The sequence below is a fragment of the Dendropsophus ebraccatus genome, chromosome 11 (genome assembly GCF_027789765.1).
Source record: "Dendropsophus ebraccatus isolate aDenEbr1 chromosome 11, aDenEbr1.pat, whole genome shotgun sequence".
In the NCBI taxonomy this organism is placed as follows: Eukaryota; Metazoa; Chordata; class Amphibia; order Anura; family Hylidae; genus Dendropsophus; species Dendropsophus ebraccatus.
In genome coordinates this window covers 48,246,872-48,391,050 of record NC_091464.1, presented here as the reverse complement: position 1 = coordinate 48,391,050, position 144,179 = coordinate 48,246,872, and the positions used below count along the sequence as shown (strand labels likewise).

Genomic DNA, 144,179 nt, shown 5'->3' with positions numbered 1-144,179 from the left:
AGAAAAAAACACCCTACGCCAAAAAGGAGGAGTTACTGATTAGCAGCGCACTTGCGTGCAATGCAGATCAACACTCAGCGGTGTAAGGGTGCGGAAAATACAAAAAAAAAATTTTACTACATGCTGAACATCCCTATAGCTGCTGATTAGTGTATTACACTTTTCAGCCGCTAGAGGGCAGCAGAGCGCCGAAAAAAAGTCGAGGACATCCGAGGGGCCGACTGAAAAGGCCGAAGACCCGAACGGAAGAAGATGACGTCACGGAACCCGGAAGACACCGATCGGGACCCCGGGATCCGGTAAGTATGGCAAAATACCTGCTCTGGACCCCTCAGCTACCTAGCTGAGGGGTCCAGAGCAGGTATTTATTATTTTTGGGGACTTTGGACTTTGGGGACCGGCCGGCCGATCACGGCGATCGGGACGTGGCACCGTGGCCCCCATTACTTTTAACAGTAATGGTGGTCGGTGCTGTCGGTTAAGATTGCCGCTATTGGCTGATCTGAACTGATCAGCCAATAGCAGCGATCGTCGGCATGGGGGGGGTTAACAACCCCCTATGCCGACAGGGAGAGATGGCCTGCAGTGTATTTCAGCAGGCCATCTCTCCCGATCGCATACGGCCGGTTCGCGGCGCCCTCTTAAAGGACCCGCGTACCTGTACGTCATGGGTCCTTAAGAGGTTAAATACAGGACCAGATTATCATTGGTCCGGACTCCTGAGTCTTGATCACAGTCAGCTGAAGCACTGCTGAGCGAGTGGCAGCGGCGTCTGCCTCTCACTCTGAGCTGAGCAGCTGAGTGAATGGAGCCCGCAGCGACCCTGGTTACTAGGGACGCTGTTGGGTATCCCTGATATCACTCGGGAGGACATAGGGAGGCGGCACTGTGGCCCAGAGGCTGAGAGCGATGCTGGATCCCGGTCAGGTAAATTCCAGTTAAATCAGAAGCAAAGATCTAGGGGAAATGTATCTGTACAGGTGTCATTTATTAGATACTATGCATAGAATATGCACAGTATCTAATAAATGACACCTGTGCAAAAAAATGCTTTCTTTGCACAAAACTTAAAGAGGTTTTCCAGGATTTTGATGTTTTTTCAAAAATTATCTAGCATTGTTGCCTAAGTCAAGACAAACCTCCCCATATACATTTTTCTTCTCTATCAGCTTCTCTTGAGATGAAAAAGCTCTTTTTATATCTTGTATTGTTTGTTTACAAGCTGCTCTGTCTGTTTACATATGCAGCACACCCAGTGGCCAGAGTTGGAATTGCAGTGTATAACAAGCTAATCAAATACCACATGTGCTGCAGCCTCAGGCCAGGTTCACACTATGTAAAAACAACGTCCATATTTCATAACAATGGCCTTAGTTGTTATGAAATGCAACCGTTGTTTTTACATAGTTTGAACCTGGCCTAGGCATAGAATTAGATCTATTTTTTTTGGACTATTTTCCTCCTGCTTCCACAGCTTCTGCCTATGGTGCAATGGTAATTGTCAGGATTACTGTGCTCACTTGAAGGGTTCGGGTCTGGTGACAGAGTTTGATTTTATTTTTTTTCCCCCGTCTTAGGGCCCGTTAACACAGAGTAAGAACGGCTGAATTGTCCGCCGCAGAATGCCGCCAGCCTCTGTGTCATAATGACGCTCTATGGGAGGCGCGCGCGGCTCCTCTCCCCGCGCTGAAGAATGAACATGTTCATTCTTCAGCGCCGAGAAATGCAAGGCGCACCTCCCATAGAGCGTCATTATGACACGGAGGCTGGCGGCATTCTGCGGCGGACAATTCCGCCTTGTTAACGGGCCCTTATTTTCCAGTGATGGCTTGTGCTAAGCATTATGGTGATTGTATTGGCTTGTGCTAAGCATTATGGTGATTGTATTTCCTCTGCAAAGAAGAAACACTCTTACAATACTCTATACAAACAAGATGAATTTTCAAAGAAAATAATGCTTTACTGACAATACCTATTGACTCTATACCTTCTAAAACTGCCCTGGATATTATGATTATGATATTATTATATTATTATGATTATTATTATATTATTATGATTATGATTATTATTGCAAATAGATTTGGTTTTATTATTTATTTATAGACTTGGATAGGTAATACATGTATACAGGGCAGTTTTAGAAGGTCAATAGGTATTGTCAGTAGAGCATTATTTTCTTTGAAAATTCATCTTGTTTGTATAATACCTCAGTTTTTCTTCTTTGTAGAGGAAATACAATACCCATAATATTTAGCACTTTGGAAAAAAAAAAAATAATCAAACTGTGACAGGATGTGAACCCTGGTCAGTGAGCTTGGTAATCCTGAACTTACCCCTGCTCCACAGGCAGAGGCTGGAGAAGCTGGAGGAACATAGACCATAACAGAGTTCTGCCACACAGAGATCCTCTCCACCCCTGTCCCGACCCCCGACCTCCACAGACATAGGAGGACACCAGCAGCAGCAGCTCTATCTATAGTTCACACTGACATCACATGAGTCCTGTGTGTGTGTGGAGGGGGGAGGGGGGAGGGGGGGCTTAGGACTGGGTGGAGATGATTTCTGTGTTGTGACAGAGAGAGCTATCAGATCGGCAGCAGCACAGACAGACACAGCATCTCCCTCTCAGAGTGACTCTCACTGCTCCTTGTCTAGAAGGGAAGCAGCCTGCTGCAGCATGGTGTGATTCACTCTGGAGACGGAGAGACTGTGGATGTCTGTGCTGCTGCCAAGAGCCAATCAGAAACACCTGAGTCCCTCCCCCTCTCCACACACAGGACTCAGCAGCGTCTAGCTCTATCAGAGAACACATGCAGAGACAGGAGTGACATCACCGAACCGGAAACACTGTGTTTCTGGTCCGGGATATGACAGGAAGTCAGAAGCTCAGGAGCAAGCAAGTCATGTGACCAGCTGGGGGATCTCCTAGAGCTGACAAGTAATGTTAGGGAAGTATATTAGAAAAGGGTTAACCTTGGTTAACCCTTTCCTAATGCCAAAAATCAATTTTTCCTGGAAAACCCCTTTAAGTTTAGGCCCACATACATTAATAATTCTTGCACAATTCTTAAATAAAAAAAAAATAATATATATATATATATATATATATATATATATATATATATATACGATACTAGGGTAGGAGTGGAGTACTATTGTGCAATTTTTTTGAAGACACTGAGGGGGGGCATGGTAAGTTAATAATATGTTTATTATGTTTCATATAGCACTAAGACTGTCACCTCCAACCCACCCTCCTCAAAACCCTAAACTAAAGTCATCTCTAAGTTGGATAAAGGATGCTGATTCCAAAACTGGAATTTGCATCTTTCTACTTTTTTTGCTGATGCATAGAGAGGACAACTTCGCTCAGGAATATAATAGAGAGGACTACTTTAAACTCCTTCATTTTTGGCTTATAGCAAAGGAATGCAAGAACATAGAAAGAAAATTTTTAAATATAGAATTAGTGTATTGTATAAACTACTGATAACTTAAGTTTAGTGGGTGTTTTGGAGGTGACAGAGTCCCTTTAAATTCTGGGGTCCCTTTTTGAAGGTTAAAGGAGAATTCCGGGGTCTGGTAAAAAAAAAACAATTTTCAAATAAACAAGGGATCATGTCTAACTTTTATGTAGTAACAGTTTGAGCCCAAAATGGTTTCTCTCTGACCCCCACATCACCTGTTCTGATCATCACCTGGTCTCTCTTCACTTCCTGTTTGAGCTCCCAGCTCCTCTTCCTCGTGGCTCTTACAATGCCACACCTACTGTACACTCCCCTCTGCTCTTTGTCCAGCCCACCTTCTGAATATTCTTATTACTCTCATTAACCTATATCCCCGCCCCTTCATCCTGCATAGCATCACTAGTACGGAGTCTGCATGGCCTGAGGGGACCTGTTGCTGAAGTCTGAAGTATCTTCTACCAACAGCTTAGCAAAATAGTAAATCATTATACTCCAAAAACAGCACATAGATATGCACCTTTACTATCTAACATATAGTGTAGAAACATGACAGTATTGATTTCACATCCCCTGTTGTAAACCCCCCCCTCCTCCCGTTATGATCGCTGCACAGACAGCCTGGCCGGCTGAGGAGACAGTGAAAGATTATCTCCCCCTGCACTCCCCCCTCCCTTCCTCCCGTTATGATCGGTGCACAGAAGTCCTTTCAGTGTCTGCACAGCCTGCCTGACTTTCTGTGCACCGATCATAACGGGAGGAAGGGAGGGGGGAGTGCAGGGGGAGATAATCTTTCACTGTCTCCTCAGCCGGCCAGGCTGTCTCCTCCTGCACTCTTCTCTCCACCCCCCCACCCCCCCCCTCCTCCTGTTGAGTGAACAGAGTGAGGTGTTTGCAGAGCCTGCATAAGCCTGTCATGCTTTCATCCACCTCACCTCCCACCCCTGTTCTGGTACCTGCCTTCCACCTCAATCAAAATCTCTATTTCTGAATGTACTGAATGGTTGCAAACACAAAACTAATATGAATAGCAAGTACAACAACACTGAGCTGTTGCTAGCACTGGTGTATATACATATGTACTTGTACTTTTGCTAGCAACATCTATCTATCTATCTATCTTCTATCTATCTATCTATCTCTATCTCCTATCTATCTATCTATTATCTATCTATCTATCTATTATCTATCTCCTATCTATCTATCTATCTATCTATCTATCTCCTATCTATCTATCTCCTATCTATCTATCTATCTATCTATCTATCTATCTATCTATCTCCTATCTATCTATCTATCTATCTATCTATCTCTATGCCAATAATATCATGGTGTACACACAAGGGGATGGGCAACAGCATCACTAAAAAATGCAGCTCCCTGCTTCCCTACTGCTGCAGTGTCAGTGACACTGCTCTTGTTGTTCTATTCATTGCATATAGAGGACGATAATACTGACAATAGATCATAATACTGCTGCTCCCTGCTGCTCTTGGTGTTCTATTCACTGCATATAGAGGACGATAATACTGACAATAGATCATAATACTGATGCTCCCTGCTGCTGCAGTGTCAGTAACACTGCTCTTGGTATTATATTCAGTATATATGGATGGCAATAATACTGACACCAGTATTGGTGTCAGTGTTATCACCATCCATATACATTGAATATAATACCAAGAGCAGTGTTACTGACACTGCAGCAGCAGGGAGCATCAGTATTATGATCTATTGTCAGTATTATCGTCCTCTATATGCAGTGAATAGAACACCAAGAGCAGCAGGGAGCAGCAGTATTATGATCTATTGTCAGTATTATCGTCCTCTATATGCAGTGAATAGAACACCAAGAGCAGCAGGGAGCAGCAGTATTATGATCTATTGTTAGTATAATCGTCCTGTATATGCAGTGAATAGAACACCAAGAGCAGTGTCACTGACACTGCAGCAGCAGGGAAACAGGGAGCTGCTATTGTATATGAATTTCCATTGCTGCTATCTTTTTATAGTGCCCCATAAATAAATAATCTGAGTGAAAAAAGGCAAACATTATAAAAATATCATGTTTTTAGCCATTTTGGCTTACCTTTCCACAGAGGATTACACAGGCATCAAAGTAAACTTTCACACTGCAGCATGCCAGACGAGGAGTAATGAAAACAGTCCAAGACAAGCCAGGTTCTAAAGAAAACTTTTATTGTTTTGCAATTTGTACATGTTAGGGGGGATGGGAACAGCATTGCCCACCTTAGCTCACCTTAGCCCACCACAATAAAAAGCTCTACTCATCGGCTAGGCACACAGCAGTCACATGGTGTTCAGGGCTGTTTGCTCTGCCCTGAGAACCATGTGACCAGAAATCCCGTCCAGGAAGGAGGAAGTGCTGATTGCCTAGTCTGCATATGCATGAGGCTGGGGGCGTGCCAAGGCTCACAGGCGTGCCAACTGCACAGAAGAACACTTCAGGAACGCCCCGGATCGTGACGTTGACTGCTGCACGTCACGACCCATGAAGCTGCAGGGGACCAGGGACTCGTCGTGACATAGGCAAGAGAAGAGGAAGTAGTGGACTTCCGGCGGCTGGAGGCAGCAGGAAAACTCTGGTAAGGGAATGTAATCAGTAATCAGTGTATATTGAGATGTTATATAACTTTTTATGTGGGGAGGGAATAGGGCAAAAAAATTTTCACCGGACTTCTCCTTTAATCATAACTTTGCTCATAGGAAACAATGCAGTACCTAAGTTTAAAATTGAAAAGAAAAGCAATCATGGTACCGCTTATAGGAGTCCCTTATGGTGTGTTTACACAGGCAGATTTATCTGACAGATTTTGGAAGCCAAAGCCAGGAACAGACCATAAACAAGGATCAGGTCATAAAGGAAAGACTGAGATTGCTCCTCTTTTCAAATCCATTCCTGGCTTTGGCTTCCAAAATCTGTCAGATAAATCTGCCTGTGTAAACACACCATTAGGGGTAGTGTTAAAAGGGATCCTACCGGCCCAGTTTGTAGGCTCTGGGTATAAACCCACACACCGTATAAGCAGCGTATTTACTGCTGCGATACGCAGCAAATACGCAGCAAACACGCAGCAAATACGCAGCAAAAACGCAGCAGATTATATCTAAATAACTGAACACAGCATCAAATCTGTACCAACAAATCTGCTGCGTATTTGCTGCGTATTTGTTGCGTATCTGCTGTGTATACGGTGTGTGGGTTTGTACCCTCTATGTTAGCCCAGGAGAGGCCATTGCTAGTGTGAGAATGCTAGAGAAGGTGGTTTGGTTTGCTAAGATCCTCATTTTTAAAAAAATCTATAGAGCAGGTTTTTATCATGTGTATCCCGGGGGGAGGATGTACAGTAAGCACTTGCATCTATAGTTACATAGTTAATACGGTTGAAAAAAGACACATGTCCATCAAGTTCAACCAAGGAGGGGATAGATACAGGGAAGGGGTGATAAGTTCTATACATATGCATCTATATTATTTTGGTCTATGAATACAAAAACAACCATGGGCATAGATTCTGAATCACTGCAAAATTTATTTATCACAATTATAATAACAACATGATAGAGATTTCATATAAAATATCATTAAAAAGTATTTAAAAAACAACCAGGTACCATACATATAAAATAGACAACAACATAGGATAGATGGGTGATCAAAAATAAAAGATAGTAAACCCCACTGGTGTGTCCTCCCTCAGAGTAAACCTGCTATTCCAGCAATCGTATGGCTCAAGACACACATAAGTAATCATAAACCGTAATACCACTCACCCATCTGTCCTATGAGGGTCACAGCTGTCCCTACGTACGTTTCACCACAACCGGGCTTCTTCAGGGAACTGTCCCCCTAACTCCCCCTCTCCCTTATATACATACCGGGCCTCATTATGGAGTCGCCCCGCTTCCGGGCTTGTCGGCGCGCCGGACCGGAAGCGAAGACCGCGTCACTTCCGGGTTAGCAGCTCACCCCACGTACGCACGGCCGCGACGTGTGACGTCACGGACATGCGCACTAGGAGTACTGAGGCCACCCGGAAGTGACCGCAGCGTCAGCAACCGGCCGGGCGCGCACACCCATCTGCGGTGACTTCCCATTTTTTTAACTCTAGCATAGCTGGGACAGCGGTGATAAGAATAACAGGGGTATGGAACACATTTTAGCAATGCAAGCAGTAGTTATTCACATCCCCTAACACACTCCTCATAAATAGTATCATAACATACAACATAAATATACCAATTCATCATATATAGTGATTAAGTCATAAATACATGGTATTAATAAATATACATAAAGTGACTAGTGCTGAGTGTAACCAATGATTATTATACAAAAATACTCTCAATTTATATATATTGCATAAAAAGTGACTGGTGCTATACTGCAATATAAAAATAATATTGCAAAACAAAAAGCAAATGCGGCATAAAAAAACACATCAAAAACCGCAAGTGCAAAAAACACATAAAGTGAATAGGTGTCAACAAAATAGATTTTTTATTATAAAAATGTATCAGTATAATTACTGTTATTTCATAAATACTATCCATTACTAAAAAAATTTTCGTCCAATAATATCACCGCTGTCCAATGTTTTACCTGGAACATCCTTTTCCCCATATTTCTTGTAGCGGCCATTTATATATTTAAATAAATTAATCAAATCTCCCGATAAACATATTTAGTTATTTTTATCTCTCCTCATAACTAAGATGCTCCATTCCCCTCATTAGTTTAGTTGCCCGTCTTTGTACCCTCTCTAGCTCTAGAACGTCCTTTTTATGAATCGGGTTCTAAAACTGGACAGCATGATGAGGCCGCACCAAAGCTTTATAGAGCGGTAATATTATATCCCTGACCCGAGAGTCCACGCCTGTTTTAATGCATGACAATATGCTGCTGGCCTTAGAAGCAGCTGACTGACATTGTGTACTGTTCTGTAATTTATTATCTACACATACACCCAGATCCTTCCCCATCAGCGACTCTCCCAGTGTAACTCCCCCTAGGACATATGACTAAGTCAGCATGGAAGATCAGCACAGCCTCCATAGACTGTACTGTACTACAAAGCTTGGTGTCATCTGCAAAGATAGAAACATTGCTGTTAATTCCATTCTCAATATCATTAATAAACAAGTTAAACAGAAGGGGCCCAGTACAGACCCTTGGGGTACACCACTTATTACCAGGGACCATTCGGAGTAGGAATCATTGACCACCACTCTCTGGGTACCATTATTAAGCCAGTTTTCAATCCAGTTACACATTAAACTTTCCAGACGCCCATGAGGAACTGTGTCAAACGCTTTTGCAAAATCCAGGTACACGATATCCACAGCCGCGCCGCCATCCAGGCTTCTACTTACCTCTTCATAGAAACATATTAGGTTGGTTTGACAGCTTCTTTCCTTAGTAAAGCCATGCTAGTTAGTTATCACTTATAATACTATTAGCCACTAGACATTCCTGGATGTAGTCCCTTATAAGCCCCTCAAATACTTTCCCCACAATGGACATTAAGCTTACATGTCTATAGTTACCTGGGGAAGTTCGAGAGCCCTTTTTGAAGGTCGGCACTACATTTGCCTTACTCCAGTCCCTCGGCACAATACCAGTCAGCAAAGAATCACTGAATATTTCATACAAGGGTAGAGAAATTAGAGAACTGAGTTCCCTAAGAACTCTGGGGTGTAATCCATAATGCCCTGGAGCTTTGGTTACACGGAGTTTATTTAATTTATCTTGGACCATATCTATAGTAAACCAGTTCAGTACATTACATCTGTTAGCAGTAGGTTGCTGTTGAACTTTTTGTCTGTACTTCGGCCACATGCAGCATGCAACCTACAGTGTTAACAGAAGCACTGGAGTGCTGCTGACTTTTTTTCCATGATTTTCAGCATAACCCAATTTACCAATTTCCTACTTTTATGCTATAATAAAAGATTTTGACCCTCAATAACTCCTCATTAGCTATTTGTTAATTGGCGAAAACAGGATATGGGATGTAAATTTTTGGAAATACATTTGGCTTTTACTAAAAAAAAGTCTCAATTGTGTCAACTAGAGATAAGCGAATTGCACAAACAAAACAATGCACTTTGTTTGATCAGCAAGCAGCTTATCTGCCTCTTGCCTTTCAACTCTGTGCCGCTCATACCAGAGTGTCAATAAAAGATGGATCCAGTCCTGGGAAACATCAGGACTAGATCCAGCTTTTCCCCGGCACTCTGGGATGATTGGCAGGGAGTAGAACAGAGTTGAAAAGCCAGAGGCTGATAAGCTGCTTGCTGATCAAACAAAGTGCTTTGTTTTGTTTAGACAGGCAATTTGCTTATCTCTAGAGTCCACTAGAATTTCTCAAAATTGGAGATTTAACCCCTTAAGGACCGGGGCAATTTTGATTTTTGAGTTTTCATTTTTTCCTCCTTGTGCATAAAAGGCCATAGCAGTTGCATTTTTTCACCTAGAAACCCACATGAGCCCTTATTTTTTGCGCCACTAATCGTACTTTGCAATGACAGGCTGAATTTTTGCATAAAGTACACCGCAAAAGCAGGAAAAAATTTAATGTGTGGTGAAATTGAAAAAAACAAACACATTTTGTGTTTTTAGTGGATATGTGTTTTTACGCCGTTCGTCCTGGGGTAAAACTGACTTGTTATATATGTTCCACTAGTTGTTACGATTAAAACGATATATAACATGTATAACTTTTCTTGTATCTGATGGCCTGTAAAAATTAAAACCATTGTTTACAAATATACGTTCCTTAAAAATCGCTCCATTCCCAGGCTTATAACACTTTTATCCTTTGGTTTATGGGGCTGTGTGAGGTGTCATTTTTTGCGCCATGATGTGTTCTTTCTATCGGTACCTTGATTGCGCATATACGACTTTTTGATCGCTTTTTATTAACATTTTTCTGGATTTGATGTGACCAAAAATGCGCAATTTTCCACTTTGGGATTTTTTGGCGCTTACGCAGTTTACCGTGCGAGATCAGGAATGTGATTAATTAATAGTTCGGGCGATTACGCACGCGGCGATACCAAACATGTTTGTTTATTTACTTTTATTAATAACCTGGGAAAAGGGGGGTGATTCTGACTTTAATTAGGGGAGGGGGCTTTTTATTAACAACAACACTTTTTTTTTAACTTTTACACTTATACTAGAAGCCCCCCTGGGGGACTTCTAGTATATACACTTTGATCTCTCATAAAGATCTTTGCAGCATAGATATGCTGCAGAGATCCATGAGATAGGAACTTGTTTACTTCCGGCTGCTGCAGCCGGAAGTAAACGAGTGCCGAGCCGGGACGGCGCCATCTTGGAGCAGTCCCCGGCCGGATTCAGAAACTGAGATTGCTCCTCCGGGACAACGTCCCGGAGGAGCGATCTCCCCACTAGACACCAGGGATGACACTGCAAACGGTAATCGGATGCAGCTGTCAACTTTGACAGCTGCATCCGATTACTGTATTAGCGGGCACGGCGATCGGACCGTGCCCGCTAATACCTGCGGTCCCGGGCTACAAGCGGCACCCGGGACCGCCGCGGTTCAGAGCGCGGCCCCGCTCTGAACGTCCTTAACGACCGCAGGGCGTAAATATACGCCCGCGGTCGTTAAGGGGTTAAAGAAGGAAAAAAAAATTTATAAAATTGGGAGATTTTAAACAATGGCCACCAGTTTTAGCTCTGCTCTCAAAGAACTGAGAATATGTATCATGTGAAGATATAATAGTGCCAATTCATCTATATAATAAAAATTAAAGTCTGTTTGTCTGTCCCAAATAGACTTCCAAACGTCTGAACAGTTTGACCCCAAATTTGGCACACAGATACATTGGGTGCCCGGGAAGGTTATTGCGAAGGTCCCATCCCCGCCAGATGTACAGAAGAGGAGGGGGGGGGGGTGAGAACGGCGCCCCATAGAGATGAATGGGAAAATCTCCTCACTGCAAACACAGGTGATATAATTAGCTGCAGCAGACCCGGCAGTTGGAGCCTTAGCAACCAATAGGATTACTGCTTTCATTTTCACAGGGAGCAATGGTTGCTAGGGCAGCTGCCTCACAACATCCACAGTAATAAGTGGTAGACCCCCCCCTACTCCATCTATACAGTACATGTATACAGGGCCCCCTACTCCATCTATACAGTACATGTATACAGGGCCCCCTACTCCATCTATACAGTACATGTATATACAGGGCACTACAGGTATACCAAACTGACTGGGTAACACTGCCACACCAGACCTGACCAATACCGCCATACTGTGACTGGATAACATTGTCATACCAGACCTGACCAATACCGCCATACTGTGACTGGATAACATTGCCATACCATACCTGTTCAATACCGCCATACTGTGACTGGATAACACCACCATACCAGACCTGACCAATACCGCCAAACTGTGACTGGATAACACTGCCATACCAGACCTGACCAATACCGCCATACTGTGACTGGATAACACCATCATATCAGACCTGACCAATACCGCCATACTGTGAGTGGATAACACCGCTATACCAGACCTGACCAATACCACCATACCGTGACTGGATAACACAGCCACACCAAACCTGACCAATACTACGATACTGTAACTGGATAACACTGTCATACCAGACCTGACCAATACCACCACACTGTGGCTGGATAACACTGCCATACCAGACCTGACCAATACCGCCATACTGTGACTGGAGAACACCGCCACACCAGACCTGACCAATACCGCCATACTGTGACTGGATAACACCGCCATACCAGACTTGACCAATACCAACACACTGTGACTGAATAACACTGCCATACCAGACCTGAACAATACCGCCATACTGTGACTGGATAACACCGCCATACCCACCTCGAAAAGACACCAGATTTTCTGGCAAGTCTGAACGGGAGGGTACTGCCCCTCTGCAATGTGCTACCCTACGCACCAGACCATGGGTGCCTAATGGTAAATACGACCCTGCAGGTATACAGGACACTACAGGTATACAGGACCCCAAAACTATACACTACAGGTGCACGGGACCTCCACCAACTATATACTACAGGTTTACAGGACCCCAAACTATACACTACAGGTATACAGGAATTCTACCAACTATATACTACAGGTATACAGCATTTTCACCAACTCTATACTACAGGTATACAGGACCCCAAAGCTATATACTACAGGTATACAGGAACTCCACCAACTATATACTACAGGTATATAGGACCCCAAACCATACACTACAGGTATACAGGACCTCCAAAAACTATACTACAGGTATACAGGACCCCCGAACTATATACTACAGGTATAGAAGACCTCCACCAATTATACACTACAGGTATCCAGGACCCTCAAACTATAAACTACAGGTATACAAGACCTCCACCCACCAACTATACATTACAGGTATACAGCACCAACTATACTACAGGTATACAGGACCCCCGAACTATACAGTACAGGTATACAGGACCTCCCTCAACTATACACTATAGGTATACAGCCCCCCCAACTATACACTATAGGTATACCCCCCCCAACTATGCACTACAGATATGCGAGACCCCTAAAAACTATACATTGTGGGTATACAGAACCCCTCCAACTATGCACTACAGGTATACACTAATTCCACTGATTAACTCAGTTGAAACAATACCTTTAGCTTGGCCTCCTGGGCACCTTAGAACAAATCTAATTAACACACTGACACTTTATATCCGGGTAGCGCCGGGTACATTTTCGAGTATTACATAAAAAAAAATTAAAAAAAAAGTATTCCCCCACATGCATGTAAGACCAAAATGGATTGATCATCAGATTGTAAAGTAATGGCTAGCCACCACAGTGACCGAGCATTTGCTGAGGAGCAAGCTCTGAACAACCAGTGCAGCCATACTTACCCTTGTGGTATTGCTTGCAATAGAAGGTGGTCCCTTGTACACCCACAGAGGCACATAGGCAGGGGCGGAACGGGGCCCCTAGCATCGGGGGGCCCGTGGCCTGGGCCCCCGGAGCTTACTGCCTACAACACCCGGTGGCCGAGCGGGCCTCCCGGGTGTTCAGTGTTCTGATTGACAGTGCCATAGGCTTCCCGCCCTGTCAATCACTCTTGTGACCGCAAGCAGCATTTGCTTGCGATCACAAGAGTGTTGCCCCCGCCCCCGACAGATCAGCAGCTTCCAGGCGAAGTCCCGGGCAGCGACATCACTGAGGTCAGTGTGCGTCACGGCGGCTGGGACTTCCGTAGAGGAAGTGACGCGCAACCTGTACCGGAAGTCCCAGCCGCCGGGGCGCACACCGAGCTCAGCGATGGCGCTGCCCGGGACTTCGCCTGGAAGCTGCTGATCTGTCGGGTGCAGATGAAGAGAGAAGAAGAGGCCTGCGACTGACGGGGGATCGTGTGGTTAGGTGAGTTGTGAGTTTTTTTTATTTTTATCAGAGGGGAACATTGGGGGCTGTATATATATGGGGGATGCACAGCACTAGGGGCTGTATATATATATATGGGGGATGCACAGCACTAGGGGCTGTATGTGTATATATATATATATATATATATATATATATATATATATATATATGGGATGCACAATACTGGGGTCTGTATATATATGGGGGAGGCACAGCACAGCACTGGGGGCTGTATATATAGGGGAGGGACAGCACTGGGGGCTATATATATGGGGTAGGCACAGCACTGCGTGCTATATATATATATATATATATATATATATATATATATATGGGATGCACAATACTGGGGGCTGTATATATATATATGGGGAGGCACAGCACTGGGGGCTATATATATGGGGGAGGCACAGCACTGGGGGTTATATATATGGGGGAGGGACAACACTGGGGGCTATATGGGGGAGGCTCAACACTGGGGGCTGCATATATGGGGGAGGCACAACACTGGGGGCTATATATATATATATATGGGGAGGCACAACACTTGGGGCTATATATATATATATATATATATATATATATGGGGGGAGGGAAAACACTGGGGGCTATATATATGGGGGAGGGAAAACACTGGGGGCTATATATATGGGGAGGGACAACACTGGGGGCCATTTGTAAGGGGAACAACACAGCGGGAAATCTATAAAGGATGACGTCACAGAGGAGGCATCTATAAGGGTAACTACACTGCGGGATGTATATAATAGGGCATGCGCAGACGGGGGGGGTATTTATTTTAGTGGACTAAACAGAGGGGTCATCTATAAGGGGACTACACAGAAGGGGCCATATACTACAGGGCAGGGATAGGGAACCTTGGCTCTCCAGCTGTTTAAAAACTACAGCTTTAGCTTTGACTGTCTACACATGATAGTTGTAGTTTTGCAACAGCTGGAGAGCAGAGGTTCCCTTCCCCTGGTATAGGGGATGCACAGAGGTTGTTATCTACTATAAACACAGAGGGGCTCTCTCATATAGTAGATGCACACAGGGCCATCTATGTGGAAGACTGAACAAGGGACTATCTATAAGGAGCCAGGGCTACCCACTGAAAGAGGGCTTAAAGGGGCCAAAACAGATGTGCAGTGTGTATAGAGATGAGGATGGTGCCAGAGTGAGGAGCCTAATATGTCTGTCTGGCAGATTCTGTGGATTCGTGGCTCGGAGAAGTTCTCATAATGGCCCTGGGCAGATGGAGAAGATGATGAAAAGGGAAGAACTCCGATCAGAGGAGAAGTCCCCTGTGAGTCACTAAATATATTTGCACTGTAATTTATATGTAGTACAGACCCTGTGTAGAGCTGGGTGTGTTGACTGTGTAGTGGTCGGTTGAGGGGGGGGGGCAATTAAAAGTTTGCTATGGGGCCCAGCCATTTCTAGTTACGCCCCTGCACATAGGTTTCACAGTTTGGTTGTCTGGGTGTGGGTGACACGGTTGGCGAGCATAGTTGCTGAGACTAAAGGAGGACTTGGATAGAGGAAGGCGGCATTTCAGGAGTTTAGCAATGAATCTGACACTTTGCACAGGAGAATAAGTGCATTGTTCTATGCTATTGAAGCACGGACTAAAAAAATTTTGGACATTACCCCGCTGCCAAGGGGTGCCTCCTAGTGGGGAGAGTACTAAACCACCCTGATACGTAGTCCCTCAGGTCCTCACTCGGTTGCAAGCTTTGGGACCTAAATAGGGAAAACCCAGGGTGGCCCCTGTAAGTCAAAGTCTAACTCTGTGGCGAGTATAATGACATAAAACAAGGGTTACCAAGGCTAGGCATCCATCCACAGACCGCAGTTTCGGGGTAATGAGTACTGTTCTATTACTGAGTACTGATTTTTGTGCTGTTCTAACTGAGTTCAGTGACTGTTGTGTTTTGTTGGTCTATTTTTCATTACCCCCGGTAGCCAGAATCCTACTCCACACTGACGAGGGGCAAATACCCCAAAACTGCAGTCTGTGGATGGATGTCTAGCCTTGGTAACCCTTGTCTTATGTAGTTATACTCGCCACAGATTTAGACTTTGACTTGCAGGGGCCACCCTGGTGTTTCCCTATTTAGGTCCCAAAGCTCGCAACACAGCGAGGACCTGAGAGACTACGTTTCAGGGTGGTTTGGTGCTCTCCCCACTAGGAAGCACCCCTTGGCAACGGGCTTCCTTCTCTGGAGAGAGGGATATCTGGCTATTCTCGTGTTTTGAGACTCGCAACTGAGGCTCCACGGACCCCTTCTTTGCATATTCAAATTTTGTAGGGGACAATCAGTGGAGACTCGTAAAGGAGTACTCCATTGGATTTATTCGCTGTTCTCCCTGAGTTCAGTGATTGTTGTGTTTTGTTAATATATATATATATATATATATATATATATATATATATATATATATATATATATATCTCTTGTTAATATATATAAATATATATCTCTATCTATATATCACACACACACCACTGCCAACAAGGTAGTATAAGGCTTTTTTTTTTCCACTACTGAAAATGGCACACTCACTTAAATACTTTATGCCTTTCAACTTCAAAAAGAAAAAAAAATATATATATTTTCGATCCATTTAAATTCACTCCCTACATTCATTTACTCATGGAACAGTGGTAAATCAAACACATTTTATTTATCAAATCAATTTTTTTAATGACAAATGTTACAAAACTAATTTTATTACATTTTTTAAAATATATTTAAAAGCATTATTATCATTTGAAATAGTATTTGACGTCAGATGTTTGCAGAGACCTACGGCAATCCGGAGATACAGCCGGGAGAGAGCGTAGCCTTGTGCCCCACTTTATAATGGACAGACTACTGAAATGAAACTTGAGTTTAATTGACAGCAGAAGCTTCCGTGGCTTTATTTACAGATTGCAGAGGATCTCAGTGAGACACACTGATCAATACCTTTTATTGTGTTTAAAAACATTTAATATATATATTTTGTAAATCCTAACATAATTAATTGAACTTTGTGTAGAATGTTAGTTGATAATTAGGCAATTAGTTGATAATTAGGCAATAAGGATCAGATACTCATGCATGTGAAGATTATCCATAATATGAATATGAAGTAAAGGTTTTTAATCTTCAGTTTTCTTTTTACCCCTTTTCACAGGTTTCTTGCCAACATTAGATCCAGTAGTTTCATTTTTTTGACCTTGCGCCTACAGTTAATATAGGAAAATTTTAGTAATTAAAAACTGTATTTACATACACACATACTATACATTTTATTATATATTATTGGCTGGATATTTTTATTTAAACACAATCACGATTGTTTTCAGCAGTGGTCATTTACATTTACATTTAAACCTAGCAAAATAAAACAAAAAAAAAAAAATCCCAAGGCTTCACTTGTGGAAAATGACATGTTAAATTGATCCTTCCCGGAGGGATATCTGGCTAGTCCTGTGTTTTGAGACTCTTCAATGAGGCTTCACGGACTCCTCTTTTGCATACTCATGTTTCCCAGGGGGCAATGCACCTAGGACTTCACTGCATTGAGGACTTCACTGCATTGAGCGCTTTCATTAGCAGCCGGCAGTGTTGTCATTTGGCTGTTCTCCCTGAGTTCAGCAATCTGTTTCTCTTATGGCTCTACTAGGCATTGCTCCCACCTAGCCAGAATCCTGCTCCACACTGATGAGGGGCAACACCCCGAAACAGCTGTCTGTGGATGGTTACCTAGCCTTGGTTTATCCCTTGTCATTACACTGACTTATAGGGCCACTTAATATGGTGGATTTGGTGGTTTCCTAACAGGAGCTGCCACTTGGCTGGGTCCTTCCCGGAGGGATATCTGGCTAGTCCTGTGTTTTGAGACTCTTCAATGAGGCTCCACAGACTCCTCTTTTGCATACTCATGTTTCCCAGGGGGCAATGCACCTAGGACTTCACTGCATTGAGCGCTTTCATTAGCAGCCGGCAGTGTTGTCATTTGGCTGTTCTCCCTGAGTTCAGCAATCTGTTTCTCTTATGGCTCTACTAGGCATTGCTCCCACCTAGCCAGAATCCTGCTCCACACTGATGAGGGGCAACACCCCGAAACAGCTGTCTGTGGATGGTTACCTAGCCTTGGTTTATCCCTTGTCATTACACTGACTTATAGGGCCACTTAATATGGTGGATTTGGTGGTTTCCTAACAGGAGCTGCCACTTGGCTGGGTCCTTCCCGGAGGGATATCTGGCTAGTCCTGTGTTTTGAGACTCTTCAATGAGGCTCCACGGACTCCTCTTTTGCATACTCATGTTTCCCAGGGGGCAATGCACCTAGGACTTCACTGCATTGAGCGCTTTCATTAGCAGCCGGCAGTGTTGTCATTTGGCTGTTCTCCCTGAGTTCAGCAATCTGTTTCTCTTATGTTAAATTGATGGTTATGCTAAATTGATGGTTATGCTAAATTGATGGTTATGCTTGCTAAGGTTAAATTTTAGGTTTCACCCTTAAGTTGGCACCTTATGGCTATGTTCACACAACGTCAAATATTGAGAAAAAGGCAGCCGGTTTTCATATTTAAAATAACACCCGCTTTTGCTGCAATGTAACTGACTGCAATGGCAATGCATTGAAGTCAATGGGAAGACTGACGTCTAATGCACACAACGTATTGAATAATTGACGTTTTTGCCGCAGACGTCAAAATAACGACCATTATCATTATTTTCAGACGTCTTTGGCAAACAGCGGACTTTTTTTTTTTATGATCTGTTCACGCACACTTTTTTCTTTTTTTCACAGTTCTGTCTCAGTTTTTACTATTAAATTCAATGGACCTTTCAATAAAGCCACACCCAAAGTCCAATAAGTAACCCTAAACTAGAATAGTGTACAAAAACAAGGGGAGGCCAGGCTGCTAAATAACGTCTGTTATTTTAGACTCAAAATGACAGTCATTTTAAACGGAGATGAAAAAACGTTGTGTGAACATTGCCTAACCGTTTAAAACTAGTTTGGTTTTAGTTAAGTTTCAAAATGCAAATAACATAAGGTCACACAGGACCTTAAAGGGGTTATCCTGCACTACAAAAACATGGCCCCTTTCTTCTAGTGACAACACATCTCTTGTCTCCAGTTCAGGTGCGGTTTGCAATTAAGCTCCATTCACTTTATTAGAAGTGAGTAGCAAATCCCAACCAAACTGGAGAAAAGAAAGATGCTGTCTCAGGAAGAAAGTTGCCATGTTTTTGTAGTGCTGGAAAACTCCTTTAGGGTATATTCACACGGGCGGGCTCGCAGCGAGATTCTCGCTGCGAGCCCGGCAGTTCCCATACACTACATACTTGCTGCGGTCTAAACGACCGCAGCGAGTATGTAATTATACCGCCCTTAACCCCTTCTGCTCCCGCCCGGCTCCCCCGCTGTAAGCATACTTTACCTGTCCTTGCTGCACGGGTCCGGCGTCCTGCTCTCCCGCCCGGCCAATCAGTGGCTGCGGCTGGGCAACAAACTAATTGGCCGGACAGGAGAGCAGGACGCCGGACCCGTGCAGCAAGGACAGGTAAAGTATGCTTACAGCGGGGGAGCCGGGCGGGAGCAGAAGGGGTTAAGGGTGGTATAATTACATACTCGCTGCGGTCGTTTAGACCGCAGCAAGTATGTAGTGTATGGGAACTGCGATCTCGCTGCGAGTATGTAGTGTATGGGATCTCGCTGCGAGCCCGCCCGTGTGAATATACCCTTAAAAGTGTAATAAACAGTAAATAAACTTTATATTGACCTTAAAATAGTTAGAAATGAAACTCATAAAAATGTACTCTAAAAGAGAAAACAAAGATACATGAGATATTACTAAGTAAAAAAAGAAAAATGGTTGTCTGATGATTTAATATAGCCACAAACATCATATAATGGTATTTCAAGAGCTGTCAGAACAGTTTATTCACATTTCGAGGAGCTGTTAAGCATGTGTAATGGTAAGTGGAGTAACTGCATTACATATATTGTGTTTTACAATTTATAGAGAATAACCCAACATACAGCAACCTAAAGAGAACTGGGTATTAGTAAGAGTGAGATATTCAGACCACGGGGCCCAGTGAGACTTAAGGGATACTGTTTAGTTTTCCGTGCATAAAAAAAGTTCCATTTGATAAGACTGACTGACTAATCTTAGGGTGGTATCAGGGCGGGTTCACACTACGGAATTCTCGCGGACAATGTCCGCGGAATTCCGTCAGCTGTCCGCCCTCACAGGCACGCGCTTTGCCGGCTCTATAGACACCATTCTATGGGCCGGCGTATTCCGCGATCCGCTAAAAGAAGTGACATGACACTTCTTTCAGCGTATAGCGGAATACGCCGGCCCATAGAATGGTGTCTATGGGGCCAGCGGAAAGGCGCCCAGATGTGCGGGCGGACAGCTGACGGAATTCCGCGGACATCGTCCGCGAGAATTCCGTAGTGTGAACTCGCCCTTACATGGGCCGAGCAGGGCCCGATAATACCTGTAAACGAGCAGCGATCTGCTAGATCGCCGCTCGTTTACTGGGTCTATTACACGGCCCGATAATCATTAAACAAGGGCTGCAAGGACATAGTTACCGATGTCCTTGCAGCCCTTACATAACTATATACATTACCCATCCACGTTCCAGGGCTGCTGCGGTCTTCTTCTCCCCGGGTCCCGCGTGCTGTAACGTCAGAGTGGCCTGTCAGCTGACAGGCCACTCTGACGTTACAGCGTGCGGGACCCAGGGAGAAGAAGACCGCAGCAGCAGCCCTGGAACGTGGATGGGTAATGTATATCGTTAGTCATCGGCTGATCGTTGTATTTATTACATGGAGCGATGATCAGCCGAATCGGGCCGATTATCGTTCCATGTAATAGTACCCTTAGAGTCTCACTAACATTAGGAGAGGAGGGAAGTTTCCATGTTTTTGCTATAGTAACCTAGCTGCCAATGCGGTTCAGGGAAGAAAACCTAGCTGCCAATGTTATATGACTGACTACTATTCTTACTGGCGGGGAATACCTGTTGGATTGAGAAAACACAAAGCTAAAGCCGGGTCGGGTCATTATATCAGGCTACGGCTGATAATGTCATAGATGTCTAACCAAAAGGAGTATATAACTGGACAGAACAACCATAATGTCATAGATGTCTAACCAAAAGGAGTATATAACTGGACAGAACACCCACATGTGACAGTAAGTACCTTTTAGGCCACAACCTCTCCAACACTGTCCAGGGTAAGACTGGTCTATTTTAGAGATGTGAGAAGAGGTAAGATACCATCTTAGAACAATCTTTTGAGACATCTCCCAATGTTTAATCCCTTTAGATAAATGTTTAGTCCATCCACATGCCTCTCCCCATTCAGTGACTGTATAAGAGGGATGTAATTCTAATTCCCATTTATTGCAGTAAAAAAGGGTTTATCCTGGTTATTAAGCATCATAAGTGCCCCATAGAATTTAGAGATCCTAATATTACATATTTTTATATTTCTGGCCCAGTAAATGGGATTTGTATTGCCTTAACAGTAACAATTTCAAGTTATAATAAACATCTAAGATACAAATGTAAAAAAAAAAATTACTTTCTTTTTTTAGTAAATGTGTTTAAAAAAATGTCCCCACTCCTAAATATTTAAAAAATATATGAAAGGGCCATCAGCGGCTTAAATGTGTCTAAAATTGAAAGTATTACTTTTAGAAATCACAGAAGACTGAAACCATTTGTACTATGAAATGCCTGTAACATTTCATGTAACACCCGTAACAGTCTTTTGTTTTTTGTAAAGAAAGTTTTAAATTATTAAATAAAAATAAATATTTAATATTAGAGTATGGGATTTTAACTTCAACCAGTAAAAAAAAAAAAAAAAAAAAAACTACGCATAATTATAATCCAGTTAGGATGCATTTTTGATCCGTTTTTCCATTGACTTCCATTGTAAATAAAATGTATCAAAACGCATTCCTTTTTTTGACGGACACAAAAAGCTGACACTACTTGTGTCTGTAAAAAAAAAAAAAAAAATGGAAGTCAATGGAAAAACTGATCAAAACGGATGCACACAAATGCATCCGTTTTTCATCAGTTTTTTTTGCAAAAAAGGGATGAAAAAACAGATTGCAAAAACAGAGTGAACCTAGCCTTAGCAGAGTTTGGGGCTTTTCTTACTCCAGTCAGGATGCTAGTTTTTTTTTCTCAACGCCCGTAACACCTAGTTAAACTTTTTTTTTTTTTTTTTTTTACAGCTAATTTAAAAAATGCAATTTAACCACAAGTTAAAAAATATACATTAAGAAGACGCATCTGTATATACCATAAAAACAAATGTAATATATGTCCTTCTAATTCATTTACACATTTTAAGCTATGCAAATGTAAACACCCATAACAATGGAATGGTGTATATATTATAATATATATATAATTTTTTTTCCCCTTCTCTATTTTCTTAATTCCTTTAGAAATAAAATGCACATAATCATTTAAGCTTCAATATCTTGCAAATCAATTGAGGCATGGCCACACATGTATGCGGGCCCTTACGTTCACTTCTGTAGGCGTTAAAAAAACAAGTTGTTACTGTTTATAGTAGGTTTCTGACAATGACCAAGATTAGTCAGTCTGGTTTCCCCAGGGGTATAGGGAGGTGAGGAGCCCTGGGGAGAGACTGAGGGGTGCCAGCCTCCCCTGATACACACAGGGCCTGAGGAAGCCATCCTGTACCTTTTGCTGCTCCCCTCTCCTCTGAGGCTCCTGGCCAGACAGCTCATAATACACAGGAGAGCGGTCACACATTGGCTCTGTAGTTGCTGTAATAGTATGCAGTACTAGCACGGCAGCTGCCAGTACTGCCTCTGCTTACTATTGGCTGGTAGCTTATGATTAGAGATGAGTGAAGCGAATTAACGCAGATTTGTAAATTCACAAAAAATATGGCTGACGCACATGCTGTCTGGAGCAACACTGAGCGGGAGTAAGGAATTAGCCATAATCCGCAGTGCCCGTCCAATCAGCTGCAGGCCCCTCTGTGATGTCTGCACCTCCCCCTCTATATAAGGCGGTTCAGGCAGCTGTGTGTGGAGGAGAGAGCAGGATGGCAGCAGGCTGTTACAGCAGAGCAGGGAGAGACTAACAGAGCGATAAAGGGACTGAGAGGAGAGGATAGAAGGGCTGATTGTAGGAGATTGTTTGTTGTAGCTGTCAACCAAGTATCCAGTTTACTAAGTAACTGGGTGCCTATAGGAATTCACTGGACCAGTAAAGACAAAGTCCATATTATTCACTTACTGGGCACTGTAAACTTCTATTGAGTAATACAAAGTTACTGGGACTAGTGATTGGAGCGTGCGCCTTACACAATTAGTGGTCGCACTCCACTTCTGCTGTTATAAAATTTGGGAAAGTGTCACTTTACACCACTCCTTTACCAATATACACTGCTGTCCAGGGAGAAAATAGATGTTACGCCGTTTCTCCCGTCAATTACTGACCATGGTAGAAAATGGATGATTGATTTTTTTTTTTTTCTTAATTGTGATTTTCCAATTTTTGACATGCATTAACAAATTTGTCCTTCTGTAATAGTCCCATTATCTTAGCCACTATACTTTGACTGTTTTATTTGTATATGCAAAGAAAAAAAACACACAAACGGCGCTGCATGTGCAGGTCAAAACACACTTTGGAGAAACATGCATATGTGTGCAAATGCACGCTCACCTGAGTGGGTCGTACACAATTAGGCACGACTCTAATAAGCGCTCTGGATCAACGGGGGATGCTGCCTTCCACCTTCCGATTCTCCAAAGTGGATCCTCGGTGTCAGTCACAATAGTGGTAAACAGAAGAGGTTGGTGGGATTTGTCTGGCGCAACCACCCCTATTGGAACACCGGCCACGTTCCCCTGTAACTTCTCTGAATGAGGAGAACTCCTGGCACTGGTGTGAAGTCAAATTCAGGCTTTTATTTGATGCAACGCGTTTCGAGGGTGCAATCTCCTCTTCATCAGGCATAATACAGGTAACAAACAACAATCTTTTATAGTAAAACAGTAATGGATGACCCGGAAGTGCTTTCTGCTCTCTAGTGACCTCTGACATCATCATCCCACATTACACTGATACTAACAAACATTTGGCTAAAAACACACATCTTTCAACCGGAGATTGGATAAAATAAAATAAAAATACACATCCTCATAAAAAGCGTTCTTTACATTTAGTGGAAATGCTTCTCTGCTGTTTTCCAGTCTGGAAAACAGCAGAGAAGCATTTCCACTAAATGTAAAGAACGCTTTTTATGAGGATGTGTATTTTTATTTTATTTTATCCAGTCTCCGGTTGAAAGATATGTGTTTTTAGCCAAATGTTTGTTAGTATCAGTGTAATGTGGGATGATGATGTCAGAGGTCACTAGAGAGCAGAAAGCACTTCTGGGTCATCCATTACTGTTTTACTATAAAAAGATTGTTGTTTGTTACCTGTATTATGCCTGATGAAGAGGAGATTGCACCCTCGAAACGCGTTGCATCAAATAAAAGCCTGAATTTGACTTCACACCAGTGCCAGGAGTTCTCCTCATTCAGAGAAGTTACAGGGGAACGTGGCCGGTGTTCCAATAGGGGTGGTTGCGCCAGACAAATCCCACCAACCTCTTCTGTTTACCACTATATTGACTGTTTTATTGAAATTTGTTAAGATTCAATTTGTGAATATTAATTAATTTGACCTTAAATTCGCTAAACAAATTTCCGTCTGTTTCGCTCATCTCTACATATTACATCATAAGCTACCAGCCAGCCAAATGAAGGATAGGGAAGAAATAAAGATTGGTACAGAGAATATTGCCTGCATACAGCCTGCAGTATTGTCTGTCTAGTATTTACTGCCTTTGTCTCTCCTGCTCACGCCTGTCACTTTCTCTGTCCCTATTGCACCCCCCATCACTGTGCCTACTGCACCCCCTTATGTCACTGTTTTACTGTCCCTACTGCCCCTGCCTCTACATGCCTGACATACAACTCCAATCAGAGCAGATGCTCCCTGTGATACTATACTGTATCACAGTATATCCCTTACTAAAATTAAGGTTAAAAATTATGCAAAGAAGGGTCAGTGGAGCCTCAGTTATGAGTCTTAAAACACAGGAATAGCCAGATATCCAGAGAGGGAAAGCCTCTTGCCAAGGGAGTAGATCACCAAACCACCCTAATACGTTGTCCCACTCTGTTGCAAGTATTGGAAGATAAATAAGGAGACATCAGGGTGGCCCCTTTTGCGTCAAATTCTAACTGTGGAGAGTATTGCGACATGACATTGCCTGAAAGTCAGGCATCCATCGACAGACAGGTGTTTCGGGGTACTTGCCCTTTGTCAGTGTGGAGTAGGATTCTGGCATCAGGGGCAATGAAAAATAGACCAACAAAACATAGCAATTACTGAGCTCAGGGAGATAAGCGACAAAAAAAATCCAATGGAGTACTCACTCAAGAGTCTCAACTGATACAGTATTCCTCCAGAGGGAGCAATGTATCTGGCTATTCCCGTGTTTTGTGACTCGTAACTGAGGCTCCACTGACCCTTTTTTGCATATTTAAATTTAAAGGGGACAATGTATCAGTGGAGACTCTTGCACGCTGTAGAGCTGTATTTTGGCCCATAGCTTGGGTTTTAAACTTCCCAAAGACATTCAAGCTTTATCTGAAGTTCAAAAATGTGTAGTTTATTAAAAAAAAAAAAAAAAAACTCTGTTTAACAAGCTCACCTTTTCCCTTCTACCATTGGTCTTGACAGTAGAGACCTCAGACCTATCTTCAGATTCTAGTGCCTTAACCTGGACATCTGTGCTACTTGCAGGTTCCTTCTGACCACGCTTTATGGGTTTGCGAGCAGTAGGGGCATTAGAGGCAAGGCTTTCATTTTCCTTTTTTTGAAGAGTATATAATAGAATTAAACACACAAGTTTTAAAAGAATAAAATAACCAGAGATTCTATAAAATGGATAAAGTTCCACGCTCCTGGAAACATTGCTTTCATGTTGACACAAGAGCACCTTAGTAGCATAATTCTTAACCCCTTAAGGACAGAGCCTGAAATGGCCTTAAGGACAGAGACAAATTTTATGAATATGACCTGTGTCACTTTATTCAATAATAACTTCGGGATGCTTTTACCTATCCGGCTGATTCTGAGATTGTTTTCTCGTGACATATTGTACTTCACATTTCTGGTCAATTGGAGTCGATACTTATAACAAATCTTGGTGAAAAAAAACAAAATAACGTGAAAAAAATGCATTTTTCCTACTTTTGAAACTTTTCTGCTTATACAGAAAATGGTTATGCCACATAAATGCCACATAAATTATATATTAAATAGCATAAGCAACATGTCTACTCTATGTTGGCGGCATTTATTAAACTATTTTTCATTTTTTTTTTAGACAATAGAAAGCTTAAAACATTAGCAGCAATTTTCCAAATTTTCCGTAAAATTTCAAAATCAGATATTTTAAGGGACCTGTTCAGGTTTAAAGTGTATTTGGAGGACTGCATGTTAGAAAGCCCCACAAAGCACCCCATTTCAGAAACTGCACCCCCCCCCCCCCAAACTCTGCAAAAGCACATCCAAAAAGTTTAACCCTTTAGGAGAGTCACAGAAATAAAAGTTAAGTGTGCAAGAAATTTGAAAATTTTAATTTTCTGTGCAGAGATTTTATTGTAATCCAATATTTTTCATAATTATAAACCTACTACCAGAGAAATGCACACCAATATTGATTGCCCCGTTTCAGCAGTTTATAGCAATACCCCATATGTGGCCCTACTGCATTGTTTGACGCAACCACAAGCCTCAGATATAAAGGAGCACCTAGTGAATTTCAACGCCTCCGTTATATCTGGTCATTTTTGACTGTACCACTTCAGGATGGCAGCGGCTCTGGGGTTCCAAAACATAAAAAACACCCGTAAAAAGGGACACCATTTAGAAAACTACACCCCTCAAGGAATGTAACAAGGGGTGCGGTGAGCATCTGGACCCCACAAGTGCTTCACAGATTTTCAGAACAATGTGGCGTGAAAAAAGAAAAATGAAAAATTGAAGGCTAGAACAACGTTATAGTGTAAAAAATACAATGGGATAAAAGGAAAAAAAAAAAAAAAACACAAAGCGTGTAGCGCAGTTTCTCCCGAGTACAGAAATACCCCACATGTGGACATAAAAGCGCCATGTGGGCGCAGGGCAAGCCTCCGAAGGGAAGGAGCGCCATTTGGATTTTGGAGGCTGGATTCGGCCAGAAAGGATGATGGAACGCCATGTCGCATTTACAGAGCCCTCGTGGTGCCAAGACACTTGAAACCCCCCACAAGTGACCCCATTCTGGAAACTACACCCCTTAAGGAATCTAACAAGGGGTGCAGTGAGCATATCGACCCCACTGGTGATGGGCAAAAATGTGGAACAGTGTTACGTGAAAGGGAAATTTTTCATTTTTTCACTTTCACGGCACAAATGTGCCAGTCATCTAGGGGTCAATATCCTAATTGCCCCCCTTGTTAGATTGCTTGAGGGGTGTAGTTTACAGAATGGGGTCACTTGTGGGGGGTTTCCAGTGTTTTGGCAGCACAAGGGCTCTGTAAATGCGACATGGCGTTCATCATCCATTCTGGCCGAATCCAGCCTCCAAAATCCAAATGGCGCTCCTTCCCTTCGGAGGCTTGCCCTGCACCCACATGGCACTTTATGTCCACATGTGGGGTATTTACGGACTCGGGGGAAATTGCTCTACACATTTTGTGTGGTTTTTTTCTCTTTTAACCCCTTGTGAAAATGAAAAATGGCTAAACCAACATTATAGTGTAAAAAATGTAATATTTCATTTTCACGCCACATTGTTCCACATTTGTGCCCGTCACCAGTGGGGTCCATATGCTCACTACACCCCTTGTTACATTCCCTAAGGGGTGTAGTTTCCATAATGGGGTCACTTGTGGGGGGTTTCAACGGTCTTGGCAACACAGGGGCCTTTTAAATGCAACATGGCCCTCGAAAGCCATTCCATTCCAAATCAAGCCTCCAAAAACCAAATGGCGCTCCTTCCCTTTGGAGGCTTACCCTGCACTCGCATGGCGCTTTATGTCCACATGTGGGGTATTTTCGTACTCAGGGGAAATTGCTCTACACATGATTTTTTTTCATTTTCACAAGGGGTTAAAAGATAAAAAAAAAACAAAGACAAGATCAATGATTTAGTGTAAAAAATAAGCATTCTTTACTCTAAATGTTGGTCTAGCCTTGATTTTTCCCATTTCCACAAGAGGTAAAAAAGAAAATGAACACAAAACGTTTAGAGTAATTTCCCCTGAGTACGAAAATACCCCACATGTGGACATTATGTGCCATATGGGCACAGGGCAAGCCACCAAAGGGACAGAGCGCCATTTAGAGGCTGGAATGGAGGATGGAGGCCATGTCGCAATTACAAAGCTCCTGTGCTGCCAGAACAGTAGAAACCCCCCGCAAGTGACCCCATTATGGAAACTACACCCCATAAGGAATCTAACAAGGGGTGCAGTGAGCATATGGACCCCACTAGTGACGGGCAAATTTGTCGAACATGTGCCAGGAAAATAAAAAATACAATTTTTTTCATTTTCACGTCCCAAATGTGGCCATCACCAGGGGGCCATATCCCTGCTGCCCCCCTCGTTAGATTCCTTATGGGGTGTAGTTTCCAGAATGGGGTCACTTGTGGGGGGTTTCTACTGTCCTGGCCGCATAAAGGCTTTGTAATTGAATCATGGCATCCTCTAATGGGAATGGCGGCCATACCTATTTAGCTGGGGAAAAGGGACAATTCTAATTTATTTGGGGGTATTAGGCCAATTATTAGTTTATAAGGTTTAAAATGACAGGTGTCCAAATTCAACCTGTGTTGATCCAGAGGAAGGCAAAAAAACCCTTGTCAGGTAGACAACAGTAGCCTCATTACTGGGAAAAAATTCCTTCCCGACTCCATAATGGCGATCAGAATAATCCCCGGATCAACGTGACCCCTGAAATAGGAATAAGGGACAGAATTTAGAAAATGTAGAACTCCAATGACGTGTGGTACACCTTGAAGCGATCCAGTATGCAGAGGCCGGGTTGATCAGGACAGGTGGCACACTGGAAAATGGTGTCCCTCCTGATCCCCCTGTTACGCCACATTCTGCACTTCTTCTGGGGTCTCCTGTTTTCCAGTGTGGGGGGCGTCACCTGGAAAATGTTTCCCTGGTGCGATAAGGGGTCCCTCATATCCAGAAGCGCTGGGGCCGCTCCATGGCTGCTAAATATTAGGGCTTTATTACTACTTCTGATATTTTCGGATCGTGCCGCAAGCTATAGTAGCTCGGGCAGCGAGGGACCAGAAGAGAGGGTGCTGGTATAAAAGTTATCCCCGTACAGGTGGTGACCTTTATCCAGCAGTGGGAAGATCAGTTCCCGAACGATCTTCCCACTAACTCAGAGGATGGGAGGGGGGGGGGGGGTATGCAGGATTCGGGTGTCCCTTCCTTCATACACTCTTAAGGGTACATGCACACTGCGGAATCGCGACAGATAACCCTTCGTGCATTCCACAGCTGGCACCCACCGGCAGACTGATGCAGGCGTGCGTCTCCATCCGTGTCATAGACTCCATTCTATGTACAAGCGGATTCCGCTCTCCGACCAATGTGTTCATTCTTTGGATGGACGATGGAATCCGCCCGTGCATAGAATGGAGTCTATGACATGTGCAGAGACGTGCTCGCCTGCATCAGTCCACCGGCGGGTGCCAGCTGCGGAATGCACAAAGTGTTATCCTTCGCCATTCTGCAGTGTGCACGTACCCTAAATCTGTAAGTGTACCCTGAGGTACTCTCACAGAGTTTGGAGAATTTCACGCCATACCGTCATCTCTTATTGGGACGGTACTGGCAGAAAAGAAGTGTCTGGGGGGCAGCGTACGCTACGCTACCCCCAGACACGTCACTGGATGATTAGGAGGATGAGGATGAATGGAGGAAAGAAGGACCCCCCATTCATCCTCACTGGCTGTTTCAGTGTCGGAGGCAATAATAGCGTATGCGTCCGACACCTAAAACACCCTGGGGGCCCTCTCTATACCGGGACTAGTATATGGGGTATGTAAATGTGTTCTGGTGTAGTGTAAAACTATTTTGTGTAGTGTGGTGTAATGTAGTGGTTTTTTTACGTTTTTTTTGACAGTAAGAAAAAAAATATACCTTTTGCCAAAAAAGAAGCTGCTGATAAACGCCGCACTCATGTGCGGCACTTATCAGCAGACAGTGGCGGTAGGATATAGGGGGGGGGGTTCTGGAGGCCAGGATCAGGTGAGTATGGTACACCTGCACCACACACACCTGTTCTGCACCCCTCAGCTACCTAGCTGAGGGGTGCAGAACCCGGCCAGACACTTTAACTGTTAGATCGCCGTGATGGGCCGGCCGGTACTGGCCAGCCTATCGCGGCGATCGTGGGGGTGGCACCGGCGCTATCTTTGTTGGGGACACTAATGGCGATTGGTGCTGTCCCGGACAGCACCTATCGCCATTGCTTTCCGGGTCACCAGGTCACCGATGACCCGGAAAGCTGTATTCAGCTGCTATCGGCTGATCTGTATTGATCAGCCGATAGCAGCGATCGTCAGTACGGGGGGGGTTTAATCACTCCCCGTGCCGACGAGTAGAGATGGCCTGCTATACATTATAGCAGGCCATTTTCCTCGACCGCTGTGCGTAAATTTACGCCCTGGTGCGTTAAGTACCAGGCTGCGAGGGCATAAATTTACGCCCGATGTAGTTAAGGGGTTAAACTGTCAAAATCTAAAAACAGTAGATGTGTTATATAAAGCATGTTTGTAATAAGTACTTTTTTAAAATTACCATGGAAGACACAGCACTTCCTATGCCCCCAGTCTAAAACAGGAAGTCCTGTGTTTCCTGGATCATCTGTGCGCGCACATAAAAGGCAAGTCATTTGATTGATGGACTTATTAAGATGTGACACTCTGTACTGACCAGGACGTCATGTGTTAAAGCAAGTTTTCAATAAATATTCATTATTTCACATCACTTATTGATTTAGATTCTGAAAGTAGTTTTTTTTTTACCCATAGTGTACAGTGTAAAAACAAAGCCCCCACAAAGTTACAAAATTTCTTTTCACAATGAAATACAAATTGGTCCTGCAGTAAAACAAAAGTCTTCCTATGGGTCTGTAGATTATCCACCCCCCTTCCTTCACTTCTTTCCTTAACCAACCCACTACAGAGAGTAGTTAACTCTGGACAGTTAACCCCATAGACACCACGGTCATTGCAACCGCAGTGTATATGGGGGGATTCTCTAATCGGGTGGCAGGAGGAAGCTGCAGCACATTGCCTCTTCCCGCCGTCACTTCCATGATCCTGCCCCTAGATCCCCCTTCTGTTTCCCTGTCAGTGCTCCCCCCCCCCCCGGGTGCTTCCCCTGATTCGATCCAGATCCCCCCCCCCCCCCTCCAGCACTGTAACACTGACACTCAATTACTATATAATGAATTACAGCACGGATTATGTGCTGTAATGCATTATATATGTACTTGCAAAAATTAAACAAAAACACAAATACATAAATAGTTAAAACAAATAAATTAAATTAAAATAAATACACATTCCCCATCCCTCTTTTATAAATTATAAATAAGAAATACATATTTGGTATCACCCGGACTCTGCAGTGGCGGCCCCCCCTACCCCCCGAGAACTCACCAAAAGCAACTGCAGTGGCCGACCGACACGTCCCCATAAACACACCCACCAGCATAACACACACCCCCACACTGCAGCAGCATCACCCCACATGCCAGTCACTCACCACCCCCCCACCCCGGACCCAGCAGCGGCGGCAGCCCCTCCCCCCGAGGACTCAACAAAAGCAGCTGCGGCGCCTGGCACGTCAGTCACTCACAGGCACCCCTCACCCCCCGAACTCACCAGTGGCACATCCCTGTCACTCACCAGCACCACCAAGGACTCACCAGCGGCTGTGGCACCCAAAACCCGGCCGCAGCTCACCAGCAGCCTTGGCCAACACATCCCTGTTACTGACCAGCAAACCCCCCCCCCTCAGGGACTCACTAACAGCAGATGCGCGCCCCCCCCCCCCCCATCACTCCATAGCACTGCTAAAAACACTACCATCACTCATTCGGCTCTGCTATTTCACACATTCATTCAACTCAGCTGCTACATCATGGACCAATCAGGCATAAGCATTGCATGATGGCAGATGTAGTTTTCTGGCCGGCGCCATGTTGGATATGGTTCAGTTTTTTTTAAAAAACTTGGAACTATGGAACAGAAGCAGCTAGAAAGACGGGAGATGGCTCAAATTTCTCAGGGGGACTTGGTGAGTAAGACCGGCTAGGTTTGGGAGCATTTTATTTTTTTAGCTCTTGGGGGAAATACCCCTTTAAATTAATATTGATTATGGTGTCACCTGTCCCCCAAAATGGTACTGATGGAAACGTCAACTTATCTTTCACAAATATTTTGGCACCACAAGGCCTCTGCGACATGGTATAATGGCTAAAAAAAAAAAAAAAAAAACTGAAATAAGAAAAGACCCCCAAATTCCCCAGGTCTCTGTCATGTCTGCGGCCTGTGGTTGAGTCAGATGGATTTCTAGAAAAATTGGAATAAGGGGAATATTGAGTTCCATTTCTCAGTTAGTATTTGCGGTGTTAGAGAGAAAAAAAATTGATGAAATTGAATATCTTCCATAAAAAATGAAAGTTTTAAAATTCCCCTCTAACCTGCCTAAAGTTCTGCAAAACACCGAAATGTTACTTTGTATACTTTGAGGGGTGCAGTTTTTACAGTGGAGGGATTTATGGGGGTAGCCTACAGACCCCACAAATCCACTTCAGAACTGAACAGGTCCGTAAAAAAAATAATAAAATCTGAGTTAGAATTTTCCTGAAAATTTTGAAGCCCTCTAACATCCTAACAAGTAAAAGGACGTTCACCGAATGACGTCACCATAAAGTAGACAAGTTGTAGATGTTGCAGTAATAATTAGTTTATGTGGCATAACTTTTTCTCAGAAAGAGAATTTTGAATATAAAAGGATTGTAAATTTTTCTAATTTTTGCGCAAATGTTGTGTTTTGTTTTGAGTGTATCAACCAAAGTATACCACTGACAAAGAGGAATATGTCACGAAAAAACTCAGAATAACCGCGATAGTTAAAAACATTGCAGAGTTAACTACATAAAGAGAGACAGGTCAGATTTGCAAAATAGGCCCCCGGCATTAAGGTCAAAACAGGCTGCAGAGGCAAGGGGTTAAAACAACCAGAGATTCTATAAAATGGATACAGTTACATGCTCCTGGAAACATTGCTTTCATGTTGACACAACAGGAGTACCTTAGTAGTATATTTCTTAAACTGTCAAAATCTAAAACAGTAGATGTGATATAAAGCAAGTTTGTAATTTTAAGTACATTTTTTTAACATATCATGGAAGACACGGCACTTCCTGTGTCGCACCCCCCCCTCCCAGTCCAAAACAGGAAGTCCCGTGTTTCCTGGATCATCTGTGCGCTCACAGAAAAGGCAGGTCATTTGATTAACCCCTTAAGGACGGGGCCCACTTTCGGTTTTGTGTTTTCGGTTTTTCCTCCTTGTGTTTAAAAGGCCATAGCACTTGCATTTTTTCACCTAAAAACCCATATGAGCCCTTATTTTTTGCGTCACTAATTGTACTTTGCAATGACAGGCTGAATTTTTGCATTTGGTACACTGCGAAACCAGAAAAAAATTCAAAGTGTGGTGAAATTGAAAAAAAAAAAAAAAACGCATTTCTTTTATTTGGGGGAACTGTGTTTTTACGCCATTCGCCCTGGGGTAAAACTGACTTGTTATGCATGTTCCACAAGTCGTTACGATTAAAACTATATATAACATGTATAACTTATATTGTATCTGATGGTCTATAAAAAATTCAAACCAAACCAACAAATATACGTTCCTTAAAATCGCTCCATTCCCAGGCTTATAACGCTTTTATTCTTGGGTCTATGGGGCTGTGTGAGGTGTCATTTTTTGCGCCATGATTACTTTTTATCGATACCTTGATTGTGCATATACGACTTTTTGATCGCTTTTTATTACATTTTTCTGGATTTGATGCGACCAAGAATGTGCAATTTTGCACTTTGGGATTTTTTTGCGCTGACGCCGTTTACCGTGCGAGATCAGGAATGTGATCAATTATAGTTCGGGCGATTACGCACGCGGCGATACCAAACATGTTTATTTATTTATTTGTTTACTTTTATTTAAAACCTGGGAAAAGGGGGGTGATTCAGACTTTTATTAGGGGAGGGGGCTTTTTACTATAAACACTTTTTTTTTTTTTTTTTTTTTTACACATATACTAGAAGCCCCCCTAGGGGACTTCTAGTATATATACTTTGATCTCTCATTGAGATCTCTGCAGCATAGATATGCTGCAGAGATCAATGAGATAGGCACTCGTTTACTTCCGACTGCTGCAGCCGGAAGTAAACGGGTACCGAGCCGGGGACGGCGCCATCCCCGGCCGGCATCAGTAACGGAGATCGCTCCTCCGGGACAACGTCAACTTTGACAGCTGCCTCAGATTAGCTAATTAGCGGGCACGGCAATCAGACCGTGCCCGCTAATAGCGGCGGTCCCGGGCTACACGGGCACCCGGGACCGCGGCGCTTCAAAGCGGGGTCGCCGCGCAGCCCCGCTTTGAAGTGCTAATGAGGACATATGACGTACGGGTACGTCATATGTCCTTAAGAGGTTAATGGACTTATTGAGCTGTGACACTCTGTACTAGCCGGGCTAAAAAAGTGGAAAGGGCGCCATAGGGTGATAACGTAAACAACAGATTGTAGGTCGAACAAGCTGATAATAAAACTGCTCACCTGATGGTGTTGTGCTAAGAACACAACACCTGTATGCACTATCAGTGAAGAGAGAGGTAGTAGCCGTAGCAGCCAGGCTCCAAGGGTAGATGCCGAGATCCCAAGCCAGGAGATCAGGGAATGGAGAATGGTAGATGAAGTGTCGGATCCTCGGGGTAGGCGGGGACCACAGGAGCCAGAATGACGGCGCTTCAGGGCTTCAGGTTTAATGAAGTAAAACGATGAATTTTAATGGTCTCATAAACACGCGTTTCGAGGCATAAATTGCCCCTTTGTCAAGTAGGAGAGACAACTCCTGTCTCTCCTACTTGACAAAGGGGCAATTTATGCCTCGAAACGTGTTGTTTATGAGACCATTAAAATTCATCGTTTTACTTCATTAAACCTGAAGCCGTGAAGCGCCGTCATTCTGGCTCCTGTGGTCCGCGCCTACCCTGAGGATCCGACACTTCATCTACCACTCTGTACTAGCCGGGATGTCATGTGTTAATGAATGTTTATTGCAAACTTGCCTTATTTCACATCACATGTTGATTTACATTTTCAAAGTTTTTTTTTTACCTATATAGTGTACAGTAAAAACAAAGCCCCGAAAAAAAAGTTACAAAATTTTTCACAATAAAATTCCCCGTCCTTCACTTCTCTCGTTTACCAACCCACTACTGAGAGGACACTATTTTCCAGCTCACCTTTTTCCTTCTACCGTTGATCTTGACAGTAGAGACCTCAGACCCATCTTCAGATTCTAGTGCCTTAACCTGGACATCTGTGCTACTTGCATGTTCCTTCTGACCACGCTTTCTGGGCTTGCGAGCAGTAGGGGCATTAGAGGCAAGGCTTTCATTTTTCTTTTTTTGAAGAGTATATAATAGAATTAAACACAATATAAAAATGGAATTACAAGTTTTAAAAGAATAAAATAACCAGAGATTCTATAAAATGGATAAAGTTCCACAACCTGGAAACATTGCTTTCATGTTGACACAACAAGAGCACCTTAGTAGCATATTTCTTAATCTGTCACTGACAAAATCTAAAACAGTAGATGTGATATAAAGTTTGTAATTTAAGTAATTTTTTTTAAAATCATGGAAGACATGGTACTTCCTGTGCCCCCCCCCCCCAGTCTAAAACAGGAAGTCTCGTGTTTCCTGGATCATCAGTGTGCTCACAGAAAAGGCAGGTCATTTGATTGATGGACTTATTGAGCTGTGACACTCTGTACTGACCGGGAAGTCATGTGTTAAAGTAAGTTTGCAATAAACATTAATTATTTCACATCACTTGTTGATTTAGAATTTTTTAAAAAAACAAAGCCCCCAATTTATCTCTTTTCACAACAAACTGCAGGACCAATTTGTATTAAAACAAAAGCCTTCTTCAGGGTCTGTAGATGGAGATATATAATCCCCCCCTTCCTTCATTTTCTCTCCTTAACCAACCCACTACAGAGAGAGGACACCATTTGAAAGCTCACCTTTTTCCTTTTACCGTTGGCCTTGACAGTAGAAACCCCAGACTCATCTTCAGATTCTAGTGCCTTTACCTGGACATCTTCTGTACTACTTGTAGATTCCTTTTGACCACGCTTTCTGGGTTTGCGACCAGCAGGGGCATTAGAAGGGAGACTCTCATTTTCCTTTTTCCAAAAAAGTATATATAATTCAATACACAATATAAAAAAATGATTTACACATTTAGAAGATTTAAAATGAACAAGATTCTTAAAAATGATTAACAGCATTACCTTTATGTGGTCACATCAACAGTACCCAAGTAACAAGTTTCATTATGTTTTTTTGTTTTATTAAACCCTTAGTGTACAGTGTAGAAACAAAGCCTCCAAAAATTACTCAATTTCTATTAAATTTGTTTTCCGCCACACATTTTGTGGTAAAATAGTGTCAAGAAAAGAAAAAAAAAAAAAAATTTCTATGGGTAGGTAAATAGAAATTGAAAAAAAAAAAAGAATTATGGCTTTTAGAAAGGAGTAAAAAAAATAAATAAATAATGCCATCCATCCGTAACCCCTTAGGGACCAAGCCTATTTGGGCCTTAATGACCAGCCTCATTTTGCAAAATCTGACCGAGATTTTGCTCTGTCCCGACATCAGCCTTATGTTCTGGACAGGATGTCCATCTCATGGAGGAAAATATTCATATAAGCCTTTCCTCCCATTCCACTGATCCAGAGGGTCTTAGAGAAAATAAAGCAGGAGAAGACCAAGGCCATCGTGATTGTACCATTCTGGCCTCACCGGGCTTGGTTTTCTCTTGTGTGGTCACTTTCGAGAGGAAGATTCTGGAAGCTACGACCTTTTCCAGACCTGCTGTCCCAAAAGGGAATGTTCCACCCAGACCTTAACAGACTCCACCTGACAGCCTGGTTGCTGGATTAGATTTACTCTGCCAAGAAGGGTTTTCGGACAAAGTGATAGAGACTCTCTCCAAAGCTATGAAGCCTAACACCCTTAAGACCTATGCCAGAATTTGGCAAATATTTTCATCCTTTCTAGAGCCTTCTTCTCCAGAGATTACACTTCCTAAAGTGCTATACTTTCTGCAAGAAGGACTTAAAAAGGGCCTGAAGCTCAATACCTTAAGCTGCAGTTCACATAATATATACCGCTGTTTGCTTGTACCGGGACCACACCAGGTGGTCCCTGATCATTGCCCCATGCTCTCTGCCACCTCCGGTGGTGGAGAGAATGGGGCTTCTATCATTTTTAGGAATCCATCACTGTGAACAGAGTCTGTGATGGCGGCGGCCATCTTGGATCAGATGACCGCCCAGGGAGGGGAGGGTCAGTGACCGGGTTAATTCTGGGGGTGCGGGACGGGGTACATGTTTTCATGAGGGGACCGGCCCAGACTGATCCCACACTGTGCCCCAACCCGTCAGCTACCTCCGGTAGCTAAGAGGGCGGGCTGCAGGCCTTACCAGCGCCGCTGCACTATTCTGTGCCATCGCCATAAAGAGCTGATGGCAGCAGAATAGAGCCCATTAGTGATTACTTTAAAAATCCGTATCGGCGGTCGCTAATAACATAATACATGTATTCTCTGGGTTACAGTGATACCAAATCTGTAGGTTTTTTTAACTATTACCACCTTGGTACAATAGAAACTATCTTCCTAGCACAGTGCTTCTCATTTCCAGTCCTCACCAACATGTTTTGAGGATATCCCATACAAAGAACACCTGTGATAATACCTGATGCACTGAGTACAATTATATCACCTGTGAAATACAAGGAAATGTTCAAAACATGACCTGTTGGTGAGGCCTGAGGACTGGAATTGAGAAGCACTGTCCTAGCAAAAACACACAAAAACTGTCACCACATTGTGTTCTTATCTTTTGCGCGACAGAGCTAGTTTTGGGCTTATTTTTTTTGTGGGAAGATCTGTAGTTTCTATTGATACCAAGTTTTTATATGTATATGACTTTTTGATCTCTTTTGACGTATTTTCTAAAGTGGATTGATAAAATACAGCTATTCTGGTACTGTTTTTTTTATAGCGTGTCCTGCAATATAAATATTGATATAGTTTTATAGATTGGATCGTTACGGACATGGCAAATGTCCCAATGATACCAAATGTGTAGGATTTGTATTTTTAATTTGTTTTATTTAACGTTTCATTGTGTATAGGGAATGTAATGAATTTTTATTATGGGGGGGGGGGGGGCGTTTTGTGTATTTTTTTTACTTTTACACTAATATACATTACTATAAACTAGTGTAATACTGTACAGTGATCTTTGATCACTGATACAATACACTGCACTACTACTGTAGTGCAGTCTATTGTATTATGCTGACAGGCAATCGCCACAGCCATGCCTGTCAGCACGAGGCATCTCCATGTTAAGCCCATGGGCCTTCAACAGGCCACCAGGATTACCATGGAGACCATCGGGGGACCGGACGGAGCCCGCTGGAACCAGTTAGATGCCGCTGTCACGATTTCACAGAGGGCATTTAACGGGTTGAACTACCCGTAACGGAGGATCCTCCACTCCGGGTAGTTTCGGGGGGGGGGGGGGGGGGGGGGGCGGTAGTTTATTCCAATACATCTGCCGTTAAAAGGCGTATGTATCCGAATAAAGCCCATTAGTGACCGCCGTTAAAAGGGCAGCTCGGCAGTCACTAAGGGGTCAAGGGTTTAAAGGGTACTTAAAAAGGTAAATAAAAAGCTGACGTGAAGTTTTGAACTGTGCCAACCCCCCCAAACATAAAACTAAAATTAATGGTCAGAAGCACTTGAGCTTTGTGCCCATTCATGTCAGCTCTAAGCAGTGTACAGTTTCATTGTCCGAAGTTTAGGCAGCATTGTTGAAATGGCAATGGAACAGGGCAGGTAACTTTCTTTTGGAGTTTTTTTTTTCTTCCTCTTCTCCAAAGCTCTATATAAGAGCATCTGGTCGTAAAGAAATAGTGCTGCAATAATTCCACACATCCTCTTTGCAGGCATCAGTGGGTTAAAGACTGCAGAAGTAGGATTGGCATTACATTTAGGGAATAATATTAATATCATCATCATCATCATATATTTTAGTAGTACCTTGGTTTAAGAGTAAATTGGATTGAGAGCGTTTTGCAAGAAGAGCTCACAGTCTTTAAAAATTGTAACTTGGTTTAAGAGCATTGCTTTGATTTAAGAGCTCCCTGTACTGGGTGGGAGGGGGAGTGGGGGAGGGGCATGGTCTGCATAGCGGGGTCTACAGCACTGTACTCTGACCCAGGAAATCTCCTTCACCTTCCAAATAATAGCAGATCTACTTCAGACTGGGGCTTACATCAGGGGACAGGACTGTGGAGATAACATCTTCATAGCAGTTACCTCTTCCCCCCCGGACAGTGACTGCTGCTATACTGTGCCCACATATATCCTGCTCATTCCTTCCTGCAGTCTTTGTCAGCGATTTTGTTTCCCATCCTCTCCATTCCTGCTATACTCTGCCTGCACTCACACTCCGCTATACACACTGCTGCTATAATGTGCCTGCACTCCTATTGCTGTATGGAAAAGTTTGCCACTGTCCTCCTGCACAGCTCTGTGATTCTCCCTTCCCGATTGGTCCGTGTTTTTAACACCCCCCCCCCCCCCTTACCTTCCCCATTGTGATCATGTGACCACACAGACCTCTGACAGTAGCCCTGCTTTTCTATTCTAGCCTGTTGTACTACTCTTCTACATTATGGGGATCTGCAGTTCCATCCTGCATCTACGAACTGCTGCTGTTTTTTCATTCTTATGCACTTACTATGCATTATACTCCACATGCTGATTGCTATACTGTACAGTAACTTATAACATGACATATCCAGGTTTTTAGGAAACAAAAAGAAAGACAGCACTCTAATGGTGCAGACTCCTCAGAAAGCGTGGTGGGAACACAGTGTGATGGGATCGCTCACCTTTGATTTTTGTGCAAAGATAAGGCACAACTCTCCACAGCCCATATATTATAATGATCAGACCGCAGCCACTCCTATGAAGTCCTCACTGGGAACAAACTGTTACACTTCACTCCAGAACATAGGTAAAGTTGGGCGCAGGTCACACCAGGTGTCAAATGTAAAAGCTGTTTATTAAAACACACAACGTGTTTCAAAACCAGACTTTATCACACTTGATAAAGAAACCAGTCCGGTTGCGAGACGCATTGTGTGTGGAGTGGAGTGTGTAACAGTTTATATCCAGGTTTTTAACCTTAAGGACAGAGCCAGTTTTCATTTTTTGTGCTTTTGCCTCCTCTTATTTAAAAGGTCACTGCGCTTGCATATTTTCCCTTACAGACCCAAATGAGCACTTATTTTTTGCAACACCAATTATCCTTTGTAAATAGACAAATTTTTCTATAAGATATGCTGAAAAAAACTGGAAAAAAAATTATGTGCAGTAAAATTGGGAAAAACGGTGCAATTCCTATTATTTTGAAGGGCTTAGTGTTTATGCCGTTCGCCCTATGGTAAAACTGACTGTCTTATCTATGTTCCTCAAGACCGTACGATTACAACAATATGTAACTTGCGTAACTTTTATATTTGATGGCTTTTAAAAAATTAAAACCTTAAAAAAATTAAAAAAAAAACACACAAATGTGTTTAAAATTGCTCTATTCCCATCTTTATAACGCTTTTATTGTTTGGTCTATGGGGCTCTGTGTGAGGTGTAATTTTTTGAGCCACGATCAGTTCTTTTCTTTCGGTGCCTTATTTGCGTATATGCGACTTTTTGATCACTTTATCACATTTTTTTCTGGATTTGATGTAAATAAAAATGTGCACTTTTTTTGCGCTTACACAGTTTACCGTGCGAGATCAGGATTGTGATCATTTAATAGTTCGGGCGATTACACATGCAGCAATACCAAATATATTTTAATAAATAATTTTTATTTATAAAATTGGAAAAGGTGGTGATTTAAACTTATTGGGGTAGGGGATTTATGTATTTTTTTTTTTTTTTTTTTTATTAACTAACACTTTTCTCACATACATTAGAAGCCCTCTGGGGGACTTCTATATACACACAGCACTGATCTCCCATTGAGATCAATGCTGTGTATATAATAGTGCACTGATCCATCAGACCAGTGTTATATTATACTGATCTGCAGCAGACCAGATACACTGATTGCAGAGCCGGGATCAGCGTCATTATGACACTGAGCTCCGGCCAGCTAAGAAGAAGGGATCTCCCCTCAGTGATCGCATCGTGCGGGGGGGGTTCGTAGAGTATCAGGGACAGAGCTGATTTACTAAATAAATAAATCTGCATATGTCATTTAACAGGGGCGTGTGAATGGTTTCTGTGACCCCTGTATAAATGGAATAGACTCCCAAAAGAAAGGAAATATATTTAGGAAATATATTTAATGTACATATTTTCATAAAGTATGTTTGTATGCATAATCTGAGAAGAAAAGCGTCTCTATACACTGCAATTGTTAGGCAACTCAGAGCCAAACTGAATGCAACTTGTCCAATAAAGATGGCTCTTATACAGTCAATTAAACACGTTTTCCATTGTATTCGTTTTGTCTCAATACGTCTACCTTTTTATCATCTGTATTTTCTGACACAGACAAAATCAGAGAGTCTTCCTTCAGCACTGGAACAGGTTTCTTTGTCTTCCCACCACGCTTTTTGGGTTTCGACTCTTGTTGTGTCGGAGGCTATTAAAAAACAGTAAAGTAAAACAGCCTGTTATTGGGTGTCCTGAAGGATGGAAATCGCAACTGATTCTGAATACATTTATAATACTATACGTTAAACTGAGAAATGGCTGACAACTCTAAAGATTTTGGTTATGACCATGACCTAACGGTCATTGAATTATGGTTTATTTAGAGGGTAATCACCATATTTCTAGGATATGCCTTCACTCTCTGGAACGGGATATTAAAAAACACAAATATTTTCCTCTTGATATCCTGTGCTCTCTGTTCAGTTCTCCTGAACTAGTTGTTAAAATATCAGCTGGTTCACAGACATGGAAAGAGATAGAATTCAAACCCAACCCTTCACCCTGATTGTATCTGTATTATTGCAGGAGTATTCAGACATCAGGTTAAAAAAAAAAAAAAAAAATCATAATAGCAGATAGCATTGCTTACTCGTCTTCCACACTTCTGAAACCACCAAAAAGCCATTTTAGTTCTGTATTTCCTGGCTGTACTTCCCTGGTTGAGCAGTTGTCTCCTCCAATCCACCCTCCTCAATACCCTAAACTAAAGTCATCTGTAAGTAATATAGAGATGCCGATTCCAAATCTAACTTATAGCTTTGTACACCTTTGTATATCCCTTTTGTAAGCCTACAGACTGCGCATGATGCTGCATAGAGAGGACGACTCAGGCTCCTTCACTTGTGGCTTATAGCAAAGGAATGCAACAACATAGAAAGATACAAACTGCACATAGACTCAGGGCCCTATTACACCAAAAGATGTCTGACAGATTATCTGACAGATTTTTTCAGCCAAAGCCAGGAATGGACTATAAACAGAGAACATGTCATAAAGATAAGACTGAGATTTCTCTTCTTCAAATCCATTCCTGGCTTTGGTTAAAAAAATCTGTAAGATAATCTGTCAGACATCTTTTGGTGTAATAGGGCCTTCAGAGTTGTATACTTTACCGATAACTTAAAAAGACTCTGTACCCACTATCTGACCCCCCCCCCCCCAAACTGCTTGTACTTTCGGATAGCTGCTTTTAATCCAAGATCTGTCCTGGGGTCTGTTTGGTAGGTGATGCAGTTATTGTCCTAACAAACAACTTTTAAACTGGCAGCCCCGTGCCCTACAGGAGTGGGCTAGATTGTGTATGCATTAGGCTGGCACAACCTCTCTGTCCCTCCTCCCCACCCTCTTCATCATTAGGAATGCTCAAGGCAGATTGTCTCCTATTCCCCACCTGTGTGAATACTGAACATGGGCTGGATCGTTAATCACCTGTGCAATGAACAGAAGTAAATTTTCCAGTGGCATTTCTTATGATGAAGAGGGTGGGGAGGAGGAACGGAGGGGAGGTTCAAAGTTAGGGCACAGATACTCCCCTTGGGCATAGGGCTGCAAGTTTAAAAGTTGTTTTTTAGGACAATAACTGCATCACCTGCCAAACGGACCCCAGGACAGATCTTGGATTAAAGCAGCTTTCCAAAGGTACAAGTGGCTGGGGTGGGGGTCAGATTGTAGGTACAGAGTCGCTTTACAGCAGTTTACCCTCTTTGCATATTAACCCATCCCTTACTTTTTCTATTCCTGGACCAGGTTTACAGATATTACCCCGATTCCCTTTTAGATTATCCCGGATTACAGCACTACACCTCATAGATGATACCAGTATTTATCATCTAAGTTGTATTCCTCCCTCAGCGTTGCCCAACCCTTAATATCTTCTCCATGTGTTATGTCCTTTACTGTTTTTATTCCTGCTTCAAGGAAGACTTTTGCTACCCCTAACCTACCAATTCCGCTGAACCCCTTATTAATCCATAGGAGGTGCAAACTCCATCAATCCATTCCTCTTTTTTTCTTAAGTGTCTTTTATGACCTGCTTAAGGATCTTAATATCTTTCGCCATTCTTTCCTCTCCAAAATTCCACCCTTGAGAATCTGAAAGACATCCCAAACTCCCTCCTCTATCTTCACTCAAATAGTTAGATATTATCTTGTTTCCACCTAGCCAACCAAAACCATTGAGATGCTAGCAAATATTTTTCTCCATCCGGTACTCCCAGTCCTCCTTTTGCTACAGGTACACATAGATCTTCCAATTTCATTCACACCATCTTCCTTCCCCAGATTAGTGCGTTCCATGCCACCTTTATTCTTTTGAGGTTCTTTTTTCCCACCCCAACCAGGGTAGCACTAAATAGATATTGAAGCCTAGGCAAGAGGATTGTATTTATCAATGTTATTCTATTTTGGAGATCCCTAATTTACACCAAATGGCAACTTTTCTCTCTATATGGTTCACTGCATCTTTGGTGTTAAGTTCATCAAATCGGTGTATAGCTCTTGATATCTAAACCCCCAGATAACCAAAACTCTTACCCTTCTCTAGATTAAACAGTGGGGAGAAGGAAAGATTCAAATCATAATTCAGGGACATCAAGGTGGATTTCCCCAAGTACCCGAGTATCTCCCAAACTCTTGAACTAACGTCATAATATGTGGAACTCCAACTACCGGATCCTTTAAAAAAAAAAAAAAAGGATAGTCTGCATACAGGGATATCCTGACCCTTCCACCCCAAACCCCTCTATTTTATCATCAGATCTAACCTTAATTGCCAGGGGCTTGATTCCAAGGGCAAAGAGCAGAGGGGGAGAGGGGACATCCCTGGTTCCCCTACTCAAAGAAAACAACTCTGAAAACCCATCCCCCACAGATTTCCGATATGACAGCTGTACCATGCCCAAGGAACCCTCCCCCACACTGAAGCATCTCAACACCTCCCATAGATACTCCCACTCCATCCTGTCAAATGCCTTTGTCGCATCCAGTGACAGGATGGAGTGGGAGCCCCCCGCCCCTGCTATCTGCATGTTCACATAGAGGCATCTAATGTTGTTCCTCAGCATGCGTCCTGGTATAAATCCACATTGGTCCTCATGCACAATACTCCCTATTATCTTTCCCAATCTCAATGCAAGGACCTTAGCAAATAACTTAGCGTCACTATTAATAAGCGATATAGGCCGAAAGGACTCTACATCTAAATGGTCTATCCCTGGTTTCGGAATTAAAGTTTTAGAGGCTTCCTCATAGATGCTGGCAGTACCCAATCTTCTACCGCCTCCAATAGTGTCTGATGTAGGCATGGTAACAAGGCCTCTCTGTGTTTTCTATATAACTCGTAAGGAATACCATACCTACCCGGGGCTGAGTTTCCCAATATTGCATCTAATGCTCCGTTCAACTCGGCCAAGGTGATAGGAGTATCTAGATCTTTCTGCGCAGGGCTAATCTGGGAAAAGTCAATTTTCCCCAGATACTTCTCCATTTCTTCCTTTCCTTCCTATAAAGCTTTTCATAATATTCTCTAAATTCCTTATTTATCTATATAGGATCATTTATAATCTCCCCTGTTTCACTCCTTATTGCTCTTATACTTTTCCTATCTTCTTGGTTTTTAACTAAAGCCATTAGCCCCCTGTTCGGTCTACCTGATCCCAAGAAAGCTCTTATACCCCTGAATGTTGCTACACTTTTTGCTTTATCATCCAGATACTTAACTAACTCTTCTTGCTTATTCTTTAATTCCTTTTCTAGTGCTAGTGATGGTGACTTTTTAAATTCTACTTCTATTTTTTTAACCCCAATTAACTAAGCGCTCTTCCTTTTCCCTAAAACCCATCTCAATTCTACAAATAGCCACGTGATATTTTCCTTCAATTATTGCTTTCATTGTGTCCCAGGCAGTCCCTTTTCCTATTGTATTGCAATTAATTTCCCACAAATCCTTAAACTCTAATCCAATCTCAACAGTGTCGGTGATAAATTGAAACCAATGTGGATTAATGCGAATACTCCGCAACATCTTTAGTTTTCTACTCTGTATTTCAACCTTTAATGGAGCATGATCGGGGGGAGGAGCATGCGGTGGTGCTGAGGTGCGCCTCTTCGAGTCCATGCGGTCCCGGCTTCCATGGAGATCCTGGGAGAGGCAAGCTAGATTGGAAGATGTATGAAGTCTCGCTGGTTCGGACATCCTTGCTGAGGGCATGACTGGAGGAGTGCGGCAGGATGATAATACCGATAGGCTGAGATCAGAGAGGCACAGAGAGTTACAGCGGTGTCGGCACCATACGGCTCAAGGAAGGAAGAAGCTGGTGAGAGCAGCCGGACCTCCTTGGCTTGGCCGTACAGCGGGAAGGAGAAGAGTGTCTGAATCAGCGACGGCGGGTACAGGGAGGGGTGGCTGGTAAGAGCGGCCGGAGCCCAAGTCTGCATCTCCCTGGAGGAGTGTAAGCAATGTAAAGCAGACACCTCGTGAGAAGCTGCAGTGAGAAGAGTTACAGCTCCAACATGGTGAAGTGCCCCGAGGAGACCGTCTGCTTGGAGGTGGAGTTCTGTCGACACAGCTGGTGGCGAGAGTGGCGTTGCCATAGATAAACTATCTGTGTCTGTTGCCTCCTATGTGAGAGTACTCTGCAAAAAGCTCACCTAGGCTACTTTAATCTGGATTGGTGGTGCTGGATTGGGGGAGTATAACTTTCTATATGGCCTGTAGATTGGAATGGTCTGATCATTAACTAGACGACATTACCTGGGTGCAGGCGGCCTGAATATGAAATATTGACTGTCTTGGGGCCCTGGTTGAGGATGGACTTGTGGGGTTGTGACGCCCTGGAATCAATATATTGCATGTATTTAACCCTATGAATGACTAATCTTTCTTTTGCATAACCAAGAGGTGACAGATAAGGGTTAGGACATTAACCTGCTAATCTACCCCCTACTAGGAATCTGTGTCTAACTGGAGGCATCTGGACAATAATCAACTAACCCTTTTCTACTTTTTGACTATTTGGAGACCATCGATCCAGAGGTACTGTCTAGCTGTCCAGGTTAACATTGGTCACAACTGTTGAGAGCAGTTGGGCTTATGTGATTGGAGGGACAATTGGAAGAGAACTTGCTGGAGAGTGTGACAAGTAAGAGTGGCCCTGGGTTGACGGAGTTGGACTATAATTTGTAATATTTTTGTTCTGCTAAAAATATTTGTTATTTGTTTTGTTTGTTTGCTTGTGTGTCTGTTTACCTGTTCGGGTTTTTTTTGTTTGTTTGTTTTGTGCTCTGTCTGTTTAAATTTTTCTTTTTTGGAATAGGTTTTTTTTTTTCGTTTATGGGGCCTAAGATTGTTAGCCCAGGGAAGCAGTATACTAAAATTGATAAGCTGTTTAACTCCCCTAAGATGGCAGGGAGGGGTCGTACTGGAAAGGGGACCAGCAAGGCAGTACAAGACAGGAGGGAGTGTAGTGGTTTAAAGGAGAAAGCAACTCAGGAAAAGCCTAGTTGGTTGGGGAAAGAACAATAACTCTACTTTGGATTCAAGCCAGACATGAGCAGGAAAACCGCACTGGGATAACCTGATCTAGACAGCGGGAAGAAAAGGTAAATGATTTTGTCTAAGAGCGCAGTTTCTTCAAATTAACCATTAGACATGACACGGATATTGCACATAGTGCCTGAAGCAATACAATAGCTACCAGGTTAGTTCATGCTCACAAGTTCAGACTATTGGGAGAAGTCAGTCATTCTATCAATGGTGAAATGCCATGGTGGTAATGTACATTGTGTCGTAATCTCTTAAGCTTAGTTCACTCACATCATAAATAAATGATCTGTCAGGACTTTTTAAAGCGACTCTGTACCCACAACCTGTTCCCCCCCAAACCACTTGTACCTTTGGATAGCTGCTTTTAATCCAAGACCTGTCCTGGGGTCCGCTCGGCAGGGGATGCAGTTATTGTCATAAAAACAACTTTTAATCCGGCAGCGCTGTGTCTAACGGCCGGGGCTTACATTTGTATATGCATTAGGCTGGCACACCCTCTATGTCCTTCCTCCCCACCACCCTCATTATTAGGAATGATCCAGGAACATTTACTGCTGTTTGAGCTTTGCACAGGTGTATTAACGATCTAGCCCATGTTCATTATGCACACAGGTGGGGAATAGGAAGCAATCTGCCTGGAGCATTCCTAATGATGAGGAGGGTTGGGAAGAAAGGAGAGTTGGTGCCAGCCTAGTGCATATACAAATGTAAGCCCCGGCCGTTAGACACAGCGCTGCCGGATTAAAAGTTGTTTATATGACAATAACTGCATCCCCTGCCAAATGGACCCCAGGACAGATCTTGGATTTAAAGCAGCTATCTGAAGGTACAAGTGGTTAGGGGGGGGTCAGATTGTACAGAGTCGCTTTAAAGTAAACCAATCGGCATCTTTTTGCTGACTAAAGTAAAGGCAGTATACAATACGGCTTCTTGCCCGAAATCAGGAGAGTCATTCAATTGCTTTAGTGCTGAGATACAAGCTTTAGAAGTGTTATGAAAATTAGCAGATGCTGGGATTTTGTTGCCTAGGGTAACACTTTGTGGGCTTTATCTCCTAATTAAAATGTCTACAGCTTATAACTCTTGCTTAAATCCATTACTCCAGCGTTGACATATCTCCCGATTCAGGACAGAAATTGTAAACTACCTTTACTTTAAATCTAAACTGACTAAAGGGGTAGCCTATAGGCATTTAACCCAAAAGTTACAGTGGATTTAGCAACAAATGTCAGACAGGTAATAATTTACAGCCTAAAAATACTTATGAAAAACAAATATTTTACAAGAAAAAAAAAAAAAATACCTGAATCTGGATCCCTGTTATCTCCATCTCTGAATGGGTCATTTCTATTGCTGTGTATGAAAAAACGATCAGTTAGTAATTAGTAAAGATCAGTAATTAAAGTAGAATTCCTTTTGAAGATGGATGTGCATTGACTTGTTCCATTACAGGTTTAGACTTAAGATAACAAAAAAAATATAAATTAAATGGGTATTTACATAGCCTGCAAGAGTCCCAACATATATCACTTAAGGGGAAGTCTGGCGATTAAAAAAATAAAAAATAAATAACTGTCAGCCAGCAGGGGGGGGGGGGGGAAATAATAGCTAAGCATTATTTACCTCTCCCAGTGCCTGTGAAGTGTAGACTCAATCTCCCAGAACCCCAAGTTGTGAAGAGGTTGAGAGGAGAATGTCTGACCCGGCTGATGGGCAGCCCGCTCAGCCAATCAGTGACTGAAGCGGTGTTCAGCCCCAGTCACTGAGTGGCTTAGCAGTATGTCAACCAGCCGGGTCATGACATCTGAAGTTCCTGGAGCCTGGCGGGGGTCCCAGAGCGGAACAGGAGTGTATTAGTGGTTATTATGCAACACCCCCCCCCCAGCGCATTTTAAAAAAATCATGGCAGAGATCTCCTTTAATTTACTTAAAAGGATACCTTAACCTGGAAATAAAACTAAAGTCTTGGCTACTAGGTGTCCCAATTTCCTTTTTCCCACTGTCCGTTGTCAGAGAAAATCTGCCCACAGTAACAGACCGTGCAGGACAAATTACAAGAAGCAGATGTAGGGTTTACCATGTGTTCTGTGCAGGAGAGAGAGTGTGCGCATTAGAAAGCCTTGGCTGTGTACCTGAAAGCTAAGCCAGTTTGCCTGCTGTATCTGATCCACACTGTTCCCAAAAGGTAACTCAATGCCTCCTTCCCATCTCTGAACAGGCATAAGGCTTCAGCTAGCTGTCAGTGTTCTGTTTGCTCAGGGAAAGGAAGTTCATGTATGTGTTTGCACTACTGGTGAAGAGCCCAGCTCTGATCCCATCCCCTGAAATGTGAAAAATAAAAATAGCTGTGTAACAAGGAAGAATGCTTAATGACACTGACCAGTCAACAAAACTGGTGAGTCAAGTGAGGGGGGGGGAGAAAATAGGTCCAGCCTTTATATTTGCCTATTGACATTTTTGGAGAGGGAAAACAAAGGGGAAAAAAAAAAAGTTGAGGTAAATCCGGAAAAAAAGACTGAAAAAAACCAAAACACAAATGTCTGCTGTTTGCAAAAGACATCCAAAAATAATTGACACAATCGTTATTTTTGAAGTCCGCGTAGATAATGTCTGTCATTTTATACACTGTGTGCATTGGACTGCCGTCATTCTGTTGACAGTCCGTTTTCCACAAATTCCCATTATAGTACCCCCACAAATTGTCAATTCCCCCATACACTGTTCATTCCTCTTGTAGTGCTTTCATAAACTGTTAGTTTCCCACTAGTACCTACCTATCCTGGCTCCCACAATGCGGCTCCAAGGTGTTCCGGAACAGGACATGTTATGTCACCATGCTGCCTGCGCCGCGACACGATTCATCCATTTCTAGGCCGCAGGCTTAACCCTTTGAAGACCAAGCTCAAAAGGACCCAGTGGACCACACACATTTTCAATGGGCTTATTGTGATGCTTATACCGGTTTGAGTTTTTCACCTATGAGGCTGTATGGGGTGTCATTTTTTGCGCCAAGATCTCCTCTTTTTATTTATACCATATTTGTGTAGTTCGGACATTTTGATCACTTTTTATATTTCTTTTTATATATACACTGTAACAAAAAAATATGTCAGACTAGAGAGACAAGGACAAGACAGTGAACCCTGAAACTTGCCCCAACCAATGTCCCTGCCTACTTGCCACAGACAACCCTAAACGGTCGCGGACAGCCACGGAGTCGGTCCCTACACTGAGTAGGTGAACACACAAAACGTAGATAGACAAACAAAACACAATGGAGGATAGTCAGCTAGCCGAGTCAAAACCAAACGGACAAGGCAGTACAAAATCAGAAAGAGAGCGGATAGTCAGATGTCAAGCAAGAGGACAGAACACGGGCAGAGCAATAGCAAGGGTATGAGGACAGGGAACGCTGGGAAAGGTGCAGGGGAGCTAGGACTAGTGTGAACTAATAGCCAGCAGGGAAGTGAGGAGCTGGCTGCTTTTTATCCAGGATCAGAGATCAGGTCCAGCAGCTGATTGGAGCAGCCCTGATCCCAGCACCAAGTTCAGCTGGACAGACCTAGCAGTGCAGTAACCCTTGCACTCAGGGCCGCTTTAACCAGAGGGCACATGGTGCACGTGCACCGGGCCCACTGGTTAAAGGGGCCCCCCCCGAGCAGGCCTGCCGTTGCTATGTGCGACCAGTGCGGTTGCACAGGGCTCCGGCCACCAGCCTGTCAGGGGGGAGCGCCATGGATGGGTAATCTACTTACCCCTCCATGGCGCCCCCTGCAGGGCCCCCCCATCCACCGCTGCCCCCGCCCGCCTGCTGCCGCTGCGGCGCTTCAGCGGCAGCGATACTGACAGAGAGAGAGCCATTGGCTCCCTCCCTGTCAGTCCCTCTTGTGGCCGCACTTCCTGCGGTCACAAGAGGCCGCACACTCTCCCTCTAGCGCCCGACGTCACTGGAGCGTCGGCACGAGGGTAAGGGGAGTGCAGCCTCTTGTGACTGCAGGAAGTGCGGCCACAAGAGGGAAGAGAAGAGGAACGCGTGGACCTAGGTGAGTAAAAGTGTTTTTTGTTTTTTTTTCAATGTTATATGGGAGGGGGAGCACATATACTGTTGGGGAGCACAGGGGGCTATATACTATGGGGGAGAGCACAGGAGGGCTGTATATAACTGGAGGAGCACATGAGGGTCTATATACTACAGGGACACCATAAAACTATGGAGGCACAGAGGGGTGTAACTATGTAGGGGTACAGAGGGGTGTAACTACTGTATAGGGGTACAAGGGACCTAACTACTGTATGTGTTGGAGCCTTAAAGTGACACTGTCACCCCCATTATTCACTTTTCAATCTTTAAAGATGTGTGTAACCCGCAAATAGCTCTCTGCATACTTTTTTGTAGTTTTTTTTTTCATGAGGCGGGTTGCTGAGAAATTATAACTTTGCTGAGTGTCTTCTAGCGCCACTGGGCGGGGCTTAGTCCCTGAAGCGCCACATAGCCCCACCCAGTACATCGCCGTTGACCCCGCCCACTTTGGTACGTCATATCTCCCGGCCGACGCTCACAGTCTTGAGTACTCCAGGACGTCGGTGACGTGCGCGTCCACATCACCCTGCGTCCGTCAAGTGCCACGCAGGCGCAGAAAGTGACCACCGGGTCACCCACATCCTGCGGATTATACCAGCCGCACAGTCCCTCGCCGTTCCGAACGCTCCTGAGCCCTCGCTGCTGGCTGTGAGGAGATTCACAGCCGCAGCGAGGGCTCAGGAGCGTTCGGAACGGCGAGGGACTGTGCGGCTGGTATAATCCGCAGGATGTGGGTGACCCGGTGGTCACCTTCTGCGCCTGCGCATCACTTGACGGATGCAGGGGGATGTGGACGCGCACGTCACCGACGTCCTGGAGTACTCAAGACTGTGAGCGTCGGCCGGGAGATATGACGTGCCAAAGGGGGCGGGGTCAACGGCGATGTACTGGGCGGGGCTATGTGGCGCTTCAGGGACTAAGCCCCGCCCAGTGGCGCTAGAAGACACTCAGCAAAGTTATAATTTCTCAGCAACCCGCCTCATGAAAAAAAAAAATACAAAAAGGTATGCAGAGAGCTATTTGCGGGTTACACACATCTTTAAAGATTGAAAAATGAATAATGGGGGTGACAGTGTCACTTTAAATATTTGTCTGGCAGATTCTGGAGAGAAGATTCACAGCCAGGAGAAGACTTTAAGGTGGCCCAGGCTGGATGGAGAGAAAAATATAAGGTGACAGACTCTGATCGGAGAAGACGCCCCCGGTGAGTCACTGGATGTAACTGCACTCTGTTATAGGGTTGTAGTGTTAGGGCAGTATTATGTAATGGTATCATTGATGATAGCTTTCTGTTTAGTGCAGTTTTTATGTAATATGTAATCACTGTATGGTGGAAATAGTGTTATAAGGTTAACTACTGTATGTATTGGGGCTCTTGATACAGTGTGGGGTCAAATTCAGTACATTTATACAATGTGCCAAAAGGGAAAGGGGGGGGGGGGCACTCTTGAGGGCTGTGCACTGGGCCCACCAATGTATTAAAACGGCCCTGCTTGCACTGCCAGAAGGCTGACAGGCAAGGCAGGTGTGGCTGAAAAGTAACAATTCAGACACAATTCATTCAGTGCAAACAGACAGAAACTCAGCGCTTCCTCGGCCGTCCTGCACGGACTGAGGAGCGCAAAGTCACATTCCTAACAAAACAATTCCGCAATCCTGGCACTTCCCCCCCCCCTCTTTTTGTTTACGCCGGTCGATTGTTATATTTTAATACATCGGACAATTACGCACGCTACGATATATAATAGTTTTTTTTTTATATGTTTTATTTATATAATGAGAAAGGGGGGTGATTTTAACTTTTATTGGAAAGGGGCTTTGGGGTATTTGTAAAAACCTTTTTTTTTTTTTTTTTTTTAAACACACTTTAAGTCCCACTGGGGGACTTTTACCTGCAATCAATAGATTGCATACACTGTACAATGCTATGCAGGCATACATAGGCATAGCATGATCAGTGTTATAGGCGCTCTGCCGATCGAGCCTGTCTGTGGCAAACTCAAGCAACAGATCGCCGATCGGACTGAACGGCGGAAGGTAAGAGACCTCTGGCGGTCCGTTAATAAGTTATACTGCGGGGGTCCTGATCGGTAGGTGACAGGGGACTGCCCCTGTCACTTACACGATGCAGCGTTTAAGGGGTAAATGGCAGGCTGCAGCCTGTCATTAACTGTGAGGGGTCTGCTACTCACTGCAGTGGGCCCCCACCTGCTATGAAGCACGCTTTATAGCGGGATAAACACCCTGGACATAGTTAAGCCCAGGGTCATCTGGTGACAGACTCCGTGGGTGTAACTATGTCCAGGGTCGTCTAGGGGTTGAAGGGGTTATCTAGTGCTACAAAAACATGGCCACTTTCTTGCAAAGACAGTACCACTCTTGTCTCCAATTCAGGTGTGGTTTGCAATTAAGCTCCATTAACTTCAATGGAACTGATTTACAAAACCTGCACCTAAACTGAAGACAAGAGCAGTGACGTCTCTGGAAGAAAGTGGCCATGTTTTTGTAGCACTGGATAACCTCTTTAACCCCTTCAGGACCAGGCTAATTTTCGTTTTTGCGTTTTCGTTTTTTCCTCCTTGTGCTTAAAAGGCCATAGCACTTGCATTTTTACACCTACAGACCCACATGAGCCCTTATTTTTTGCGTCACTAATTGTACTTTGCAATGATGGGCTGAACTTTTGCATAAAATATGCTGCGAAACCAGAAAAAAAACCAACACAATTCTCTTTTCTTTGGGGGGGGGGGGGGGGGAGATTGTGTTTTTACGCCGTGAGCCCTATGGAAAAACTGACATGTTATATATGTTCCTCAAGTCATTACAATTAAAACGATATATAACATGTATAACTTTTCTTTTATCTGATGGCCTGTAAAAAATTCAAACCCGTTGTTAACAAATATATGTTCCTTAAAATCGCTCCATTCCCAGGCTTATAGCGCTTTTATCCTTTGGTCTATGGGGCTGTATGAGGTGTCATTTTTTTGTGCCATGATTTGTTCTTTCTATAGGTAATGAACAAGGTAAAATGGAGAGAAGAGCCATCTCTGGAGTCAGAATCAGGTTACGAGTTGTACAGGGTCTGAACTCCCTGCCACAAAGAGTATACAGGCAGGCAAGTCCACCAAATATGAAGCATTGAGCCCACGGCTTGGGAGCACCTCCAGCATGTGTCAGGTACGGAGGGAAACCATTTGTGGAGGCGTTCAGGTGTCCGGTACCACTGGGCCAACACCTTGTAATTCAGTTCTTGTATTCTAGAAGATACAGTAAGTTTGTGAGTGAGTGTGAAGGCTTTCTACCACTCCTCCCCCGAGAATGTCTTGCCAAGCTCTATGCCAGGCTGACTGGAAACCCAACAGTTGGTTATCCGCTCCCTCCGACAACATCACACCATATAGCAAGGATATTCTATGGTCTGGAGGTTCAGCAGCCATACATATCTGCTCAAAGGTGGTCAAACCAGTGCAGAGCTCCCCCGCTGGCACCAAGGAGCTTATCTGACTACGTAGCTGAAAATAGTGCAATCATGTCCCCGATCTGGTACCTCTATCCTCCTCAATTTCCCTAAGTGGTCTTATTCCAGTGGCCACGACCACGTCTCTAACTCTGGGTGTGTGCGTGGAGGAAAGGGGAAACAACGTGGAACCGCTCATTAACCCAGGAAAGTAAGAATTACTTAAGAGGGGCATGAGGGGGCCCGGTGCAGAGACCAGTCCTGTTTTAACTGCAAAACTCTTCCAGGAGGAGTATAGGAGTGGATTAAAAACACAGCAGTCACAACTTACATTAGCAGTCACTTTAGCCAATGCACTCTCTCTAACAACTACTATGACTGCATTCAGATAACGCACGCTGCAGATTTCTACAGCAGAAAATGAGCTCACTATGGCTGGCTCACTATGTGTAAAAGGACTGAGCTCTCTGTATAGTCTATGTACGGCTATACACAGGCTATGCACTAGGGGAATGTGGAGTTTACTTGTAGTGATTAGCGAACTTCAGAAAAACGTCCAGGTTCTTCCACAGGGCTGAACCCAAACGCTCGGCATTCAGTTCTCGATGTCTGGAGAAATTGGATGCCAAGCCATATGCTGTATCTGTGTTTTCCAGGACTCCCTAGGATGACATCCAATTTTTTCAGACTGTGGGAGCAGAATGCAGTGTTTAGGTTACGGCCATGGGGCTGGACCAGACATTTTTCTAAAATTCGCTTAATCATTATTTACATGTATATCTTTGTCCAGCCTTTATTGATCTTCCAGCTTTACTTTGAAGAGACACATGGGGGGAGATTTATCAATCTGGTGTAATGTAGACCTGGCTCAGTTGCCCCTAGCAACCAGATTCCATCTTTCATTTTCTAAAAAAATCTGTACGGAAAGAAAGGTGGAATCTGATTGGCTGCTAGGGGACTGAGTTTCACTTTACACCATGTTTGATAAATCTCCCCCACAGTGTCATATTTTTCCCCAAGCCCCTGATTTACTGCAACCCTTCCTCCAGATGAATATATAAGTACTGTATGTCTCCTAGCCAGCTGGATAACAGTGGTGGTTTGGAATGTGAATTGCAATTTCACTTTAACCTCTTAACGACCGCAGGCATAAATGTACACCCCCGTAGCCCGTGCCTTAACGCAAACAGGCCTACGTTTACGCCGGCGGTTTACCCAATTGCTATGTGTACACAGCTGTGTGTAAAAACTTAAGTGTAAAAAATTACATTTACACAACATTGATCTAGTCTTGACATTTTTTGTTTGTGCAAGGAGATAAAAGAGGGGGGGGGGAATCTAAACATGTAGAGCAATTTCCCTTGAGTATGGAAATATACCCCACATGTGGACTTAAAGGGGTTATCCAGCGCTACAAAAACATGGCCACTTTTCTCCCTACTGTTGGCTCCAGTTCAGGTGCAGTTTGCAATTAAGCTCCATTTACTTCAATGGAACAGAGTTTCAAAACCCCACCCAAACTGGAGACAACAGTAGGGGGAAAGTGGCCATGTTTTTGTAGCGCTGGATAACCCTTTAAGGTGCCATGCGGCCGCAAGATGAGCCTCCAAAGGGAAGGAGAGTCATTTGGCTTTTGTAAGCCGTGTTTGGCTGGAATGGTTTTCGAGGGCCATGTTGCATTTAAAAGCCCCCATGCAGCCAAGACAGTTGAAACCCCCACAAGTGACCCCATTATGGAAACTACACCCTACAAGGAATGTAACAAGGGGTGTAGTGAGCATATGGACCCCACTGGTGACGGGCACAAATGTGGAACAATGTGGCATGAAAATAAAATATTAATGTTTTTTACACTATGATTTTGGTCTAGCCTTGAATTTTTTTCACAAGGGGTTAAGAGAAAAAAAAAATGCACACAAAATCCATAAATATCCCACATGTGGACAATGTGGGTGCAGTGTAAGCCTCAGAAGGGAAGGAGCGCCATTTGGATTGTGGAGGCTGGATTTGGCTAGAATGGATGTTGAATGCCATGTCGCATTTACAAAGCACCTGTCCTGCCAAGGCAGTGAACCACCCCCCCCCACAAGTGACCCCATTCTGGAAACGACACTCCTCAAGGAATCTAGCAAGGGGTGCATTAAGGGTGTAAACCCCTTGATGACCGGCACACTTGTGCCATGAAAGTGAAAAAAATTAATTTTTTTACTTTTACGTCACATTGTTCCAAATTTGTGCCAGTCACCAATGGGGTCCATATACTCACTGCACCCCCTGTTAAGATTCCTTGAGGGGTGTAGTTTCCAGAATGGGGTCACTTGTGGGTGGTTTCCACTGTCTTGGTATTTTCACTTTTCTTACACACATAGGGGAACATTTTCTGTGCTGGACTTAAAATTGTCCCCACAGCTCCGACACTACGGAGATTTATGTAGAAGCGGACCACGCGGCAGGAAACCTACACCAGCTCAGAGCTGGAGTAGGTTTCCTGCTCATTTTTACGAAAAAAAATTGAATGATACGGACTGAGTCCGCGCCTCCCCCATGCCGCCCCCTCCGGGGCGGAAAGTGGCCATTTGCAAATATTTTAGTCGCAAAATGGCCATTTACGAATAAATTTATTTATAGCCCCTTTCTGCCAAAAGATACGATTTCGCTCCTTGATACATGTCCCTCCAGCTTCTATTTCTGTGACTCACCTAAAGGGTTAAAAAAACTGTGTGCTTTTGCACAGTTTGGGGGGTGCAGTTTCTGAAAAGGGGTACTTTCTAACAAAGTCCCCTCAAATACACTTTAAGGCTGGGTTCACACTATGTATATTTGAGGCTGTATTTGTGAGGCTGTATAGCAACCAAAACCAGGAGTGGATTGAAAACACAGAAAGGCTCTGTTCACATAATGTTGTAATTGAGTGGATGGCCGCCATTTAATGGCAAATATTTGCTGTTATTTTAAAACAACGGCTGTGGTATTGAAATAATGGCCGTTATTTACTGTTATATGGCGGCCATCCACTCAATTTCAACATTGTGTGAACAGATCCTTTCTGTGTTTTCAATCCACTCCTGGTTTTGGTTGCTATGAGGACCTGACATGAGGACCAAATACAGCCTCAAATATACATAGTGTGAACCCAGCCTAAGAACCTGAACAGGTCCCTAAAAAAAAAAAAAAAAAAATAGTTAACTAGGGATGGTCCGAACAGAGTTCGGTTTGGGTTCGTACGAACCCAAACTCTCTGTAATGATTCCCGCTGCCTGCCCGCTCCGTGGACAGGGTGGATACAGCAGGAGGACCGCCTGGAAAACTGGGATACAGCCATAGCCATAGGCTGTATCGCAGTTTTCCAGGCTGTCCTCCCGCTGTATCCACCCACTCCACGGAGCGGGCAGACAGCGGGAATCTGATGGCGAGTGTTCGGGTATACAAACCCGAACCTCGGCAGTTTTGGACCATCCCTACTGCTAACGTTTTAAGCTTCCTATTGTCTAAAAAAAAAAAAAAAAAAAAAAAAAAAAAAAAAAAAAAAAAAAAAAATCGAAAGCTTAAAGTGACTGTACCACCAGGCCCAGGCTGAAGCACTGAAGGCGGCCCGACCCACCCCCAGTGGGAAGAAACCCCAGCCCCTCCATGACGTGACACCATTAGAATCAATGGAACCCTATTATAGAGGGGTTAGGGTTTTCTCCGACTAAGGGCCCTTGCACACTGAGCAATTCTCGAGGAATTGTAGCTGAAAGTTTTCAGGCAGAATTCAAGCAGAATTTAAGCCCCCCATTGACTTCTATAGGATTCCTCTAGCAGATCTACAGCAGAAAATTCTGCTCGGAAATTCTGCAGTGTGAACAACAGAGCAGAAAACCCATTGAACACAATGGGACTTTGCTCTGTACATTTTTTACGGGAGGAATTTCAAGCTGAATTTCGAGCTGAATTTCAAGCTGAATTCCTCGCCTTTTCCTCAGTGTGCACATACCCTAAGGGTATAAACCCACACACCGTATATGCAGCAGATATGCAACAAATACGCAGCAGATTTGTTGGTACAGATTTGATGCTGTGTTCAGTTATTTAGATCTAATCTGCTGCGATTTTGCTGCGAGTTTGCTGCGAGTTTGCTGCGTATCGCAGCAGTAAATATGCTGCATATACGGTGTGTGGGTTTATAACCTAAGGGTGGGTCGGCCTGCCTCCAGTGCTTCAGCCTGGGCCTGGTGGTAGAGTCACTTTAATAAAAGCTGCCAACATTAAAGGGAACCTGTCACCCCCCGTGCGGGGGTGACAGGCTCCCGACCAACCGCTACAGCCCCCTATACTCACCTGATCCCGCTTCTGGATCCGGTCGGGTCACAGAGATATCAGCCGCTGCAGCCCGCCACGCACGCTGAGAGATGAGTCCAACGCTCATAGAGAATGACGGAGCGCTGGACTCGCCTGTCATTCTCTAAGAGCGTTGGACTCATCTCTCAGCACGCGCGCGTGGGGCTGCAGCGGCTGATATCTTTGTGACCCGACCGGATCCAGAAGCGTGACCCGGCGGGATCAGGTGAGTATAGGGGCTGTAGCGGGGGGTCGGGAGCCTGTCACCCCGGCACGGGGGGGGGGGTGACAGGTTCCCTTTAAGTAGACATATTGTTAATGCTATTTAATATTTATTTTATGTGACATAACCATTTTCTGTACAAGTAGAATATTTTAAAGTTTTGCATTTTGCAAGTACAATATGTCACGGGAAAACAATCTCAGAATCATTAGGATAGGTAAAAGCATTCCCAAGTTATTAATGAATAAAAGTGACACAGGTCATATTCATAAAATTTGCCTTGGTTCTTAAGGCCATTTCAGGCCCGGTCCTTAAGGGGTTAAGGCTATGTTTATTTTTGGTCATTCTTTTGCAACCAAATTCAGGAGTTGATGGCCGCCATTTAAAAGCAAATAATTGAGGTTATTTTAAAAACGACCAACATAAATTATTTCAGCAGTGTGTGAGCCTGTGTTTCCAATTCACTCCTGCTTTTGGTTGTAAAATACTGTGTGTGAACATAACCTAAAAGCAGTAGTCCTACTACATTTACTTTGTGCCATCTCATGTATCGTATCACAGCAGATTTCACGCTGTGAGTTCCACAGCAAAATCTGATGCAAAACCCTGTTTTCATTCTGCTGAGAGAACGTAGCCCCTGCCTGTTCACCGCTGCCAGTTAATACATTACCTGTCCGCGCTCCAATCTGCTTCTCTGGCTCCCCGACGTCCAGCCAATCAGTGCCCTCACCTGCCGCAGCTACTGATTGGCTGAGCAGGACGTCAGGGAGCAGGAGAAGCAGACAGGTAATGTATTAGCCCGGTGCAGTGCGTTAAGTAAGGTGGTGGCTAACAGTACAGTATTTCACTGCGGAACTCACAGCATAAAATCCGCTGCCACACCATGTGTGAAGACACCCTACATCAAAGTTAAAAAATAAACACATGCAATGGTAAAGTAACCACCTGGATTGCAGTTCAAAGGGTTTTCTGCTTGGAAAAAGGGTCTCACATCATATGTGAGGCGTCGGATCTTGTTATCCTCATTGTTGGAAGTCTCCACTTGGGCATGATGGATAATACAGGGCTCGTTTTCTTCAGATATGTCTGCTCCAGAAATAAAATAGGTCTTCCTTCGGATGCTTAACTCATCAGTCTCATCAGTCTCTGGAAGGGGCTGCACCCTAGGAAAACCAGGAACAGTGTCTTTCAATATACTGACTGGAGGGAGACAGTCAGAGATTCGGTTTCCTTGGCCCTCACTAGTGGCCAAATCACTTTTAGCCACTAGCACTCTTTGCCTTTTCCTTGCAGGAGCCATTTTTTTTCCTATCTGTTCTCCTTAAACAACTTCAGGTAGAAAATCAACAAGCCCTTGATCTGTCTGACCCAGAGGATTTCTCCTCAATGAAATGTGAGCTCTTAATTTATCCCATATGAGCGCTCGTTGACAGGTTGGTTTCTCTAATTGGTTTGGTGTTTGTGCAATATATTGAGGGAGCCTCCTCCAAGTTATGGCACTAGCTGTACTAAACTTTAAGGTATGTGCACACTTAGGAAATCATGTAGACACCTTGTCGCAGAGTCTGTTGCTCGCCACCCTCACTTCACTGCCTGCCCATCCCAAAGACTCCATTCTATTGTCAGGCAGATTCAGCCATCAGAAAATGGACACATTCATTCTTTGAGCAGACTGTGGAATCTACCTGACTATAGAATGGAGTCTTCGGGACGGGTGGACCGTGAAGCGGGAGCGCAGGGCGGCGAGGGACGGAATCCACGGCAAGTTATCTGCCAGAATTCCTTAGTGTGCACATACACTTAAACATTACCAAAAAATAATGGTATGATTCCCTTTTTTATTTTTTTTGCCTTTGGTGTTTTTGAGATGAACAAAAGAAATTCCATTGAACTCTATGAAAGAGAAAAGCCACAGTTTGCAGAACAAACACCAAAGCCTCAGCATGCTGCATGTTGGAAAACCGAAACGAAGAAAAAAAAAGAATGCCAGAGAGGAGAGAAAAACACAAAAAAGTAAGTGTGGCATTTTTATAAAATTCCATTCCACAGCTAACATCTGGCTGTGGGCATTTTTTTTTTTTTTTTTCTAGCGTCTAAGTCTAAGGCCCCTGTAGAAAAAGCTGGAATAACTGAAAGTAGGACTCATTCTACTATACAGACCAGTGCACATGACTATGGCTTCTACAGTTTGTGCATTTGCCTTGCACCTGGACCACATAAAAAAGGTTCCTATTGTGTTTGCGGTCCATAACTGCAGGTCGCCCATGGATGACACTCTTTGAACTGCCCACAGACATTTTATAGGCTTTTTATAGCTTAAAAAAGGGTAAAACTACTGTGTGAACATTGCTTTAGGCTAGTTGTCAAACACATATAGGCTATGTTCACACATAGCATTTCCGTCAGTCTTTGGCTAGGTTCACACTATGTAAAAATAAGGGTCGTCTTTTATAATATCGTCCATCATTGTGCAAATAACATCTGTTATTTTTAAAATAACAGACATTATTTGCACAATGCCGGCCGTCGGTATGAAAGACAGAAGTCATTATTACACAGTGTGAACCTAGCCCCTTGGTCAGTATTTTTTCAACCAAAACCAAGAATGGGTGAAAAACACAGAAACTGCAAATCTTCCCATTATAATTTTGCCACTCCTGATTTTGGCTAAAAATACTGACAGAAAAATTGATCAAAATACAATGTGTGAACATAGCCTGAAGGAGATAACTGTCTAAAAGCTGTCTAGTAGCCCATTCCTTACAAATGGTGTGCATTGGTATATGTATTTTATTTATTTGTTGTTGTTTTTTTTTTGGGGGGGGGGGCAGGGTTTTCTCATACTATACTTTAAAACAAAAAACATAGTTACAGCATGGAGACTTTTTGTAGAAAACATTGCCCCAGGAAACAGAGTTTCTTTGGAGCTTCTTTTGGAGCCTTTTTAGCTTCCCTCAGAGATAAGTATTGCACATTGTTTTTTGAGCTGAAATAAACACCAAAAAAAAAAACCCATTTCAGGCAGTTTTCTCATTTTAATAATTTACTATAGGTGTTTTTATGGAAATGGAATGTGCCAAATCGGGCATTTTTTTATGGCGTTTTTAAGGCTAAGGCTGGGTTCACACTACGTGTATTTCAGTCAGTATTGTGGTCCTCATATTGCAACCAAAACCAGGAGTGGATTGAAAACACAGAAAGGCTCTGTCCACACAATGTCGAAATTGAGTGGATGGCCGCCATATAACAGTAAATAACGGCCATTATTTCAATACAACAGCCGTTGTTTTAAAATAACAGCAAATATTTGCCATTAAATGACAGCCATCCACTCAATTTCAACATTGTGTGAACAGATCCTTTCTGTGTTTTTAATCCACTCCTGGTTTTGGTTGCAATATGAGGACCACAATACTGACTGAAATATACATAGTGTGAACCCAGCCTGAGGCTGCATTCACACTACGTATATTTCAGTCAGTATATGTATATTTCAGTCAGTATATCAGTCAGTATTGCAACCAAAACCAGGAGTGGATTAAAAACACAGAAAGGATCTGTTCACACAATGCTGTAATTGAGTGGATGGCCGCCATATAACAGTAAATAACGGCCATTATTTCAATATCCGTTGTTCTAAAATAACAGCAAATATTTGCCATTAAATGGCGGCCATCCACTCAATTTCAACATTGTGTGAACAGAGCCTTTCTGTGTTTTTAATCCACTCCTGGTATGGTTGCAATACTGACTGAAATATACTGACTGAAATATACATATACTGACTGAAATATACATAGTGTGAATGCAGCCTTAGAGTGTGTGAAGGAAGGGACAGCCGAATCCAGCCCCTAGATGTCCCACCCCCATCCTCTGAGTTAGTGGGATGATCGCTTGGGAACTGATCTTCCCACTGCTGGATAAAGGTCACCACCTGTATGGGGATAACTTTTATACCAGCACCCCCTCTTCCGGTCCCTCGCTGCCCGAGCTACTGTAGCTTGCGGCACGATCCAAAAATATCAGAAGCAGTAATAGAGCCCTAATATTTATCAGCCATGGAGCGGACCCAGCTCTTCTGGATATGAAGGATCCCGTATCGTACCAGGGCAACATTTTCGAGGTGACGTCCACCACACTGGAAAACAGGAGACCCCAGAAGAAGTGCAGAGTGTGGCATAACAAAAGGATCAGAAAGGACACCATTTTCCAGTGTGCCACCTGTCCTGATCGCCCCGGCCTCTGCATACTGGATCGCTTCAAGGTGTACCACACGTCATTGGAGTTCTACATTTTCTAAATTCTGTCCCTTATTCCTATTTCAGGGGTCACGTTGATCCAGGGATTATTCTGATTGCCATTATGGAGTCGGGAAGGAATTTTTTCCCTGTGATTGGGCAACTGTCGTCTGCCTTACGAGGGTTTTTTTGCCTTCCTCTGGATCAACACAGGTTGAATTTGATTGACACCTGTCATTTTCAACCTTATAAACTAATAATTGGCCTAATACCCCCAAATAAATTAAAAATTATCCCTTTCCCCAACTAAATAGGTATGGCTGCCATTCCCATTAGAGGCTTGCCATGAGGCAATTACAAAGCCTCTGTGCTGCCAGGACAGTAGAAACCCCCACAAGTGCACCCCATAAGGAATCTGACAAGGGGGGCAACTGGGATATGGGCCGCTGGTAACCGGCACATTTGTGCCGTGAAAATTAAAAAAAATATATTTTTTATATTCACGGCACATGTTCTACATATGTGCCCGTCACCAGTGGAGTTAAAAAAAAAAACACAAAATGTGTAGAGCAATTTCCCCTGAGTATACAAATACCCCACATGTGGACATAAAGCACCATGTGGCTTCAGGGCAAGCCTCCGAAGGGAAGGAGCGCCAGAATGGATGATGAACACCATGTCGCATTCACAGAGTCCTCGAGCTGCCAAGACAGTGAAAACCCCCCACAAGTGACCCCATTCTGGAAAGTACACCCCTCAAGGAACCTAACAAGGGGTGCAATAAGGATATGGACCCCTTGATGACGGGCACATTTGTGCCGTGAATGTGAAAAAATGAAAATTTTCCCTTTCACGTCACATTGTTCCACATTTGTGCCCGTCACCAGTGGGGACCATATGCTCACTGCACCCCTTGTTAGATTCCTTGAGGGGTGTAGTTTCCAGAATGGGGTCACTTGTGGGGGGGGGGGTTCCAGTGTTTTGGCAGCATGAGGGCTTTGTAAATGCGACATGGCCCTTGAAATCCATTCCAGTGAAATTCAGCTTCCAAAGGACAATTGGCGCTCTTTCCCTTTGGAGGCTCGTCCTGCGCCTGCTTGGCACTTTATGTCCACATGTGGGGTATTCCTGTACTGCGCTACACGTTTGGTGTTTTTTTTTAAATGGTTTCGCTTTAGGGGAGTTTTTAAGGTTTTGGCACCCCAGAGCCTCTGCCAACCTGAAGTGGTACAGTCAAAAATGACCAAATATAACGGAGGCATTGAAATTCACTAGGAGCTCCTTTATATCTGAGGCTTGTGGTTGCGTCAAATAGCGCATTAGGGCCACAAAAGGGGTATTTCTATAAACTTTAGAAACGGGGCAAACAATATTGGGGTGAATTTTTCTGGTAATAGGTTTACAATTATTAAAAATATTGGATTACAATAAAACCTGCACAAAATTTTCTTAATTTTTTACACACTTAGCTTTTATTTCTGTGACTCCCCTAAGGGGTTAAAAAAAACTTTCTGGATGTGCTGTTGCAGAGTTTGGGAGGTGCAGTTTCTGAAATGGGGTGCTTTGTGGGGCTTTCTAACATACAGTCCCCTCAAAAACACTTTAAACCTGAACAGGTCCCTAAAAATATCTGATTTTGAAATTTTACTGAAAATTTGGAAAATTGCTGTTAATGTTTAAAGCTTCCTATTGTCTAAAAAAAATGAAGTATAGTTTAATAAAAGCTACCAACATAAAGTAGACATGTTGCTAATGCTATTTAATATATAATTTATGTGGCATAACCATTTTCTGTATAAGCAGAAAGGTTTCAAAGTTGGAAAAATGCATTTTTTTTAACAATTTTTCACGTTATTTTGGTGTTTTTCAGATAGATTCGTTATGAGTATCAACTCCATTTTACCAGAAATGTAAAGTACCATATGTCACGAGAAAACAATCTCAGAATCGTCCGGATAGGTAAAAGCATCCCGAAGTTATTAATGACAAATGTTGGTCTAGCCTTGATTTTTTTCCTTTTCCACAAGGGGTTAAAAAAGAAAGTGAACACAAAACGTGTAGGGTAATTTCCCCTGAGTACGAAAATACCCACATGTGGATATAATGTGCCATATGGGCACAGGGCAAGCCACCAAAGGGACAGAGCGCCATTTAGAGGCTGGAATGGAGGATGGAGGCCATGTCGCAATTAAAGAGCTCCTGTGCTGCCAGGACAGTAGTGACTCCATTAATGGCGGCCATACCTACTTAGCTGGGGAAAAGGGACCATTCTAATTTATTTGGGGGTATTAGGCCAATTATTAGTTTATAAGGTTGAAAATGACAGGTGTCCATCAAATTCAACCTGTGTTGATCCAGAGGAAGGCAAAAAACCCTCGTGAGGCAGATGACAGTAGCTTTATCACAGGGGAAAAATTCCTTCCCGACTCCATAATGGCGATCAGAATAATCCCTGGATCAACGTGACCCCTGAAATAGGAATAAGGGACAGAATTTAGATAATGTAGATCTCCAATGACGTGTGGTGCGCCTTGAAGCGATCCAGTATGCAGAGGCCGGGGGGATCAGGACAGGTGGCACACTGGAAAATGGTGTCCTTCCTGATCCCGCTGTTACGCCACAATCTGCACTTCTTCTGGGGTCTCCTGTTTTCCAGTGTGGGTTACGTCACCTCGAAAATGTTGTCCTGGTGCGATACGGGGTCCTTCATATCCAGAAGCGCTGGGTCCGCTCCATGGCTGCTAAATATTAGGGCTTTATTACTGCTTCTGATATTTTCGGATCGTGCCGCAAGCTACAGTAACTCGGGCAGCGAGGGACCAGAAGAGGGGGTGCTGGTATAAAAGTTATCCCCGTACAGGTGGTAACCTTTATCCAGCAGTGGGAAGATCAGTTCCCGAATGATCTCCCCCCTAACTCCGGGGGGCTGGATTCGGGTGTCCCTTCCTTCATACACTCTAAGGGTACGTACACACTGCGGAATGGAGAAGGATAACCCTTTGTGCATTCCGCAGCTGGCACCCGCCGGCGGACTGATGCAGGCGCGTGTCTCTCCCGTGTCATAGACTCCTTTCTATGCACGGGCGGATTCTGCCCTCTGTCCAAAGAATGAACGTATTCATTCTTTGGACGGACGATGGAATCCGCCCGTGCATAGAATGGAGTCTATGACACGGGGGGAGACACGCGCCTGCATCAGTCCGCCAGCGGGTGCCAACTGCGGAATGCACAAAGGGTTATCCTTCGCCATTCCGCAGTGTGCACGTACCCTAAGGCTATGTTCACACTACGTATATTTGAGGCTGTATGTTTGAGGCTGTATAGCAACCAAAACAAGGAGTGGATTGAAAACACAGAAAGGCTCTGTTCACATAATGTTGTAATTGAGTGGATGGCAGTCATTTAATGGCAAATATTTGCTGTTATTTTAGAACAACGGCTGTTGTATTGAAATAATGGTCGTTATTTACCGTTATATGGTGGCCATCCACTCAATTACAACATTATGTGAACAGATCCTTTCTGTGTTTTCAATCCACTCCTGGTTTTGGTTGCTATGAGGACCTGACATGAGGACCAAATACAGCCTGAAATATACATAGTGTTTTTACATAGGAAAAAAGGATCCCCTCATTCATCCTCACTGGCTGTTTCGGTGTCGGAGGCAATAATAGTGTATGCCATCTTTGTACGGGGATTGGTATATGGGGTATGTAAATGTGTAGTGGTGTAGTGTAAAACTTTATTTCATGTAGTGTGGTGTAGTGTAGTGTTTTTTACGTGTTTTTTTGACAGTAAGAAAAAATATCCCTACGCCAAGAAAGAAGCTGCTGATAAATGCCGCACTTATGTGCGGTACTTATCAGCAGACAGTGGCGGTAGGATATAGGGGGAAAAAATGCCCCTACGCCAAAAAGGAGGAGTTGCTGATCAGCGGCGCACTTACGTGCGATGCTGATCAGCACTCAGCGGCGTTAGAAAGAAAAAAAAAAAAAAAAAAAAAAAAAAATTGGAAAAAAAAATCTTTTTAACCCAAAGCAACTGATCAGTGAATGATATTCACTGATCAGCCGCTAGGGGGCAGTAGAGCGACACTGCCGGAGATTGCAGAGGCCCGCCGAACCCGAGGACCCGAGTGATTATGAAGATTTCCGACGCTGGACGACCGAACCCGGAAGTGACCCGAAGAAGACACGAGGATGGAGCGCAGATCGTCGCTCCGGACGCCCAGATCAGGTGAGTATGGTACACCTGCACAACACACACCTGTTCTGCACCCCTCAGCTACCTAGCTGAGGGGTGCAGAACCCGGCAAAACTGTGTTTTTACAGTATGATCGCCGTGATGGGCCGGCCGGTACTGGCCAGCCTATCACGGCGATCGTGGGCCTCTTTCTTGGGGACACCTATGGCGATTGGTGCTATCTCGGACAGCACCAATCGCCTTTGCTTTCCGGGTCACAGATGACCCGGAAAGCTGTTTTCAGCTGCTATATGCTGATCTGTATTGTTAATCACCCCCCATGCCGACGAGCAGAGATGGCCTGCTATACATTATAGCAGGCCATCTTCCACGACCGCTGTGTGTGAACACACAGCAATCGGGGAAACATCGGGCGTAAGTATACGCCTGTTTGCGTTAAAGCCCACCCTGCGGGGGCGTATACTTACGCCCGATGTCGTTAAGGGGTTAAAGTGATTGAACCACCAGGCCCAGGCTGAAGCACTGGAGGCGGGCCGACCCACCCTTAGTGGGAGGAAACCCCAGCCCCTCCATGATAGGGTTCCATTGAGTCTAATGGAGTCAGGTCATGGAGGGGCTGGAGTTTCTTCCCACTAAGGGTGGGTCTGCCCGCCTCCAGTGCTTCAGACTGGGCCTGGTGGTACAGTCACTTTAAGGGGTTAATGGTTCTCTGTGTCCTCACTAACATGCTGTGTCTGGCCTAATTTTTGGGAGGCTCACTTGCTACCTCACTCACTTTTAATTGTTCTCTGTGTCCTCACTACCATGCTGTGTCTGGCCTAATTTTTGGAAGGCTCACTTGCTACCTCCCTCACTTTTAATGGTTCTCTGTGTCCTCACTGCCATGCTGTGTCAGGCTAAATTTTGTGGTGGTTCATATGCTACCTCTGTTTTAATGGTTCACTGAGTTCTCACCACCATGGTGTTTCGGGCTTAATTTTGGGGTGGTTCATATGCTACCTTTGTTTTAATGGTTCACTGTGTTCTCACCGCTATGCTGTGTCAGGCTAAGTTTTTGGGTGGTTCATATGCTACCTCTGTTTTAACCAGGATGTTGCCCAGAATTTGGCATAATGGTGTGATTAGGCAGCCTTAGAGGCATCCATGCATGCTGCTCCTGCTGTTTCCTGTCCATTTCCATGGTGTTTCCATCATTTTCTGAGGTTGACAGGTTTTCACACGACCTTCCCTCGGCCGAGCTTGGATCCCCTGCAAAAATGCTCGTGTTTCCCATTGACTTTAATGGGGTTTGTTACTCAAAACGAGTACCCGAGTATCAGGAAATATTTGTCTTGAGTACCGAGCACCCGAGTATCAGGAAATATTTGTCTTGAGTACCGAGCACCCGAGCATTTTAGTACTCGCTCATCACTAGTGTTTACCTTATGGTCTTGGTGAGAGGGGAATGTGTGTGTTTTTGAGCTGGTCATGAGGGGTGATGTTTGTAAGATGGTGTGTTATATGGCTGACTTGCGGTCACCTATGAGTCGCCAATCTATGATGTCATATTTACTTGCCAGGAAGTGGCAGATGTAGCCAGGCTTAACATGAGTAGTAGCCAGGGTTAACTTGATCACAGTAACGCATTTAACTCAACTTTCTAATTGACTTAACATAGCTCCCTGACACAATTGCTGCGTCAGGGATTAGGTTAACCCTGGCTACTACTTATGGTAAGCCTGGCTACATCTGTATATTGTGAATTGTCTCAATCTGATTTAAGATGCCATGTGCTTTAATACATAATATGGCTGACTTGCAGTAATGTGATAGTAACTACCTATCACCTAAGAGTCGCCGATCTATGATGTCATATTTACTTGCCAGGAGGTGGTATATTGTGACCAGGGACAAGAAACTTTTGCCCCAGTTGTTGCAAAACTACAAGTACCATCATGCCTTGAGTTCTAGTTTTGCAACAGCTGGAGGGCTGAAAGCGACTCTGTACCCACAAATTTGTCCCCCCCCCCCCCAAACCACTTGTAAAATCAGCTACTTTTAATCCAAGATCCGTCCTGGGGTCCGTTCGGCAGGTGATGCAGTTATTGTCCTAAAAAACAAGCCCTGTGTCAAACGCCCGAGGCCTAGATTGTGTATGCATTAGGCTGGCACACCCTCTCTGCCCTCCTCCCCACCCTCTTTGTCATTAGGAATGCCCCAAGAACATTTTCTCCTGTCTGAACATTGCACAGGTGCCTTAACAATCCAGCCCATGTGTCGTGCTAACACAGGTGATGAATAGTAGAAAATCTGCCTAGAGCATTCCTAATGATGAAGAGGGCGGGGAGGAGGGACAGAAAGGGTGTGCCAGTCTGATTCACACACACTCTAGGCCACAGCCGTTTGACACAGGGCTGCAAGTTTAAAAGTTCCTTTTTAGGAAAATAACGGCATCACCTGCTGAACGGACCCCAGGACAGATCTTTGATTAAAAGCAGCTATCCGGAGGTACAAGTGGTTTCGGGGGTCAGATTGTGGGTACAGAGTCGCTTGAAGGTTGCCCATCCCTGACCTAAACCATTTGACTCCATATTTGGAACTTAGGGCTACTAATGCTGCGTTTACACGGAACGATTATTGGTTGAATTTTGAGCATTTGAGCGATAATTGGTCCGTGTAAACCCAGCAAAAGATCAAGCGACGAGTGAGAAATCGTTTATTTTGATCTTTCAACATGTTCTCAAATCGTTGTTTGTAGTTTGCTAAAAATTCACAGATCGCTTTGTGTAGTCTTTCAAAGATTTACCCTATGTGTGAGATGGGCTTAAACGATCGCAATAACGATTTTTCTAACGATTCATTCCTCTAAATGCTGATTGTTATAAAAAACCAAATCGTTGCTTCTAAATCGTCAAACGATCGATTGGGCGAATTTATCGCTTTGTGTAAACGGACCATTAGGATTTCCCATTAAAATCACAAGGGCATGGACTGGACCCATGGACTAAATCTACTAAACACAAAACCTTATACTTGAGCAGCACCAGGTGATTTCTTTAGTCCGTAACATACACTGTAAGCAACACTAGGAACTGCCAGTAGATGGCAATGTTGCCTAATTTATGGAGGCTAAGTGACAACACCTAGTAACCCTTTCACTGCCTGCCAGGAATATAGATGTAATGAATATAAACGGCATAATTGCAGCAAATATGACAATAGAAGGAACAGGGATAATTTGAAGCCAAGGCACAAAATCATGAGACGTATAAGATTGCTCCCCCTCCATCCTCCCGTCCTGTCAGCCTTACAAGCCGCTTTACTGCAGCCTGAGGCCCCTATTCAGAGAGAAGCTTGTTTCCAGGGGAGCGTGTTGTGCACGGACCGCTGCTTCCTGTGTGTCTTCCTCACGTTTTGCTGGTGACAGAAGAGGAGCTGTCAGGGACGCCCCTCACATCCTTACTAGAAGCCCCCGGACTGCACTGACAGGTGGGAGATGTCATCTGCCCCAGTGTCCTGTGAGGAGGAGACAATGGGGACAGTTCTGTCACTGCCCACAGCCACCAATCACAGCGCAGCTTTTATTTCTTACACTGTCACATGACCCCTAAGCGCTGATTGGTTGCTATGAGTGACAGAGACAAATAATAAGTCTCTTCACTGATATGTGTGGGAATAATGGTGGATAGTAGGGGAGATTTAACAAACATGGTGTAAAGTGAAACTGGCTCAGTTTCCCCTAGCAACCAATCAGATTCCACCTTTCATTCCTCACAGACTCTTTGGGAAGTGAAAAGTGGAATCTGATTGGTTGCTAGGGGCAACTGAGCCAGATTTACTTTACACCATGTTTGATAAATCTCCCTCATTGTGTATAGTGAGCAGCCATAGAGACCTGATATGTCCTGCTACATTCCACTACCGCTGCCTCTTCTATCTGCTTCTGGAGAAGCTGGGTGACAACAAATATAGCGGCCATTGCAGCTCTTCCAGGTGCAGTCACCCAGCCTTCCTGAAGCCTCATTATTCATTGACCCATCCTCACAGCCTTATAGCCATCTACCTGAGCAGATTTCCATTCAGAGCTGCTTTCCTGCAGGGACGTGTGAGATGTAAAGTAGACGCGTCTATTGTGTTTACAGGTGTTCTGTGGAATCTGTTGGCGCTAAAGAAATAAATATTATTATTGTTATGGCTATGGCATTCTTTGCTGTTGCTAAAGGAGAAGTCCTGTGGGAAAAAAGGCAAGAAGGCTGGGGGTGCAAAAATGTTATTAAAAAAGTATACCTATCCATCCCTGTGCCCCGTTTCGCTGCCAGATGTAATTACCTTCTGGCATCTGGTTATGTCACATACCCGGTTCCCCCAGATGCAAAGTCATGTACCCGGGTGATTTATTGCCCCCTCAGCCAATCAGAGACTAGGGCAGCCCAACTGATTGGCTAAGCGGGATCCCACTCAAGTAACAGATTGGCTGAGCAGGTAGTCAATCAGCGGGGCCATGACATTGCAGCTGGAAGAGCCGGGTACGTTATGTGACGATTCTTTCAGCTGATATCATAGACATAAATATGCAGGACATACAGCAGCTGATAAGTGCTGTAAGACTTGAGATTTTTTTTCATAGAAGTAAATTACAAATCTCTGGCACTTTCTGACACTAGTTGATTTGAAAGAAAAACTTTTTTTTATTTTTTGCTGGAGTTTCCCTTTAAGTTGTATCTGCTTGGATGATTAAAATAAGGACTGTAAAGTATAAAACAATGATGTGTATCCTTGTGGAAAAGCCTCTGCTTGAGAGAGTGTAAATTATTGTTCCAAATATGACAAGAGGAAGGGGGATTATACAGGACTGTTATGTGGTCCGAGTATGGGGTTCATATAAATAAGGACATGCCCTGCTATCACTCCCAAATTCCTTGATGAAAGTGCTGCAATGACACTGCAGCCAGTCACTGATCCCTGTATACACTATAACGCTGGGTTCACACTATGTATATTTCAGGCAGTATTTGGTCCTCATGTCAGGTCCTCATAGCAACCAAAACCAGGAGTGGATTGAAAACACAGAAAGGATCTGTTCACACAATGTTGAAATTGAGTGGATGGCCGCCATATAACAGTAAATAACGGCCATTATTTCAATATAACAGCCGTTGTTTTAAAATAACAGCACATATTTGCCATTAAATGATGGCCATCCACTCAATTACAACATTATGTGAACAGATCCTTTCTGTGTTTTCAATCCACTCCTGGTTTTGGTTGCTATACAGCCTCACAAATACAGCCTCAAATATACATAGTGTGAACCCAGCCTAAGGGTGCCTTCACACACACCGGATCCGCAGCGGATCTAGTGTCAGCGCATCCCTATGAGAATACATACTCGCAGCGGGATTGTCATCCCGCTGCGTGTATGTAAGTTAACCTCCCGGTGGACGGAGCCATACATCACCTCCTCCCCACTCCAGCTTGCTTTAGGTGTTCTTGGCTGGACATCCCGCTTAGTCAATCAGTGGCTACGGCGGAGCAGCGCACTAATTGGCCGAGCGGGACGAGCAGACGCGGGAATCCCCGAAGCAAGCCGGAGCACGAAACAGGTAATGTATGCTCTGGCTGCCGGGGCGTTAACTTACATACATGCAGCGAAGATGTATTCTCATAGGGATCCACTGACACTGGATCCGCAGCAGATTTTGCTGCAGATCGGTTGTGTGTGAAGGCACCCTTAAGAGGCAGATAAGTCACCTTCATTTTTTTAATGATGGCAAATGCTGTTACTATATTCACTCCTGGGTCGGTCTCTGTTCAAATTTCCCAGTGATCGCGGGTCCCTGGAGCTTCTGGAGACAGCAGCATCTTCTTCCCGGCACTTTCTTCTTCTTTAGCCGGTAGCGCCAGATGACTGACGTCTCACAGTGGAGACGGCCTGCTGTGAAGACGTTATTGACACAAGATGGCACCGGCCGTGGTCGACAGGGATTAGGTACGTATGCATTCTACTACTTTGGGGGGGGGTTAGAACGCTAATTAAAGGGAACCAATCACACAAAAATTGGCTATAAAGCTAAGGAAACGTGCTGGTAGATCAGCCAGCATGCTTCCTAACCATCCCCCTGTCCCCTCCGTCCCCTGTACATAGAGCCCGCAAAGTTAGTTTATTATTCTCCCGGGCTCTATGCAAATTACCATGTAAGTAGTCACGGTGGACGGGCGGCTTCTTCAAGTAGTCAATGTCCTGGGCCGGCTCCGGCGCTGTAATCACTCCCCTCTGGGCGTGTGTAGAAAGCGCCGCATGGTGAAGTCATTAGGGGGGGCCGGCATTGCACGTCGGCTTGGCCGACGTCTTTACTACGCTGCGCATGCACAGTGCAGCCGGAGAAGACTCTGCGGTACTGCGCCTGCGTGGCGTAGTACAGCAGCGGCTTCACCCACAGTACTGCGCATGGGCAGCTTAGTAAAGACGTTGGCCAGGCCGACGTGCAATGCCGGCCCCCCCTAATGACCTCATTATGCGGCGCTTTCTACACACGCCCAGAGGGGCGTGATTACAGCGCCGGAGCCGGCCCAGGACAGTGACTACTTGAAGAAGACACCCGCCCACCTTGGGCCCCCCTCTTACCACATACTGACTAATAACACCACATACTGACTAACACCACCGCTGCTACTGACGAATAACACCACATACTGACTAATAACACCACATACTGACTAACACCACCGCTGCTACTGATTAACACTACCACATACTGACTAACACCACCGCTGCTACTGAATAAAATCCTCTGTACATAGACCAATATCACTTCATACAGTCATACAGAGGTGGACGCACTGTACACAGGCTCTATACACCATATACATTACAGTGCAGTTATATCAGGTGACTCACAGGGGACGTCTTCTCTGATCGGAGTTCTTCCCTTTTCATCTTCTCCATCTGCCCTGGGCCTTTATGAGAACTTTTTGGAGCCACGAATCTGCCAGACAGACATATTAGGCTCCTCACAGTGACACCATCCTCATCTCTCTACACACTGCACATCTGTACTGTCCCCTTTACACCCTCATTTAGTGGGTAGCCCTTACACTATGTGACCCCCTTTACAGTACATGCCCCCCTCTGTGCATGCCCTATTGTATACACCCCCCATGTAGTCCACCTTATAGATGCCCCCCCAATGTTTCCCCCTTATAGATAGCCCCCTGTGTTGTCCCTATTATAGATGCCCCCCATGTTATCCCCCATATAGATGGCCCCCATGTTATCCCCCATATAGATGGCCCCCATGTTATCAACCATATAGATGGCCCCCATGTTATCAACCATATAGATGCCTCCCATGTTTTCCCCTTCTCCTGCCCCTCCATCATACTACAACCACCACCACCATAATACTACTACTACCCCTTCATCCTCCTGCCCTTTCATCATCATACCACTACACCCCCATCATCCTCTTGTTCCATCATCATCATACCACTACACCCCATCATCCTCTTGTTCCATCATCATACCACTACACCCCCCATCATCATACCACTACATCCCCATTATCCTCTTGTTCCATCATCATACCACTACACCCCTCATAATCCTCTTGTTCCTTCATCATCATACCACTACACCCCTCATCATCCTCTTGTTCCATCATACCACTACACCCCTCATCACCCTTTCGTTCCATCATCATACCACTACATCCCCATTATCCTCTTGTTCCATCATCATCATACCACTACACCCCTCATCATCCCCTTAAAAACAAAAAAATCTATACTCACCTGAATGATTTCTGTAGCCCTCAGGTCACACGCGCTGGCGGTCTTCCCCCGGCGGGAGCGGGGCTTATTGCGGAGGGGGCGGAGCTTTGCGGGACCTGTTTTTTTCCCCAACGCGATGCTTCCTGCGCTGGAAGTACTTCCTCCCCGGCGCACACAGAGCTCCCTGGGGGCCGCAAGACAGCCGGGGGCCCCTGCCTCTTGTGATCGCAAGCAAAACATTGCTTGCGGTCACAAGAGGTAGTGGGAGGGGAGCAGTGCAGTGGCAAGGGGGGGCCTCGCGGGCCCCCCTTGGTAGCGGCCCGGTCCCGTCGGCGACCGCGGTCGCTACGCCACTGTTTCCTTAGCTTTATAGCCAATTTTTGTGTCATTGGTTCCCTTTAAAGCACATTACAAAGTTATATAACTTTGTAATGTGTTTTTAATTGTAGCAATTTTACATAGTTATGCTGTCGTCAGTGATCGTCTAGGAATTATTATTAGAGAAACATTATACTACATGTAAAATGAGATTTCATACCCAGTCCTCCTTGCTTCACAGGGCTCTCACCACTAAAGACGATGGTCCATTACACCACTGACCCAACGAGGATGAAGAAGAAGAGAGAGCACATGGCGGGAAGGATATTAGACCTCACCCTAGAGATAATCTACTGGATAACTGGAGAGGTGAGAGTCTCACATGACATCACTTGTATCTCTATTAGTAAAGCAGGTAAATGACTGGAGGGGAAGGATTGTTAGACTCTCTGTAGTGATCAGTGTCACCATACACAGGATTACACAGTAGTGAAGAAGGGGTCTGGTGAGTGTGTGACGCCCCCTGGTGTCAGGTCAGGAGGCTGGAGCAGGACCCAGAGCCCCATCACCGAGCCTCCACCTCAGTCACTGATACATGAGCAGAAGATTCTAGAACTTACCTCCAGGATCACTGAGCTGCTGACTGGAGAGGTGAGCAATGCTGCTGGGAATGCTGGGACATTATACAATAACACCAAGGGGTGAGGGGTCTGGAGGATAATTGTATCATTGTCTGTGTCAGGTTCCTATAAGGTGTCAGGATGTCTCTGTCTATTTCTCCATGGAGGAGTGGGAGTATTTAGAAGGACACAAGGATCTGTACAAGGATGTCATGATGGAGGATCAGCAGTCCCTCACATCACCAGGTAAGAGGAGAGGAAACACTAGGGTTATGGATCTCCTGGATCCCACATCATCTGATCATCACATATATACAATGTATTCTGTCACTGTGATTATTTCCTATAGATGGATCCAGTTGTAGAAATCCACCAGTGAGATGTCTGGTGACTGTCCACAGATTCGGCTATTAATAATGGATTACCGGGGTTGCATACACCCAATACCCTGCCGATCAGCTGTTCTGCCCAACTTTGACACTCAAGTGTAAACAGTGTATGGGGACAGAAGTTTTTGCCCCGTTCATTGTGTAGCAGTGGCACTAGGTATCTCTCATTCACTACAATGGAAGCACCACCACCACACAATGTACAAAGCTGAGGCTTCCAGCTCTTTATAGTGTTTAAAGTGACTGTACCACCAGGCCCAGGCTAAAGCACAGGAGGCGGGCCGACCTACCCCCAGTGGGAGGAAACCCTAGCCCCTCTATGATACGGATCCATTGATTCTAATGAAGCCATGTCATAGAAGGGAGGGGGTTTCCTCCCACAGGGGGTGGGTCGGCCTGCCTCCTGTGCTTCAGCCTGGGCCTGGTGGTACAGTCACTTTAAATTTTAGTGTCATGGCTGAACAGGTGATCGTCAGGGTAAACGGGTGTAAGTAACTCTCCAATTAGCTGTTGATGGTCTATCCTGTATAAAGTCCATGAGGGTGTTTTCCTGGGAAATGGCCTCAAAATAATAATAAAAATAATTTATCGCTTTATACTGGACCTATTATTACAAATGGTCAGAAAGTAGCAGATAATGATTATGATTGGCGTGTATAACAATGCCTATAACTGGCACATATTTAGGCTTTAGGGCCTTATTACATGGCACAAGTTGCAGGGAAAGCAACCGCTGATATGCTAGATCACTGCTTGTTTACAGATCCTATTAGACTGCTCGATGATCATGTGAGAAGGGGTGAAGGGGCATCATTAGTAATGTCCGTGCAGCCCTTGCTTTGGGTGCTTGTCATCATTATGTAGAAAATAATAAAGATGTTGGGAGAGATTTATCAATTGTGGTGTAAAGTGAAACTGGCTCAGTTGCCCCTAGCAACCAATCAGATTCCACCTTTCATTCCTCACAGACTCTTTGGAAAATGAAAGGTGGAATCTGATTGGTTGCTAGGGGCAACTGAGCCAGTTTCACTTTACACCATGGTTGATAAATCTCCCCCATTATGTTCACCTCTCCAGGCTTCCACTGTGTTTTCCTGCATTGTTTCTGCGTCCCCTGCTGACCACAACTGCTGCTGACACTTCCGAGCCTCTCTCTACAGTGCCAGCCCATTCAGCCAATTACTGACTGCGGAGCTGTTGTAACTCAGTCAGTGATTGGCTGAGCGGGTTCTCACTGCAGAGACAGGTGTAAAAAAGTCAGTGCAGCTGTGGTCAGCAAAGGACAGATATAAGACAGGAGGACACTGCAGGAGCGTGAACAGTTAAGCATAACATCTATATAATTTATTATTGCAGGAAAGTGCAGCAGCATACTACCTATAATCAGTTCTTGCAAGTTCAGTCAGAAACTCGCACAAATACAAAAATTTATCAAAAAAACATTTTTATTTTATCCCAAAATCCCCAAAACCACTCCTTGAAAAAGAGTCACAAAACGCTTTGATGGGTGAGGTGGAGGGGCAGCTAAGTGTAGTGGAGCTACAGGGCTCTTTCCGTTGGGTTTAGTGCAATTTGTTTACTGCATAGTCATGGCATGGTCATGTTGTTATGGGCATTACTACTTCATATTTTTATTTGCACTAATGCACAGGCACTTTATGGTGAATAGTGGACTGAGTTTAAGAGTATGAATTAATATCTGACTGTATGATTCCCTGCATTTTATATTTATCCCTGTTGACACTTGTTGTTTTCTGCCCCTCCATCTTGTTTTTAATTGTCTTTTGTGTAATATTTTGTATGCAATATTTTGGGGATTTTCAAATGAAATAAATATTATTTTTGATTAATTTTTGCATTTGTGGGAGTTTGTGATTGAACTTGCAAGGATTTATTATAGGTAGTATGAATTGTTAGTATCCTTGGGGTATGTAGTTTCTAATCATTGGTCTTTTTTATTTTTATATTTTTTTACATGCAGCAACAACCTGCAAGTGCCTGTGCCAGTGTTCAGACCTTTACCAAACATGAGAACAAGCCAGGAGAAGCACATGCTCAGCTCAGTCTTCTCCCTACTCTGTGACATGTGATGAGCCAGGCTCATAATGAAAGTCTATGAGCCTGACTCTCTTCATTGACAGAGCAGGGAGCGCATTTTTGCATTTCTCCTGTTTTTGTCTGTATTTTAACCAGTGACGTGCAAACTGCACAGTGAGAACCGAGGTGTTGGAGTGCTGGCCAGTTTTTGCATTTTATGTCTATGACACGTCAAAAAATTTTCAAAACGAGAGTGACATTGTAAACTTATTGAAAGACAGTGATTAGCCGATGAGCAAACAGTTGCTTGCTCCTCGGCTGATTGTTGTCTTTAATACACTGAGCAATATTAGTGTATGTTCACACTACAGATTAGGCAAGGAATTTCAATTGAAATCCGTGCTGTGGACTCTGCTTGAAATCCTGCATGTCCATCGATTCAATGGATTCCTCAAGTGCAATCCTCAATCCACCCAAAGAATTGACATGATTGTGCTTGAGAAATCCCCATGACTGAATGGACAGGCAGGATTTTAAGCAGAATCTGCAGCGCGGATTTCACTTGAAATTCCTTGCCTATTCTGTAGTGTGAAGCCCGATTTGGCAGATAATCACTATGTGTAATAGGATCTTTACTGTGGCTGCACCATCTCCACAGCTAGGCAGTCATTATCAGGCCAATTGCAGCACTGTACCCATGTATTTACTTTATACCAAGAGGCTCAAGTAACTAAAAAATTATATTATAATCATTAATCTTGTATATTTAGAAGACAACATAATAGCTAAGTCAGCTCCATCCTATTCTGCTATCAGAAGCCCTGTATAATTCCCAGTTAGTGAGAGGCTATACTAAGATGTGATGTAACCCCAAATCCTTTTTTTTTCCCTCAGGTTCCTAAAGGTAGCCATACACCTTCAATAATTGAGAGCCAAACGTTCATCCGGCTGTCAGTTATCTCTCCCATCCATCCCCTGTCTTTCCCGTACACATGAACCTTTAGCAGGCCGAGCATTCCTATGTTCTTCATGCAAACCAAGAAAAAACGACCTCCTCTCCAAACCAGGGTAAGTACGGGCGCAGATCCAGATGGGGATATGAGATAGTTAAAATGATTTATTGTATAAAAACATTCATGGCGAACTGGTTTCTTTTTCAAGTGTCATCTGCCTCACAATCAACTCGACCTACATATATATATATATATTGTAGGGATCTTCCCGGGGGATGGTGTGTTTGGACACAGTTCACAGCAGACTTGGACTTGTAAAATAACAGCTTGGCGTTTATTTGCAGCATAAACAGTCCATAACAGAAATGTAGCAACACTGCGCTTTAAGAACAAAACAAAAAGGTCTTGCCCGTCTGGGCGCTAACTAACACAGCAGGTTACCTCTCTGACACTTCAGTCGGCAGTATTGCGGGGTGTGAACAGGCCCCAGCAGCGGCTGTCTTCCCAGCTCTCACCAAACAGCATGCAGGCTGTTTACTCCTGTCTGAGAGCAAGGACCTGTACACTGAGCCCACCTTTTGCCTTCTCAGGCTGATTGGGATCAGAGCTCACCTGATCCCAAAACCCACACTGGATCGAGGGGGAGGGAATGGCAAGTCCCACTACCAAAACCTACCTGCCATTCCATGTAAGTCCAGGCCCGGCAATAATAAATAATAGCTCAGCAGCATAACACTGCTGAGCACAGATGCCTCCTGGACTCACCATCTCACACTATGTATCAACCTGGGTGAGATGTACATCCCCTCGAGCACTTTACCAGTGACATGTCCACATATCCCCCCCCCCTCTTCTTCAGACCGGAGGGCTGAGCATTTTGTCCCCACAGACAGTGTACCCTAGATAGGGCGTCAGCATTTGCCTGTAATTTCCCCGGCCTGTGTTCCACAGTGAAATTAAAGTTTTGTAGGGACAGAAACCACCTAGTCACCCTTGCATTCTTCTCTTTGTTTATTTTCATCCATGTTAGGGGGGCATGGTCTGTCACTAACTTGAATCTCCTGCCTAGTAAGTAGTACCTCAGGGATTCTAGGGCCCACTTCACTGCCAGACATTCTCGCTCAACTATGGCATAGTTTTTCTCGGCCGGGGATAGCTTCCTACTTAAGTACATCACCGGGTGCTCCTCGCCATTCACGACCTGTGAGAGGATGGCACCTAACCCTGTGTTAGAGGCATCTGTCTGTACTAGAAACTCTCGCCTAAAGTCAGGGGTAACTAGCACAGGCTGTTGGCACAGGGCAGACTTAAGGCTTTGAAAAGCCTTCTCGGCCTCTGGAGTCCATGTCACCATTGCGGACTTTGCACCCTTTGTCAGGTCAGTTAGTGGGGCTGCAACTGAGGCAAAATTTGGCACAAACCTACGGTAATAGCCCGTAATACCCAGGAAAGCTCTGACCTGTTTCTTTGTGAGGGGTTGAGGCCAATTCTGTATTGCCTCAATTTTATTTAGTTGTGGTTTCACTAACCCCCTCCCAATAATGTAGCCCAAGTATTTGGCCTCCTCTAAGGCTAATGCACACTTCTCTGCATTGATGGTTAACCCTGCATCACTTATGGCATCTAACACCGCCTGGACCTTACAGAGGTGACTTTCCCAATCAGGGCTAAAAATGACCACATCATCGAGGTAGGCAGCAGAGTAATCCCGATGTGGTCGCAGAATCAAGTCCATCAACCTCTGAAAAGTGGCAGGGGCTCCATGTAACCCGAATGGCATCACTACATATTGGAAGAGCCCATCAGGGGTGGAGAATGCAGTCTTCTCTCTAGCCTCAGGAGTGAGTGAGATCTGCCAGTAGCCCTTAGTGAGATCGAGAGTAGTTATGTACCTGGCATTACCCATCCTTTCTATCAACTCATCTACCCTGGGCATGGGGTAGGCATCGAACTTGGAGATCTCATTTAACTTTCTAAAATCATTACAGAACCTCCAAGTTCCATTGGGCTTTGGGATTAACACAATCGGGCTGGACCACTCGCTCTGGGACACCTCAATGACTCCTAGGTCAAGCATACGTTTTACCTCGGATGATACCGCCTCCCTCCGTGCTTCTGGTATCCTATAGGGCTTAAGGTTTACTTTGCTTCTAGGCTCAGTTTCAACATGATGACTAATGAGATGCGTACGCCCTGGTAGATCAGAAAACTTGTCTTTATTTCTCTGCAGGAACTCCTTAGCTTCCTGCTTCTGGGACACTGATAGGGTGTCACCAATCCTGACCGGAGGGATTGGTGGTGACAGATGACCAACAGGATTTGTCGCCACCAAGGATTCCCTGTCTTTCCAGGGCTTGATCAAGTTTATGTGATAAACTTGGAAAGGCTTCCTTCTACCTGGTTGGTGTACCTTGTAGTTGACCTCACTGATCTTCTCTACAATTTCATAGGGACCCTGCCACTTGGCTAAGAATTTGCTTTCTACCGTGGGAACAAGTATGAGTACCCGGTCACCTGGGCTAAATGTCCTGATTCTTGCAGAACGATTGTAAATTCTGCTTTGGCCCTCTTGCGCCCTCTGGAGGTGTTCCCTTACTAGGGGCATTACAGTGGCTATACGGTCCTGCATTTGTGCTACATGCTCTATAACACTCTTGTATGGGGTGGACTCACTTTCCCATGTCTCTTACGCTATATCCAACAAACCCCTAGGGTGACGACCATAGACTAATTCGAAGGGAGAGAACCCTGTGGACGCTTGGGGTACTTCCCTAATAGAAAACATCAGGTAAGGTAGTAAGTGATCCCAATCACGACCATCCTTTTCCACCACTTTTTTTAACATATGTTTCAGGGTTTTATTAAACCTCTCCACTAACCCGTCTGTCTGTGGGTGATATACAGAGGTACGTAGGTGTGAGATTTTAAACAGTTTGCATAGCTCTTTCATCACCTTTGACACAAATGGTGTACCTTGGTCGGTCAAGATTTCTTTGGGGATCCCCACCCTGGAAAACATATAAAACAATTCCCGTGCAATTGTTTTAGATGCAGTGTTTCTTAGGGGTACAGCCTCAGGATAGCGGGTCGCATAGTCCAACACAACTAGAATGTACTGGTGACCCCTAGCTGACTTTACAATGGGACCCACCAAGTCCATTGCGATCCGGTCAAAAGGTACCTCTATGATGGGGAGTGGGACCAAAGGACTGCGAAAATGGGACACTGGAGCGCTAAGCTGACATGTGGGGCACGACTCACAGTATTTTTTTATGTCAGCATAAATCGCAGGCCAATAAAACCTCTGGAGGACTCTCTCCTGCGTTTTATCTGTCCCCAAGTGGCCCCCAAGGACATGATTATGTGCCATGTCGAGTACCTGACGCCGGTACGACTTAGGCACCAGAAGCTGTTCCACCACCTCGTCACTAATCTTAGTGACTCTATATAAGAGATCATTAGTCATAGAAAAATGTGGAAATTTTTTCTCAGCTTCTGGTTCCTGAGGTACCCCATTCATAACAGTGACCTGCTCTCTCGCATTTTTGAGAGTGGGGTCCTGTAATTGTGCAGTACCAAAATTATCCCTAGACACCTCTAAGTCTGGAACATTCTGCGCAGTGGGAGGAGCCTCTTCCTCACCTGCCAGGACCTGCAAAGGAAAAGCATCATTTTCATCCTGTACATTTTTATCATTTACCGTGGGTAATGCAATAGACTTAGGGGTCTCCTCACTCCTTTCAGGGGATTGTTGTTTTCCCCATAGAGCCCAGAACAAAGGAAAATCACGCCCCAATATCACATTATGCATAAGGTTTTTAACCACACCCACTTCATATTGTACCGTGCCTAGTTCAGTCCCGACATTAGCCAGTACTATAGGGTAAACCTTTGTATCACCATGTATGCATACCACACTCATATGTCTTTTTGGCACAAAGTCCCTAGTCACCAGACTGGCATGCACCAAGGTGACAAGGCTTCCTGAGTCCAGCAACGCCTTAACAGGAAAGTCATTTACAGTAATGTTGCAGACTTGTGGTTCAGTCTCTAGTCCAGTGACTGCAACAAAAGACGGCTCCGCAAATAGCGACTGACGCCGGCTAGCGTCACACTCCATGGGCTCAGTGGTAAGAGGGCAATGGGCAGACATATGTCCCGTCTCATGGCATCTCCAGCACTGGATAGGGCCTGGTCTCCTTGGCAGGGAGTCCTTTTTAGGGCCACTTAGCCACCGGGGACCACCACCAGTCTTTTGCCCCTGAGACACCTCCTGAGCGCTCTTCCCTCTATCAGCACCCCTCCACACTCCCCCAATAGATGGAAGTCTCTTACCACCTGACGGCACAGGTCTGGCACTCCGGGGAGGTGACGGTGCTGCAGGAACATCACGGAGGTAGTCCTCGGTCGCCTGGAACCTCTCCACAAGGCTGACAAGTTCGTCGGCACTCTTAGGGTCGCCTTGTCCCACCAAGCGTTGCAGATCAGCAGGAAGTGCGCGGAGGTAGCGATCCATCACGACCCTCTCTAGGATCTGTGCAGGAGTAGAGGTGTCTGGCTCCAACCACTTTCTTGCCAAATGAATCAGGTCGTACATCTGGGACCTCGCTGACTTGTCCAGACTGTAGCTCCAGTTACGGACCCTCCGGGCACGGACAGCAGCCGTAACTCCTAGTCGGGCGAGTATCTCTGCTCTTAGCCGAGGATAGTCCTTGACCTCTTGCTCACTGAGGTCATAGTAGGCCTTTTGAGGTTCGCCTGTTAAATAGGGAGCAATGACCTCTGCCCACTCAGTGGAGGGTAACTTTTCTCGCTCAGCCACACGCTCAAAAACCGTTAAATAGGCCTCAACATCGTCATCAGCAGTCATCTTTTGCAGCGCACGCTGCACAGCTCTTCTTACAGACAAAGTCTCTGGCGCGGCTGCTGCCACCAGCTGGGGATTAGCACCTGCAGACGCCTCTTGCTTTGCTATCAGGTGCTCAATAAATCTCTGTTGTTGAGCCATCGCTTGTTCGTGGCGCAGATTAGCATCTGCCAGAGCCTGTTGTTGCGGCCGATTAGCCTGCTGGTGTGCGGCCAAGGCCTGTTCATGGCGCAGATTGGCGTCTGTCAGAGCCTGTTGTTGCTGCCGATTAGCCTGTTGTTGTGCGGCCAATGCTTGCTCATGGCGTAGGTTAGCGTCTGTCAGAGCTTGTTGCTGTTGCAGACTCACTTGCATTAACTGCTTCATCATCTCCTCCATGTTGCTTGTCTGTTTTTGGAGTGAAGCCGCAGCCTTCACCCAGGACATAAGCAGCTGTAGCCAAGTTGATGCACACCGTTGCCCCTAGCAACTGTTTTGCCCGCTCCGCAGCACCAATTGTAGGGATCTTCCCGGGGGATGGTGTGTTTGGACACAGTTCACAGCAGACTTGGACTTGTAAAATAACAGCTTGGCGTTTATTTGCAGCATAAACAGTCCATAACAGAAATATAGCAACACTGCGCTTTAAGAACAAAACAAAAAGGTCTTGCCCGTCTGGGCGCTAACTAACACAGCAGGTTACCTCTCTGACACTTCAGTCGGCAGTATTGCGGGGTGTGAACAGGCCCCAGCAGCGGCTGTCTTCCCAGCTCTCACCAAACAGCATGCAGGCTGTTTACTCCTGTCTGAGAGCAAGGACCTGTACACTGAGCCCACCTTTTGCCTTCTCAGGCTGATTGGGATCAGAGCTCACCTGATCCCAAAACCCACACTGGATCGAGGGGGAGGGAATGGCAAGTCCCACTACCAAAACCTACCTGCCATTCCATGTAAGTCCAGGCCCAGCAATAATAAATAATAGCTCAGCAGCATAACACTGCTGAGCACAGATGCCTCCTGGACTCACCATCTCACACTATGTATCAACCTGGGTGAGATGTACATCCCCTCGAGCACTTTACCAGTGACATGTCCACAATATATATATATATATATATATACGCCTCCTTGATGACATCAGCATGTAATGATAGGTTAAACAAGAAACCATTTAACCCCTAGTACACCACAAGGGAAAAAATGCTTCAAATTACATAAAAACAAATATACAACCCTGTGTGGAATATATAAACATATAAAGATACATATGTCAAAACCATTGATTTCTAACTGACATTCTCAATAGTTTCGTTCAAGCCATAAGGTGATAAAGTACATAATTTAAAAATCCAATACGATTTGCGATTAATAAGGTGCCTATATCTATTACAGCATGTCTCTGGGATGTCTCTGTTGCGATTGGATACCCCGTAATCCAGGTACTAGTTTTACATCTCTGGAGAAATCTTTTCTGCCACAGGCCTTTTCAATTGTTCTACACAATTTGTAGTTTATCTTTTGGAGTGCTCATGTAGGCTACAATATGTGGGACGCACTGTTCAGACGTTCCCGCATGAATAAACATCGGTCGAATATTCTAAAAGGATACCTACTACATAGTGTCTCGAAACATTTCTTTCTAAAACACAACAGTGACCCCAAGCACCTTACTCTAACAATTCTAGAACACATCCCAGAGACACGCTGTAATAGATATAGGCACCTTATTAATCGCGAATCGTATTGGATTTTTAAATTATGTACTTTATCACATTATGGCTTGAACGAAACTATTGAGAATGTCCGTTAGAAATCAATGGTTTTGACATATGTATCTTTATATGTTTATATATTCCACACAGGGTTGTATATTTGTTTTTATGTAATTTAAAGCCTTTTTTTCCCTTGTGGTGTACTAGGGGTTAAATGGTTTCTTGTTTAACCTATCATTACATGCTGATGTCATCAAGGAGGCGTATATATATGTAGGTCGAGTTGATTGTGAGGCAGATGACACTTGAAAAAGAAACCAGTTCAGTTTGGAAACACGTTGTGTCGCCATGAATGTTTTTATACAATAAATCATTTTAACTATCTCCTATCCCCATCTGGATCTGCGCCCGTACTTACCCTGGTTTGGAGAGGAGGTCGTTTTTTCTTGCTTTGCATTACCCATCTTGTTTGGGTTTACCTGGGAGTGGCAGCGATCCTTATCCATGCGATTATTAAATGTGGTGCCTCTCTATTGCACAACCGCATCAGGTGAGAGTCTCCCACACTATTCTCTCACCTTTTGTCTATACCTCCTGATCTGTGCTATGGAGCGCTGTTCTATTTTCTCTTACTATGTTCTTCATGGGAAGGGAGGGTTAAGATGGAACCAGAGAGCTCTGCCTGCCCCTTACCTCTGCCAGAACAAAGAGGTCAGATGGTGATTTTTCCATAAGGTATAGGAGTACCTGTTAGGTTCTAGACTCACAGCTAAAGTTTTCTTTGAAAGTTAACGGTCGTTTGTTTTTTTTTGGTTTTTTTTTACCAAAGACCTACCGAGGATGCTGTCATCAGTGATCCTCTAGGAATTATTATTAGCAAAACATTATACTACATGTGAAATTATTTCATACCCAGTCCTCCTTGCTTCACAGGACTCTCACCACTAAAGACAATGTTCCATTACACCAGTGATTCAACCAGGATGAAAAAGGAGAGAGAGCAGATGGCGGGAAGGATATTAGACCTCACCCTAGAGATAATCTACTGGATAACTGGAGAGGTGAGAGTCTCACATGACGTCCCTTGTATCTCTATTAGTAAAGCAGGTAAATGACTGGAGGGGAAGGATTGTTAGACTCTCTGTAGTGATCAGTGTCACCATACACAGGATTACACAGTAGTGAAGAAGGGGTCTGGTGAGTGTGTGACGCCCCCTGGTGTCAGGTCAGGAGGCTGGAGCAGGACCCAGAGCCCCATCACCGAGCCTCCACCTCAGTCACTGATACATGAGCAGAAGATTCTAGAACTTACCTCCAGGATCACTGAGCTGCTGACTGGAGAGGTGAGCAATGCTGCTGGGAATGCTGGGACATTATACAATAACACCAAGGGGTGAGGGGTCTGGAGGATAATTGTATCATTGTCTGTGTCAGGTTCCTATAAGGTGTCAGGATGTCTCTGTCTATTTCTCCATGGAGGAGTGGGAGTATATAGAAGGACACAAGGATCTGTACAAGGATGTCATCATGGAGGATCAGCAGTCCCTCCCATCACCAGGTAAGAGGAGAGGCAACACTAGGGTTATGGATCTCCTGGATCCCCCATCATCTGATCATCACATATATACAATGTATTCAGTCACTGTGATTATTTCCTATAGATGGATCCAGTAGTAGAAATCCACCAGACAGATGTCCCCGTCCTCTATATTTGCAGGAATGTAAAGAGGAAGAGGAGGCCGATATCCCACTGGATTATCAAGTAAATAAAGCTAATATGTTAGCAATCCTCTATCAATTAATGTAATGAAGTTTTCTAATGATCCTAAAGTGAAGTATATGCTGTATTTCAAATGGCAGTATGTGACATGGGGTACACCAATGTACACGGGTAACCTGTTGGTATTACAGTTCGCAGTGTATTAAGAACGGGAATGCCCAGAAAAGGTTTAGTCCATGCCACGCTGCCATAGATGAGAGTGATGTGGTGCTGGAATTAATTCACATACACTCACCGGCCACTTTATTAGGTACACCTGTCCAACTGCACGTTACCACTTAATTTCTAATCAGCCTATCACATGGCGGCAACTCACTGCATTTAGGCATGTAGACATGGTCATGACAATCTCCTGCAGTTCAAACCGAGCATCAGTATGGGGAAGAAAGGTGATTTGAGTGCCTTTTGAACCTGGCATGGTTGTTGGTGCCAGAAGGGCTGGTCTGAGAATTTCAGAAACTGCTGATCTACTGGGATTTTCACGCACAACCATCTCTAGGGTTTACAGAGAATGGTCCGAAAAAGAAAAAAAATCCAGTGAGCGGCAGTTCTGTGGGCGGAAATGCCTTGTTGATGCCAGAGGTCAGAGGAGAATGGGCAGACTGGTTCGAGCTGATAAAAAAGGCAACAGTGACTCAAATAGCCAACCATTACAACCAAGGTAGGCAGAAGAGCATCTCTGAACGCACAGTATGTCGAACTTTGAGGCAGATGGGCTACAGCAGCAGAAGACCACACCGGGTGCCACTACTTTCAGCTTCGAACAGGAAACTGAGGCTACAATTTGCACAAGCTCATCGAAATTGGACAGTAGAAGATTGGAAGAAAGTTGCCTGGTCTGATGAGTCTCGATTTCTGCTGCGACATTCGGATGGTAGGGTCAGAATTTGGCGTCAGCAACATGAAAGCATGGATCCATCCTGCCTTGTATCAACGGTTCAGGCTGGTGGTGGTGGTGTCATGGTGTGGGGAATATTTTCTTGGCACTCTTTGGGCCCCTTGGTACCAATTGAGCATCGTTGCAACGCCACAGCCTACCTGAGTATTGTTGCTGACCATGTCCATCCCTTTATGACCACAATGTACCCAACATCTGATGGCTACTTTCAGCAGGATAATGCGCCATGTCATAAAGCTAGAATCATCTCAGACTGGTTTCTTGAACATGACAATGAGTTCACTGTACTCAAATGGCCTCCACAGTCACCAGATCTCAATCCGATAGAGCATCTTTGGGATGTGGTGGAACGGGAGATTCGCATCATGGATGTGCAGCCGACAAATCTGCGGCAACTGTGTGATGCCATCATGTCACTATGGACCAAAATCTCTGAGGAAGCTTCCAGCACCTTGTTGTATCTATGCCACGAAGAATTGAGGCAGTTCTGAAGGCAAAAGGGGGTCCATCCCGTTACTATCATGGTGTACCTAATAAAGTGGCCGGTGAGTGTACATCGCCCTAAAAACAACATAACCTATAAAGAAGATACAAAATTAAAGTGTCACTGTTGTTATAACTTTCATAATCTAAATCATCAGGGGATGTGATATAAAGCATGTTTGCAATTTACCTTTTTTATGCTTTATAAGAAATCTAAACTTAAAGGGTACTCTAGTTAAAAGTAAAAAAAATAAACCAGCTGCAGAAACATATAGCATTACTTACCTGTCTGACCCAGTTCTGAAACTACCAAAAATCCATTTGTTTTGGAAGTCTTGGTTCTGTTTTTTCTGCTTGCACTTCCTGGTTGGGCAGTTGCTCAAAACTACAGGTTCCAGAATGCAATGCTTTCCCTCAGCTGTTCATCACAGTCCTCTACGCTGCCCAGAGCTGTGGGCTGCCTAGACTGTGCAATGCAGTTTCATTATGTTTTTTAATTTAATTTGTGCCTTTTTTTCTTTTCATCTCCATGCACATATCATATTCTAATTGAGAATCTTTTGTCTTTGAACTTTAGCCCCGCAATAAGGACTTTATCCAATATGATCTTACACCTGATATACTGTGAATGTTTCTTTGTTTCTCCAGGTGGGATTGGCAGTGCTGGCTTTGATCCTCTGTTCCATTTAGTATCCCTTTATTGTGTTACTGCATCTTTTTTGTGAAGACGCTGCAGTACTGCAATGAAACTCTAACATGTGTGAACAAAGCCCTAGTTTCACTGCAGACTTTTTCACAATCAATAAAGTTGCAGCAGCTGCTTCTGTCACTCCTTGCCTGTTCAGGTGTAGCCCGAAGGGGCCGGTCAGAGATGGTAAATTGATGAATCACTCAGGAGGGTGGGAGATCCAGTGACATCAGAGATGATGCATTGATACGGGGGAGAGAGGTTGGGGGCCGATACAAGTTTTGTAGTCTTTCCATTTTTCATTTCCTGTCAGAGGTGAAAAGCCACTGACACAAGGACTATTGGTAATAACATTATATTAGAAAGTTATATATATGGGGTGATAGTTTCATTTAAATACAATTTTCTCATACTGGAGTACCCCTTTAAGGTCTATCCACACATCAGTATATTTTTCACTCCACAAATTTGAGTTCGCTATTTTTCTTTAGTAGTCCGCCAATTTCTGTCCATATTGCATGCGTATTTTTGCTCATCCGCAAAAATAAAAAAAATTGTACTAAATAATAAACTAGTCAATATTTGCGGGCCTGTATTTTTTGCAGATCACATCCACAAAAATACGGATCCCATAGAGTTCTATTGGTTTGTCCATGTTTGTCCTTTTTTTCGCAGCACGGATCACTGTCCTGTACACACCAACAGATATGTGAATGGGGCCATCGAAATTCATTGACCCTATTTTCTGCCTGTAATTGCGGACAGACTTGCGGAGGTGTGAATAGGGCCTTACTTGTATCCAGATCCAGTCTCCTGAAGACAGCTTTTAAGTCGAGCTTTTAAAGGAGTATGTAAGTAAGCACTTGCACCTGTAGGTTGCTCTTGCACCGTTTGTTTTTTTTGTCGGTATTTAAAGGGGTAGTGCGGCGGTAAAGAATTATTCACAGAATAATACACATTACAAAGTTATACAACTTTGTAATGTATGTTATGTCTGTGAATGGCCCCCTTCCCCGTGTCCCACCACCCCCACCCGTGTGGTGCGCTATACATACTTGTCACGTGCCGACCCCCGTCTCCGATCTTCAGTCAGTGACGTCTTCTTCGGACAGACGGCGAACAGCTCCGACTGTCCCGAATGTCAGCCGCCCTCTGCAGCGTCATCCGATGCTCAGCCGCGATTTACTGAGCATAACTGTGCTCAGCCAATCGCGGCTGAGCAGCTGATGACGCGGCTGTTCACAGTGTGAACAGAGGCATAGGGGTGCTACCAATTTTTGCTTTTTTTCTGTTGTATGTGGGGGGGTGTGGTTACCTCCTGTTGACTTGCACTCCACCCATGTCTAGTGGGTGGTGTAAATAGAGATTTGGCTCCTATCTTCCCAGTTGTAGGCCTATTGTGAGCTCAGGAGAGGCCAATGCTAGTGTGAAAATGCTAGAGTAGGGACCATGTCTCTGAGGACACCTTAACGTGGTGACCTGGTACACTCTGTTTGATCAAATAGTTTGCTAACATCCTCATTTTTTAATATCTATAGAGCAGGTTTTTATTGTGTGTACGCTGGGGGGAGTATGTATGGTAAGCACTTGCACCAGTAGGTTGCTGTTGCACCTTGTTTTTTTGTCTGTACTTAAGCCACATGCAGCATGCAACTAACAGTGTGAACAGAGGCATATGGGTGCTGCCAATTTTTTGGGGTTTTTTTGTTGGCCAGTACAGAGTGTCACAGCTCAGTGCCTCAGTCAGTCACATGCCTTCTCTGTGAGCGCAGATGACCATGACTTTCTCTGTTTTTGGTCTCTTTTTTTTTTTTTTTTTTTCCAACCAGCACAAGACTAAAAAGCTTAAAGGGAACCTGCCACCGGGGACGCGGGCACAGAGCCCGCCTGACCCCCCCAGTGCAGCCCCTGGATACTTACCCTTGCCGGCGAGTTCCGCTCCTGGAGAAGGTCCCGGGACGATGATTTCAGCGCCTAAAGCCGTGCGCGCGCTCATCGGACTCATCTCTACAGCGCGTGCGCACGGCTTCGGGAGCTAATATCTTCGACCCGGGACCGGCTCCAGGAACGGAACTCGCTGGAAAGGGTAAGTATCCGGGGGCTGCACCGGGGGGTTGGGCGGGCTCTGTGCCCGCGTCCATGGTGACAGGTTCCCTTTAAGGAGACTGGACCTGGATTTCAGGTAGTAACGAATGAAAATTGCAAACATGCTTTATATCGCATCCCCTGTTGACAGTGACACTTTAAGTATAATATCACAGAATTTAGTAACAAGCACACCAAAATGACAGGATAAGCTGTGACCATTACACGTGACAAAATGACACATGCAGTTGATTCTTTTGGCCTTTACTGTATAAAATAAACTATGGGTAATTTTTGTTTTGTCTTAGGTTATTACAGTGGGATCTTTGCAGGATAGCTATGGTTGTTTTGAGTCCACTCAGTCGTCTATATCAGTGAATGGTAAGAGGCTTTGATAAATTTTATATAATACTTTGCCCTTCAGCTGCAGACGCGGCTGGTATGCTGTGCAGTTGGGATCCATATCAGCACAATCGTAGTGATTGGTTCCCTTTAAAGGGAAAACATAGAAAAACATGGCAGCTTTCTTCCACAAACAGCACCAGTACCTGTCCTCTGTTTTAGTTTGGTTTTGCAACTCAGGTCTATTGAAGTAAATCGAGCTGAACTGTAATAACACACCCAACCTGAGTATAAGGTGGTGCTGTTTTTGTAAGAAAGTAGCTGGTTTTCTATTCGATAACTCTTTAGGGTACAAACACACACACCGTATACGCAGCAGATTTGATGGTGCAGATTTGATGCTGTGTTTAGTTATTTAGATCTAATCTGTTGCATATCGCAGCAGAAAATACGCTGCATATACGGTGTGTGTGTTTGTACCCTAAGGCTGGGTTCACACTACGTATATTTCAGTCAGTATTGTGATCTTCATATTGCACCCAAAACCAGGAGTGGATTAAAAACACAGAAAGGATCTGTTCACACAATGGTGAAATTGAGTGGATGGCTGCCATATAACAGTAAATAACTGCCATTATGTCAATATAACAGCCGTTGTTTTAAAATAACAGCAAATATTTGCCATTAAAGGGGTTGTCCGGCGATAAAAAATTATTCACAGAATAACACACATTACAAAGTTATACAACTTTGTAATGTATGTTATGTCTGTGAATGGCCCCCTTCCCCGTGTCCCACCACCCCCACCCGTGTACCCGGAAGTGTGGTGCGCTATACATTACCTGTCACGTGCCGACCACGGTCTCTGATCCTCAGCAGTGACGTCTTCTTCGGGAGGCCGGCGGATCTTCCCGAGTGCCAGCCGCCCTCTGCAGCGTCATCCGAAGCTCAGCCGCAGTTATGCTCAGCCAATCGCGGCTGAGCTTCGGATGACGCTGCAGAGGGTGGCCGGCACTCGGGAAGATCCGCCGGCCTCCCGAAGAAGACGTCACTGCTGAGGATCGGAGACCGTGGACGACACGAGATGCGGTGAGTATAATACACCACACTTCCGGGTCTAGCGTGGGTGGGGGGGAAACACGGGGAAGGGGGCCATTCACAGATATAACATACATTACAAAGTTGTATAACTTTGTAATGTGTGTTATTCTGTGAATAATTTTTTATCGCCGGACAACCCCTTTAAATGTCGGCCATCCACTCAATTTCAACATTGTGTGAACAGATCCTTTCTGTGTTTTCAATCCACTCCTGGTTTTGGTTGCAATATGAGGACCACAATACTGACTGAAATATACGTAGTGTGAACCCAGCCTCAATGTGCGTTTGTTTAGTTTCAGTTTTCATTAGAAAATTTTTTCTTTTCTTTTTTTTAGATAAAGACTGGATAAAAGATTCCCATGGACATTTTCTTTCATATCCTCCTTATGAAGTAGAAGATAATAAATCATATTCTAGCATAGAAAAAACTGGACATAGCCTAGGTGAAATTTGTTCAACTTCTGAAAGTGGGAAAACTTTTGAAATGAAATTGCCTCCTCTTCAGAGACATGAGCAAACTAACACAGGGAAGAAACCATTTTCTTGCTCAGAATGTGGGAAATGTTTTATTCAGAAATCATATCTTGCTAGACATCAGAGAGTTCACTCAGGAGAGAGGCCATTTACCTGTACAGTATGTGGGAAATGTTTTAAGCAAAGATCACATCTTAGTGAACATAAAATAACTCACACTGGAGAGAAGCCATATTCATGTTTGGAATGTGGAAGGCGTTTTACCATGAGATCAGAGCTTTATAAACACAAGAGATTGCACACAGGGGAAAAGCCCTATTCATGCTCAGAATGTGGGAGATGTTTTAGGCTAAAATCTGGACTTGTTAAACATCAGAGAGTTCACACAGGAGAGAGACCATTTTCTTGTTCAGAATGTGGAAAATGTTTTACGAGTAGATCATATGTTATAAAACATATGAACACTCATTCAGGAGAGAAGCCATTTTCATGCTCTGAATGTGGAAGAGGTTTTGCCACGAAAATACATCTTTTTAAACATCAAAGAAATCACACAGGGGAGAAGCCATTTTCATGTTCAGAATGTGAGAAATGTTTTAATGATAAATCGGGTCTTGCTAAGCATCAGAGAACCCACACAGGAGTGAAGCCATTTTCTTGTTCAGAATGTGGAAAATGTTTCACTGATAAATCATATGCTGTTAAACACATGAATATCCATATGGGGAAGAAGCCATATTCATGTTCGGAATGTGGAAAATCTTTTAGCCAGACTTCAAGTCTTGTTAATCATCAAAGAATTCATACAGGAGAGAAGCTATATTCTTGCTCAGAATGTGGTAGATGTTTTACCCAAAAATCAAGTCTAGTTGGCCATCTGAAAACTCACACAGGAGAGAAGCCATTTTCATGCCCTGAATGTGGAAACTGCTTTACTGAGAAATCAAGTCTTGTGGAACATCAGAGAATTCACACAGGAGAGAAGCCATTTTTTTGTACAGTATGTGAGAGATGTTTTACTCACAAAGCAAGCGTTATGAGACATATGAGAGTTCATGTTGGAGAGAAGCCGTATTCCTGTACAGTATGTGTGAGACGCTTTTACCATGAATCAAGTCTTCGGAAACATTTGAGAACTCACAGGGGGGAGAAACAGTAGTCGTGTGTATTACTTGCTAAATGTTTTATCCCCGAATTGGAAAATCTTGTGGAACATCAGAGCACTCGCTCACATTTTTAATGTTCAGAGTATAGGAAATGTGCAGATGTGTGGAGTTATGTTGTACGACGCGTCAGATGTCTTCTGTTGTGTAACTTATTTTTTTCATTGTTCCAAAATTATTCATTTATTTAAATAATTTTTATTAATTTGTGTAAAAATTCTTCATAAACTGTCCTCAACCCCATTCCAAAAGTGCTGTTTTCATGCCGTGTTTGTACACAGTTACTTGTGTATGGGCACTGTCACTTTGCACTCACTGTTCTTAATAGTTTCTCTCTAAATAGTTTTACCCAGTGCCATACCTAATGATAGCGAGAGCTTGAGATAAGGATTTATACACTTGTCCAGCTCACTTTGGCACATATCATATGCAGGAACGAATAATCCAGTAAAAGGTAGATGAGGTATACGATTAGGATGACTAAAAGCAGCTTCAGTTTCTTCATCCAATAAAATGTTTACAGCATCCAATAATCAAGTACAAACAGAAACAGGAGAACACACATGGGTTGCAAAGCTCTGAGGCGTTGTTCATGGTTAGAGAGCATTTGAAACATGTTGGCTTTACTCCTGTTCCTGTTTGCACATGATTATTTGATGCTTTAAAGGGGTATTCCCCACAAAATTATTTTTGCATTAATAGGTTGCCCACCCCTAGCTTTGCATCTTTCCAATATCAATGTATTACAAACTCTGCACAGTTTTGCTGCTATCTAGGTACATTCACTCCCACCAAACACATAAAATCATCAAATCCCAGTCCAACCCGTCACCACTCCCTGCTCCTGGCCCTCACCCTCCGAGACGGCATCACGTGTCCTCCTTCTCTTCAATGGGCCAGGTTTGGCTTCTAACCCAGCCAAACTGAAGTGAAGGAGGACGCTGACGGCGGTGGCTGCTGTTAGAGAGAGAGAGAGAGACATAGATCAGTGCAGCTGTCACTGTCTCCTTCTCTAACAACAGCCACCCCCGTCATCCCTACCGTGTGACCCCCAGCCCCAGAGCTCACCCCCTGACTGTGCTTACTCACTCGCGTCACCCGCGGCTCACTGTCACTGGCAGATGTCACTGGTGACTGTCACCCATGGCTCCATCAATCCATAGCGGCGGCGCCCCGGTCACCCGCGGCTCACTGTCACTCGCGGCTGTCTCCAGTGACTGTCACCCACGGCTCCATCAATCCATAACGGTGGCGCCCCCGTTACCCGCAGCTCACTGTCACTCGCGGGTGTCACCAGTGACTGTCACCCACGGCTCCATCAATCCATAGCGGCGACGCCCCCCCATCACCCACGGCTCACTGTCACCCGCGGCTCCATGAATCCATAATGGTGGCACCACAACCCCTTACCCCCGTCACCTGCGGCTCACTGTCCCCCCCCCGGCTCACTGTCACCCGTAGCTCCATCAATCTATAACGCCGGCACCTACCTCCCGTCACCCGCGGCTCACTGTCACCCGTGGCTGTCACTCGCGGCGCTTACTGCGGCTGTCACCCACAGCTCCATCAATCTATAATGCCAGCACCTACCCCCCGTCCATCACCAGCGGCTCACTGACCCCCCCCCCCGTCACCCGCGGCTCACTCTCACCCACCTCACATGAAAATCAAAACTCGCATGTAAAAATCGCACCAAAAACAATAAGGTACGTGTGAAGGCACCCTTAAGTGGTATAAGGCTATAGAAATGTTTTGTAGTGGGGTATATATCAGGGAGGATGATGTTCTTTAACTGTGATAGAGCAATATTCTAAAGCTACTACGAGCAGTTTGTTGCTGAAAGGCACTTGAATGGTTGAGGGAGCTAAATAAATTAAGAGGGAGCCGAATGTGTTATTTATATGGGGGGTAGTGCAACTACTGGCGCCTTAATATATGGGACAGGCCATAGATTTAACCAAATGGAGAGGTTCCACTAGGAATAAAAGGGGTTGAATACTTTACTGTACAGACTGTTTTTAGTATCTTTGTCATATGTATTTTTCAAGACAGTACAGTAAAGATTTACATGAACTGTTTTTAGTATCTTTGTCACATGTATTTTTCAAGACAGTACAGTAAAGATTTACATGAACTGACTATCCAGTAGTCTGACTAAGCAAGAACTCCACTGAGCAGGAACGCTGGGTTAACTTCAAGCACTGCAGACTGGTTTGAATGGATTGACACTGAATTCACAGCACCCACTGACTGATAGAAACTTTTTCACAACACCAAGTGACTTGATATAATGTACACCCAATGACTTTGTATAATGCCCCGCCAGCACCCTTTGACTTGGTATAATGCCAAACCCAGCACGCAGTGACTTGGTATAATGCCTGGCCAGCACCCAGTGACTTGGTATAATGCCAAACCCAGCACGCAGTGACTTGGTATAATGCCCAGCCAGCACCCAGTGACTTGGTATAATGCCCGGCCAGCACCCAGTGACTTGGTATAATGCCAAACCCAGCACCCAGTGACTTGGTATAATGCCCAGCCAGCACCCAGTGACTTGGTATAATGCACAAAACCAGCACCCAATAACTTGTGATGCTGGATACTGACTTCACTACTGCCACAGAGAACCACCCATAATCTTCACACAATCCACCCTCCTCTCAGTCCCTATCTCTTTGTATATCTCTCCCTGCTCTTCACTAACTGCCTGCTGCCATCCTTCTCTTCACTACACATACAGCCGACTGCCCGCCTCCAAGAAGCAAATATAGAGAGGGTGAAGTTCTGACATCAGAGTGATTGGACGGATTGGATGAAAAGACAGTACATGTGCGGCCGGCATTATAAGTGAATTGACAGCCCAATTCGCAGCGAATCTTGCTTCGCCGGATTCAATTCACTTATCTCTAATACTGTTCATTCCAGGTATATCTGGCACAGGTATTAGACATCTGTTTCTATGGTATATACGCTCATTCCACTATACACTACAAATCTATCCTGTTCATTCCAGGTCTATGAATCTTATAAAATTAATTATAACCTTGTTTTACATCTTTCTTCATTGGAAATAATGTTCATTCTTTTTTTTTGTATGTTCGTTACTTTAAATCTTTATGCTAAAAAAGAGTTTTGGTGCACTGGGGATGGGACTACTGCCCCCAGTGCACCAATCCACCCCGGCCACTCTACTCATATTCGACAGGCTGGGCTAAATGTATGCATTAGGGCTGGTGGTCCAACCCCGGATCACCAAACCTCCTTATTAGCCTAGGGATTTAACTACAAACTGCATGGAAATGGCGCTTAGGATGAAGGTTAGGGACTTCCCTTCCTCCTTAGCGTGCTCCCTGTGCTATAGGAACATATCAGCAGGTTAGATTTCTTTTAATTTGCTGTATCTGCTTGGATGAGGCCTCAAGACAAGGGGGGAGATTTATCAAACATGGTGTAAAGTGAAACTGGCTCAGTTGCCCCTAGCAACCAATCAGATTCCACTTTTCATTCCTCACAGACTCTTTGGAAAATGAAAGGTGGAATCTGGTTGCTAGGGGCGACTGAGCCAGTTTCACTTTACACCATGTTTGATAAATCTCCCCCAAGATGATTTGCTGTGAAAAAAGGCCATTTGGCCCCAGGCATTTTTGGGGGGGAAAAACGCGCAGCCAAATATAAGCGCCCCTTCACACTATGGAATCGGTGCTCAGTTAATCCTGCCTTCTATTTGTTTGAACGGGAGGGCTTGACATGTCAATTCTCTGAGCGGAGAGGCACCAGCCCTCACATTCAGATAGAAGGAAGAATTCGCCACCGAGTCCACACGGGGAGGTGGTTCCACACGGAATTTCGCCGCTGATTCCTTAGTGTAAACAGTCCCTTAATTGAGAGTCAATAGGGAAACAAAAAAAAAACACCAGGAAGGTTTTTAGCTTGTTTGCAAATTTTATCAAATAAAACTTAAGTTTTCTCTCTGCCTTACAGGTAAGGTTAGGTGGATTAGTACTAAAAGCAGACAGCAAGCTACAGAGAAGCCAGGAAAGGGTTAACCTCAGCTCTGAGCGTGATCTAGGAAGCCCAGGGAGGAAGACAATACAGGGGGACAAGGGGGAGGAGGGGCAGTGACCACACTGTATAGTGACTATCCCCTCTGTCCTACTAATACACGGAGCAGATATCCACCATTACTGACATGAGGGAAGGAGGAGACGTGTAAGATGTCTCCCCCGTCCTGTCAGCCTGATACGCCGCTTACATTACTGCAGCCTGAGGCCCCTATTCAGAGAGGAGATGTTTCCGGGGGAGCGTGTTGTGCACGGACCGCTGCTTCCTCTGTGTCCTTCCAACATGTTTTGCTGATAACAGAGGAGGAAGTGCAGGCGGCAGATGATGCAGGAGAAGAGGAGCTGACAGGGACGCCCCTCACATCCTTACTAGAAGCCCCCGGACTGCACTGACAGGTGGGAGATGTCATCTGCCCCAGTGTCCTGTGAGGAGGAGACAATGGGGACAGTTCTGTCACTGCCCACAGCCACCAATCACAGCGCAGCTTTCATTTCTTACACTGTCACATGACCCCTGAGCTCTGATTGGTTGCTATGGGTGACAGGTAATAAGTCTGTCCAGTGGTATGTGTGGGAATAATGGTGGATATTGTGTATAGTGAGTGGCCATAGAGACCTGATATGTCCTGCTACATTCCACCACCGCTGCCTATTCTATCTGCTTCTGGAGAAGCTGGGTGACAACGAAACTGGCGGCCATTGCAGCTCTTCCAGGTGTGGTCCATCACCCAGCCTTCCTGAAGCCTCATTATTCAGTGATCCATCCTCACAGCCTTAGGGAGTGTTCATACTACACAATCCGCACGGATTCCACCGCCTGCCCCTGCGCACTCTCGCTCACATCTCCGCCCATCTCCATTCTATGGTCAGGCGGATTCTGCATTCCCATAAAGAATTGACATGTCAATTCTTTAGGCGGGCGGTGGAATCTGCCTGTGCATAGAATGTAGTCTATGAGACAGCTGAAATGCGAGCAGCGGAGCAGAGACCCATCTGCAAGGTCTGTGCAGCACAAATGTTATGATTGGTTCCATTTAAAGTGTAAAGTTTTTTAGTTTTTTTTCTTTTTAAAGGACAACTCCCACGAAAATTTTTTTTAGCTTATTTAACACACATTACAAAGTTATATAACTTTGTAATGTGGTTAAATACCCGGTCTGGCCCCCTTCCCTCACTTTCGGACCCCCGACCCCCCCGCCCGGAAGTTAAAGAATATATACATTACCTATTACGATCGTCACGGTCCTCTTCTCCCGGGCGGCATCTGGTGACGACGACGTCAGAGCCGGGGGGCGGTCCGGGTCTTCTTCCTCCTCGGCGTCTTCATAGAGAGTGAATGGGACGGAAAAGGCTGCTGGTGCACATGCGCACCAGCAGCCTTTTCATTGGCTGGAGCGCATCACATGGCTTCCAGCTTCGTCAGCCCTGATTGGCTGAGGTTGCTGGAAGCCATGTGATGCGCTCCAGCCAATGAAAAGGCTGCCGGTGCGAAAGCGCACTGGCAGCCTTTTCCATCCCCAGGACCCGGAAATCAGAGACATCGCTGGACGGCGGTGACGGTGAGGCGGACGGCGGGCGAATGGAGTGGCGATCGTCACCGGAGGGATGGTGAGTATGGTGTCTGTGTGTGTCTGTGGTTTTTTTTTTTGGGGGGGGGTCCCGCGGGAGTTGTCCTTTAAGATTAGAAAATATTGATTAAAAAAGTTTTTGAAAATACAGCCATTTTATTCCAGAAATAACACCACACTTGTCCCCAGTTTGTGTATGGTATTGCAGCTCAGTTCTATCATAGTGACTGTACCACCAGGCCCAGACTGAAGCACTGGAGGCGGGCCGACCCCCCCTTAGTGGGAGGAAACCCTAGCCCCTCTTTGATAGGGTTCCATTGATTCTAATGGAGTCACGCCATGGAGGGGCTGGGATTTCTTCCCACTGGGGGTAGGTCGGCCAGTGCTTCAGCCTGGGCCTGGTGGTACAGTCACTTTAAAGTGAATGGAGCAGAGTTGTAATACAACACACAACCTGTGGACAGGGGTGGCACTAGAAAGCAGCCATGTTTTTTTTTTTTTCGTTCTTGATAACCCCTTTAATTATTTAGAAAAGTGCTCAATGGAATACTCCTCTAAAGAGATCAGCAATAAGTGTAAGTAAAGTGCACTGTGTGTATGGAGGAGAGCTGTGTGTAGGTAGTATGAAGGAGACCTGTTTGGAGGTAGGCAGTATGGAGAAAACAGGTGTGTAGTTAGTATGGAGGAGACCTGAAGGATTGCTGAGGTATGTAGTCCAGTTATACATGGGCACATTTTTGTGTCCATGTTGGCTCCGCAGTCCCAGTGCGATACAGATGACCCAGCGTTATAGCTGTTAGTTTGAATCTGAAACTGTGGCGTATTATACCCTTGTGAAACAGGTCTAACCCGGAACTGCTCACAGCCTTACCTGCTATACTACAGCTTTAGGGGTATTGACAAGGCACTGGACAGATGACACTATACCACACCAGTGCGGCACTATACATTGTATATCATTACTTTTCATGACTAAATATGCAATCCATGACTACATATATGGATGTACATATACTATTTGTAAGATTTTCTTTACCGAGGGACACTGTGTGTGCCACTTTATACTGAGGGCACTAGGTGTATAGCACTATATACTGAGCAGCCCTAGGTATATAGCACTATATACTGAGCAGCCCTAAGTGTATGCAACTATATACAGAGGGGCGCTAGGTGTATGGCACTATTAGTTAACAGCGTGGACCTAGCAATACCATACAGACTTTATGTGCTCTGTATTCCTCTATAATTGGGACATGACTCTTGGAGAACACAATCCAAGCCCCTGACCACCTTTACCTGGCATTGCCATATGTCACTATGCGGTGTATTATGCATACATCATGCTCTTGCTCTAAATCTTGTTTTCCCCTTGGTATCTTTAGGTACAGGACTTTCACGGCTAGAGTTCTCTTTAAAAAAAAAAAACAATAGTCTTCTTTGCCAGTGACCCCACAAGGATGGAGAAGGAGAGAAGACACATGGCGGGAAGGATATTAGACCTCACCCTAGAGATAATCTACTGGATAACGGGAGAGGTGAGAGTCTCACATAACGTCACTTGTGTCTCTATTAAGAAAGCAGGAAAATGATTTTAAAGGGGTCATTCACTGTATATGATCAATTCATATACAGACACTCTGGTGTTGATTTTTAATATAGGCCTAGCGGCATTAGTATCAGCCGTAGATGGGATGTGCAGCCGTTCCATTCTCTCCAGTTCGTATTTTAAAGGGGTACTCCAGAGACTGAAAATGTTTTGTTTCTGCTTTTTTTCTAATACATAGTTTTAATAAAGTTACATTCCGTTGTAAAAATAGACTTTATAAAAAAAAGTGTAGTTTTTTTAATTTATATACTTCTGATAACTGGAAGCAGTATGGGGCGACATAGCACAAACAATAGCCGTGCAGTTCCTGCCATATACAGAGCAGAGTCCAGTTCCCTCCATGTGAGCGGAGGTGACAATCACAGCTCACTGTTCAGAGGCTGACAGACCCAGTAATGTAAATTTATTAAAGCAGTGTAGTTCTAATGTATTTTAAGCCCCATTACCATCTTCATAGATGGTATACTAAAGTAGGCTGAACCATGTGTCAATGTAGATAGGAAGATGGATTTCCACTGCCCAAATCTTTGTTCTGTACCCCCTAAGGAACACATGAACGTTTGGCGGTCTTGAATATTGATGTGTATGTGATAATTTGGCTGACAGTTATTAAAGGTGTATGGGCCATCTCTGTAGTAATCAGTGTCACCATACACAGGATTGCAAATTGGTGAAGAAGGGGTCTGGTGAGTGTGTGACGCCCCCTGGTGTCAGGTCAGGAGGCTGGAGCAGGACCCAGAGCCCCATCACCGAGCCTCCACCTCAGTCACTGATACATGAGCAGAAGATTCTAGAACTTACCTCCAGGATCACTGAGCTGCTGACTGAAGAGGTGAGCAATGCTGCTGGGAATGCTGGGACATTATACAATAACACCAAGGGGTGAGGGGTCTGGAGGATAATTGTATCATTGTCTGTGTCAGGTTCCTATAAGGTGTCAGGATGTCTCTGTCTATTTCTCCATGGAGGAGTGGGAGTATATAGAAGGACACAAGGATCTGTACAAGGATGTCATGATGGAGGATCAGCAGTCCCTCACATCACCAGGTAAGAGGAGAGGCAACACTAGGGTTATGGATCTCCTGGATCCCCCATCATCTGATCATCACATATATACAATGTATTCACTCACTGTGATTATTTCCTATAGATGGATCCAGTAGTAGAAATCCACCAGAGAGATGTCCCCTTCTTCTATATCCCCGGGATTGTAAAGAGGAAGAGGAGGCAGTAGATATCCCACTGGATCATCAGGTACATGAAGCTGGGATTTCTTTAAATATTCTATAAAGTAAATTAATTAATTTTTAAGAAGAGATATGTAATATTGGGTGTATAATACATTTTTTTTTACAAATATGAAGATACTGCATGTATGCAGATTCACAGTAAGGACAACATTAAAGTTTCACTGTCGTGAATTTTTTTTTTTGCAGAAATCAATAGTCCAGGCGATTTTAAGAAACTTTGTAATTGGGTTTATTATCCGAAAAATGCATTTTTATCATGAAAAAGCAGTTTGAAGCTCTCCCCCCTGTCTTCATTGTTCTCCTATGGAGAGAGCTAAAGAAAAGACCAAAACAGGACAACAAAGAGTTAATCTACAAATCCCTCACGGGATATCTCCTGTGACAGTCACCAGTGACCTGTCTGAGCTCAGATTACAGCTGTCACCCAGCTCCGTGCCTGTAATCCTCTGTTATCTGCTTTCTGCTGCTAACTCCCTCCTTCCTCCTCCCCCCTCCCCTCTCCCTAGAGCAGACAGGGTACGTCTCCTGCAACAAGTCACAATTTTCAGATTTTTCAGAGTGGATGAAAAAGAGGAAGGAGGGGGGGACCTGGGAAAAGGCTTTTTATATGCAGATAATGGCAGATTTGGCTAATAAACCCAATTACAAAGTTTCTTAAAATCGCCTGGACTATTGATTTCTGCAAAAAAAAAAAAAATACGACAGTGACTCTTTAAAGTACGAAAGTGAACACTCTGTGGCTGGAGGGAAAAAGGTTCAATCTTCAGCAGAAGTAAAAGTCTTCTTTACTTTAAAAGCTGTGATGTTAGTAAGCAGAGTTGTCCACTTCAGGATCAGCTCCCATCATTTCATGTGACATAGTAACATAACATACAGTACATGTATATTATTTCTGCCTGATCATCCCCAGAGGAGACCCTTCTTCCATTATGGGAAATTCAGTTATTCCTTAGTTTTTTTTCTTAATGTGAATATAGTATAAACTAAGGTTCCTATATTTTTTTCCAGGTCCTCAATGTAAGATCTTTCCAGGAAATGACAAGTGGACTTGAAAAACCTATATGGGAGTCAGAGAATGGTAAGATCCCTCCATAAATTTTGCAAATGAAGTTTGCTTATAACATTCTACCTGCTTTACAAAACATGTAGTCCCTATATACAATGCTCAAACAATAAAGGGAACACTTAAACAACACAATATAACTCCTTTATGAAATAACCATGTCCAGTTATGAAGCAACACTGATGGTGAATCAATTTCTCCTGCCTTTGTGAAAAGTGGAACAATAAACAGGTAGAAATGATTGGCAAATAGCAGGACAGCCCCTATAAAGGAGAGATTCTGCAGGTGGTGACCACAGACCGTTTCTCTGTTCTCATCCCTTGTGGCTGTTTTTCTGGTTACTTTTGCATTTTGTCATTGCTCTCGCCCACAGAGGTATCATGAGGTGGTGTCTACAACCCACAGAAGGTGCACAGGTAGTGCAGCTCATCCAGGATGGCACATCAATGCGAGCTGTGGCAAGAAGGTTAGCTATATCTGTCAGCACAGTGTCCAAAGCATGGAGCAGATGCCAGGAGATAGGCCAGTACACCAGGAGACGTGGAGGGGACTGTAGGAATGCAAAAACCCAGCAACATGACAACTACCTCCTCTTGTGTGCAAGGAGAAGTGGCAGAGCCCCTTAAAATGACCTCCAGCAGGCCACTAATATCCATGTATCTGCTCAAACTGTCGGAAACAGACTCTATAAGGGTTGGAATGAGGGCCCTGATGTCCACAGATAGGCAACCCCTAACACCGTACAGGGCACTTGGCATTTATCAGAGAACACCCATATTGGCAGATTCGACATTGGCCCCCTGTGCTCTTCACGGATGAAAGCAGGTTCACACTTCGCACATGTGACAGATGTAACAGAGTCTGGAGCCGTGGAGAGCGATCTGCTGCGTGCAACATTCGCCTGCATGACCAGTTTGGCAGTCGGTCAGTAATGGTGTGGGGTGGCATTTCTTTGGAGGGCCGCACAGCCCTCCATGTGCTCGCCATGTAAAACCATATGCTGGTGAGGTTGGCCCTGGGTTCCTCCAAATGCAAGACACTGCTATACCTCATGTGGCTGGAGTGTGTCAGCAGTTCCTGCAAGATGAAGGCATTGAAGCTATGGACTGGCCTGTCCATTCCTCAGACTGAATCCCATTGAGCACATCTGGGACATCATGTCTAGCCCCATTCACCAACGTCACATTGCACCACAGACTATCCAGGAGTTGGCGGATGCTCTAGTCCAGGTCTGGGAGGACATCGCCACCTCATCAGGAGCATGCCCAGGCGTTGTAGGGAGGTCATACAGGCACGTGGAGGCCACACACAATACTCATCCTCGTTTTGACTTGTTTTAAGGACATTCCATCAATGTTGGATCAGCCTGTAGTGTGTTTTCAAGTATTAAATGAGAATATTTCATTCATTCAGATGTAGGATGTGTTATTTAAGTGTTGCCTTTATTTTTTTTGAGCAGTGTACTTGCTTATCTCTTTCCATCGTATTCATTGGCAATGGTAGAATGTGATTCTAAATGGCTATACAGAGTTAAAGCTTTTATGATACTATGAGAGACACAGCCTTTTCCATATGAATTTACGTTTTAGAGCCTCAGTTCTAAACTTGTGGTAGTTGGAACTCTTGATGTGCATTTACCAGTCAATAGGAGGCATTGGTGTCCATGTAAAGGATACATAATAGAGACATAAGGGTTTGGTTATAGGTAGTGTTGAGTGAACCTGTCAAAACGTTCAGATTTAGCAATGTTATCCAAACACAAATGCTCGACATATAAACTAATTTTAAAATGGCTTGTATCTACTTTATGATATATTAGTTTTAAGAAAAAATTCTATTCCTTTTTTCCAGGTGAAGATTGGATAAGCAGCTCCCATGAACATCTTCTTTTACCTCCCTATAATCAAGTAGAAGATAATCTATTATATTCTGGCGTAAGCAGAACAGGATATATGATAGGTGAAACTTGTACAAGTTCTGAATATGCAGGACATTTTGAAATAAAATCGCACACAGGGGAGAAGCCATATTCATGTTCTGAATGTGGGAAATGCTTTAGTCAGAAGTCTTGTCTTGTTAAACATGAGAGAACTCACACAGGGGAGAAGCCATTCTCGTGTCCTGAATGTGGGAAGTCTTTTAGTCAAAAATCAAATCTTGTAGAACATCTGAGAACTCACACAGAGGAGAAACTGTTTTCATGTACAGTATGTGGTAAATGTTTTAAGCATAAATCAAGTCTTAGTCAACATCAAAGAACTCATGTGAAGTTGAAGGCCCATTCATGTTTGGAATGTGGGAAATGTTTTACTATGAGAGCAAATCTTTTAAAACATAAGAGAACGCATACTGGGGAGAAGCCATTTTCATGTGCAGAATGTGGGAAATGCTTTAGTGAGAAATCAAGTCTTGTTAAACATGAGAGAATTCACACAGGAGAGAAGCCATTTTCTTGCTCAGAATGTGGAAAATGTTTTACTCAAAGATCAAATCTTGTTAAACATCTGAACATTCATACAGGAGAGAAGCCATTTTCATGTTCAGAATGTGGAAAAAGTTTTACTACAAGATCAGATCTTTTTAAACATAAGATAATTCACACAGGGGAGAAGCCATTTTCATGTTCAGAATGTGGGAAATGTTTTGGATTGAAATCAGGTCTTGTTAAACACCAGAGAGTTCACACAGGAGAGAAGCCATTTTCATGTCCAGAATGTGGGAAATGTTTCACCGATAGCTCTTATGTTGTTAAACACATGAATATTCACAAAGGTGTGAAGCCATATCCATGTTCAGAATGCGGAAAATGTTTTACTATGAAATCAGATCTGTTAAAACATAAAAGAACTCACACAGGGGAAAAGCCATTTTCATGTTCGGATTGTGGAAGATGTTTTAGTCAGAATTCAGGTCTTGTGACCCATCAAAGAATTCACAAAGGAGAGAAGCGATATTCTTGTATGGAATGTGGAAGATGTTTTATCCATAAATCAACCCTTATCGGCCATCTGAAAACTCATACAGGGGAGAAGCCATTTTCATGTCCCGAATGTGGGAAATGTTTTAGTGAAAAATCAAGTCTTGTGGAACATCGGAGAACTCACACAGGAGAGAAGCCAAATTCATGTAAAGTGTGTGGGAAATGTTTTACTCATAAGTCAAGTCTTCTCAAACATTTAAAAATTCATACAGCGAAGAAACCATAGTCCTGTTGGTTCAGGATTTGTGAGACATAGGAAGGCTCACTCTGGAGAGGAGTGAATGGTGCAGCTCTTAAGCTCCATTGTAAGACCTGCTGCCTCAGGATATATGGAACTTAAATCCTTAACTTTAAAACCAAATAGCATTACTATTCTAGCCTAATTCGGCTGGGTTTGGACTAAAAGGGCTGTGCCCCGAAATTCTTACTATGAAATTACAGCATGACTAATGAACTAAAGACAATATGATATTAATGAAACTATATCCTGTTCCTGTCTATGAACTGTCTGCTAAAACTCATGTTACATGTGAATATTCACAAATGCTCTCTGAAACTCGACTATCACCCCTGATAACCTCAGTACATGTGTATCACTTCTGCACCAAAAGGCCATATACTGCGTCTGGTGAATTATGACAGCTGAAATGTGTTGAGGGAATGAGGCAAAGATGGGTACTAAGGATGGCACTCTCATAGGCTCAATACCAGCAGTGAGTTCCCAAAAAATTACCTTGCCATCACTGATTAAACTGTTATTCCAGAATAAATAATTTTTTAAAACCTCCTGCGTGTATTGTTCACATAAACAGACAGGTCCTAGGTCCTTCCATGATGTTTTAATCATGGCGTCATGGAAGGTCTCAAGGGTAAGAGCAATAGGAGTTTACCAATAAAAATTTGCTTGCAATAGGTTTATATACAGTATATATGTATACTGTGTGTTGCAGAACTGTGTATGTATGGTCTGTACATGCAAAGTAACTGTGTTTTTATCAAGCTTGCAGAGACCTTGTGTGTTTAGTGTCATAGAAAAAATTAAAAAATAAATGGTACTCAATATAACAGGCAAATTTCTGTGTCTGTATTAAATCCACAAGTCCTAACCCAAGTGTAGGTTTGATGACTGGAATTGAAAGCATACAAAGTCCATTTGATCCTGTTAGTTCATTTATCTAGACCTGCAGGCTGCCTGGGACTTGTTACATACACACAGAAATGTAGCCACATTATATACACACAGAAATGTAGCCACATGCTAGTGTGTGTGCATAGATAAACAATATTATGCAGAGGCCACAATTTAATAATAAATAAATTAATTAACACTTACCTGTGTCCTAATAGCTATATATATATATATATATATATATATATGTATGTGTATATATATATATATATATATATATATATATATACACCAAACAGACTGACTGTGTCTTTTGGTCCTGACCTAAAGTCATCAGCCGCTGGGCGTGCATCATTACGTGTAATGGCGATGTGTGAGTGATGACTTAGTAAAGAAAATAATAAAGTTCTTACACTACCTCTGCCTGTCACGTTTTTTTCACCTAGAGACCCACATGAGCCCTTATTTTTTGCTAAACCAATTTTACTTTGCAATGACAGGCATTATTTTTCCATAACATATGCTGCGTAAACGGGAAAAAATCATTTGCGCTGTCAAATTGAAAAAAAAAGGAATTTGCTTTGATTTCGGGGAGTTTTGCATTTACGCCGTTCACCCTATGGTAAAACTGACTTGTTATGCATGTTCCTCAAGTCGTTACGATTACAACGATTTGTAACGTATAACTTTTATAACTGATGGCCTGTAAAAAATTCAAACCATTGTTAACAGATATATGTTTCTTAAAATCGCTCTATTCCCATGCTTACAGCGCTTTTATCCTTTGGTCTATGGGGCTGTGTGAGGTGTCAGTTTTTGCGCCATGATGTGTTCTTTCTATCGGTACCTTGATTGCGCATATACGACTTTTTGATCACTTTTTATTACATTTTTTCTGGATTTGATGTGACCAAAAATGCGCAATTTTGCACTTTGGAATTTTTTGGCGCTTACGCCATTTAACGTGCGAGATCAGTAATGTGGTTAATTAATAGTTTGGGCGATTTATGCGCGCGGCGATACCAAACATGTTTGTTTATTTGTTTATTTATATTTATAAAATGGGAAAAGGGGGGTGATTTGGACTTTTAATGGGGGAGGGGATTTTTTATTAATAAAAAAACATTTTTACTTTACTTTTTACTTTAACTAGATGTCCCCCTGGGGACTTGTATATAGACAGCACTGATCTCTCATAGAAATCAATGCTGTGTATATACACAGCAAAGATCGATCAGATCGGTGATAGATTGCTATGGCCTGCTGCAGGCCATAGCAATCTATTGCCGAGCCGGGATCAGCGTCATTCCGACGCTGAGGCCCGGCACGGGCAGAAGAACGGATTCCCCCCCCCCGCGCGATCGCAGATCAGTCCCACTAGACACCAGGCATGTGTTTTTCTAAGCATCTAAGTGCAGCCCAGTGAACACCCCATGGTGTCGCTAAGGGGTTAATGACCAGGCTCCTTTTTCAAAATCTGACCTGTCTCACTTTATGCGCTTATAGCTCAGTGATGCTTTAACGTATGCTAGCGATTCTGAGATAGTTTTTTTCCTAACATATGGTACTTTATGTTAGTGGCAAAATTTGGTCACTGTCTTGTGTGTTTTTTGTGAAAAACATCAAAATATCATGAAAAATGTAAAAAATTTGCATTTTACCAACTTTGAAATTCTTTGCTTCTAAAAAAAGAAAGTCATATCACATAAATTAGTTAGTAAGTCACATTATCAATATGTCCTCTTTATTCTGGCTTAATTTCGTAAACATATTTCACTTTTTTAGGGTGTTACGGGGCTTAGAAGTGTATCAGCAAATTGTGAAATTTTCATAAAATTTCCAAAAACTGATTTTTTTTTTTTAGGGTCCAGTTCTTTTTTTTTAAGTTGATTTAGGAGGCTTGTATACTGGAAACCCCCATAAGTGACCACATTTTGGAAACTAGACACCTTAAAGAATTAATCTAGGGGTATAATGAGCATTTTAACCCTACAAGGGCTGGAGGAAAGTATTCACAATTAGGCCGGAAAAAAAATGGAAAATAGAAATTTTCCAATAATATATTTGTTAAGATTAAAGTATCTCATTTTCATAATAAACATGAGAGAAAATGCACCCCAAATTTTGTAACTCAGGTTCTCCTGAGTACAACGGTACTGAAATACGGTAGTTTGAAATTTCTCAATTTTCACGAGGCACAGGGGAGAAAACTCACCCCAGTATATGTAACGCAGGTTATCTTGAGTATAACGGTACCCCATACGTGGGCATAAACCACTGTATGGGCACACAGCAGGGCTCAGAAGGAAGGGAGCGCCAATTAGCATTTTCAGTGCAGATTTTTCTGAAGAAGTTTCTGAGCGCCAGGTGCGTTTGCAGTGCCCCTGTAGTGCCAGCAGAATAACCCCCCCCCCCCCCCCCAAACTCACCCCATTTAAGAAAGTGCACCCCTCACAGAATTCATCTTGGGGTGTGGTGACCATTTTGACCCCACAGGTATTAGAGGAAAGTATTCAAAAGAAGACAGTAAAAATGAAAAAATAGAATTTTTCCAATAATATGTATGTTTAGTTTAAAATTTCTCAATTTCACTAGGAACAGGGGAGAAAAAGCACCCCAACATTTGTAAAGGAGCTCCTGAGTACAATGGTACCCCATATGTGGGCATAAACCACTGTATGTGCACACAGCAGGGCTCAGAAGGGAAGGAGTGTCATTTTAGTTACAGGCAATATGTGAGTGTTTACTGGCTATCTGGGGTGGTAATGGACAATCTCGGGGTGTTTACTGGCTATCTGAGGTTGCGACAGGCAATCTGGTGTGGTTATGGGCAATCTGGGGTGGTTACGAGCAGTCTGTGCCAATCTGGGGTGGTTACGGGCAATCTGGGGTGGTTACGGGCAATCTGGGGGTGTTTACTGGCTATATGGGGTGGTTACGGAAAATCTGGGGGTGTTTACTGGCTATCTGGGGTGGTGATGGGCAATCTGGGGGTGGCGACGGGCAATCTGGGGTGGCGACGGGCAATCTGGGGTGGCGACGGGCAATCTGAGGAGGCGACGGGCAATCTGGGGAGGTGACAGGCAATTTGGGGTAGCTACGGGCAGTCTGTGGCAATCTGTGGTGGTTACGGGCTGTCTGCGATGGTTACGGGCAAGCTGGGGAGGTGACAGGCAATCTGGGGTGGTTACGGGTAATCTGGGGTGGTTACGGGTAATCCAGGGCACTTGACTTTGGTGACGGGTAAAAAAGTGTCGGCACCATTTGGAACAAGCGATCAGTGGTATATAGTATATACCGCTGATCGCTTGTACTGGGACCACACCGGGTGGTCCCCGATCATTGCCCCATGATCTCTGCCACCTCCGGTGGTGGAGAGAATGGAGCTTTGATCATTTTTAGAAATTCCATCACTGTGAACAGAGTCTGTTCACAGTGATGGTGGCGGCCATCTTGGATCAGCTGGCCGCCCAGGGAGGGGAGGATCAGTGACCAGTTCACTAGGGTTAATTCTGGGGACAGGGGGACATGTTCTCATCTCCTCTCACCGTGGATTCACTGTGAGAAGTGATGAAAGCGTTCAGCTGCGCTGGCAATGTCTGTTACCGGTGGCCGCCGTTATATTGGTAATAACGGCGATCGCCGGTGAGGGGACTGGCCGGGACTGAGCCCACACTCTGCCCCAACCCCTCAGCTACCTCTGATAGCTGAGAGGAGGGGGCTGCAGGCATTGCCGATGCCGCTGCACTATTCTGCACCATCGCCATAAAGAGCTGATGGCAGCAGAATAGAGCCCATTAGTGATCGCCGTAAAAATCCGTATCAGCGGTCACTAATAACATAATACATGTATTCTCTGGGTCACTACGGTTACGGCGATACCACATTTGTATAGGTTTTTTTTAACTATTATCACTTTGGCGCAATAGAAACTATCTTCCTAGCCAAAACCCACAAAAACTGTTGCCACATTGCAAGATCCATAGCGTTCTTATCTTTTGCGCGACAGAGCTGGTTTGGGACTTATTTTTGGCGGGAAGATCTGTAGTTTCTATTGATACCAAGTTTTATATGTATATGACTTTTTGATCTCTTTTATGATGTATTTTCTAAAGTGGATTGAAAAAAAAAAAACTATTCTGGTACTGTTTTTTTTTTTTTTTTTAAAGCGTGTGTCATGCAATATAATTATTGATATAGTTTTATAGATTGGGTCGTTACGGATGTAACGATACCAAATATGTATAGGATTTGTGTTTTTGATCACTTTTATGTCACGTTTTATTGGGTTTAGGGAATGTAATGCATCTTTATTATTGGGGGGGGCTGGGGGGGCTATGTTGTGTTTGGTGCACTTTTTTTTTTACTTTTTTTTTACTTTTACACTAGTGTACATTACTGTACACTAGTGTAAAATACTTAAATCATTGATACAATACATTGCAGTACCTGATGTACTGCAATGTATTGTATCATGCCTCATGCTGACAGGCAATAGCCACAGCCACCCCTGTCAGCATCAGGAATCTCCATGGTGACCCCGGGGACCTTCATTAAGACCCCGGGATCACCATGGAGACATCGGAGGACCGGACGGCGCCGCGGGACATCGCGATCACGTAAGTGACCCACGGCCCCGACCGGGACCCGTTAGATGCCGCTGTCATGGTTTGACAGCGGCATTTAACAGGTTAAACTGCGCGGAGCGGAGAATCCTCCGCTCCGGGCAGTTACAGGAGGGTGTCAGCGGTCACACTGACCGCTGATCCCCTGCCCTGCAGCTGCCGCCGGGCGGTAATTTATTCCGATGCGCCCGCCGTTAAAAGGCGTACGCATCGGAATAAAGCCCATTAGTGGCCGCCGTGAAAAGGCAGCATGGCGGTCACTAAGGGTTTAAATCAAGGGGTGCAGGACATTGCTAACTATGCATCATGTAGCCCTTGCTGCATGATAATTGAGGTGTGCAATAGGCTCAGTAAATGAGCGCCAATCTAGCAGTTTGGCGCTTGTTTACTATAGTGTTTGGCCTGTCTAATACGGCATTTAAGGCCCTATTACACCAGCAGATTTTCTGACAGATTTTTCTGAGCCAAAACCAAAAACAGACTATAAACATAGAACAGGTTATAAAGGAAAGACTGAGATTTTTCCTATTTTCAAATCCATTTTTGTCTTTGGCTTAACCCTTTCCTGACCCCGCTCTGAACCACCGCGGTCCCGGGTGCCTCATGTAGCCCGGGGCCGCGGCTATTAGCGGGCACAGTCTGATCGCCGTGCCCGCTAATAAGGTAATCAGATGCAGCTGTCAAAGATGACAGCTGCATCCGATTACCGGATCCAGCGCTTCCCTGGTCTCTAGTGGCGGAGATCGCTCCCCTGGGACGTTGTCCCGGAGGCGTAATCTCAGTGTGTGGTGCCGGCCGGGGTCTCCGGCAAGATGGCACTGATCCCGGCTCGGCAATCGTTGGTTTTTGGCTGCGGTAGCCGAAAGCAAACGAGTGCCTATCTCATCGATCTATGCTGTGTAAGTATATACAGCATAGATCAATGAGTGATCAGTGCACTTATACTAGAAGCCCCCCTGGGGGGCTTCTAGTATAAGTGTAAAAGTTAAAACAAAAGTGATGTTATTATTAAAAAAGCCCCCTCCCCTAATAAATCAGAATCACCCCCCTTTTCCCATGTTATAAATAAAAATAAATAAATAAATAAACATGTTTGCTATCGCCGCGTGCGTAATCGCCCGAACTATTAATTAATCACATTCCTGATCTCGCACGGTAAATGGCAAAAGCGCAAAAAAAATCCCAAAGTGCAAAATTGCGCATTTTTGGTCGCATCAAATCCAGAAAAATTGTAATAAAAAGCGATCAAAAAGTCGCATATGCGCAATCAAGGTACCGATAGAAAGTAAACATCATGGCGCAAAAAATGACACCTCACACAGCCCCATAGACCACAGGATAAAAGCGCTATAAGCCTGGGAATGGAGCGATTTTAAGGAACATATATTCGGTAACAATGGTTTGAATTTTTTACAGGCCAACAGGTAATATAAAAGTCATACATGTTACATATCGTTGTAATCGTAACGACTTGAGGAACATATATTTTTCCATAGGACACACGGCGTAAAAACGAAACCACCCCAAAGAAAAACAATTGTGGGTTTTTTCAATTTCACTGCGCATATAATTTTTTTCTGGTTTTGCAGCATATTTTATGCAAAAGTTCAGCCTGTCATTGCAAAGTACAATTAGTGACGCAAAAAATAAGGGCTCATGTGGGTCTGTAGGTGTGAAAATGCAAGTACCATGGCCTTTTAAGCACAAGGAGGAAAAAATGAAAATGCAAAAACGAAAATTAGCCTGGTCCTGAAGGGGTTAAAAAATCTGTCAGATAATCTGTTGGTGTAATAGGGCCAGTTTACATGCCCTGTGGGCTTGAGGTCATTGAGCTGGCATCAGGTAGAGGTGATACAACTCTCATACTGCTTATCTGTGAACTGAAAAAGGATTTATACTCCAGCTCATGTGTCATAAAGGAGCAAGCAGAAAGAGAGTCTGTCCACTGCCTATAAGGCCAAAATCTGCCATCTGGGTGCCCCTTTACAAATTAACACATATGATTCACTAAAGAGCCCTTTACACAGGGAAATTGTCAGCCAGGAGCGTTGCAAGAAGTGATCAGCTGAGGACCAGAAAAATGACTCATCTCTGGCTGATCATGTCTCCTCCAGAATGATTTACAGCCAGAGGAGGCAGGGTTTTAAGAAACAATGGCTGGACGGTAGAGACGGAGCACCGCACTAGGTAAGTATGCTTTGTGGTCTGAATAGTGACAACACGGATAAATATTTATATGGGTGCTGTCATTTTACATGGCTGTGCCGCTACTGTCCTTCATGCAATCTTTGATCCTCCAATGACCTCTGTTTGTGCTCTCCCCTTGTTCACTCCTCACTCAATGGCCTCCAAAATTACTCCGGAGCTGCCCCCATACTCTGGTACAGACTGACCTCACACATCCAGCTCTCCCACATCATCAAGAACAATTTGAAAACCCATCTCTAGGCTACAACCTACAGTAACTCTGCACCACTCATTGATCAGCTGCCACCTCACCTACTCACTCCCCTTGTAGTTTTGTTAGTTAGAGTGGCCTCTATGCCTATGTACCAGTCTGTCATTAAAGGGTTATCCAGCGCTACAAAAACATGGCCACTTTTCCCCCTACTGTTGTCTCCAGTTCAGGTGCAGTTTGCAATTAACCCCTTAACGACCGTGGGCGTAAGTGTACGCCCCGAAAACCCGTGCCTTAACGCAAACAGGTGTACATTTGCGGTTTCCCCGATCGCTGCGTGTGAAAATAATGTATAGCAGACCATCCCTGCTTGTCAGCACGGGGGGTGATTAACCCCTCCCGTGCTGACGATCGCCGCTATTGGCTGATCAATTCAGATCAGCCAATAGCAGCGATCTGCAGCTTTCCGGGTCATCGATGACCCGATGGCCCGGAAAGCAATGGCGGTCGGTGCTGTCCGAGAACGGCACCGACCGCCATTACTGTTACAAGTTATGGTGGTCACGGTGCCACGTCCCGATCGCCGTGACCGGCCGGCCGATCACGGCGATATAAGTACCCCATGAAGGGGTTAAATACCTGCTTTGGACACCTCAGCTAGGTAGCTGAGGTGTCCAGAGCAGGTATTGACCCATACTCACCTGATCCAGCGTCCCGATCGCGTCTTCCGGGTTTCGATCGCGTCCTCGTCTTCGTCCGCGTCTTCGGCTTTTTCCAGCGGTCCCCTTCGGTAATCATCGGCTCCAGCATCGTCAAACTTCGGCTTTTTCCGGAATTTGCGTTCTACTGCCCCCTAGCGGCTGATAAGTGTATATAATACACATATCAGTAGCTATAGGGTTGAAGAAAGGTGTTTTTTTTTTGTTTGTTTTTTCCAATTTTTTTTTTTTTTTTTTTCCGCACCCTATCGCCGCTGAGTGCTGATCAGCATCGCACGTAAGTGCGCCGCTAATCAGCAACTCCTCCTTTTTGGCATAGGGTGTTTTTTTCCTATATCCTACAGCCACGGTCTGCTGATAAGTGCCGCACATAAGTGCGACATTTATCGGCAACTCCTTTCTTGGCGTAGTTTTTTTTTTATACTTAATGTTAAAAAAACATGTAAAAAACACCATTACACTCCACGGAATAAAGTTTTACACTAGACCACTACACATTTACATACCCCATATACCATTCCCCGTATAAAGATGGCCCCCAGGGTGTTTTCGGTGTCGGACGCATACGCTATTATTGCCTCTGACACCGAAACAGCCAGTGAGGATGAATGGGGGGGATCCTTCTTTCCTCCATTCATCCTCATCATCCAATGACGTATTTGGGGGTAGAGTAGCGTACGCTGCCCCCCAGACACGTCTTTTCCGCCAGTACCAACACAATAAGAGATGACGGTATGGCGTGAAATTCTCCAAACTCTGTGAGCGTACCTCAGGGTACACTTACAGATTTAGGGTACGTGCACACTGTGGAATGGCGAAGGATAACCCTTTGTGCATTCCGCAGCTGGCACCCACCGGCGGACTGATGCGGGCGCGCGTCTCCGCCCGTGTCATAGATTCCATTCTATGCACGGGCGGATTCCATCGTCCGTCCAAAGAATGAATACGTTGGACGGAGAGCGGAATCCGCCCGTGCATAGAATGGAGTCTATGACACAGGCGGAGACGCGCGCCCGCATCAGTCCGCTGATGGGTGCCAGCTGTGGAATGCACAAAGGGTTATCCTTCGCCATTCCGCAGTGTGCACGTACTCTTAGAGTGTATGAAGGAAGGGACACCCGAATCCACCCCAGATGCCCCCAGATAACCCCCCCCCCCTCGGAGTTAGTGGGGAGATCATTCGGGAACTGATCTTCCCACTGCTGGATAAAGGTTACCACCTGTACGGGGATAACTTTTATACCAGCACCCCCTCTTCCGGTCCCTCGCTGCCCGAGTTACTGTAGCTTGCGGCACGATCCGAAAATATCAGAAGTAGTAAAAGAGCCCTAATATTTAGCAGCCATGGAGCGGCCCCAGCGCTTCTGGATATGAAGGACCCCGTATCGCACCAGGACAACATTTTCCAGGTGACGTCCCCCACACTGGAAAACAGGAGACCCCAGAAGAAGTGCAGAGTGTGGCGTAACAGGGAGAACAGGAAGGACACCATTTTCCAGTGTAACACCTGTCCTGATCGCCCCGGCCTCTGCATACTGGATCGCTTCAAGGCGTACCACACGTCACTGGGGTTCTACATTGTCTAAATTCCTTCCCTTATTCCTATTTCAGGGGTCACGTTGATCCAGGGATTATTCTGATTGCCATTATGGAGTCGGGAAGGAATTGTTTCCTAGTGATGAGGCTACTGTCGTCTGCCTTACAAGGGTTTTTTGCCTTCCTCTGGATCAACACAGGTTGCATTTGATGGACACCTGTCATTTTCAACCTTATAAACCAATAATTGGCCTAATACCCCCAAATAAATTAGAATGGTCCCTTTTCCCCAGCTAAGTAGGTATGGCCGCCATTCCCATTAGAGGATGCCATGATGCAATTACAAAGCCTCTGTTCGGCCAGGACAGTAGAAACCCCCCACAAGTGACCCCATTCTGGAAACTACACCCCATAAGGAATCTAACAAGAGGGGCAGCGGGGATATGGCCCCCTGGTGACGGCCACATTTTGGACGTGAAAATGAAAAAAAAATTATTTTTTATTTTCACGGCACATGTTCTACATATGTGCCTGTTACCAGTGGGGTCCATATGCTCACTGCACCCCTTGTTAGATTCCTTATGGGGTATAATTTCCAGAATGGGGTCACTTGTGGGGGGTTTCTACTGTCCTGGCAGCACAGGAGCTTTGTAAATGTGACATGGCCTCCATCCTCCATTCCAGCCTCTAAATGGCGCTCTGTCCCTTTGGTGGCTTGCCCTGTGCCCATATGGCACATTATGTCCACATGTGGGGTATTTTCGTACTCAGGGGAAATTACCCTACACGCTTTGCGTTTATTTTCTTTTTTAACCCCTTGTGGAAATGGAAAAAAATCAAGGCTAGACCAACATTTAGTGTAATTTGTTTAAAATTTTTACTCTAAATCATTGATCTTGTCTTGATTTTTTCATTTTCACAGGGGGCTAAAAAATAAAAAAGCACAAAATTTAGAGGAATTTCCCCTGAGTACGGAAATACCCCACAATGGGACATAAAGCGGCATGCGGGTGCAGGGTAAGCCTCCAAAGGGAAGGAGCGCCATTTGGTTTTTTGAGGCTGGATTTGGCTGGAATGGATTTCGAGGGGCCATGTTGCATTTAAAAGGCCCCTGTGTTGCCAAGACAGTTGAAAACCCCCACAAGTGACCCCATTATGGAAACTACACCCCTCAGGGAATGTAACAAGGGGTGTAGTGAGCATATGGACCCCACTGGTGATGGGCACAAATGTGGGACAATGTGGCGTGAAAATGAAATATTACATTTTTTACACTATAATGTTGGTGTAGCCTTGAATTTATCATTTTCACAAGGGGTTAAAAGAGAAAAAAACACAAAATGTGTAGAGCAATTTCCCCCGAGTCCGTAAATACCCCACATGTGGACATAAAGCGCCATGTGGGTGCAGGGCAAGCCTCCGAAGGTAAGGAGCGCCATTTGGATTTTGGTGGTTGGATTTGGCTAGAATGGATGATGAACGCCATGTTGCATTTACAGAGCCCTCGTGCTGCCAAGACAGTGGAAACCCGCCACAAGTGACCCCATTCTGGAAACTACACCCCTCAAGGAATCTAACAAGGGGTGCAATGAGGATAGGGACCCCTTGATGACGGGCACATTTGTGCCGTGAAAGTGAAAAAATGAAAATTTTTACTTTCACGTCACATTTTTCCACATTTGTGCCCGTCACCAGTGGGGTCCATATGCTCACTGCACCCCTTGTTAGATTCCTTGAGGGGTGTAGTTTCCAGAATGGGGTCACTTGTGGGGGGTTTCCAGTGTTTTGGCAGCACGAGGACTCTGTAAATGCGACGTGGCCCTTGAAATCCATTCCAGTGAAATCCAGCTTCCAAAAGCCAATTGGCGCTCCTTCCCTTTGGAGGCTCGCCCTGCGTCCACTTGGCACTTTATGTCCACATATGGGGTATTTCTGTACTCGGGAGAAACTGCGCTACATGTTTTGTGTTTTTTTTTTCCTTTTATCCCTTTGTGAAAATGAAAAATTGAAGTCTAGAACAACGTATTTGTGTAAAAAATACTTTTGTCTTTTTTCACGCCATATTTTTGGGAAAATCTGTGAAGCACCTGTGGGGTCCAGATGCTCACCGCACCCCTTGTTACATTCCTTGAGGGGTGTAGCTTTCTAAATGGTGTTCCTTTAGTGGTGTTTTTTAGGTTTTGGCACCCCAGAGCCTCTGCCAACCTGAAGTGGTACAGTCAGAAATGACCAAATATAACAGAGCCATTGAAATGCACTAGGCGCTCCTTTATATCTGAGGCTTGTGGTTGCGTCAAATAGCGCAATAGGGCCACATATGGGGTATTTTTATAAACTGCAGAAACGGGGCAATAAATATTGGGGTGCATCTCTCTGGTAATAAGTTTATAATTATGAAAAATATTGGATAACAATAAAATCTCTGCACAGAAAATTAAAATTTTAAAATTTCTTACACACTTAGCTTTTATTTCTGTGACTCCCCTAAAGGGTTAAAACACTTTCTGGATGTGCTTTTGCAGAGTTTTGGGGGTGTAGTTTCTGAAATGGGGTGCTTTGTGGGGCTTTCTAACATACAGTCCCCTCAAATACACTTTAAACCTGAACAGGTCCCTAAAAATATCTGATTTTGAAATTTTACTGAAAATTTGGAAATTTGCTGCTAATGTTTTATGCTTTCTATTGTCTAAAAAAATGAAATATAGTTTAATAAATGCCGCCAACATAAAGTAGACATATTGCTAATGCTATTTATTATATAATTTATGTGGTATAACCATTTTCTGTATAAGCAGAAAAGTTTTAAAGTTGGAAAAATGCATTTTTTACAATTTTTCATGTTATTTTGTTTTTTTTCATAAAGATTCGTTATAAGTATCGACTCCAATTTACAAGAAATGTGAAGTACAATATGTCACGAGAAAACAATCTCAGAATTAGCCGGATAGGTAAAAGCATCCCGAAGTTATTAATGAATAAAGTGACACTGGTCATATTCATAAAATTTGCTCCGGTCCTTAAGGCCATTTCAGGCCTGGTCCTTAAGGGGTTAAGCTCCATTTACTTCAATGGAACTGAGTTTCAAAACCCCACCCAAACTAAAGACAACAGTAGGGGGAAAGTGGCCATGTTTTTGTAGCGCTGGATAACCCCTTTAAGTTTATTCATGTAGTTTTTACACATTCTGCATGTGTAAATTCTGTATGTGAATAGTGTTCTGGAATCAAGGGTGCTTTAAAAATAATATATTCTTCCTCAGACCTATCCTAGTTGTATGTACACTGCATAATATATAGTGTGAAACCAGAGAGAGAATCTTGCAAAGGGTTAACTATTAATCCAGGGAGCCCTGGGTGAGAGACAATGGGAGGAAGAGTACAAAGAGCAGAAATCCCCAATTAGTGGGCTGCTGTTTGGAACATAACATAATGTGTAAGATGTCTCCTCCCTTCCCACCCCCCACCCCCGTCCTCTCAGCCTGATAAGCCGGTTACATTACTGCAGCCTAAGGCCCCTATTCAGAGAGAAGCTTGTTTCCGGGGGAGCGTGTTGTGCACGAACCGCTGCTTCCTGTGTGTTCTCCCACATGTTTTGCTGGTGACAGAAGAGGAGCTGTCAGGGACGCCCCTCACATCCTTACTAGAAGCCCCCGGACTGCACTGACAGGTGGGAGATGTCATCTGCCCCAGTGTCCTGTGGGGAGGAGACAATGGGGACAGTTCTGTCACTGTCCTCACTGCCCACAGCCACCAATCACAGCGCAGCTTTCATATCTTACAGTGTCACATGACCCCTGAGCTCTGATTGGTTGCTATGGGTGACAGGTAATGAGTCTCTCCAGTGGTATGTGTGGGAATAATACGTTCCTGAAACCTCATTATTCAGTGATAGTCTTATAGGCATCTATAGACAGTCGTGGGTATAATGGCGCGGCCATTGACATAGTCACTCAGCTTTCCTGCTGGGACCGTAAAGATGTAAAGTAGATGTGTGCTGTGGAATCTGTTGGCCCTATACAAATAAATATTATTATTATAGCTGTGACATTGCTGCTAATGGAGGAGTCCTTTAAAAAAAAAAGGAAGGAAGACGGGGGGGGGGGGGGGGGTGGAAATTTTATAAACAAAGTATACTTATCTGTCCTTGTGACCCATAGCTCCGCTCCAAGGTTCGCTGGAGATTTTTGTGTCATAAGGCTGTGGTTGTGATTGCTTGTGTCCCTTATTTCTGGGTAATATAGTTATTGGAACTTGTCACTATAAAAATGCTGTGTGTATGACAATGATTACTGTACTGCAATACAGGATAATTGAGCACATTAGACAGATTGGGCATAACAGTATAATGACACTTTTAAGGGAGGCAGCAGGATAGAGAGCTTGCAAATGTTTTTATAGGTAGGGATCTCAGTGCTTGGACCCCCAATATATATAGATAAAGCCAGGGGAAAACACACGGTGGCACATTCAACCCCCCAGCTCAATGCTCACTTCAACTCATTGCAAGAGATATGTCTTCTGCAATAAAATGAAGTGAGGGCTGAAGTTTTTATAAATGACAGTGACACTTTTTTGTGTGTAGTATTGCAGCTTCCTTCCATTGAAGTGAATGGAGCCGAGTTGTAATACCATACACAACCTGAGGACAGGGGTGGCCCTGTTTTTGGAAGAAAGCAGCTATATTTTTAAAGTCCTGGATTAAACTCTTTAAGAGAGTAAAGATGGTCTAGAAAAACATGGAGCCAAAGGTGTCTAGGTGGTCATATTGTGCCCGTGTATTATTAGCAAGGAATGTTGCTAGAAACGCTCCTTCAGCCAATAATCGGCCCGTGTAAAAGTCAGTTATCAGTCGAGGAAAACACCCACCCCTCAGCTGATCGCATCGTTTGTGCGCGTTCAAAATTTATAGCCATCAGCCGCACATCTACCTGTGGCCACACAAAAGGTACAGTGATCATTCCTGCGGCCCTGCTTAGCGGTTTATCATGCCTTCTCAAGGCACTGTGATTGAGCAATAATCTGGCTGATCGGCGTTTCCTTTTGTCCTTGACAGCACCATATCAGACCATGTAACAGAGCACATAGTAATTAGAGAACACAGTTTACAATGCTGAACACGAAATGCAAACTTTTCAACTTTTATTGTATGCTGATATCAGTCCTATATACAGTTTTTCCCAATTACTGAGACATTATACTTTATGTAAGATGCGATATAGCCCCCAATCTTTGTTTTTCTTCAAGTCCTTAGCTCCAGGACACAGCTGAAGATTTCTTTGAAAGACAATGGTCCTTTTCATCAGTGACCCACCAAGGATAGAGAAGGAGAGAGAACACATGGCTGGAAGGATATTAGACCTCACCCTAGAGATAATCTACTGGATAACTGGAGAGGTGAGAGTCTCACATGACGTCCCTTGTATCTCTATTAGTAAAGCAGGTAAATGACTGGAGGGGAAGGATTGTTAGACTCTCTGTAGTGATCAGTGTCACCATACACAGGATTACACAGTAGTGAAGAAGGTGTCTGGAGAGTGTGTGACGCCCCCTGGTGTCAGGTCAGGAGGCTGGAGCAGGACCCAGAGCCCCATCACCGAGCCTCCACCTCAGTCACTGATACATGAGCAGAAGATTCTAGAACTTACCTCCAGGATCACTGATCTGCTGACTGGAGAGGTGAGCAATGCTGCTGGGAATGCTTGGACATTATACAATAACACCAAGGGGTGAGGGGTCTGGAGGATAATTGTATCATTGTCTGTGCCAGGTTCCTATAAGGTGTCAGGATGTCTCTGTCTATTTCTCCATGGAGGAGTGGGAGTATTTAGAAGGACACAAGGATCTGTACAAGGATGTCATGATGGAGGATCAGCAGTCCCTCACATCACCAGGTAAGAGGAGAGGAAACACTAGGGTTATGGATCTCCTGGATCCCCCATCATCTGATCATCACATATATACAATGTATTCAGTCACTGTGATTATTTCCTATAGATGGATCCAGTAGTAGAAATCCACCAGAGAGATGTCCCGGTCCTCTATATCCCCAGGATTGTAAGAAGGAAGAGGAGGAAGATATCCCACTGGATTATAAGGTACATGAAGCTGAGATTTCTGCAAATCCTTTATAGATTGATGTAATGAAGATTCTTTAAAATCTCCTCCAGCAGTGGTGGAGATACAGTAAAAATCAGTTTTTGATTAAGCCTGATATCATGTGCAGCTCACCTAGAATGGTCTACTGCCGAGGTGAAACAGACCGGGACACAATGCCTAATAGGGGGGATTTACGAAGACCGGCCCCGCTTCGCCCCCTTTTCTCTGGCAGGATTCACTAACAGGCGCACAGCTCTTAATGAATCCGGACGGCTGGGCGCCCGCAGGTGCTACCAGGTGTCGGCTGGGCGCCGGATGCTTTCAGCAGGTGTGGATTTGCGTCATGATTTGCACCTACCAGCAGACGTAAATGATGATAAATTAAGCGCGGGAGGAGGCCACACCTCCTCCCCACCTTATCACACACCCCCAAGCTCTGCCAGCCTGCCCATCGTACGCCAGGGAGAAGGGGCGAATCTGCACCTTCTTCCTGTCGTATCCTTAGTAGATCCCTCCCAATGTGTCTATCAATTACAAGTTAGAAACAAAGCCAGACTTCTGTCCTCAAAGCCAAAAAACTCTAACCATAGATAGAAACTCTACAATTTACTTAATAGTCAACATTTAATCTGAATAAAATAATGAAATAAAAATATTATGTACAAATAACAGACAACAATAGCAGCTCTAAATCAATAAAAAGCAGTGTAAATAAATAATAGTAAAATGTCCCAGTTCATAACAGGAGTATCACCCCAATCATCTTTTAGGGTTGAGGGATGCTGGGATCCTCTGTATTAAAAACATGCAGCTTGATACAATTCAGCGTAGGAGTCTAACTCCTATCACCAATCCTCTCTGGGGGATGTTAGAATCCTCTACAGCGAATAAACAAACTGGTAAGTCTCTTGTGCAGGGCTCAGTATGGCTGCAATAAAGTGAAGAATGCAGTTGTCAGCTCAGTTTTGTGAATCAGAGGAAGTCAATGGAAAAACGGATCTAAACTAATGCACACGAAGGCATCCGTTTTTTTGCAAAACGGAAGCATGCCAGCTCTGTGCTTGGCGGAGACATTGCGCAACAAATGCAAGTGGGGATGAATTAGGCATGGGAGGAGGCCACACCTCCTACCACATTGTTGCACCCCCTCCCCCCCCAACCTCCTGGCCGCTCATCAGACGAGCAGTGGATGCGGCTATTGTATGCCACGGAAAGAGGCAAATCTGCGCCTTCTCTGTGGCGTATGCCAGGGGCGTATGTTAATAAATGTGCCCCAAAATGTGTTTTTTGCTCCATTAAGGCCACATCCCCCTTGCAGTGAGTCAAGCCCATTTCCTGATAAGCCACACCCCATGTCAAGCATGGCACTGTAAAAGCTGTGATGTTGGTGAATAATGTTAGTGAGCACAGTTGTCCACTTCAGGATCGGCTCCCATCATTTCATGTGACATAATAAGATACACATTGCTGTGTATATGTAATATACCTGGCTGACTGCTGATGCTGTCTGATCGCCCCTAGAGGAGATCCTCCTCCTTTTAGGACAAACTGGTTCAAGCCTTCTAGGGAGATTTTGGTTATAAGATAAACTAAAGCTCTTTTTTGTTTTTCTTCCCTTTAGGTCATCACTGTGGGATCCCTGCAGGAAAGTTACGGGGTTTTCAAGCCCACTGATTCCTGTTTAACAGTGTCAGAGAATGGTAAGAATCTTTTATAATTTTTTTTTGTTTATGATGTCCTAAAAAATTGCAGATTGAGATTACCTAAAACTTTTTACCTGCTTTGCAGCTGCATAGATGTGTGCTAGGCGTTAAGGTCATTGTTCTGGGACCTCTTAAGTCCCTATTCCACGGAACGATTATCGTTCATAAACCCGCTCCAATGACCGCTCGTTAACAATCACTAAACGATTTTTTTTTAGCAAACGATAACACATAACACACGTGGGATCGTGAACGATTTTTGAAGTGTAACGATTATTTTGAGGTCGTTACATGGTCGTTTAGAACGTTCGCCTGGGTGATAATGACCATACGACACATCTACTTTTTTAAACCTTTTTACGACCGACTGAAAGATTTCCAATTTTACGAACAGATTAGCGAATTATCTTTCAAAGACCAACAATTTTTTTCGACATGCTGAAAATCAATTTTGAACGACTCACCAACGATTTTGCAGTTGTCATTTGCTCGTTTAGAGCTATTCCATGGAACGATTAACAAGCGGTCGTTGGAGCGAGTTTATGAACGATAATCGTTCCGTGGAATAGGGCCTTTACAGGGACAAGGTGTAGCCATTGCTATGAATAGTGGTCCAAATAAGGACAACCCACTTGACCAACAACATGCTTTTACTGTTACAGGCCTCAATGTTTCTTCTACACAGTGTTCTATGCTGCTCAGCTTGTTCTCCTCTATAACATGATGCTGATAGCTTAGGTATTATGTTCATGGTGATAGGTTTCATTAAATCTTCTTGCTCTGTGTTTAAAGTTTTCACATAAAATTATAAAATATCAGGTTTAATTAGGAAGAAATTCTGTTTCTTTTGTTTAGGTGAAGACTGGATAAGAGGCTCCCATGGGCATTTCTTTTTATCTCATTATTATAATGTCAAAGATAATCAATCACACAGACCAGGAGAAATTTTTGAAATGTCTGCGGAACATTTTGAAAAGAAATCTCATCTTGAAATACCTCAAAAAACTCACGTAGAGAATAATCCATTTTCATGTTCAAAATGTGGGAAATGTTTTAGTCAAAACTCATGTCTTTTTAAACATCAGAAAACTCACACAGTAGAGAAGCCATTTTCATGTGCCGAATGTGGGAAGTGTTTCAGTTGGAAATCAATTCTTGTTGATCATCAGAAAAGTCACACAGAGGAAAAGCCGTATTCATGTACAGTATGTGGCAAATGCTTTAAGTATAAATCAAATCTTTGTGAACATCAAAGGACTCACACAGGAGAGAAGCCATATTCTTGTTTGGAATGTGGAAGATGTTTTACTATGAGATCAGATCTTTACAAACATAAGAAAACTCACACAGGGGAGAGACCCTATTCATGTGCAGAATGTGGAAAATGTTTCCGCCTCAAATCTGGTCTAGTTAAACATCAAAGAACTCACACAGGAGAGAAGCCATTTTCTTGTGCAGAATGTGGAAAATGTTTCACTGATCGATCATATATTGCTAAACACATGAACACTCACACAGGGGAAAAGCCAAATTCATGTTCAGATTGTGGGAGATGTTTTAGTATGAGATCAGACCTTTTGAAACATCAGAGAATTCACACAGGGGAGAGGCCATTTGCATGTACAGAATGTGGGAAATGTTTTGGTTTGAAATCGAGTCTTGTTAAGCATCAGATAACTCACACAGGAGAAAAGCCCTTTTCATGTTCAGAATGTGAGAAATGTTTTAGCCTGAAATCAGGTCTTGACAAACATCAGAGAGTTCACACAGGGAAGAAGCCATATATATGTTTAGAATGTGGAAAATGTTTTAGCCAGAGTTCTGGTCTTCTTAGGCATCAGATAATTCACACAGGAGAAAAGCAATATTCTTGCCCAGAATGTGGAAGATGTTTTACCTATAAAACAACTCTTATTGGTCATCTAAAGACTCACACAGGGGAGAAACCATTTAAATGTCCTGAATGTGGGAACTGTTTTACTGAAAAATCAAGCCTTGTGGAACATCTGAGAACTCACACAGGAGAGAAGCCATATTCGTGTACAGTATGCGGTAGATGTTTTACTCATAAATCAAGTCTTACAAAACATTTGAGAACTCACTCAGAGAAGAAACTGTAGTCGTGCAGTATTTATCCAGAAAATTTTTTGCCTGCTCTGATCTTCAAGTTCTCCCTAAAATTATGTTATACTGTATGTAAATGTTCTGTAATGTTCGCTGACACATGCTTGTGGGTAGTGCAAAACCCCTGACACCTGAAAAACCTCATGTGGTTAAAACTTATAGCCTCAGTATTCATTACGGAGAAAATATAAAATTAACACCAAAAGATGCACCTATCAAAGTTTTTTCATAACACTATAAATGTTCAAAATGTTTTACATCAGTGACACAGTAAATGACTAGGTGGTAGTCCGGTTTTGTCCAGATGTCTGCAAGCATCTAGTCAGAAATTGGACTCCACTTTTTCAGTCATGCGTTGTCCCGTGTTGTTCAGATCCTGTCATTTAGATAGTTTTAATTAAAACTCTCATCCCAAGATGTATTACTTAAAGGGGAACTCCACATAAGGAAAACTGTTTTTCTATTAAAAGTACATTAAAAGTTATATAGATTTGTCTATATAATGTATTACCATATCTGTACGGTTCTGCCACACTGGTAGCTAATAGAATCCAGGAAGTGAAGAAAAATGGCCTCTGTGCCGATCCACATTGTCTCCTGCTCCGTCTGCTAACCCCCTTAGGAGACAAATATTCCATGCCTCTGTCTCACATTGTGTGTGTTTGCTGAGATCAGGCTGATGATGCAGACAGGGGGCAGGGCGTGATGTCACAGGAGGCTTGGCTGGATCCCCCAATCCCCTGAGTAATTCACCATCTCTGACCAGCCTCTCCAGTCTACACCTGAGCAGGCAAGGAGTGAAAGAAGCAGCTGCTGCAGCTTCACTGATTGTGCAAAACTCTGCATTGCAATTAAGGCTATATTGGAGTTTCATTGCAGTACTTCAGCTTGTTCACAGAAATGATGCAATAACAGGTCCCTGCTGAGCCAATCAGTGCACTGTCTTGCTACAGCCAATGATTGGCTGAGCGGCCGTAAGTGAGCATTGTAGAGGAGAACAATGAGGGAGCAGGGGCTGGTAAGCACTGTCTCTACATTCTCACAATGGAATGAAAATCCGCTGCGACAATGCAAGGCCATAGGCCACGGGTCTCAAACTCGTGGCCCTCCAGCTGTTGCAAAACTACAATTCCCATCATGCCTGGGACAGCCAAAGCTTGCTTTGGCTGTCCCAGGCATGATGGGAATGGTAGTTTTGCAACAGCTGGAGGGCCGCGAGTTTGAGACCCATGCCATAGGCTATGATGGTACCAAGTATTACAAGAGGAATTGTCACATGAAGAAAAAAGGATCCCCTATCCTTGGTACAATGGATAAATAGCAGATTGTTCTGAATCTGACCGCTGGGATCTCTTGCTATCCTGATAAACCCCAGAGAATGAATGGTGTGCTCCATGAATTTAGGGGAGTGGTGGGATTTTTCCTTAGTTTTTGGGATTGGGACCCCGCTAATTTGCTGGTTATAACTGTTTGTAGAGAAAATACCCCTTAAAAAAGTGCTTAATCATTACCCATGTAGTACTGGCCAGTCTTTAAAGTGTCCCTGTCATTAGAAAATATTTTTAATTTGTGAGCTCAGTGAAAAGTTTTATTTCTCTCTTAAAGAGGATGTACCATCAGACCACTAATTTTGCAATATACATACCAATCTGTCGGCGGTGACATGCAGACTATGGTGGTGTAGCATTTTTCTTTCCCCTGCCAGGTCGCCATTAATTTCCCCGCAGAACAGATATGCAAATGAGCGGGGGTGAAGCACAGGAGGCTGGCCCGGCGCTTGCTATTCCTCTTCATCTCCTCCCCCCACCTGTGACACGCTGCTGACTCTTATCATCCACGCCTCAATACCGCCTCTTATATTACTACAGCAGGTCCTACAGTATGCCGCACAGCCCCGCCTCCTGTTTACATCCCGGCCACCCTGTCATCACACTGGGATGTAGGACCTGACATACAAACATAAGAGGCAGTACTGAGGAGTGGATGATGAGGGTCAGTGGCGCGTGTCATGGGCGGGGGGAGGAGGTTAAGAGGAATAGCATGTGCCGGGCCCGCCTCCTGTGCTTCACCTTGGCTCATTTGCATATCTGCTCAGCAGGGAAATTGACGTCGACCAGGCAGATTAGCTGGGTCCCAATCCCAAGAACTAAGGACAAATCCCACCATTCCCCTAAATTGATGAAGCACACCATTCATTCTCTGGGGTTTATTAGGATAGCAAGAGATATCAGCGGTCAGATTCACGTCTTGTGAAACATCAGAGAATTCACACAAGAGAGAAGCTACTGTCATGCGTGGAATGTAGGAAATGTTTTACGAAGAAATCAAATCTCACACAGGAGAGAAGCCATTTTCATTCGTTTTGCGATCACTTAAAGGGGTTGTCCGGCGATAAAAAATTATTCACAGAATAACACACATTACAAAGTTATACAACTTTGTAATGTATGTTATGTCTGTGAATGGCCCCCTTTCCCGTGTCCCACCACCCCCACCCGTGTACCCGGAAGTGTGGTGCGCTATACATACCTGTCACGTGCCGACCACGGTCTCCGATCCTCAGCAGTGACGTCTTCTTCGGGCGGCCAGCGGATCTTCCCGAGTGCTGGCCGTCCTCTGCAGCGTCATCCGAAGCTCAGCCGCGATTGGCTGAGCATAACTGTGCCCGAAGAAGACGTCACTGCTGAGGATCGGAGACCGTGGTTGGCACGTGACAGGTATGTATAGCGCACCACACTTCCGGATACACGGGTGGGGGGCGGTGGGACACGGGGAAGGGGGCCATTCACAGACATAACATACATTACAAAGTTGTATAACTTTGTAATGTGTGTTATTCTGTGAATAATTTTTTATCGCCGGACAACCCCTTTAAGCCTATATCACACATTGGTTAAATCGGCGAACAACTGTTCACACGGAACAATCTGCAAATATTTTGCGAACGATCAACGACGATTTGAGAACTTGTTGAAAGATCAAAATGAACGATTGCACGCTTGTCGTTTGATCGTTCGCTGCCTTTACAGTTCTATGCCTCTGGAGTGGGAATTGGAGTTCAGGTGGAGCTCCTGGTCCAGATACTCCACTCCAGCCCTAGAGCTAATAAGGCTCTGAAAACCACCTGGTGGAGCTCTATTAGAGACCTCAGAGCTTCCCAGGTGATGGCTCCCAGGGTGGGAGAACACAGGCAGTGCTAGGCCTGTGGGAGCTGCAGACCAGAAGTCTGGGTGAGACCAGTGGAGCTGGTGACATTGAGCATTAGGCTCATAAGTGACAGCTAGGGAAGCTGTGGTGTAGTCAGTGGCTAGACAGCCAAGGTTTTATTTTATTTTTGCAAAGTGTTGCTTGAGTCTTATGTTTTGAACTGATAAATAAAGCTGACTGTGGTCAGTATAAAGCATACAGCGCTGACTGGACTGCAATATGTGATGTGCCAACCGTCTCGGACCCAGGAGATGGCGATCCCAGCGAGTGAGTAACCCCCAGATTGTCACTATATATATATATATATATATATATATATATATATATATATATATATATATATATATATATATATATATATGCACAGTGTCCTAAGAACAATTAGTTTGTATGTATGTGTATATAATATATATATATATATATATATATATATATATATATATATATATATATATATATATATATATAGGCACATTTTGTATATGTCACTATATTGACTCATTTTCTTTGTTATTTTCTCCTGAGTACTTATTATAGCAGAGGGACTGCCATTGTGGTTGGGGCCACCCTGTTAAGGAGGTGGGCACCCCAAGAGGGACAGAGACAACTGGGACTAGAAATAGATTGCACCTTCCCCTCCCACTACCAATAACCTCTCAGCAAGAAGGGCCTGTGGACTGGCGCCTACTCTTGGCACCAAGGATTTGTACCAACACTAATAGGTTTGTCTTATTCATCTATGATTTGTGGATCAACTTACTTTAGAGGATATTAATAAAGGTTATATTTTATTTGACTAAACCTACTGTGGTTTAGAGAAGTTTGTGATTCTATAGTTTATAGTGACCGCTGGGTTTTACCCTACAAGAGGTTACGGTACCTGACCTTTGCGTACTGACTTAAGGAATATAGATGACATGTCAGTTTTACCATAGGGCAAACAGCGTCAAAAATCTGCTTTTGTATAAACCATCACACCGTATATGCAGCATATTTACTGCTGCGATACGCAGCAAATACGCAGCAGATTAGATCTAAATAACTGAACACACCATCAAATCTGTTGCGTATTTGTTGCGTATCTGCTGCGTATACGGTGTGTGGGTTTGTCCCCTAACTGCTGGTGCACTGATAACCCCTTACCTCTGCACATTTTCCTTTCCTACTTGATTGCAAAGCTGGATAACAGAGGTCAGATGTTATCAGAGCAGTGAAGCAGAGATCTGTCTTTTTGTTAACCCTTTTTTGTGTTAAAGCATGCAAGTAAACATTGGGTCACTCACACTGCAATACACAAAGAGTTAAGCAGAAGGACACATGCTCCCCCAGGCCCCCCTCCTGCACAGGCCCCATAGCAACTGTCTACCCTGCCTCTATGGTAGCTACGCCACTGGCTCATGTGGGTCTGTAGGTGAAAAAATGCAAGCGCTATGGCCTTTTAAACACTTAGGGAGATTTATCAAACATGGTGTAAAGTGAAACTGGCTCAGTTGCCCCTAACAACCAATCAGATTCCACCTTTCATTCCTCACAGACACTTTGAAAAATGAAAGGTGGAATCTGATTGGTTACTAGGGGCAACTGAGCCAGTTTTACTTTACACCATGTTTGATAAATCTCCCCCCTAAGGAAGCGAAAATAAAAATTGGCCGGTAAGGAAGGGGTTAAAGACCTATAGAGATGTTACAGTTCCATGCAAATTACATCACTCCCCTCCTCTAACATACAGCCCCATGTAACTATAACTTCTCTAATACATCACCCCCTCCTCAGCTCCATACAGTCCCATGTCCCCCTGCAGCCGGTGTATATAGGACACATAGCTGCTTTACTTCCTGTTTTAGCTCTGTACCCGGAGGCCCCGCCCTCACTGTGACGTCACCGCTATCAGCAGCTTCTCGATTATATCCTCTACCTTACAGGAAGCCGAGAGACATGCAGGAGGGGAGCCGGGGACTGTGAGGTACAACAACACCAAGCCTGGCTCTATGTGAGGGGAGGGGGCTGCTGCATGGTTATATGGGACTGTATGAGGAGAGGAGGGGGCTGCTGTATGGTTACATGGGACTGTATGAGGAGAGGAGGGGGCTGCTGTATGGTTACATGGGACTGTATGAGGAGAGGAGGGGGTGTATGGTTGCATGGGGAGGAGGGGGGTGTATGGTTACATGGGACTGTATGAGGAGAGGAGGGGGCTGCTGTATGGTTATATGGGACTGTATGAGGAGAGGAGGGGGCTGCTGCATGGTTATATGGGACTGTATGAGGAGAGGAGGGGGCTGCTGTATGGTTACATGGGACTGCATGAGGGGAAAGGGCTGCTGTATGATTATATGAGACTGCATGAGGGGAAAGGGCTGCTGTATGGTTACATGGGACTGCATGGGGAGGAGGGGGGTGTATGGTTACATGGGACTGCATGGGGAGGAGGGGGGGGTGTATGGTTATATGGGACTGTATGAGGAGGAGGGGGGTGCTGTATGATTATATGGGACTGTATGAGGAGAGGAGGGGGTGCTGTATGATTATATGAGACTGCATGAGGGGAAAGGGCTGCTGTATGTTTACATGGGACTGCATAGGGAGGAGGGGGGGTGTATGGTTACATGGGACTGTATGGGGAGGAGGGGGGGTGTATGGTTACATGGGACTGTATGGGGAGGAGGGGGGTGTATGGTTACATGGGACTGCATGAGGAGGAGGGGGGTGCTGTATGATTATATGGGACTGTATGAGGAGAGGAGGGGGTGCTGTATGATTATATGGGACTGTATGAGGGGAGGGGGCTGCTGCATGGTTATATGGGACTGTATGAGGAGAGGAGGGGGCTGCTGTATGGTTACATGGGACTGCATGAGGGGAAAGGGCTGCTGTATGATTATATGAGACTGCATGAGGGGAAAGGGCTGCTGTATGGTTACATGGGACTGCATGGGGAGGAGGGGGGTGTATGGTTACATGGGACTGCATGGGGAGGAGGGGGGTGTATGGTTACATGGGACTGCATGAGGAGGAGGGGGGTGCTGTATGATTATATGGGACTGTATGAGGAGAGGAGGGGGTGCTGTATGATTATATGGGACTGTATGAGGGGAGGGGGCTGCTGCATGGTTATATGGGACTGTATGAGGAGAGGAGGGGGTTGCTGTATGGTTACATGGGACTGCATGAGGGGAAAGGGCTGCTGTATGGTTACATGGGACTGCATGAGGGGAAAGGGCTGCTGTATGATTATATGAGACTGCATGAGGGGAAAGGGCTGCTGTATGGTTACATGGGACTGCATGAGGAGGAGGGGGGTGCTGTATGGTTACATGGGACTGTATGAAGAGGGGAGGGGCTGCTGAGTGAGAGGAGAGTTATATTTTTATATAGGGCTGTATATTCGAGGGGGTGATTTTTTTTTTTCTAGGGGGTGATTTTTTTTTTCTAACGTGAGACTGTATATTGGTGAAAGCTAAGACAGGCGGGAGATATACTTTTACATGGGGTTGTATGCTGCAGGTGCTGAGGAGAGTGATATTTTCACATGGGACTTTATGCTGGAGGGGATGAGGGAATCCCTATGGACCAGAGGTCTTCATTGTGGTGGGAGAAGGTGAATCTTTTTTTTTAAGGTGGCGAAAAGGAAACCCTCTTCCTCGAGTGCTGTTTGCTTGTCTGTATGGGCAGCCAGTCTTCTAGCAATAAAATGCAGAGGAACCTACACAAGTTAAACTTTAAAACATTGTCATGCGACATTTAAAACCCCGACCCCAGCAGGAAATGTCCTCTAAACATAAGTACCCTTAGGGTGGTATTACACGTGCCGATGGAAGCCCGATAATAACCATAAATGAGCACCGATCTGCTAGATCGGCGCTCATTTACTAAGCCTATTACACGGCCCGATAATCGTTTAGCAAGGGCTGCAAGGACATTGTTACCGAACCATATACAGTACTTTACCTATCTGCGCTCCAGGGCTGCTCCTGCGGTCCGCTTCTCCCTGGGTCCCCCGCACTCTAGGCCGCTCACAGGCTGGGACCGCCGTGGCCTGTCAGCTGACAGGCCGCTCTGAAGTTAGAGCACGTGGGACCCAAGTAGAGCTTTCCCGGTCATCGGTAACCCGGAAAGCAATGGCGATTGGTGCTTTCCGACACAGCACCAATCACCATTAGTGTTATATGTCACAGCGACGTGTAAAAAATAAATGTGTTACCTAGGTCTGCACCCCTCAGCTAGGTAGTGCACCATACTCTCCTGATCCAGGCGTCCGGAGCAAAGATCCGGTGGTCCCTCGTCGTCCTCTTCATCCCTGTCATCTTACTTAGGCTTTTTCTGACCAGCTTCGTCCAGGGTCTTTCTACTGACCCTAGCAGCTGATTAGTGTATATAATACAAAATGGGGTGTTTGCAGGAATTCCCCCCCCATTTTTTTCATTTTTCTTTTTTTTTCACGTAAGTGCGCCGCTGATCAGCAACTCCTCTTTTTTGGCGTAGGGTTCCGCCCCCCCTTCCTGGTTAAAAAAAAACACAAAAAAAAAAAACCTACATCCCACCGCCACTGTCTGCTGATAAGTACCGCACATAAGTGCGGCATTTATCAGCAACTCCTTTTTTTGGCGTAGGTTTTTTTCTTACTGTAAAAACCACTACATTACATTATACTACTCGAAATAATGTTTTACACCACTACACTACAATAGACACTTACATACCCCATATACCAATCACCAAAAATGGCCCGCAGGGTGTTTTTGGCGAAGGAGGCATACGCTTTTATTGCCTCCGACATTGAAAAAGCCAGTGAGGATCGTCTTTTCCTCCATTCTTCATCATCATCATCCAGTGATGATTAATTTCCACATAGGCGTCCCAGGAGAACGCCTCAAGCTGCCCCACAGACACGTCTTCCCATCTCGACCCAAGCCCCCAAAATTATGAGCCCCAGATTCCTGGGTTTGTAGCATGGGCAGTAATCCGAACTAACCCCACGAGCCTCAGAAAAATAGACTTTTTCAAGATCTATTTCTCTGATGACCTTATAAATTTGGTAGTGGCACAAACAAACTTGTACGCGCACCAATTTCTAGCCATGAACCCCTTCTCTTCTTTTGCTTGGCCCATGGCGTGGACCCCTGTTGATGCAGTGGAATGAAAATATTTTGGGGGCTCCGCTGCACATGGGCCTCAGGATACATTTACAGATTTACACTGGAATGGACACCAAAATCCAATCCCCAGAATGCCCCTCCATCCTAGGAGATAGTGGGAAGATTGGGAACTGATCTTCCTACTGCTGGATAAAGGTTACCACCTGTACATGAATAAGTTTTCTACCAGCATCCCCCTCTTGCAGTCCCTCGCTGCCTGAGCTACTACAGCTTGTGGCATGATCCGGAAAAATCTGAAGAGAAAATATTTAGCCCTAATATTTAGCAGCCATGGAGAGGGCGCAAGCGCTTCTGGATATGAAGGACCCCATATCGTACCAGGGCAACATTTTCCAGATGAAGTCTCCCACACTGGGAAAAAAGGAGAGATCCCAGAAGAAGTGCAGAGTGTGCCGTAATAGGAGGATCAGAAAGGACACCATTTTCCAGTGTGATACCTGTCCTGATCATCCCGGCCTCTGCATAAAGGATTGCTTTAAGGCTTACCACTTATCATTAGAGTTCTAAATTTTCTAAATTCTTTCCCTTATTCATATTTCAGGGGTCATGTTGATCCAGGGATTATTCTGATTGCCATTTTGGAGTTGGGAACAAACTTTTTTCCCTGTGACGAGGCTACTGTCGTCTGCCTCACGAGGGTTTTTTGCCTTCCTCTGGATCAACACAGGTTGAATTTGATGGACTCCTCTCCTTTTCAACCTTACATGCAAAAAACACTGCAGAGACACTGGCCAGACCTTTGGATTTTGGAGGCTGGATTTGGCTAGAATGGATGATGAATGCCATGTTGCATTTACAAGCCCCCGTACTGCTAAAACAGTGGAAACCCCCCACAAGTGACCACATTCTGGAAACTACAACCCTCAAGGAATGTAACAATGGGTGCAGTGAGGATATGGACCCCTTGATGACAGGCATATTTGTGCCATGAAAGTGAAAAAATGAAAATTTTCACTTTTACGTCACATTGTTCTACATTTGTGCCTGTCACCAGTGGGGTCCATATGCTCACTGCACCCCTTGTTAGATTCCTTGAGGGGTGTAGTTTCCAGAATGGGGTCACTGGTGGGGGATTTCCACTGTCTTGGCTGTATGGGGGCTTTCTTAATGCAACATAGCCCTTGAAACATAGCCCAGCTTCCAAAAGCCAATTGGCGCTCCTTCCCTTTGGAGGATCGTCCAGCGCCCGCTTGGCACTTTATGTCCACATGTGGGGTATTTCCGTACTCAGGAGAAACTGCGATACACGTTTTGTGTTTGTTTTTTTCTTTTTTTTTATACCCTTATAAAAATTAAAGGCTAGAACAATGTTTTAGTGTAAAAAATTTAATTTTTCCTTTTCACGCCACATTGTTCTGAAAATCTGTGAAACACCTGTGGGGTCCATATTCTCATCGCACCCCTTGTTAAATTCCTCGAGGGGTGTAGTTTTGTAAATGGTGTCCCTTTCGGGGTGTCTTTTATGTTTTGGCACCCCAGAGTCTCTGCCAACCTGAAGTGGTACAGTCAAAAATTACCAAATATAACGGAGGCATTGAAATTCACTAGGCGCTCCTTTTTTTCCGAGGCTTGTGGTTGTGTCAAATAGCGCAATAGGACCACATTTGGGGTATTTTTATAAACTGCAGAGATGGAGTAATTAATATTGGGGTGCATTTCTCTGCTAATATGCTTATAATTATGAAAGATATTGGATTACAATAAAAGTTCTGCACCGAAAATTAAAATTTTCAATTTTCTTACACACTTAGGGAGGCATTTATTAAGTCCGGCGTTTTTTACGCCGGACGTAAAAATGCCCCCGCTGCTCCGGCGCTACGGAGATTTATGTAGAGGCGGACTGCCTCTACATAAATCCCGTGTGCGCCGTTGCGCACCGCCGAAAACCTACGCCAGCTGAGGACTGGAGTAGGTTTTCGGCGTACATTTTGGCGGAACGGATGATTAATCGCGCGGACTCTGAGTCCGCGCCCTCTGTTCCGCCCACTCTCCGCCCCTTTTCCGCCCCCTGGCGTACTCGGCGGAAAGGGCCGATTTGCGAATATTTTATTCGCAAATCCGCCATTTTTGCTTAAAAAAAGACGCAAATCGGCACTTTCCGCCGAAAATCATCCATTCGCCAGGTGATACATGTGGCCCTTAGCTTTTATTTCTGTGACTCACTTAAAGGGTTAATACACTTTCTGGATATGCTTTTGCATAGTTTGGGGGGTGCAGTTTCTGAAATGGGGTGCTTTGTGGGGCTTTCTAACATGCAGTCTCCTCAAATACACTTCAAACCTGAACAGGTCCCTAAAAAAATCTGATTTTGAAATTTTTGTAAAAATCGGGAAAATTGCTGCTAAAGTTTTGAGCTTCATATTGTCTAAAAAAATGGAAAGAAAGTTTAATAAATGCCGCCAACATGAAGTAGACATATTGCTAATGCTATTTAATATATAATTTATGTGGCATAACCATTTTCTGTACAAGAAGAAAGGTTTCAAAGTTGGAAAAATTAAATTTTTTGTTTTTTTTTCCCCCCATAAAGATTTGTTATAAGTATCGACTCCAATTTACCAGAAATCTAAAGTACAATATGTCACAAGAAAACTATCTCAGAATCAGCCGGTTAGGTAAAAGCATTCCCAAGTTATCAATTAATAAAGTGACACAGGTCATATTCATAAAATTTGCCTTGGTCCTTAAGGGGTTAAAAGTTCTGCAATAGCAAATATGTTTTGTTTTTGTTAGGAAAATGGGGAAATGGCCTCTTGTGATTGCCGGGCCAGGACCAGCATCACGGACTGGATCGGTAATAGTAACAGATCGCCTTTCCACAATCGTATCGTAGGAAGCCAGGCTGGCCACTAGACCACCAACAGAGGCTTTTAATGGCATTTAAATGACGCTGTCAGTTATGACGCAGCAAGAGGGAGATGGTACAGGCGTTGGGTTTCAGGAGACTTGTCCAAGACTCTAGCTACAGTATAGCCATTCTAGCCATTCTATCACAACGCTGGAGGTCCTAACTGTAACTAGGACTTATATTTTTAGAAACAGTATGCATGCTTTCCATCTTGTTTGAAAAGACCACCGCCATAAAGGATTACCTATTTTGGATGGTTGTCTAAAAAAGTTTTCTTTATATATCTTATTAGGACTCTCGCAGCTTCAGTTTTCTTTGAAAGACGATGGTCTTTTTTTGTAAATGGCCCACGAAGGAGAAACAAGAGCAGACATCAAATGACTTCATGGATATAAGACCTCATCCTACAAACAGTATAATTTCTATAAATGGCGATGAAGGATTGTTAGACTCTGTAGTGATCAGTGTCACCATACACAGGATTACACAGTAGTGTGTGACGCCCCCTGGTGTCAGGTCAGGAGGCTGGAGCAGGACCCAGAGCCCCATCACCGAGCCTTCACCTCAGTCACTGATACATGAGCAGAAGATCCTAGAACTTACCTCCAGGATCACTGAGCTGCTGACTGGAGAGGTGAGCCATGCTGCTGGGAATGCTGGAACATTATACAATAACACCAAGGTGTCTGGAGGATAATTATATCATTATCTCAGGTTCCTATAAGGTGTCAGGACGTCACTGTGTACATCTCCATGGAGGAGTGGGAGTATTTAGAAGAACAGAAAGTTCTGTACAAGATTGTCAAGGTAGAGGATGATGACCAGTCCCTCACATCACCAGGTAAGAGGAGGCCATCCTTAATAGAGAAAAAAAACAGGTTTGTCCAACTTCTAGATTCACCAATTAACATATGCAGTGTATTTATTTATTTGTATTTATTTTGTAAAGACGGATCCATTCGAAATTCTCCAGACAGACTCCCTAGTCCTCTAGATCACCAGGATTTTAAAGAAGAAGAGGAAGAGGTCCCACTGGATCTTCAGGTACATGAAGTTGAGATGTCTACAAATCCTCTATGGATTGATGTAACGCAGCTTCCTACTGATCTTCTCCATGAGTAGTATATATAGTAATATATGCTTCAGCTGCTTTTGAGCCTAACAGAATACAGTCATATACAGAAAAAGTCATGGGTCATAATTCGGCTCCTTTATACCCTTTAGTTTAGCGTCCATTATGGGAAAAGATTCAAAACTATGGAATTAATTTCGTTTTTAAAAGGGACATCTAATGGGGGAAAATATTAAGGATACAAACACACACACCGTATACGCAGCAGATTTGATGGTGCAGATTTGATGCGGTGTTCAGTTATTTAGATCTAATCTGATGCAGCAGAAAATACGCTGCGTATACGGTGTGTTTTTGTACCCTAAAACTGTTTGATTATATAATAAAGTACTAAAAATAATGTAAAACTGGCCATACACCTTCAATAAATGACAACCAAACAATTGTGAGTCCATCAGTTATCTCTCTTGGCTGATGAAGTCCTCCTTGTAAATGGGAACATTCAGCATTGCTGGGTGTTCCTGTGTTCTATATGGGGGAGGGTTAAACCCTAGAACAAAGTGATTTTTTTTTAAATCACTTTTGGCATGTACTTGACCCCTTTCTCCACCGGCATCATCTGTCTGTGGTCAGTCAGGAGAGCCCTACACACTTTATAGCAGCAGCAAAACCCACCAGGATTGGTGTGTATGGCCATAAAACAATAAGGTGTATAGGGACCTTAAGCATATTTTTATAGCAAGGTCCTCACAAAGGAAAAGAGTGATTAGTGACTGACTACAAAAAATTTTCAATCCCGGGGCATGTGGATCCTGTTTGATCACCATTTGATGAGATGCTTTTAGTACAGATTGATGTTTCTTTTAGGACGGGGGTTTCAAGATCATGGCCCTCTACTTGTTGCAAAACTATTACAATAGTGCCTTTGCTTTGGCTTCACAGGCATGATGGAAATTTTAATTTTGCAACAGCTGGAGGGCCCTAAGTTTGACACCTGTGTTTTAGGAGGTATTTAACCTTCTTCCCTTTTTTCTCAGGTCCATATTGTGGGATCTGTGCAGGAAAGTAATGAAGGAACAACAAATGGAGATGAGACCTCCATATCAGTGTTAGCGAATGGTGAGAGCCTTCCATAGATCTTGTGCTTTATTCTGTTACATGTTGCAGACAATATTACTTGAAATAGTTTACTTTTATAATGGAGGAGATTTATATATTGTATAGTTTATTGCTGATCTCCTCCCATCATATATCTTGAGCCTGGGCATCTAAAAAATAAAAATAAAGCAACAACTTCTAAATCTCTATACAAGCTGTTGATATACAACACTTATCATTTTCAGTAAATACAATTTCCTTTTCCTTTTTATTTTATTTATTTTTTAATTTCATGTTACGGCACAATTTAAACAAGATCCCCATTTTTTTAAAATATTAAATTAATAATTGTGTTTGTTCCACATGAGTTGCACTTACCAATTATGATTCTAGTATTAAAAGTGACCAAAAATATTACTGAAAATTATAAGCCTGTAGGTTTAATCTCTCTTCAGGGTAAAACAGAGATGCTATCCTACGTATTTCAATGATAATAACCTTATCATGCAGCATCAGCATGGGTGTATAATGGATCGGTCCTTTCAGATCAATCTAATCAAGATCAATGAGCAGCGGAGCTGCAAGTTTACATTTGAACTTATAGAAGGTCTTTGAGTTCTGCCAAATACATGTATTTCTATGGAAAATCGGCAAATTTAGGGCCCTTCCCCCTTCTGAAAGAAAATTATTGGAATTAAGAGGGGCCATATAAACAATACAACAGAGCTGTAAGTGAATCAGTGCTAGAAGTTAATAAAATAAATTGGTCTCAGGTTATCTTATCAAAATAATTTTGGAGGTTGTTGTCTTTGTTTTTGTTTTTTTGTTTTTTTTATGGCTGAATACATGTTACAAACACGTAGCTTCACTTCATACTAAAAAAAAAAAAAAAACCTATTATCTTGATTTGTTTAATGTATTGTGCATTGCTCATTGTATACATTTTTATCATTAAAGTTGTTTTTTTTTTTTTGTTTTTTTTGTCCCCCCTAGGTGAAGACTGTTCCCCTGGGCACCACCTTTTAGATCAGTGTTATAAAGCAGAGAAAGATCAATCACAGATTGGCAAAAAAGGAAACGGACATAGTCTTTTTGGACAATCCGATTGTGGTGAAAATGAATCCAATCTCGCCACACAAAAGAGAACTCAAACAGATGAGAGGCCATTGTCCTATTTAGAATGTGAAAAATCTTTTACAGAAAACTCAAGTCTTGTGAATCAACAAAAAATTCACAAAGGAGAAAAGACATTTTCATGCTCAGAATGTGGGAAATATTTTTGTAACAAAAGAAATCTTGTTAGGCATTGGAGGATTCACACTAAAGAGAAGCCATTTATATGCTTGGAATGTGGGAAATGTTTTACTGCAAAATCAAATCTTGTTAGGCATCAAAGAATTCACACAGGAGAGAAACCATATTTATGTTCAGAATGTGGAAAATCATTTCGTATGAAAGTATATCTTGTGGAACATCAAAGAACTCATACAGGAGAGAAGCCACTTTCATGCTTGGAATGTGGGAAATGTTTTACTGTGAAATCACATCTTCTCAATCATCAAAGAATTCACACAGGAGAGAAACCCTTTGTGTGCTTGGAATGTGGGGAATCTTTTACCATGAAATCAAATCTTGCTAGACATCTGAGAATTCATACAGGAGAAAAGCCATTTTCATGTCCTGAATGTGGGAAGTGTTTCACTAATAAGCCAAGTCTTGAGGGGCACATGAAATATCACACAACAAAGAAGCCAATTCCATATACAGTATGTGGATAATGTTTTAACCAAAAATCGAATCTATGGATCATCCAAGAACTCGCACAAAAGAGAAACCATGTTTAGAATATGGGAAATGTGTTAGTAATAAATTGCATTTTAGTAAACATAAAAGAAATCACACAAGAGAAGTCATTGTTTGCTTTGTCAGAATGTGCAACATGTTTTTCTTATTGACCAAATTGTAATGAACATATAAAACTCAGGGGTGAAACCAAGATGAGTGGCCCACATAGTATCCTCTCTCAAACATCTGAAAGCTTCTTGTTCATGGTTTATTTGAAATTCAGGTCTAGTTGGCCTTCTTAAAAACTCACAGGAGAAGCAATTTAATGATTAATGTGGCAAATATTTTCATCTGAAATCAAATGTGGTTTATCAGTTCTCTGCAGATCCTTTTGGATTCTGTGAGGTTCGATGTGGGTTGTTGGTGGAGCCATTTTTGGGTCTTTCCAGTGAT

The 144,179-nt window shown here is 44.0% G+C and overlaps 1 protein-coding gene and 1 pseudogene across 1 annotated transcript; both read left to right on the top strand.

Annotated features, from left to right (window-relative positions):
* The first annotated feature begins 71,436 nt into the window (after positions 1-71,436).
* Positions 71,437-109,155, top strand: LOC138767805 (zinc finger protein 585A-like). Its single transcript, XM_069945583.1, has 12 exons — positions 71,437-71,530; positions 73,866-74,030; positions 76,371-76,498; positions 76,607-76,780; positions 76,872-76,995; positions 87,620-87,747; positions 87,856-88,029; positions 88,121-88,244; positions 88,348-88,448; positions 92,929-93,001; positions 94,399-95,621; positions 107,528-109,155. Exons 2-12 carry the CDS (start codon positions 73,946-73,948, stop codon positions 108,455-108,457), a joined length of 3,264 nt encoding a protein of 1,087 aa, XP_069801684.1. The 5' UTR covers positions 71,437-71,530; positions 73,866-73,945; the 3' UTR covers positions 108,458-109,155.
* Positions 109,156-123,923: 14,768 nt separating this feature from the next.
* LOC138767391 (zinc finger protein 420-like) lies at positions 123,924-143,906 on the top strand (annotated as a pseudogene).
* Positions 143,907-144,179: the final 273 nt, after the last annotated feature.

What these genes read in the sequence shown, in the direction of transcription:
- LOC138767805 (XM_069945583.1), top strand. Translation starts at nt 73,946, where the DNA reads ATGACTGACGTCTCACAGTGGAGACGGCCTGCTGTGAAGACGTTATTG. An exon ending in TCTACTGGATAACTGGAGAG is followed by an intron (nt 87,748 to 87,855) that starts GTGAGAGTCTCA and finishes CACCATACACAG; the next exon opens with GATTACACAGTAGTGAAGAA. An exon ending in CTGAGCTGCTGACTGGAGAG is followed by an intron (nt 88,030 to 88,120) that starts GTGAGCAATGCT and finishes TGTCTGTGTCAG; the next exon opens with GTTCCTATAAGGTGTCAGGA.